The 122,274-nt window shown below is 42.0% G+C and overlaps 3 protein-coding genes across 5 annotated transcripts; all 3 read right to left on the bottom strand.

The window, feature by feature from the left end:
• Nucleotides 1-24,092: 24,092 nt before the first annotated feature.
• On the bottom strand, nt 24,093-30,479 carry CHRNA9 (cholinergic receptor nicotinic alpha 9 subunit). Its single transcript, XM_054295864.1, has 5 exons — nt 30,410-30,479; nt 28,113-28,258; nt 27,130-27,284; nt 25,944-26,476; nt 24,093-24,637 (listed from the first exon to the last, which is right to left on the bottom strand). The coding sequence occupies exons 1-5, from the start codon at nt 30,477-30,479 to the stop codon at nt 24,093-24,095; spliced, it is 1,449 nt and encodes a 482-aa protein (XP_054151839.1).
• A 32,077-nt stretch (nt 30,480-62,556) lies between these two features.
• RHOH (ras homolog family member H) lies at nt 62,557-76,629 on the bottom strand. The gene is made up of 2 exons (XM_054295763.1): nt 76,573-76,629; nt 62,557-63,691 (listed from the first exon to the last, which is right to left on the bottom strand). The coding sequence occupies exon 2, from the start codon at nt 63,470-63,472 to the stop codon at nt 62,897-62,899; it is 576 nt and encodes a 191-aa protein (XP_054151738.1). The 5' UTR covers nt 63,473-63,691; nt 76,573-76,629; the 3' UTR covers nt 62,557-62,896.
• A 9,996-nt stretch (nt 76,630-86,625) lies between these two features.
• On the bottom strand, nt 86,626-121,810 carry N4BP2 (NEDD4 binding protein 2). Of its 3 annotated transcripts, none has more exons than XM_054293800.1 (19): nt 121,758-121,810; nt 117,453-117,567; nt 116,990-117,162; nt 114,042-114,381; nt 110,978-112,214; nt 110,009-110,133; nt 108,750-108,838; nt 107,145-107,221; nt 105,637-105,792; nt 102,028-104,336; nt 100,560-100,645; nt 99,824-99,866; nt 98,618-98,853; nt 97,101-97,219; nt 95,656-95,794; nt 95,368-95,553; nt 92,953-93,121; nt 91,028-91,151; nt 86,626-90,257 (listed from the first exon to the last, which is right to left on the bottom strand). In XM_054293800.1, the coding sequence occupies exons 4-19, from the start codon at nt 114,256-114,258 to the stop codon at nt 90,212-90,214; spliced, it is 5,358 nt and encodes a 1,785-aa protein (XP_054149775.1). In that variant the 5' UTR covers nt 114,259-114,381; nt 116,990-117,162; nt 117,453-117,567; nt 121,758-121,810; the 3' UTR covers nt 86,626-90,211. The 3 variants fall into 3 exon arrangements, with proteins under 3 accessions (XP_054149775.1, XP_054149783.1, XP_054149791.1); XM_054293808.1 differs by having other exon boundaries at nt 116,990-117,158; XM_054293816.1 differs by lacking the exons at nt 86,626-90,257; nt 91,028-91,151; nt 92,953-93,121; nt 95,368-95,553; nt 95,656-95,794 and having other exon boundaries at nt 97,161-97,219; nt 98,560-98,853.
• Nucleotides 121,811-122,274: the final 464 nt, after the last annotated feature.

The raw sequence follows: 122,274 nt of genomic DNA, 5'->3' as shown, positions 1-122,274 counted from the left end.
GTACTAGGGGTGGTAGTGATACTGGAATTAGTGAAACAGGGCTAGCCTCCCTCCCAGCCTCCCTTCCACTCTTAATTCCCCTTCTCCACAACTGGAGTTGTACATGCACATCAGGGGTGGGAGTGATTAGACCCAATAATTTTAAGACATTGAGCTTGTAAATATCTTTTAATATACATTTTAAAGTCATTTTATGTTGCAAATTTACATGGTATGTGGTTTGCCACAAAACAAAAACCTTTTATTGCAATGTTATAAAAAAGTTTGTTTTATTAAGAAGTAAATATATTCTTGCAGTGTTTTGTGGCCTGTTTAAAGGCTTTTATTTAGTAGTACAGTGAATGTAAAATAGAGTAAATTGGTAAAAAATATCTTGCCCTTTGTATGAAGTGCATCAGCTCTACAAACACAAGTCTGGTGACAAAAGGTGAGAAGCAGGGAGTCAGTAAACAATGTTCCTTTACTTTTTGAGGTATAAGTACATACCAAAGGAGTTTCACATTGGCCATATTTTGACAACTGAACCACTTCCAGACTACATTGAGCTCAGTTAAGTGACCTTTTTAATACACTGCTTTTGCTTGCCTCAAAATTGAGCAGTTGTATTTTAGGTGCTCTTGCTCAGACAATCTGAGCTCCCCTTGACCCTGCCAACCCATTAGTAAAAGCACTGTGAGGTTACCCATTAGGTTGGACTCTGCTCCTCCATGCCCCTTCCCAGGAAACTTTTATTGTCTGTACCTGCACACCTGAAAGCACAGCCAAACCTCAGCCCCAAGGTCCTGCCCTTGTGCAGGGTGAGAGAGGAGGAGATCTGGGCAAAGCCCAAGGGCCAAGCCCCCAGCCAGAGTCCAGCACTGCCTCCTCCAATCTAAGGTCTTGCATGGCTCAACACTGAACGCCAGCGTGGGTCCTTGGGCCGCGCACAAACAGCCCTGGGGCCAGCACAGGCACTCCAGTGGTCTGGGCTCTGCTGGCCCTTCCAGCCCCACGCCATGGCCGACTCCCAGAGGAGAAAGGAAGGGTGAGGGCTCCCTTCCCACTGATCCTCTCCCTGCCAACAGGACAAGGGGCCTGCTGCTCACAGAGATGGCAGGAAGAGAAAGGAGCCAATGAGGGAAAACTGTGAGGTGTCCCCAGCCAAGAGTGGGTGCTGCCCGTGCCAGGGTAGCAGCAGGCAGCACCCGGGGATGGAGGCAGGACCCAGGCATGCAGACAGCCAGGTCATGCTGAGCCTCCTGCCCATGCCTGTCTTGACATTTACTTCTAAACCATTTCATGTACACTACTACTGAGGTAAGTTTAATAACTTGAAATGTGAACATCTTTAGGTTAAGAACAAACTATTCTAAGAAAAAAAGTATATATATTAAAAAAAACAAAGCTAGTGTGCCTTATTCTCAAAAGAGCTGATATTTTAGATATTTTATTGTATCTCTCTTCTCTGTATTGTCAGAAGCCTCTGAGTTTATTTAGTTCTTGCTCCATTTATGGTACATTTCTAGGATGTAGTGAATAAAGCATTCTTTAAAAACAGAGACTGTTACTTCATTGCAACCTCCCACTTCATTGCAACCCTCCCACTTGGAGGCTGTGCTCCCCTCCAAGCTGGGAAGAGGGTTTTAGGGCAGGAGGGAAGTAGGGCACTGCAGCCAGCATCCCTGCAGGCTCCTGCAGGGAGGGGAGACGAACTGTCCCACTGACTCCTCTGTCCCACCGCCTGCAGAGAACAGTGACCATCCCAGCATGCTCACTGGGCATCTCTCCATTCTTCCAGCATCCTCTGAACAACCAAAATCTCTTCTTGTATGCAGTTTAGAGTCAGTGCCTAGATGTGGATGGAGCTGCAGCTAATATCTCTCTGTGCTTTCCATCCACCCCATGCACAAATTCCTGTATCTCCTTGTATATCCTCACTGCCAAGCAGGACCACTGGGAACTGGTTCATCCTTTTCATTTCAGCATGCTCCATGCTTCAAACACACAGAAAGCTAAGCTGCACCTCATCTGCAGTGTTCTAGACTCCCGCTGTTTCCTTAGTGTAAATATGCCTGGAGAAAATTTGCTGCAAATACCAAGTCTGTGGAGAAGTCTGAGGCACCAGTCCTGGCTAACGAGAGAGGTCCCAGTTGCTGGAAGATATCAAATCTGACAACTATCTACAAGAAGGAGTGGAAGGAGAAACCTGCCAAAAGGGAACTATCAGGAGTGACCCACTTAGTTGGTGAGGCAAAGGCTGTGGAAGTTGTCTAACCTTATTTTAGTAAAGCCTTTGACACAGTCTCTCACAATATTCTCCTGGAGAAATTGGCTTCCCATGGCATGAAGGAGCACACCATTCACTAGGTAAAAAACTGTCTGACTGGCCAAGCCCAGAGTTACACCCATGGATGGAGTTACATCCAGCTGACAGCCAGCCAAGAGCAGTGTTCTCCAGGACTCAGTACTGGGGCCAGTCCTGTTAAATGTCCTTGTTGATGACCTGAACAAAGAGACTTAGTGCCCATCGGTCAGTTCACAGGTGACACCAAGTCAGGTGGGAGTGTTGATCTGCTGGAGGGCCAAAGGCTCTGCAGAAGGACCTGCACAGGCTGAATCCATGGGCCAAGGCCAACACTATGAAGTTCAACAAGGCCCCTGCCAGGTCCTGCACTGGGGTCCCAGCAAGCCCAGGCAGTGCTCCAAGCTGGGGCAGAGTGGCTGGAATGTGGCCCAGTGGAAAAGGAGCTGGGACCACTGGCTGAGAGCTGCTGAGCATGAGCCAGTGTGTGCCCAGGTGGCCAAGGAGCCAATGTGTCAGCAACAGCGTGGCCAGCACAGCCTGGCCTGTGTCAGCAACAGTGTGGCCAGCAGGACCAGGGCAGTGACTGTTCCCCTGGTACTCAACACTGACACATCTCAAATCCTGTGTGCAGTTCTGGACCCCTCACCACAGGAAGCTCATTGAGGGGCTGGAGGGTGTCCAGAGAAAGGCAACTGAGCTGGGGAAGGGTCTGGAGCACAAGGCCTATGGGGAGCACCTGAGGGACCTGGGGATGTTTAGCCTGACCAAAAGGAGGCTCAGGGGAGACCTGATCACTCTCTACAACTGCCCAAAAGGAGATTGTAACCAGATGGGGGTTGTTCTCTTCTCCCAAGTAACAAGTGACAGGGCAAGGGGAAATGGCCTAAAGGTGTGCCAGGTGAGATTTAGATTGGATATTAGGAAAAACTTCTTCACTGAAAGGGTGGTTAAGCATTGGAAAGGCTGCCCAAGGAAGTGGCGGAATCACCATTCCCTGGAAGTGTTAACAGTATATGGATGTGGCACCTGGGGACATGGTTTATTAGTGATCATGGCAGTGCTAGGTTAGCAGGACTTGATGATTTCAAAGGTATTTTCCAGCCTCAATAATTCAATAATTCACTTGGATGAGAAAGCAAACCAGCAAACCCTTTATAGTTTAAACATGAGGCATGACCTTCACAAAAAGCAATGTTTTCCAAATGAGATGAACTCTGCCACATTGAAATGTTTCTGCACTTTCCTTTTTCCCTTTACCCAAGCTATCCAAGATTAAAATTAATCTACACAACTTTTTCTAAATGTACGCTTTACAAGATTATTTTTTTAGACTGCTGATTTCTGTCTTCAGTTTTGTAAGATCTTAATTAATTATTAACTCGTCGTAAGGTTGAAATATGCAAGTCATTCTCAGGATATTAACATAAACAACACCAGAGAAATGCAATTGTGCTTTCAAGATGACCTTGCTGCCTTGGGAATGTCAGGAGCTCTGCTGAGGCCTTGGGCACTGTGACAACTCAGAATGCTGGGATCAAGGTGATCCCATTCCCTTTTTGAATGTCTTTCTTCATGGTCTTGAAGAACAGATGTGCTCTTCCCTGGCTGGTATCATCCTAAAAACCATGCTAAAAACCAGCTTTGGCTTTCTTCAGGAAACATCATCCAGTGGCACAACTGTGACACAACTATTACATGAGCAGATTTAGAAGAAATCCAAGTGCATCACTCTGATATGGCAACATCTCATCTATAAAAACACTCAGAGTACATGTAAAATGCATTTTTCATACATACAAAAAGGTAGATGCAGTACTTCATCTCCTTCTCTGTGGCTGGTGTTACACCCCTAACACTTCTGGTCTGAATGAGTCCTGAGCACTTACAGGACTCTCTGCTCCCTGGATGCCAATCAGCCACAAAACTGGCCCATCATGCTGACATGTAAAATAAATAAACCCAGGACCTACATTGTAACAAGAGAAACCAACTCTGCTGTGCATCTAAAAGCCAGCAATATTCAGGTTTTATGCTCCAGTGTGTCAATTAAATGCTGAATCACACTTGACTGAGTTTTAGAGCCAAGTCCTGCCTGGCAGCAAAATGGTCAGGATGGTGTTGCAGGGAGAAGCTGCAAGCTAGGGAGTAAAAAAAAAAAGTAGTTTTGTGGCACCAAGTCCCTCCCTTTTGGCACAAAGACAGACTGTGCCATGCAATTATGATTGTTCAAAGAGGAAAGAGACAACGGTAAGTTTCAGAAATTTGGAACTGTAGGAGTACTTCCACATGAAACATTTTCTGTCAAGCTGATGAATTAGATCAGATTTTTTATTTCCCCTCCAGCCAGAAGACAAGAACTGGAGTGCACTTGGTTCCTAATCAAAGACAGAAGTTCGGTCTCACAGTCCTGACTCAGGCAAAACTGTAAATCCTGCATGTAGGAGATAACCAGTCAAGGACTGCCTGCACCAAAAATTTTACAGGGAAAAATGCTTAGGTGTGCTCAGCTTTGTCCCACATGTACCACATGCCTGTGGCTTCCCAACATAGTGTCAGATGTCTTTGTCTAGGCTGTGTCAGTTGTCAGACATCTCCATCTGACAGACTGTGAAAGTTAAAACTCTGCTCCACAGTGGGCCCTGGGGCTTCACCTCCTCTGACCACGGCTCCCCACAGCCACCTTTCCCCAGGGCATTTGGAGACACACCACCGCTAACCTGGTGCTCACCCTGACTGTTCCTGTGCTTCTGCACACAGCTGGTTTGTGGGGTGGCGGCTGTCCTGGAGGAAGCTGGGTCACTTTTCATGTTTTGGCTGACACCATCATATTTCTACTGTGAAGAAAAATATGCTTGTCTTCTTTTTTTTTTTCACCTCTTTCCAAACACACACACATAATTTCTTCCAGCCAGGTTGCACTTTGAGCCCATCCTTGCATGTTTTTGCAATGTCACAGAAGCTCATCTTTAGCTCAGCCACTGTCTGCAATCTGTGCACTGGTGGGAAGCAGGAAGCCACAGGTAAGCCCAAAGATCTTCATGAAGCATGAAATAAACCCCTGCAAACAGCCTACACAACCCACAGAAGTGACCTCAAGCTAACCAGCAGAGAAAAAATGCACTTAAGTCAGTCAGAGGCAAAACAGCCTACCCTTAAAGCAGGTCCTTTGTTCCAAATCTTTGAAGCAATAACTACAATAAGCAATTCTCACTCCTGTAACAAATCCATAGGTTATGGACCAAGGTGTCTTACAGTCATTCCAAAGGGCATGTAATGACAAGGGATTACTTATTAAAGTTGTTATGCATGCGTTGGCTGTGCATAGGGCATCCTTAACTTCTTGAGCCCTTGACATTTCAGGTGTTGTCCCTTGCAGGAGGCTTTCTGGCCATGTGGATAAGCTAAGAATTCCCTTAAAGCTTGGCTTCACTCCAGTAGATGGATCCTTGGCTCATCAGCCTTTGTGCAGGACACAGAGGGACACAATCCTAGTCAGCAGCTGCAATGCTGGCATCCAGGCAGCAATGGGGCAGCTAAGGAGAGCTTGGCAGAGCACTGAAGCACCAAAGCTGCTTCCACCATAGCGCACATAAGCTGCTGCTCATGGAAAAACAAGTCATAGAAGTCTGCTGTAATTTGTAGCTGGGAAGAAAAATCAATTTTGTATGGCACTGTACTGTCTCTGAGTCCCAAACCCCTCCACACCCATGACCCTCAGGAGCCAAATTCCCAAATGCTGATTCAAACCCCCAATCTCCTCAGTGTTCTGCCAGGCAGGTGTTCACCAGGTTCAGCCAGCTCACCTTTGCCTGAGCCCCTGCCTGGGTCTGTAGACACCCCAAAAACACAGGGACCTGCACTGCTCTTTCCACAAAAGGCTTCATGAGGGTCTCACCTCACATTTCTGGGCCCACTCCTTGCAGCTCATTGGGGGTTTGAGACACTCTTAGATGAAGTGATTTCATTACACACTTTGGCTTTTGTACGAGTTTTTTTCAGGCTGTTCCTTTTGGATTTGGGACTAGGACAACAACAAGGTCTAAAAGGATTAGATTTAAGGATAATAAATGGTATTTTAAATTTACACTAAAAAAATCTGCCTCCTGAGAAAATGAACTTCCTTGTCTTTCTGTGACATCTTTGTGAGCGATAGGAGGGGAGGGAGAACACGGAAATGTACGACACTTGGCACTGGCTACACCTCAAACTAGTATTTCAACATTTTACAATCAACTTTGGCCATGTGACCTATGTGGAAAGATAAACTGAGATATTTAATCCTATTTTTCTTGTCTTTTTTTTTTTTTCAACAGAAGGAAGTGAATTTCATGAGGTTGTTGTTAAATTACAGTAAATTATTTGCCCACAAGAGAGAAAAAAACTATTACAGAATTGGTTAACATAGGTAAGGCTGGGACTGGGCATCTATTTGTGACCAAATACTCTTTCTTACCTTGAAAACTGTCAGTGAGCTTCACTATTTCTCCCTGGCTATGGCATTTAGGGACATGTCAGCTCGTCACAGGTGAGGATTGCCCACCATTTCCTTTTGCACCCAGAGTATGAATAACAACTTCCCAAAAGCCAATTAGGTTTTGAGATAGAGCAGCAGCAATTACTATGACTTCTGCTTCATCTCCAGAATATCATGAACTGTTGAAATGACAGCTGGGTGTTTGGGGAGCTGCACACTCAGTTGTACTGTGACAGGGAAATCCAGTTCAGACCAACCAGAGGCACAGGTCTGCCACCACCCTGGATCAGGAGCATGCTCCAAGAATGAGTGGAGATGCCAGGGTATCCTCAGCAACTCCTTCCTAATGGAGCATCCCCAGGGACCAGCATGAAGGGACCAGGGCAGTCTTGGCCCCTGAGACACACAGTAGGTGAGGTTATGAGTACTTAGCAAGGCAATGTTTAGTCAGCATTGTCAACTGAGATGAGGACACAGGCTGGGGAAACCTTAATGGGGACAGAAGATGTTGAAGAAACTCTGCAGAGTGTGCCCATGGCTTGCCCTGGTGCGGTCCAGAGGGTGTGCTCTGATTTTCCTGTTAGCACAAAGAACAGACCTCAAATGACTGAGGGGTGCAATAGCAGCTGTCAGAGTGCTGGGCACTGGAGATTGTCTTCTTCAGCACCTAGGGTGGCGTGATTTCTGAGAACTGTGGCTTTTCACTTTTGGCGGTTTTTGTTTGGCTCCACTCTCACATATTAACACATGCCATCATCCTCTTTAGGACAACATTAGTCTCATCATATTATTTAAACAGCTTTTTGTTGCAGTCCTCTCAATCCATGGAAATGTTGGCCCAAGCGTGACAACAGCTAAAGATGAAATGTACCTTTGCAAAGGCACTGCTGCAATCTCCTGGGACCTGCCAGCTGGACACCCATACAGGCTGAGCAGGGCTTTCCATCTCAGGGGTTTTGAGAGAATGACATTCAGGTTTCCAGACTGGAGCTGGCTCAGCTTTGACCAGCCCAGAGCAGTGGTGGGTAAGCCCCACAGCCCAGGTACCTGTGACCAGCCCCAGCCTGGCTGCCCCAGCTCCCACTGGCTGCAGGACCCAAGGGGAGGAGCGAGGGCTTGTGTTTAACCAGGCTGAGCTCCCTGATGCTGTCTGCCACGTCCCCACAGGAGCCACTGCAGGAGGCAGAGGGCTGAGCTGTGCAGCCCAAGGGGGTTCTGCAGGATCAGCCCAGCATCTGCTCCCATCTCAGCCTGCCTGCATCCACAGGGCAATGCTGAGGGCACAGCAGCAGCAGCAGCACACCGAGCAATGCCCTGGCAGGTAAGCATGGCATGGCAGAGCAGTGTGAAAGCCCCACCTTTGGCACAGAAAACATCTTGTACATAAAATTGGGCAACACTGCAATGCACTGTGACTCTGCCTGTCAGGCTGCTTCTGGTGCTCAGGCCAATATTTTCTGCTACGAGCCTTTTTTATGAACTGGCAGCTCTCCTGCTCCCATTTATTCTTGTGAGTAGGTTTATTGCTAGGATAATTCTTGGGCCCAACACAGCCCCCATTGCCCGAAAACTTACTCCACCAGAATTCCCTCATCTCTTCTGCTGTCTCGCCCGCTGCTTGCACAATGGCATTACACATCTCCCCAGGGCTTAGGAGGGGCCACAGCAGCAGCAGCAGCCACAAGTGAGAAGGATCGAGCACCAATAACTTTTCACACGTGGGCGCTGCCCAGAGGCTGCTGCTCCCCTTGCTCCTGCCATGGTGTCAGCATCCGAGCGATAGCAGCGCTCACACACACCGCGACCACCGCTCACCTCCGAGAGGTTGGATTTTCATGTCTGCAAACAGGGAAAGCTGTGGGGAGACCTGGCCTGGCTGCTGTGATCCACAGAGGCTACATGGCCTGTAATAGGAAACAGACAAAAATATTAATGAAAAGCAAAGGATGACCTGGCCTCCTCTGTGGGTCTGGTTTGATGGGATATCAGACTGCACCTGCGCACAGCTACATGCTTCTCACTTACCACAACCATGGAAAATTCCTACCAAGAAGCATTTCAGGATTTGACTTTGGCAGAACTTAGGAACACCCTGGAACAGATTGTATAAGATAAGGGATCACATGTAACAGTCTTATATACACATAACTCGATGACTTTGTGTATTTCATGACAAGTCTTTAAGAAGAGATTACTAAGACACCCTAGCACCACATGTTATGCTGGGGAAAAAAGAGAGCATGCCTGCCAAAAAGATGTTTCAGAACAGCTTTCTGATACCTCAATTCTAAATTTAAAAGCATTGTTATAAATTTATAAATTTAAAATCATTATTATAAATTAATCTTGACAGGCTTTCTTAGAGGCTTTCCTGTTTTCCCACTGTCAATTCCAGTCTTAGCAGTAGAGTCCTTTTCTTTTTTTTTTTTTATTAGTTGTTAACTCGATATTTCTTAATTGGCCAATCGATAAGCCCCAAAATGAGTAGAGGGGGTGGAAGTATAGTCACCATCTGACAAAATTCTGTCTGTGTGCTCTTCCAGAATGCTTTTCCTTGCAGTCTGACACTACAACCTCGGTGTAACGAGCAGGACAATGTCACAGGGTTGGACAGGGCTTAGAGGTCTCAGGTCTTGTCCCCTGTAAGTTTTCTGCTGTTGTTGAGTTTGATGGGAAAGCAGCACAAAAGAGCCAGCACAGGAGTGCCCATGGAAACACACACCTCCCAAAACAAAAGATGAAAGCTGCTCTTTTAATGAAATCAGAAGGGGGAAGGAAAAAAGTGAGGGCAGAGTGGAAAAACCTGCAAGAGGTCAACAATGAAAACAAAGGGCAGCTTTATGAAGCAATTTCACTCCAGAAATGGCAGAGCAGGCTAAGGAGCTGCTACCCAGTGTTTTTAATATAGCAATTCAATGTAATTAGGGCTTTGCTTGATCCAAGAAGATAATGACAACCCAAAATATAAGATTTAATAGTGATGAAGCTTAAGAAGGTGTAGAAGAGAGAAAATAGACAAGGAATAAGGCTCTTCTTCTCAAAAAGCAGAGGAATGCTAAGGAAAATGGAGGTGATTCTCTACATTTTACTTTTTCACTTTGATCAGAAGGAACAAAAGCTTTTGATGACTCTTATAGGATCTATTGATCAAAGACAAAAAACGAGTCCAAATGAGCTAATATCTGATTGAAGAGTAAATATAGCACATCACAATTTTCTAGTAAGAAAGCAACTTTTGGACTTCTAGCAGATGGCATAAGAGGCTCAAACTGATGAAAGCTAGAAATAGATATATTTAAATTGACATGAAAGTCTCAATAACAAGGATAAGCTGATACAGGAACTATGATACAAATGATAAAGCTGGGCAAATCATTGTGAAATTTCTGCCAAAAAGCTGTTCAGAGGCACCCACTTGAGCTGCATCCCAATCAGGACAGACACATTGTGCGAGCAGCGCTGCACTGGGCAGCCCCAGCGTCGGCCTCCGCGCTGCAGCCCTGACCCATCACTTCTGCTCCCATGGGCTTGAGCTGCCAACACCTCCCCACTCGGTAAAGAGCTCCCCTGGCAGCTTGCTAGATGACAGCTTGCTAACAGGCTGTTGCCAAAGCAACTGCTCGTGTGAAATTTTGATTTTTGGTTGGACATTCCCATTATAAGGAGCCTCATGCAATGGCTGTTCTGGTCCAGTGTACTGTGGGGGCTCTCTGCCAGAACAGAGACAACTGTGACTGCCTTGAACTCCTACATTTGCTGAGCCCAAACTGCAAAGCAGTTTGAATTTACTCAACTTGCTTGCTACTGAAAGGAATGCTAAGAGAGAAGATTTTTTTTCAGAGTAGCCCAAGATGAATAGGGGAGAAGAAGCAGGAGTGATGGATTTGCTTCCACACCTTTTACAACACAGGAGGAAATATATTAACCCCCCAGGAAGGTATTTCCATCTCTTTAGCAGCTGCACAGTTAGAATTTATGGGCATTTGTGCTGAGCCTGATGCAGGATCCATTTATCCCAAGATTTAGTGTCCACCACTGTCAGAAGTCGATAACCAGAGAAGAGAAGGAACAGGACAATTTTATCTACAGTTGCCCAGCATCCCTTCTACCTCCAGGCAGTTCCAGCTCAGGGGATTTCTGCAGATGAACGTGTTTTCTGTTTATTTAGCAACTGTCAACACACAAGTACTCTCCCTCTCAAATAAAACTGATGGAAGCTCAACCAGATATTGTTCCTTTTTATATTGCATAGATACTTAGTACACTCCCTCTACCTTCCGTCATTACTTCCATTTAAGCTCTACATGACTTTCCTGGGCCTGAAACATAGAAGGAGAATAACATTTCATTTTGGGAAGGTGGGAAGGGACATTCACCTTTGGAGACTGTGGTCTTACCCATCCAGCAGCATTTCCTCTGCAGTTCTGAAGATTTAGCCCTCATTCTGTCTTGGCTTTTGAGGCACTAAACTCAGTTTAGAACAATATGCCCTTGAAAATCTCATCTTGAGCATTTCTGAACATGTTGGTATTTGCTATCACTGATTTTAAGGAAGGAGTTATGGATGAAAGAGCTACTTTCCACAAGGCAATTCAAACTGAGAAACAGCAGACAGTCCACAAGAGCAAATAAAGCTTACAACAGCCCCAATATTGCAGAAAGCAATTTGTGTTGGCAGGCAGGTGGCAACTTCAGTGCCAGGGGCTGCCATAGGTGCTCAGGCTGTTCAGATCATGCCCAAACACTGTTCTGGTGAGGGAGATAGCCTGACATCTGGCAGAAATGCAGCAGATGTCATGGACAGACTGGGCAGAGTACTGCTAATGTACCAACTATGTCCAGTGCACAAGGGCCAACAAAGTCTGGCTCCAGCTGGGAATCTCATGTATCCAGGATCAAGGAAATGCTGCAAATGATTTCCAAGCTGGGAAATGATAGAGCAGAGGAACTATGAAGTTGGGCTTTGGAAAAATGAAGTGCAGTGACTAAGTAAAAAAGGAGGTGACATGAGGATTGGATGTTCTGGAAAGAGAAGGCAATTGCATCTTAAGAATATTTTTGGATGTTGCCTTTAGATCTTCATTGGAGGGCCTTTTTTTCCTAAAGCTGCCCTTACTTTCACTACAGTGAAGAGCCAGAAAAGCTGCTTCAAAAGTACATTTAATTATTGTATTCATAAATTCTGTGCAAAAACATAATCCAGCAATCCCTGTAAACAGCTGAAGTCAGCTTTTCCCCAGTACAAGAGGACACAGATGTTATAGGGTACGTTTCTTCTCCAAATGCTCTGCAAAACCCCCAAAGGCTTGAACTTGCATGGAGAAGAGCAGCCGGGGGTGGTCAGGCAGCTGCAGCACTCTGGCCCCAGCCCCTCTGCCTGAGCTGGGGTCCAGCACTGGGAATTGGATGGTGAGAGAGCTGTAGAGGGACTTTGCACAAGGGCTTGTAGTGACAGGAAAGGGGGAAATGGCTTTGGACTGAGAAAGGGTTAATTTAAATTAGGTATTAGGAAGAAATTCTTCCCTATGAGGGTGGTGAGGCCAGAAACAGGTTGCCCAGAGAAATTGTGAATGACCCATCCCTGGAAATGTTCAAGGCCAGGCTGGATAGGGACTTGAGCAGCTTGGTCTAGTGGGAGGTACCTCTACCTGTGGCAGGGGCTTAGAAGTAGATGATCCTTTCCAACCCAAACCATTCTATAATTCTATAAATGCGATTATTATATCTTGCCTTGTGATTTATATGGCCTCATGTGTACTACATTGCTTATTTTAAAAATTATAATCTACATTTCAGAAGTACCACAATGGCTCTGCTGCAACTGCCTTGGAGATGATCTTGGCAGGAGAGGCAACGCTCCAGTGCTGGTCCACACGGACACCAGAGTACAGCAAGGAGGTATTTGAGGAGTCCCTGGGTTGATTACCTCTGCAGGTAGTGGCCTTCTCTGCTGCAGTGGCTCTGGGGAGCTTGCTAAGCTTCAGAAAGTGTCAGCAGATCACAATCAGCTATACCCCAACAGCTCCAAAGAGCTGCAACGCCAGCTTTGCAATGCTGTACCCAGTGAATAAGCACAGTAAGAACCACCCCAGCAAAGGAAGGCAGGAGGGGACAGCCTGCAGAAGGGACAGGGGCACTTGCTTTTACATACACTCCCCAACAGCTCACAGCAAGGGCTATCCTGCATGATCTGGTGTTAACTCAGCTGTCCCCACCCTGCTGGACTCTGGCTGTCAGGAGCAGCAGGAGAGGGCATTCCAGTGAAGGGAGCAAAGGCTAACCAGGAGTGCTGGATGTAAGGAACAGCCAGAGACCAGCTTTCTATGACAACATCCTGGTATTACACTGCTCTTGGTTCCCTCAAATAGGAATAGGTTAATTTAGGGCACCAGATCCCCTCTTGGCACTCAGGCATAACTTTGGAAAGTGCATCTTATGCTCAGAAGCACACACTTTCATGGGTGAGTTTTCTGCAGGGGATAGAGTGAATGTTGAGTGCTAGTTTGTGTGCCTTTAGACACCAAAACATCCTTGTTTTATTCTCAGGCTTTTTTCCAGTTTTATTCTCATGGTTTTTCAGCCCAGAGATGTCCCTAGCAAAGGCAGAAAGTTTAGAGGGAAAGCAAAAGCAGCAGCATGACTTCCAGTCTTATGAAGCAGAGGAAGGCATCTATGCAACACCCAGTTCAGGATCAGGTTTATGTTTGACCAAAATAAACTCTTTCTACCATCTGATTGTGCTCCAGTAAAACAAGGGGTTCCTAACCCAGCTCTGAGATATGATGCAAAAATTTTATGGAAGTGAACTACAAAGGCAAAAGAGTCTTTCTTTATGATGAAATTTCAGAAGAGTAATTCATTTAATCAGCAGACTTCAACACCGCCTTTCATAACCTGAGATGTGCCAAGAGGTTGAGCTGTGGAGGCCAATCTTTATCTCTGTGACCTTTACCACCAGGAAAATTTACAAATGGCAATTAGTAGATTCAGAGGCCAAAAAAATTAACTCAGACAGAGAGCATGTAATAAACCTCTGGCATTTAAGTTAGCAAGGTTGAAAGCAAAGAAGGCAAGACAGAAGTTAGGCTGTGCAACATCCACCAAGAGCAGAAAAGGAATTAGCATTGGTGTCAGAAGAGGTATGCAAAATACCACTTGTTGTATACTGAGGTCATAAAAGTAAACTTATTCCACATGGGATCCAGAGCTGCTGGACAGTATTTAAGAGAACAAAAGCAAACTACAAGTGATTGTATAGCTCCTTGATAAGATACTTTTTCTCTTAGTTTTGCCATGAACCTTGGAACTTCTAGCTCCCTACAAGAGTAAAACCCTTTTCTTTCAATAGCATGCAATTAGGTGAATTACCTGCTATAGATAAAGCTGCTCTTTGGAGAGATCTTACTTAGAGTGAGACAGCATGAGCCACAGGAGCAATAAAAAGAGGGGAGGCTCACGTACCAGGTAAAAAGTCAGAAAATTCTTACGAAGTGGGTGTCTGCTTTGTTCAACACCCACTCCCCACCACAGCTCTTTTTGGACTAAATGAAGTCCCTATTCCCTTTCCCTAGAGATTTAATCTCTTTTAAGAGAAATCTTCATCTCTTTAATAGAAATTGCCTGTGTTTGTTTACTCATCAGTAATGCCTGGGTGCACCTGAAGGGTCAACACTGAGAACCACAGAGCTGTAGGAAAGCCTGCCACACTTTTGGGATAATTCCAAAGTGCTGGTCCTGCTACCAGGGCATGAAGCACCTCAGCAGGACCCAGAACTTAACCAAAGCAGCTACTCTAGCACAATGCTCTGCTTCTACAAATGCCATCTCTAAACTTGTCAAGAGATGCTTAATTTTGAAGGGAAAAACAGCTACAGTAATTAAATAAAAGGAATTGAGAAGTCAATACCAATACAGTGTCCTAGCTAAGCACCCCCACTAAACACAGTGAAGCAGGCAATGAAAAAACCCAGTATCATTCTGTTCTGTCTTGCATTCACCCCCATCTAGAGCAATTTATTCATACATCCTGCTAAAGAAAAAAAACATAGGTTGCTTGCTGATGTACAAGCCACAAGAGCAAGCCTCAGTCACAGTAAGACAAGCAGCAGCAGGACCATGGCCCAGAGCTATAATAACACTTTGCTGCCTCATCTTTAAACAAGCATCTCATTAAAACTAGATGCCACAGCACTGCAGATCTGCCCACTGGTTCTCTCCAATCTGTGATAAAGCCCCATCACCTGTGTGCAGAACCTGCAACTTTTAGGTCCCACAGCATTCTCACAAGGTTTCCTTTTTTCAGTTAATTGCTTTTCTGATGTCAGGAATTTCTGAAATCAGTATTTGTGCCATGTTCCTTCTCTACAGGGAAGGCTTTGTGTATTTCATGGATTTAAGACAATATTGATACGGGTTTGATTAACGTTTACCTTCTTGTTCCAGCTATTTTTTTCTGTTTGTGGGTTTTTTAAAGAAAATACAAGTTACAGAAGAGCAATGTATCAGTCACAGCAGCAGCACAGTGGGAGTGAACAGTGGCTGATGTTTTGCTGCTGCACAAGACGAAGTCCTTGCTCCCAGGCTGGTCACATCACCATGCCAGCAAGTACAGCTGGACTGGTGACAGAGCCTGGTGTCTGGTGGTGTCTGCAGCCACTCTGCCTGCTCAGCAGCACTGCCTCCTCCCCTCTGCCATGTGCAGGAGAGCTCCAGGTGTGAGTCCCCTGGGATGGAGAGGGAAGGAGGAGCCACCTGCCTGGCTGGGCTGAGAGCACCACCTACAAAGCACATCAGCAGGGGAAGTGGAAACAGTGTCATGAGGGAAGGTTAGAGCATAAACCAGGCCCAGGCTGCAGTTAGAGTGCTCTGGGTCTCTTGAGCTGGACCAAACTACCTCCAACACACTCTTATTACATCTGTCACTTCACAGGAGCGGTTGCACAGTCTCCACACTTCAGGAATTCTGTAGAGGATGGTAACCTGATGCAACAATGAAAGTTTAAGTTGGTATGGTGGGTTGACCCTCACTGGACACCAGGTACCCACTAAGTCACTCTTACCATTCCCCTCCTCAGCAGAACAGGGAGGGAGAAAATAAGGTGGAAGAAAACCCCTCATGGATAAGGAGAAAGGCAGATTAATACAGCAAAAGCAAAGGTTATGCATGGAAGCAAAGGGAACAAAAAGATTTATTCTCTATTTCCCATCAGGAGATGATGTCCAGCTTCTTCCTGGGGAGTAGGGATTCAGAACACACAGAAGTTGCCATGGAAGAAAAATTCCCTACCCCCTCCCTACTACCACCCTCCTTTCCTCTTTTCTCATAGCTCTTATAGAGGAGCAGATGTCTTGTGTTATGGAATACCCTTTGATCAGTAGGTCAGCTGTCCTGGCCGTGTCCTTTCCCAAAATCATGCCCAGCTCTGGCCTCCTTGGCAAGGGGAATGTTGGAGAGACAGACTGATGCAGTGAAGCACTGCTCAGTGACAGCCAAAGCTCTGGGGTGTTAGCCACGCTTTTCTAGCCACCAATGCAAAGCACAGCTTTGTGAGGGCTCTTATGGAGAAAGACACAACCTGGTCAAGGGCTCAGGTTTCTCCTGTCATAGCTCCAATTGCCTCCAGCAGGCATTTCTCTTGGTCCCAGCAATATACCAGACTATTCTGACCAAGTGTAGGGATCAACCTCCACTGCTCATGAAAGCTCCAACCTGCAGTGCTTCAAGGACTAAGAGCCTAGCTCAAATCAGATCTCTTCCTAAGAGTGTTGGCCCCTGAATCACACTATAAATTAAAGCATGGCTTCTGAGGAAGTAACGAAGCCTTTCAGAATAGCAATCTTTGCTCTAACCCATAGGATAGAATCCTTCATTTACTTAGTCCTTATTAACAGGAGCAGCTGTGCTAGCAAGGTTGCATCACTTGTTGCATCTTGGAGAAAACAGCACATTCAGGGCTAAGAGCTACTTTTTTTGTTGGTTTGTTTTTGTGTTTTGTTTTTTTTTTTTTTAATTGCCTTCAGGCCTGGCCTCAAAGCACCCCAGGAACTAGAACAGTACTTGTATGACCCCTAGAGGTCTCAGGATTCAGATGAGGAACTACTTCCTCAGAAGGAACTTTCACAGCAGACACTTGGGCCCTGGACTTATTCTTTCCACCACCCTTCACCTCTCTACCGTTCCCCTGAAGGCAGGACCCCCAGACTGGTTTGCTGCTGGTGCCTCAGCAGTCTAGGGTCCCAGCATAATGCTCCTGGAGACACAAAACTTGCTGGCTTGAAGCACTGCTGAGGATTCATGCAGCTCAAGGGTGCTGTCCCAAATAACCCACTTATCCAGCCCAGCCCACTTTGAACCAAGGTGTTGAGAATGCTCTTTGCTGCAGGTCAAACAGCCTCTGCAGGGTAGTGGACATGGCATTCCAAAGCAGAGCTGAGACACTGTACCTGAAGGTGACTAAGTTTTGCCCATACCTGAGCAGCATTTGCACTCCACTACTGTTTCAGAGTGAGGGAGTAAGAAGCCAGTTCACCCTTGGGTTTGGGATGTTAATGGTAAGCCTTTTTCATAAAGTTTTTCATGAACTCTCATCCTTTGACTATGAGGAAAGAGATTACTTTGTGACCACCATTCTGTTTTCAGCTATGTTAAAAACAGTAGATAAAAGTAACAGAAGTTTAATTCACCACAAATGTCTTGCTGGCATTCACCTAGAATATTAAAATGCTAATCAAAAGTAGGCACAACATGCAGGACAAGAAAATACACACATAACAGCTAAGAGCCATGTCAGGCCTCCTGTGGAGGAAGCTACCAACTTCCTGTGAGAACATGGGTGAGCTAGACAGAAAATTATTTGAATAATCATGGTGCCAGAAGGAACTTAGTGCTATGAAGTAGCCCAGAGAAAGCCAGCCTTCCAGACTGTAGAAATGACAATTTTCCTGCTGAAGGCCACCAGACGCTTTTGGTAACTGAGCAGAGAGATGAAGTAGATGTGCTTTACCGGGAGGTGATTGGTCCTCAGGGTCCCACCAATCCATCAAGCTAGTGAAGGCTTGGACAGCTCATCATGATTTGGGGTAAGCTGGCACCTGGTCCTTGACTGAGACAGCCACCCCTTACCCCACAGCAGAGCCCCTGCTGGGATGCAGCCCCAGGGTTGCCAGCAGCCCACCCCTGCACACAGGCTGCAGTGAATGGCACATGTAGAACTAAAGGAGCTATCCCACTGCCTCAATGTGCTCTAGTGGACCCACAGGTGCTGATCAATAGTCTCAGTAATTTACATTTTTCACTTCATGTTTAGTTAGCTTTTCCCATCTCTTTCCTCTTCTTCATTTTGCTAACATTCTGCGGCATTATTTTGCAGCACAACTGTGTCTGCTACCAACCCCTAAGCAATTGTGGCCCTGTGGAAGTCAAACCAACACTTCCATCCCCACTGAACATGGAATCCACATTCTAGCCAAATGCTTTCTCTGTAAAGGTCTTTTCTGACTGCTGGAGACTGTTCCAGATGACTTTACCATCTATTACCTTTCTTGTTAGGGTATGCTTTTTCTCCAGTGTAACATTAACAAAAGGCACTCTTGTCACTGCAATGTCCTGAGCATCTTGGTAGTGCTCAGCTAGAACTGAAAACACAGAATGAATAAAAGAGCCAGATCTATGACTTATCCATGGCACACTAACAACAGAAGCATGCAGATGTGTGCATTAATGATGCTATCATTCTTTATTTGTTCATATTATATTGCCTCAAAAAATTTCCTGATAACTTGTTGTTAAGCATGCTAGTTGAGAATTCAAAAACAAACAAAACCAGAGTATGATGTGATTATACAGCATTTAAGACCACTATTAATCAAGTTGTCTGTTAGCGATGACAGACACATAGAAAGCAAATACCCAGTGAATCCAGTTTAATAATTCTATTCAGTGAAACACTCTGCCTACAATAATCTGAGTTAAATTTAAGTAATTTTTAAAAGCATACGATCTTTTGCTCCACTCTTCTTTTGACATCTATGGCATCACATTTAAATTAATCAAGTGAAATTAATCATTTCACTTCTTTTTGAGAAAACTAGTGTTTTCTTCAAATAAAAGTGAAATGTAGGAAAGACTGTGATGTGCAGTCTCTCCAGCACTCTCAACACCATTTATAAAATCTTGTTCAGTGAAGGGTGATATAAATAAAAATAATGACCAATGAGAATCTGTTTCAGGTTCTTTTAAAATAGAGATAAAGATTTGTTGTGAGTAGCTGTGTGAATGCCAAGACACAGAACATGATAATGGCAGAGGTAAAAACAACAATACCTGCTCCCCAGAAAAATCCATGATCCTGGATGGGTTACTTAAAAGGTAGTAGTGGAACACTTTTTAAATAATTGTCTTCAGAAAGTAAAATAGAAACCCAACTTGAAATTGCAGATGCCCTTTTTTAATCTCAGTTTGCATTTCCTGGATGTTCAGTAGATGGACTTCTACTCTGAAGCAGGAATACCAAAGAAGAGACCACAGCAGTTCCAGATGCCAGCTTTTTCACAGACCCTATTTTCCACCCTGCTATGCTCCTCAGAAGCTTACACCCCACCCTCTACAGTTAGATTTGTATTTCATCCTGATGAAATTCACCTCTGAAAGGTGCCTCTGGGTTGCCTTCTCAACAGCAATGGCTAGAAGTGCCCCTGACAGGAGGTACAGTACTGTCATGGCAGACAGAGCAGCTGATGTGACTTAGGCATGGCTTAGCTCACCACCAACACCCATCCCTCACCCCAGGGAACCAGAAGGCACCACCTGAGACCCTCCCCTTGGTGCTGCAGTGTCCTCCTGGTGGCCTTGCAGATCTTCAGTGCTCTGTGGCCTGCAGACTAGGAATCAAATGCACAAAAGTGTTTAGAAAGACAGACATAAGAAAAAAAGTGAGCTATGTACTCGCTATCTCTGTTACTCCTTACTGCAAAGGTAAAGTGGAGTTCTTAAAAAGTGTCTGGAGACAATGAAGCCCCAATTTGCACAGCACAAACTAGATACAAACACCTTCACTACCTTCTGTGTCTCTTCACAGAGTTGGACTTGCCTCTAACAAAGAAGAAAGATTTCTCCTTTTTAGTAGACTTCAGAGAACAGTGAGAAAATAGATGTTCAGCCTTTAATTGAGCTCTAGGTCACTCACTCTGCCTGCAGGTACAAAGCACACAAACTACAGAGGTCACCTTTGGTCCTATATATTGCCACTGATTAAAGCATGTTAAGAAAGAAAACAAGAGTCAATATATTCTTTTCTTCAATGAATAACAGAAGTTTGTAAGAAAATATGGATTCTTCACACTTCTGTAAACAGAATGAGAGGACTTGCCTTTCACCCCATAGTCTCCTTTTCCTGTCTCCCAAAGAATCACACTCATGTGGTCAGCTTCTCAAACTGGGACTGGTGCACAATCAAGAATTCTTGCCACACTCCTGCATTTCTTGAGAAATGACTGTGAGGCATGTATCATAATTCTGGCAGTGTCAGAGAACCAAGCTTTGCTAACCAGTGGACAAAAGATGTAGATGCTTAGAAAGTGACATCTGAATTCCTGAAACATGGGAAATACCTCTTCTCTCTCAGAATGTCATTTATTGTTCAGGATGATCCTTTTTGGTTTAGTCAGAACCCTCTTGCTTCAATTTCCATGAACACAAACAGATTTCCTAGGTTAGGAAAGACCATCTTCTGCCTTTCTGCATCATTGAAAATTCAACACCCCAACATCCCATTACACTTGAGCTCTGTAATTTTGCTTGTGAAAAGAGCAGTGGAGGCATCACAAGAGACAGTTCCTATTTTTCCTCATTTCAACACTGCAGTGACTCAGTACAAGAAAGGTGAGTTGATCTCTCTGCCAAGAGATGGTGCAACAAAAGAATCTGTCAGCTCATCCCTCGAAGGCCTCCGCAGCACACAGACCTAAAACAGTATTTTTACAGCATCATTGTTCTCCTCAGTAAATATAAAGTCACCCTGCTGCCTTCATGGTAAACAGAGTTACTCAGTGCATAAATAGCTAATTTTCTGTTACTAAAATCATAGTTATTAATTTCTGGAATTCATCTTCCTCAAAGATTACTGGATCTAAGCACAAGGCACACAAAGGAAAGAGGAAGAGACCAAGACAGATAAAATTAAATTAAACAGTCCTGTCTTACTCAGCACTACAGCTCCCACATGCAGTTCTGCCTAGTCACACACAAGGCTGATTTAGTTTCTTCTTGATGGAATTTCTGCATGGAAAGTGTTGGCATGAACTGCCCAGAGAGGTGGTGCAGTCACAATCTCTAGAGGTGTTCAAGAAATAACTGGACATTACATGATGATCTCAGAGGTCTTCTCCAATCTAAATGATTCTGGTTTTTTGCAAACATTAAGGCCTAAGCTACTGTGCCCACAGTTTAGTCAGAAACCCCTGAGCTAGCTTTAAACCAGGCAGCCCTTGCACGGCAGCAGCACGGGCCGTGGGTCAGCCCTGTCACCAGAATCATGGCAAGCAGTGTCACATCATGTTTTTTACCCTGAATGATGATCAAGTCCAGGGACATGGCTCAAGGGTCCTAGCATCACAAAAATTCAGGAACCAGCTTCTACTGGCACTCATCATCTGCTGCTCACAATCTTTATCAAGTCCAGGGCTCTTATGAGCTAAAAATGGAAAAGTCTTTCTTACAAGATCAAGAAAAATCACCTTATGTAAACAAAGGGTGAAAGAAACATTTGAGAATGTCTGGTGATCCAAAGAAAAGGATAAAAATTTAAAAGCAAATTTAATAGTTAATAAGCTGAATCATTAGAACTATTTTTCAAATCATATTCTTGCAAGGAAAGTATTTCTTATACCATCACATCTTCACATAAAAAGTATTGGGCAATTGCAAAGCATGGTTTCAACATCATCATCCAAGCATGCAGAGTACTGAAAAGCACCAGCAGGACAGAGGCCCACAATCCACCTAAGATTGCAAACTTTCCTTTACACATGGAAAGCCCACAACTGCAGCAGTTGTTTTGAACAGAGTGACACAGACAAATCTGAATTTCTAAGAAAGATATTCTGAATCAGACTAAGGAGCTGTCTAAATTTGGAAGGCTGCCTTCAGTGGATGCCATCAGTGGGATGAAGAGCATTGAAGAACATGTAGTCATGAATCCCTAAAATATTGCTCCTCCTTTAAATGCTTGGTGTCTGTATTTAGAAGTATGCCAGTAGATTTTTCTTTTAGTTTTTCTCTCAAGTCTTGAAATCCATATAATCTTTTGGCATTCACCCATCCTGTTGCAAAGAGTTCTTCAGCCTCATCACATGTTGTACAGACTCTCCCACTGCCACACACTGTGTACATTTCATGTACCCTGTTCCTATATTGTAAGAGACTGTGAACAGTAGCTCTTTATGCCACCTGTAAGCCTTAAATAAACCCTTGGTCATCAATTTTCCATGCTGAAGGCTCCTGTTCTGAATATTTTACCCTTATCTTTAAATACCTTACTCCCTCAGCTTTCCAGACAATAATTTTTTCCACAAGGAAGAGCAAACCAGTTTCCTCAAGCAGGCAGTGTAAGTGCCAGACCCTGAACTATGTGGCAAAGGGATGCAATCATTTTTCTGCACAGTGAACGAAAATGAACAGCTTGTCTTCTAAAGGAGCCACTCAGAGTTACCCTGGTTGAGTGGGAGCTGATAATACACAGGGAACACACTTGAGACTTTTTCCACATACTGAGTTTATTCTTGGCTAGTCACCCAGTTTAGCTTTACATTAAAACCTGGACTTTAGGCTTGCATTATGTATGAGAATCCAGATAAGTTTACAGTGCTAATTATTCAACACAAAAGAAAACCTTCCATTAGCAATTCAATGCATCATTTACATCTTTAAAATAAAAAGAACAATTCCCTTTTTTCTAGTAAATTTGGGCACAACAACTGCATCACTTTACCAGTTTAGCTCCTTGCTCTTAAGTTACTGATTTGCAGGTATGCTCCTATTAACTGTGACAATTATGAAAATTAGTTTTATCACATGAACTTTTGACTGGGATCCATTACAATGCCATTCTACCTCTCCCACTGCATCTAGAATATCATGGTTTCAAAGTTCAGGGTGCTTTGCAAAAGCAATTTATTTGCCATGGGCATGCTCCAGGTACTGGTTCTTACTTTACTACAAGAGACATTCTCCAGAGCTCTATCAGTCTGAGAGGGTTAACAGAAATTAACACACAGAACAGGGGTTTTTGGTGCTGTCAGCAACTAACATTTCCCCATATATGTAAGAACTAAGGTGTTGAGCAAGGAGTGTTGACTATGGCACTAGTTTAAAGAGTCTGTAAATCATAATTTTGTGCTAAGTAATGCACAGAGCAACCTTGGCATTCCTGTAAACTGTTTAAAATTTAAGCATTAAAGAGCTTGTAAGAGTGAACAAGGGACACAAGGGGTGAACACTGGCAGGTAAATACGGTGAGAGAAGACAGAAGTCACAGCCTCCTATTTTAGCAGTCTCAAGTAACATTTAAATGCACATCTTGAACAAATGCCCAGGGCAATGAGACATGTAGGAAGGACAGGAGAAGTTCTTCCTATTATTAGGCTCAAGAGTAAGAATTGAAAAGAAGCTCTCTGTCTCAGTGAGGAAGAAACCCTGGGAATCTGGTTTACTTGAGCCATGGTAACAACCCAGTAATATTCTAGCAGAAAATGATAAAGGAGAAGATCATATTCAGTAAGTTCAACCATATTAGAAACTAAAGGCACAGCATGTAGAGCCTGTGAAATGAACAGTGATCAGTGAGCTGGAACAAAAACCATAAGTTTTCAAGTCGAGGTAAAATAAAAGGGAAAAAGGCAATGCTGTGAAGGGATGATCTCCAGAAAATGTCACCATATCACAAATACACATTTTTTTTCCCCCCTGGAAGAGAGAAAGGGCTGATCAAATAGCAAGGGGCAGAGGTGCAGCCCTGTGAATACCGAACTCCCTGGTGGGCTGTCTGCTGCAATACTCTGGCCCACAGAGGCTGAAGTCACGGCCACCTCCCACCAAGGGGGAACAGTGGCTGCTGATCCTGCAGCCTCCTCAGCTCACCCATACTGAAAGGCAAGGACAGCCACCAGCTGTCCTCAGTTGTGCTGTGTCTCAACTCACTGTCACAGCCTACAGAATCAGTTTGTTTATTGTTACAGAATGCAAGACAAAGATCTCAAAAGCACCCCTATCACTGAACTCCTCCTAAACAAAGTAACGTGGAATATTCAGATTTACAAAAGGAGCATATTCATTTTCAGTTAAGCAGCTTTCCCAATGATCAGCACACTCATAAAAAACACCATGATAAAGAAAATCCACATGAAAAATCTGTCCATCACTTTTGCAACTTTTTTCCACTCAATTCCTTTGGCCCGGTTTGCTTTATGGTCTCTAACACAATTAGCAATATACTCAATATTTTTAATCAGCATTTTGTAACAAGAACAGCAATTAACATTTTCACCATGGACTCCATAGCTTTTATTCCAATTTCCATTGAGCTTCTCCTTGAGATTGCAGTCATCATTCCTAGTGGAAAGAGGACTCCTTACCTCTTTGTGCCTCCTCTGACTCCCATCATCCCCCTCTAACCTACATTCTTCTTCTTTCTCTCTTTTCGGACTTGTGCAATTTTCACCCACATCATAAACAAAAAAGATTTTTGACATATAGTCCAAAATAACCACCTTGGCCCACTGTGGAACAGGCTTTGCTTCTGAGCCACAATGATGGAGATTCATGATAATGATTGTCAATGCAGTGGAAGCTGTGATCATGGTCATCGTTGCTATATAGTACTTCCCTAGAACACAAAATACAATTATATTAAAGATATTACTCTAATTAAAAAAAAAAAATCAATGAGAAGCAACAGTGTGATAACAGGTGCTAAGCATAAATGCAACAGAAATAAAATTTTAATCACCCTAATTCTCTTAGATCAGGATTCACCATTTAAAAACAAAGATAAAAGCCATTAAAATAAAATCTCATACTCATTACTGGCATGTCTTTAGCAGATGAGTGTGTGACTACTGTATTAGCATGGTAAATATTTGCAAGCTGAGACCTCTGATTACTTGAAACACATCCATTCAGAAAGCAGCTCAAAAATGTTTCTCAAGAACCTTGTTCTTTTCATAGTGTCTGCAAAATCCCCATGGCAATGGCTTCACACAGCACCTTGGAAACCCCATTTCCTCAGGTATTAACAACAGTGATGACCACACTAGTTTTGAGCTCTTGATGCAGCCCACACCAGCAGATCCAGTGAACAGTCAGACCTTGCTGGCACCCACAGCCAGTGTGCTGCCAGCCCCAGGTGAGAGCACAGGGCTGGAGGGAGCACAAGCTCTGCTCCTCTGCCCTTGCTTTGGCAGCTGAACCCAACACAGCTGAGCACCCAACCAGCCTGTGCTGAGAGAGAAGCAGCTCCCAGCCCTGCTCTACAGCTCTGCAGGACAAGCAGAGCTGACAGCAGCAGCACAGACAAGTGTGCCACAGACAGGTGTGGCTGAGCCCAGCTCCAAAGGGATTGGGATGGATGGCAAGGGAGAGCGCGGGAACAGAGACAACAGGCTGAGCTAGGTTCCTTTCACTGCACATGAACTTTCCTGAACTCCCAGACAAAAATTAAATTTCAGCATAATGAATTCCCAGGAACTATTATCCAATGTAGCAATTGTCAGATATTAAGTCAATGGTGAGTGTGCCAGTCAGGCCATCCAACCTTCTGCATCTGACAGAAACATATATTGAAACAGTCTGACCTTATGCTTATAGCTTTTGGTTATACTTCATGTGTTAGTTCTAAAATTGTTTTCAATTACCAGCTTTACTTCAAGATGTGATAGCATCATTTGAAATCTTTAACTCTATTTAATAAATATAAAACAGCTGGCTAATGTGTAATTTAAAATAAATACAAAATAACTTCTAAAAACTGCAGCATACCTATACAGATTCCACACATATTTTAAGTACTTCACTATGCTTCAAAAATGCAGCAAATTTATCTTCCCAGAAATCACAAATTAAATGAAGATTCACTGACATACAGCCCTGCTATTAATAAAGTCATGCTTAAAGACAAAGTGTGTAAAGCTCACCTATCAAAGGTACATTTTCAGATGGGGGCATGATCTCTGCAACCATCAGCTGGAACACAGTCAGAGCAAGAAGAACTGTAACACCCAGAGACACTTTCTCACCAGAGTCTGCAGGGAGATAGAATCCCAGCGGGGCCAGGAAAGAGATCAAAATGCAGGGAAGCAGCAGATTAAATATGTAGAAAGAGGACTTCCTTTTCAAAATCAGCGTGAAGGTCACATCTGGATAAGGCTCAGAGCAGCAGCCATAAGTGATGACATTCTTAACTGCTGGCATACCATGAATCTCCCATTCCACATCTTCTATGAAGTCAGAGAGGTCACCACTATCAAGAGAATTGATGAGGTCTACCTGATTACCATTATAGGTCCAGGACCCAAAGGTAAGGTTGCACTGCTGGCTGTCAAAAGGAAAATATGACACATCCACTACACAAGAGCTCTTTGTGATAGCAGGTGCATCCCAAGTGATTTTTCCATCATATCTCAGCACTACATTAGTATTTACTGGTTCTGAAAAGTCATCATCAGCCCTAAAAGACAGAAAAATGGCAATCAGGATTGACAGACAAAAACTTAAGGTTGAGGGCCAGAGAAGGTAGGGAATGGGGAAGACCCTCCTTTGACACCATTAAAAGCATGTTCCTGAAATCATATTTACACTGCATTTTAGTAGGAACTTACTAATAACCATTATTTACAATGCCCATGAATGCCAAACATCAGTGCTGCTGAGTTGTGCTGCATTTGTTGGCCATAGGTCCTTCAAACTTGACCTCAAACAGAACGCAGTAGGATAAGAGTCCATTAAAGGATGAAAACAGTCTGCAGGTCAGTATTGGCCTGGGAGAGCAGACAGGGAGTGCAGCCTTTATGTACCATCTTTTTGTGGGCAATCTTCCACAGTTCTCAGGAGCCTCAGCAGAAAGCACCTCAGACAGCCAGGGTATTCAATTCCCAGCACAGAGAAATTCAGAAAAACTTTGCTGTGTAGCATAATTTTCTGATCTTGTCTATAGCTTTATTGAAAAATATTTAGATTATCAACAACAAATGTTAACAACAAACATACCCCTTGCTAAGGTAAGGTAGAGATGAAAGTTCAGACTCTGTAGGCCAGTTCCTCCTTTAACCCCCTCCTTCCCTCCCTCAAATATGCAAGCTGATTTTCTCCAGCCACACTCACTTGTTATACAGGACAATATCTGGTCTCCAAACCAAATTGCTTGGGATCCTGATGGAATCCAATCCGTCGTATTTATCCTTGTCCCATCTGAGGTATGCATCGTACCAGCTCTGTCGAATCCACAAGTAAGCTGATAAAATTTGGTTCCTTTCATCCTGCACAAAAATGTAGAGATATTTCTAGCTGAAGGTGACAAAATCACATCTTAGACACAGACAGCATTTGTGATGTGCCTTTGATGTAGTGCTCAAAACAGGCCAGAATACTAACAGGACACAAAATAATTCTCAGACAGGCATCCAGGCCCATACACTGTACAGGAAAATCACTGGTCTGGACTTTCACTTGTGCAAGCCTTCACCTCTCAGCACCCTCCCTAGTTTTAATCACAGTATCTAATCCTCCCAGTTCTTCCTAATTTCTTTTTGCAAGTTTCAGAATAGCAAATAGCTAACAGATCCAGGCTCAGAAATTCTTTGAGAGCTTGGCGAGGCCTTGAAATTATAATTCAGAAGTCACAAAAATAATCTTTCCTTCTCCTTCCAGACACATTTTCTTTTGCCTTAAAAGTGTATCTAAAAAAAAATATTTATAAAAATTACTGAAGGCTAGTTTTAGGGATTTTATGTAGAAATTGTTGCAGCTTAGAAAAAGCATTTGCTGTATTTAAAACTCGGCAAAAGTTGCCTGGAGGGTGTGATACCAACACCTAACTACAAAAGAAGTCTTAAAAATTCAGTAGCTCCAGGTTTCCAGACTTATAATGGAAGCCTTAAGCGGTGCAACCAGAGAAGAATGTACAAAATCTGGAGAACAGAACACACCCCCAAGCCCTCAGGCCACCCCCTGTCCCCTGCCCCTGAGGAAGCATTCCTGAAGTTGTCACAACAAACTGAAGGATGCTTTTCCTACTCCAAACAAAAGGCTTACAGCTAGTATAGTCCTGCATATTTTTAGAAAAACAGAACTCTACTTTCACTCACCATGTCTTTAATTTGGGACAACGTGATCTGAAGGGTGACATTCAGTACTTTATCTGTGTCTTCCACTGGTCTCAGAGCATTGGAGTAGTCTTCAAACAGTTCATTAAACAGCATGTGAGCATATTTCCCTTTGGCTGATTCTACAGCTATAAAACATGGACTTGTTCAGTACATTAGATTAAGCACTGAACAGCATCAGAAAATGCCTTCTTTCTACTGCTTCAAGCAGTATTTGCTATAACCATATTTATCATCCATATATGGTAGAATATCATTAGTTCAGATACAGAAGAGTAACTGATTGAGTTATTCAAATAAAAACAGCGTTCAGCTGGAGCAAGTGAATAGCTAACTTGAGCTTTTCACACCCACTGAAAGATAGTGTACACAGCAATCCTTACATTTTTTGAAAGTAAATATAATTACTTTTATTTTACAAATTACTCTCCCAGGCAGATATTACTGACTTACAGTCAGCAAGGTCTGAAATTACACTTACTCACAGGCTAATGGCTTTTGGTATGTCCCCAAATGCAGCACTGGTAAGATTCCTGCTAATTCCAGAATTTAGTCTTTTTCTTTTTAAACTATCACCTGTAAAATGTCTGAGCTGCTTTTCTTCACAAGCTGGCAATTGCTTAATGTGTGAATACATCTGTGCACCAACATCTTTTCCAAACCATGTATTTGGAGATGCTGCTTGCTATCCAAACTTAGATACTAAAGATAATTGACTGAAACTTGAGGTTTCGAATTATACTTTTGCTGTTTTGTACGGTTTTGTACATCACAGTTTCTCTAGGTAGCCTCTTTACATAGATACACAAATTTCTGCAAGCAAAGGGCAAGGACAACAGAACCACTCTGTTACAAGCCACCCCTGAAGTTGTGGTAACTGAGGTTCTTCATGATAGATCCCTTGGGATGGACAAGAGTGAAACAACACTGAACCACTGGTTGTGTATAAATGCACATATTTATGTGTGGCAGGCTTATTTTAGAGCAATTTGATGCAATGCTGTCACTGAAACTACAGGGAAAACAGAAACTCTCCAACTCAGTCTTTTCCAAGTTAGAGAATTAGCTATTACTTTATTCTGGCAGGATGTTATTCTGAGTAGGACATGCAATAGAAATTATTTCATCCACACATGCCCGGGCTGGGCAGTGAAAATCATTCCATCTTACATGGTTTTTTACCAGACTTTTCACTTATTTACACATAAAAACCCAAAGAAATTCACGTTTACTCGTTTTAAATTACACAGTTCTTAGAGTTCAATCTTTTATTGGTTATTGATCCCTTCACCTCCGATACTAATTCGGATCTCATTCCTTGGTTTTCTTATCAACCTTTTCCCAGACCAAGTGTCTCCGGGGCAGTAATGCCCGTTAATGTTCCTTTATTTCCCGGGTACCTTCTGGCTACTCCCCGGCTGTAGATGTTAAACCCATCAGACCTTACCCGGTGAACAGTCTTTTGAAGACTAACTTCAATTCCCCTCCCCCGGGCAAAGGCGAGCAAAGCCCCGACTAAAGCCACCAAAAAAATTTTAAAAGTTTCCTCAGTTCCAGCAATGGGAAAGAGGTACATAGTCGTATCGGTTATTAGCTATGGAAATGAAACAATATGAAAACATAGAGATTACGCTTCAGAAATACAGAAGCAAGAAAAAGAAAGAAAGGATGAGAGCAGATAATGGAGAGGACCGATATCACCATACATGATAAGAAGTATTATCCCGTCTCACAGGACCTGCTTTTTATCGGTGTTCTCCCTTATCTGGTTCAAAGCCCAGCTTGTTGCCAAACAAGAGTTAATTTGTCCCGCTGATCTCCGGTGATGGGCGCTCACCCGCTTTGTGCCCACCTTCCTCCCCTCTGTTCTGGGGGCAATCCGGCCTGGCCGGAGCACCCGCTGCTCCTGCAAATGGCCAATTGTCCGGGTCGTTATCGCTTCAGCGCTCCCGCAAGGCTCCAGCAAATGCCAGGTGGCGATTCGCAGGGGACAAGTGCTTGGAGTACATCCCTGGTGATTCACACCTACTTCCCGGGCTAATTAGGAGTTCAAAGCAAATCTTCCTGACTAAAAACATATCCCAACAAATCAAAACTTCCCGAAGATCGCTGCAATTCTGGTGGTGCAGGATCGTTTTGTCTATGCATCAAACACAGAGTTAAACTAAACAGATCAAACGCTTCTGGGGCTCAGCCATGTAGGGTAGATCAGGTCACAAGATCCCATGTGAATGAGATAAACTTCAGTGCAACATTTAACTAGCAAGCAGTATTCTCACCTTTGAGTATCGCTGCTGTGCACAGCAACCACAGAGAGACGTAAAAGGAGGAGAGGCTCCTCATCTTCATTTCTGGACCTTAAATAAAACTGTTCACCCAAGGGCACAGAAGTGTCCAAAACTACCCAAGGAAGTAAATCCTTCCAGCAGCATCCGGGTGCTGGCACACGGGTGCGGTTCCAGAAGCAGCTCGTTCGTCCCTCGCAGCTGTCGGAGCCCTGCAGCGACCGTGGGCTCTGTCCCTGCCGAGCCCTCCCTCCCCGAGTAACCCGAGCGCTGCTGCTCCCCAGCCAGGGCTGAGACAGAAAACCGACAGATTGGGTATCAGTGCAAAAACTGTATTCCATTGCAATTGTACTGCAAATGCAAGATTTCGTCCCATTTATGACAAATCCTTTTACAGTTCTTTGGAGGGCTTTGTTTTACTGCTCTTATGTTCTGCAATGTCCCGCTCAGAACCAGTTCTATGGAACTTGTGGACCTTCACAAGAAAGTGATCTGACTCAGTGCTTTAATAGGAATAGTAACACTGTACATCACACATCCAATGTCACACAGAAAAAAGCCAATACCCACGGCCACTCCCATGCTGATAAAACAAGGTTTTCATTAGCAAAGCGTTGCCACATGGAAGAGAGGCAGTTGCACCAAGGGCAGAAAACACATTTAATATTTGCAGTAGCCCAATATATCTGTGCAAACAAGAACTTTAACAGGTCTAGACACTTGGAGACCAGTACTCAGCACAGTGAATCAGGAGTAAAACTGGACTTTGCAGGGAAAATGCCATTTCCCTTATACAGTGCAATTTTTCACAGCTGAACTTGACAAAAAAAAAAAATAGTTACTGGACCACACTTACATTTAGCCAAAAGAGTTTCAGGAGAAAAATGTGAATATGAAACAATACCTTACCTGGCCTTCCATCTCACCCTGATGGTCAGAACTTCAACAGCTCTGTCTATATTACTCATGTTGTCAGGTTGTCTTCCTAGTACCACAGACATTTTCTTCCAAGTTTCTCAGATGAGAGGAGATTGCTTCCTCCTCTCTGCAGTCCAATCCATCCTTCGTGATATACTGCAGTCCATTCTGCCATCCTTTTAGAACAGAAAACAGAAAACAGTCACTAAAAGAGAAAGTGAAAATATAGAATGAGCTACCAGGAAAAAAATTGGTCCAGAATAGTCCTGATCCACAGAGGTCATAAAATATTGTTGTTTTACTCTTGCACAGTCTTTTGGCCAGAAGAAAAGTTATCCCTCCATGCACATAATTTCTACACAGCAGCACTACAAGCAGTCACTGGCTAATGTCTGTGCTTTTGTGGGATTTATAAATCAATTACATCTATGGCCAGGTTTACTAGGTAAGCAATAAATAATTTTGGTCAAAGCTCCTGTAATGGAATCCATCTCTGTCATTTAATTTGAAGAATTGTCTAAGGAGTAAAAAAGTAGAAAACTGTTTAGAAGTCAAAAAGGTCAGAACAGCTCCTTGGCATTATGTAATAACTTGCATTTTCTGTGGGATGAAGGTATGTGATGCTAGAGACAACAAATATCGTGGACAGAAGACAAAAGATTTTTGGATACAGCCAGAGAAGTGCATTCTCAGGGGATAATTTTAGTCTACAATAAATTGCCATTCTGTCAGCAAGGAGCTACTGCATAACATCTCTTACTGTAATCACTAGGGTGATGAGGGGTACTGCTTCAAGAGAGCTGCTATAAACACTACTGGAACCAGGACAGCCTTGCTCTGCCACAGGCTTGAGACAACCGTGTGACCTGTTACACCAGCAATACACACACGTCAAGCAGTGTGGACCGATGTACTTAAACTAAACATACAGACAGGTAAACATGAGCACACATGTATATCAGACATGTTTGTTACATTTGAGATGCTGCATTGAGTGCACAGTGCTTGCAAAAGTAAACTCAAACACCTCCCAAAGCCTTTTCAATATTGAAGACACAAGAAATTTAACAGTGTTAGCATGACAGACCATTTGGCTTCTTTATGTCTGATTTGTATTTTTAAACAAAATATCCCTAATGTATGTATTTTGTATGAATGCCGAGCATTCACATTAATTTCTCGTTGATCTGAGAGATTCTACTACAAACCCACACTTCCTCAGAACATAGTTTTTAAGTTTTGGCGTGATCTAAGGCAATACTATTCCCAGATCAAACATCCCATTGAACTTTTGAATGAAGCTTAAATTCATAGTTAGAGAGTTGTCTTTCTTTACAGTAAAAAGCTCTGCTGCCAAATCAGAAGTTAATACAAGATACGAAGCCGCTTCCAAGGATAATGTCAGAGGAGTGGCGGGTGTTGGAGGTTGGAATGGAGCCGTAACCCCTCCCAGAAGGAGAGCCGTTCCCAGCAGAGCTCCCGGGATGCTGTCGCAGTCCCTGTGCCAGCAGATGGCCCTGTCACCCAGCCTACCGATCACCCAAAAATCGCATCGCGTCTCCGCCTGCTTCCATCAGCTTCGCGGATCCTTTGCCTCACATTTGATGTAAGTCACGGTGAGCCAAGACGTTCTTTTAAAGAGAAAGATGAGCAGAAGGAACCAAACCGCTCGGTGGCTGGATCCGGGCTCTTCCCGGACATCCCTCTGGGCAGGGCTGAGCCGGCCCGGGGGTTCCAGGGCAGGGAATTCCAGCCGTGCCATCCCGGGGAGCCGGCACAGAGCCGGGCACCGGCTGCCTCTGCCCGTGCGGAGTGACCGAGGCACAGGCACAGCAGCCAGCCCCGCTCCACGTACTCTGCTCCAACATCGGACTCCGTGGGAATGAGTCTGGGCCATTAACAGAGCTGTTAACACTCAGTGTTATGGACCATTCATCGGTGCACTGAGCTTGTGCACCACTCACATAACACATTTAACTTTTTATGCTTCTAGACACATATGCTATTTTATAGACATCATCAAAAATATAAATAGGACAGACTGAAGTAGAGATGACATAAGAGAGATCTCTTTCATATTAAAACTTCCAAAGTTAGATATTTATCTTAGCCAAATTATAAGCAATGTAGGTAAGAAGTGTAAAAACATATTTAGAATTTTGTTCTTTCAATCCTTCTTCTCCTGCATAAAATGATAATTTGCTCTTGAGCCTATGGTTTTTACATGTACATTTTCAGAATTTTTTAATGGATTCTTACCCTTTTTTGCATAAAAACCATTAAGAGTTTTCAGCCTTCAACTGGAAAAGCTGCAGATACTGTACTATCACAGGCCTAAGGCCCTCTGTACCATTTATAATCCATCCCTCCATCAGAGAACAATAAAGAAGAACAGATTGGTTTCTAAGCACAGTTTGTAAGAAATGTCTCACAGTCTGCTACTTGCCTTCCTGCCAATTTTTCCTCACAGAAGCTGTTGCATTCCCTTTCTTCACAGCATTTGCTACTGAATATTGTCTTGTGATAGGGTCAAGCAGCACACTAACTGTTCAGAGTCAGACTTCTCTCCTTAGACTAACTGCTCTTAACAGCACGGGTAACAACAGCTGAGAGCACACTGCTCTTCATTTAGATGCAACTTGTTTCTCTCCACCTCATTTTTTCTCACCCACCTACTGCCTCCTCCTTCCTTCTCTCTAAAAATCCCCTACCACCCGAAACCAACACACTCATTCATATTTTCTTCCACCCTGCTGTACACACAGAAGATAGGAAATACATTAGGAGAGTTCACAATTCTAGCTCATGAGATAATGAAGAATATTAGCCACATTTTCCAGAGATGGGAAATCCTCATTTGCATGTTACAGTTCTAGGCTTTTCTGAATATAATTTTTTTAATGCACTTACACAGGGAGTTCTGCCAACCACCTCCCAGCCCCTGAAGAGAAACTTTCTGAGCCTAGAAATCTGGTATTACTTAATGTGATCTAATATGCAGCAGGTTACCCCTTTTCCAGCACAATGATTACAAGCTCATTAGTATTTTGTCCATCAGTATCTGGCAGGGTTAAGGACAAAGATAGTTTATAATTTTAGGTATCAGAAAGCTATTTTATACACAGCTCTTTCTCACTGGGATAATTTCCAGCTTGGAACATGCCTTTGAATGGCCAATTGCAGAATCTGAGCTCTACACAAAGGCTACCTCTGGGCTTAGACACAAATCACAAGTTTGCTCTGACAGGCAGCCTGATGCTCCAAAGCAAGCTGAATTAGAGAAAAAATTCTAGGCTGAATTTTTTCAGCCAGAAGTGTGCTGAACATCTTCCTCCTGATGGTCACTCAGGAGCCATGGAAGGCAGCACACTACCTCAGCTTTTGGAGCAGAAGGAAGTCTCCCAGCTCCTATTGCAGGCTGAAGACAGCTCTAGGTGTCCCAGCTTGTATGTGTATCACAAAAAACCCCAGACATTAAACTGATGTCTGAAGAGGTGAGACTGAAAGGCAACAGTTTAGACACTAATTCAAAACTGAAGTTTCACTCTCTCCAAAATTTAGAGGTTGATAGGAACACCCCTTTAAAACACTACCAAAACTCATCATGACCACAGGGGTACCTGCATAGAGGGTTTAGCATTTCCTGAAAACATATGCTTTCCTGGTGAACTCACATCCACCTTGCAACACAAAATATGGCACTACTGCATAGGGGAGGACACAACTCTAAATTACCGCAATGCATTTAGGGCCAAACAAACCTCCCTGTGGGACAAAGCAAGCAGCAACTTCTCATCTCTGAGGGAAAAAAACTTCTGATAAACCATGGGTTTAGCTACTGAAACATCTTGTGGTACATGGGCACTGACATTCTTTAAAATGTCCTAGCATGAACAACCTACATTATGCTGTGGTTTAAGCAAAAATATTTCCTCTTGAGCAAAACATTGTAGTAAACCTGCTGATTTATTCAAACTCTGCAGCTACACTCATTCTGGCACAAGAGAGTCATCTGTATCTCGGGAACAAAGCACCACCACTTCAGCTGAAGACAGCATCCCTTTTCTGAAGTATCTGTAAGCACAGTGGCCCAGTTAAGAAACTTCATTTCTATACACTTGTTATGGGTTGAAATGAAGAAAACAATATAAGGTTTTTGGATGATTGCTTGGAATTTTGTAAATGAAAATCAACAGTAGGAGTACAGCCTTTCTTAACAATTAAAAAAATTAAAATTTTAGCTGTATAAGGATATAAGATTTACATGTGTTTGATTAGTACTGGAGTAATGAGCAGGCGACATTAATTCTGTCATTCTAAAGAATGTGTATTTGATATAAGCATCACAGTCAGAATGGACTCAAATACATACCAACCAGGTGTAGAAGAAAAATTTTTGATCTTTTTAATGAAAAAAAACCCTAGGCACAGATATGTAAACCAGGAAAGGAATCTCAAAGAAGGTGTCGCCTCCCTGAAAAACAACATTAGAAAATTGGTAAAAATGGATGAGGAAAAGGCTGAGGTACTCAACAAATTTTTTGCTTCAGTCTCTACTATCAGCCTTTCTTCCCACACCTCTCGAGCAGGTGGGCAGCAGGATGGGAGAGGGAAGCACAGCACTTGTAAGAGAGGATCAGGTTTATGAGCACCTGAAGAACCTGCACTCACAGAAGTCTGTGATGAGATGCACCGCAGAGTCTGGAGAAAATTGTCTGATAGAGTTGCTGAGCCACATTCTGTGATATTTGAAAAGTCACGGCAGTCAGGTGAAGTCCCGGATGATTGGGGAAAGGGAAACATTGTATCTATCTTTAAAAAGGGTAGAAAGAGGAAATTGCCAACCTGTCAGCCTCACCTCCGAGCTTGGGAAAATCATGGAACAGATCCTCTTAGGAGCTGTGCTAGGGCAGGTGGAGAACAGGCAGGTGATTTGAGGAGCCAGCACAGCTTCACCAAGGGCAAGCCCTGCCTGACCAAGCCAGGGGCCTTCTACAATGGAGGGGCTGCCTCAGGGTACAAGGGAAGGGCTACAGACATCATTTATCTGGATTTCTGCAAAGACTTTGACAGAGTCCCCCACAACATCCTTCTGTCTAAATTGGAAAGAAATGGATTTGATGGGTGGACTGCTAGATGGATAAGAAATTGGTAGAAAGGTCATATCCAGAGTGTAGTGGTCAATGGCTCAGAGTCCTGATGGACATCAGTGGTGCCCCTCAGGGATCTGCACTGGGGCCAGTGTTACTTAATATCATCTTTAAGGACATAGATTAAAGGATTAAGTGCACCCTCAGCAAATTTGCAGATGACACCAGGCTGAGTGGTGCTGTTGACACTCCCAAGGGACCCGGTGCCATTCGGAAGGGCATGGACAAGCTTGAGAAGTGAGCCATTGTGGGTTAACAAGATCAATACAGGGTGCTGCACCTCAGTCAGGACAGCCTCTGGTATCAGCCCCATCTGGGGCATGCCCAGACCCAGAGCAGCCCTGCCAGGGAGTATTTGGTGATGCTGCTGGATGAGAGGCTGGACATGACCCAGCCATGGGCATTCACAGCCCAGAGAGCCAAAGGTGTCCTGGGCTGCATCCAGAGCCCCGTGGGCAGCAGGGCAGGGAGGGGATTCTGCCCCTCTGCTCTGCTCTGCTCTGGTGAGACCCCACCTGCAGGGCTGCAGCCAGCTCTGGGGGCCCAGCACAGGAAGGACATGGACCTGTTAGAGGAGGGACACCAAGTTGATTAGAGGGATGGAGCACCTCTCCTATGAGGAAAGGCTGAGAGACCTGGGATTGTTCAGCCTGGAAAAGAGAAGGTTTAGCGATGACGTAATTGACGTAATTGGATGGAGCCTAAAAGAAAGATTGAGAGGGATTTTTTACAGGATCATGTAGTAGCAGGACAATGGGAAATGGATCCAACTAAAAGACAGTAGGTTTAGAATAGATATCAGGATTTTTTTTTTTTTTTTTTTTTTTTACTTTCTGAGGGATAAGGTATTCCCAGAGTTTCCCCACAGAACTTGTGGATGCCCCATTCCTGGAGGCATTGGAGGCTGGATGGAGCTCTGAGTAAATTGGTGAAGTTAGTAAAGGTGTCCCTGCCTATGGCAGAGTGGCTGCAACTGGATGGTCTTAAAGATCTCAACACAAAATTTTATGTGATTCTATTGTTCTATTACTTCCCCTTCATTCTTGAAGAGTCTAGCTACTTAAATTAAAAATTAAAAATTCTAGAAATTTTAAGAGTTTGAACTTTCACATGAATGATTCACCAGTATCTGCACATAATACAGTGAAATCCCACAGAAGAGCCATCAGTAATACAAGAGCGTCTTGGTTTGAAAGACAGGTGTCTGTTAAGGAAGAAGGAGCTTCTCTTGAAATAGAAAGTGTAAACCCCCTCTTTCTGAATTATTATAATTTTGAAATTAAGGGGCTTGCAGGCAAAGATATGAGAATAGGAATAACAGGTTTTTATTAGGAAAATTAAAATAAAAATGTAGTAATACAAAACAACACTGACAGAGTCAGAATACAGCCTGACACCCTGTGGGTCAGGGTATTGGTAGCAGTCCAATTGAAATGGTGGCTGCAGTGTTTTTGGAGTGACAGATGTAGTTTTGTTGAAGCAGTGGCCTTGTAGAAGGCTGCAGTTTTCTTCTGAAGGTCATGTGGTGGTGTAGGTGCAGTGAGACTTAATGGCCTATTAATATTTCCTTAGACAAAGGATGAGTCATGGAAGAGATAAAGAAAACTACCCTACTGGATTTGATAGCTGGCCTATTCACAGAGGACATCCCCCATGCAGTTATGGGTCATGGAAGAGATAAACAACACTGCTCTGCCTGGTTTTAACTGATGGCGATAGAACACTTTTGGTTACATCTTGCATTGCAACCTAAGACAAAGGGGTTTTCAGCTTTTTCTAGTCAGTACACTTAGCTTTTCATCCTGAACATGATAAAAATGCATGAAACCATTAATTGACATGGTAGGGAAAAATGTGAGTTGAAGTAGTTCCCTACTTTACACCTTGAAGTAAATACCCTTCTTATTGCCTATTATTTTTCTATACTGTAGAACTGCTAAATGAAAAGAACTAGTGTGTTGGGTTTGCATGGCCAGGTTTTAGTAGCAGGGGGTTAAAGCTGTGGCTTCTGTGAGAAGCTGCCAGAAGCTTCCCCTGTGTCAGGCAGGGCCAATGCCAGATGGCTCCAGGACAGCCGTGCTGCTGGCCAAGCCTGGGCCAGTTAGAAATGGTGGCAATGACTCTGTGATAACATATCTGAGGAGGAAGAAAGAAAGTTACTGTGCAGATGTAAGTGTGGCCAGAGAAGGGTGAGAATATGCAAAAGGAGCAACTCTGCAGACACCCAGGTCAGTGGAGAAGGAGGGGCAGGAGGTGCCCCTTCTGAGGTTTTACTTCCACTAGGGAATGGTACAAGATCAAAACTCTGGCTATAGGTATAAAATGTAGGCAGAAATAAGAGCAAAGATAATCCTCTTTTCTGCTTCGTGTATTGGAGACATAGAAATTACAGATAAGGCAGACATCCACTTTCCCAGTATTCCTGAGCAATCATAATGACATTTGTTTGCCAAATACCAAGTTCCCCAGAACACAGACTTACCTAAAAGCTTTCATTACAGCACCTATATTAAAGGTGCAAGCATTAATACAGCCATTGCTGTCTGCTAGGACAACTATTTGTACCCCTAAAATGCTTGCAAAAAACTTTCCTGTATCCCCATTTGGCAAACACAATTTATTGCTGAAATCAATTAATTGGAAGAGTCCTAGCAGTTAGTTAAATTGTCAAGCTGTCAAAATATTTGGGTACTGGGAATAACAAAAGTATGAATGGGGCAGCCCCTTTTACCTCTTTTTACAGAGCCACCCCTGCAGTTCCCCCTCCCACCACGATCAAAGCCGTGCAACACAAGGCCAATGCACAGACCTTTCACAGCGAGGTAAACAGACAACACCAAAAACCAGCCTGCCCAGATGGAGCACCAGCCAGTGAGCAGACACATCACATACACAGGGGACAGCAAAAACCCAAAGCTTCCACGGAGCACAGAGCACTTCCTTAGGCAGATGTGTTCTAAGTACCTGCTCGGCCTAGAGAGCCGCAGCAGCCGGTGGGCACCTCAGAATAATTCCTGGGGAGATGCTGTATTTGCTTAGCTCTATTTATACTGAATATGTCAGGCACAGAAATGGAAATTACTGTGCACCTTTGTTCAGGTGAACAAAGCAAAGAAGTGAAAAAGACAGCTTTTAGCTGCCGTCTCTGATATCAGCACAACCACAGAAGTGTTGTGCTGTAGGTAACTCCCACAGTGAGCCCAACACTGTGCACAGCAGAGACTGAGGGGCTGCCCTGCATGGGCAGGGTGCATTTCAACTAAAAACAAAAAGTCTCAGAAATCACGGCTGATCACCCACATGGAGATGAAGTCAGCATTAAATTTCAGCCAGCTACCATCTTTCTGTTCCCCATAATTTTGTTAGAGAAGGGTGTAGCGCAGAGCAAGATACAAAACCACCCCGCTGAGCTATGATCATAGTACAGGATGGAAGCAGTGATAGGAATAAGGCTGATCTAAAAGGCTTGCTCACCACAGTTCTCACACAGAGGATTGTCTGACTCACCAACTCCTGTCCCCATCCAGCCATATGATGAAAAATATTTTCCACCAGAGGCTATCAAAGTGCTACAAATGCTATTAACACCAAAATAAGAAATTGTACTTCAAGTTCAAGCCATTGTGCTTTATGGTTATGGTTGAAAACTCAATTTAAAAAAGTAACTTAAAATTCAGGGAAAAAGCAGGTCAAATTAAGGCCAGCATATAGCACATCCTAAGGAAATCATTAACTGTTAGGTGAACCATGTGCTATTTTTGTTATTTAAAATACTGATTAAGCTAATTATGTTCACAGGGAATTGAGTCTAGAAGATTAAATTAAATCTTTTCAGAGGCAGAGCTTGATAAAAAGTTACTATCATCCATTTAAACAGCAAAAGGTATCATTTTGAACATTTTATGATGATCAACATTTTAAGAAGATCATCCTTTGGTGTCTGTTATTTGGCTAATAATGTAGCTTATACTTTCCTTTTGACCTTAGTGAAATGTTAGTGTCAAAACGTGTAGAGCTATGCCAAAATACAATACTATTTAACAGCTTCCTCTTTAGAACTAGTACCTTAAAAGCTCCGTTTTCCTTTGAGAGCAAAGAATGACAAACTGAGAAAAGTCAGTTTGTCATTCTTTGCTCTCAAAGCCACGATTATGATTTCTGAGTAAATACCAGCAATAGTACTAGTAGGCAGAAACTGTTTTTAAAAAGGCAATATTTATTATCTCAAGATAATAAGGATACTATACAAGATAAAACTGCAGATCATGCACAAGGGTTTAACATTCCCCCTACCTTAAAACACAGACAGAACAAACAAGTTCTGTGTTAATTTAGGATCACCCCACTGTGAGGTAGAAAATTAATTTCATGCGTTAACACTAAATTCCTGTCAAAAGCTATAAACTATACAGCTAAATTTGACTCTACATAAAGAAGATGATTCCTTAGCTTCTATTCTCCCGTTGGTCTCCTCGGCAGGAATCTCCCTGGGATCACGCAGGGCCATCTTGCCAGGCGAGTGACCTCTTCCCTGGGGTATCCGCAGCGCGCCGCGGTGAGGGCAGTGCCCAGCCAGAAGGAGTGCGGGCCGTAGTGCTCCGGGGACAGCCCCAGCAGGCACAGGGCACGCCTGAGCACCGCCCCGAACTCCCGCCTGGTCACGGGCCGCGAGTCCGAGCGCACGAAGAGCGGCCCCTCCTGCCGGGCACGGGCTGCCAGGTAGCTCCGCAGGGCCAGCACCGGGCACACCCACGGCTCTCCGGACAGCGCCAGGCTGATGACATGCCTCTCGTGATCCACGGGAGAATAAGGCAGGAAAAGCAGCACCTTCCTCTCCATCAGCTGGAGATCGCTCAGGTACAGCAGCTCAGGCTGCAGGACATGGCGGTGCTTGGCCACAATCTCTCTTATTCGAAGTGCCCCAAAAAAAGCCACAGTAAATAATGCACGAAACAATAAGCATTCATAGTGAGTTATGCATGCAGACTCCAGGACTCCTAAGAGAGACCGCAACATCTCAATTGTTACAGGCAAGTATTTATCCCTCAGGATACCCGCTCGACGTTTCAACCCTGTCACCATGCAACAGGTCATAGGATCTTCCAGAGGATCAGGATTACCAGTCAATTTTGATAAATAAGAAAGTGCTGCCACGGATATGAGTGTCTTCGAGGAGGAATAATTAGATTCCACAGCCAAAAACCCTCTAATTTGTTCCACTGGAATTGGCCAGGCTGCAGGCATTCCCGTGCTTTCCCTGAAGACAAGGAATTTCTTCAGTCCTTCGAGGTAGGCTTGCCAAAGCCTACTATCCCCTGAGTGCTCCAGCAACGACAAAGTCTTCAGAGGCCAAGGTCCCAAGGAATGCTTCTGCTGATAACTGACCTCGCCTCCTGCAAGAGAAGAGCCACATTAGCACACGGTGACAAGAGGCATAAGCATACTGTTTAAACGGCAATAAAGACTCCAGCACTCCTGAGCGCATCACACTCACGCTGTGAGTTTGTCTCATAGGCAGCTCTCGCACAGGAGCACCGGAGATATTTTTCAAATAAGAAACAAGCAACATATCAGGCCCGTTTCAGGCACTGAATGTGGTAACACTCCGGGAATTTACAAGGTTGCCGAGTAGTAATGGAAGACAAATAGAAAGCAATTTTTAAACTAAGGGATGGCTACAGAAGTAACAACAAAAGTCACACAGCCCACTCCCTCCAGTAGGTAGCATTATTTCCCAGCCCGGGAGGGAGAACTCTCCCAACCCATCCCTCCGAACCCGCCAGCCTCACACAAGAACCCGAGGAGAATCGAGGCGCTGCCCGGTGCGGTGCCCCCGGCCCCGGCCCGCACTTACCGCTCCGCGGCGCTTCCCGGCTGCGAGGCGGGGAGGTGACTCCGTGCCCGGCGAGTCTCGGCTCCAGCCACTCCATGCCCGGCTCCCGGGCCAGCAGCGCCAGCATGTCCCAGAAGGGCGAGGCGGCAGAGGCAGAGCAGGCCATGGCAGCGGGACGAGCAGCGGACGGAGACTGCCAGGCTGAGCCCTGAGGGCCCTTTTATCGAGAGCCCTCCTCGGAGCAGCCCCGGTGCGGTCCGAGCGGTGCCCCGGCTGATTGGGTGGAGGATGGGAAGCCGGGCGCGGCCTGAGAACTGGAAGGTGTGAAACGGCCAGGCCTTTATTACGTTCTCTGCCAGAGTCTGAAATGTGAGTGGGTTTAGTGATAAAGTTAAAAAGGAGAGAAATGTACTTGTATTACTCCCCCAGTTACCTCCTGGGCTCTGCGAGACGTGGTGTCCAGGTTTGGCAGAGAATCGCTGAGGGCAGCTGGCTCTGTTCTGAATTACTCAGCTGCCTTCCCCCGCTGAAGTACAGGCTGAGGTGCTTTTGCAAGGTTCAACGAGACAGCTGCCTTCCCACAGCAGCTATCCCAGAAAAATCCTAAGAAAAAATCAAAGCTACCAGGCTCCTCCGCTACAACTTAAGCTTTTGGTCTCCCTTTGAAGAAAGCTGTCCGGGAACGGCGGCGGCCGCCTCCCCAAGGAGCTTCCACCCCGTCAAGATCTGGCTATTACTGTTGGCCGTCCTAGAGACCTGTACTGCCTCTGTAAGTCCCCCTGCTGCTGGCACTCTCCTTTTACTAACAAAATGGCACGGGTTTGTGGCAGGGCAGAACAATAGGGCCGGGGACAGATTAAGCCACCCGCGGACGCATTCTCTGCTCCTTCCTTGGCCTCAGCTGCAGCACAATGGAGGCGATAATGGGCCGATTAGCAGTTCCTGGCACTGGAAGTGTCGCATTCCAGGTAAGTCCCCCGCAGGGTTCCCCGTGGGAAGAGGGCGGAGGAGGCAGGATGGGGGGCCCGCAGGGACCTTCAGCACAGGCTCGGATTGGGCCGCAGCAGGGCGCGCACGGGGGGCGTTCCAGATGGCATTGGAGGGCCAGGGTATAAAAGGGCAGCACGGTGAACCATCGAGGAGTTGCTGTTTCGTGCTTCTCGCTGCGAGGCTGCTGTTTCGTCGGTGATGGAGAGACCAGACGAGCTACCGGCTGCCCCTTCACCCTTCTGGTCGCTGCTGGCGCTGCTGCGGCGGGAGCCCGGCATGGAGTGGCTGCCGTGCGGTCCCGATGGCTGCAGCGGGGGACTGGAGGCTGGCAGCTGGGAAGGAGCAGCAGGTAACTGTGCCCTTGGGGGGCAGGGAGGGGCAGGGGGCAGCTGAGTGGTGGGGGAGGTGGGTAGGGTCCTGCCGGGTTCTTCCATGAGGTCTGACCGCACTGTTGGAAGACTTCTGAGACCTCTGTGAACTCCTCAATATATTGTAACTTTGTGGTGCCTTTGTCACTCCCGGCCACTCTCGTCCATTGGTGGAGGTCTGAGGTCACAGAAACCTTGCAATTGGGTGTCAGATCTGTCACCAGGCTTGAGATGTTGCTTTAAAGAGACAAATAAGTGGCGGTTTATGGGTTTTGAGAATGTAATCCTCCTTCTGGGTTCTGGCTGTTCTCATCTGCAGATGAGAGTCATAAGAATGCATGGGACAGACTTTTTTTTCCAAAAAGTTCAAGTAAAGGCTAAAGCATGTTGAAAGGGAGGGAACTTCTATCTGCTTTTGTTTACCATTACTAACACGGTTTTCTTTCAGCAGATAAGCTCAGCCGGGTTCCTGAGGAGAATTCCTTGGGCCCTTGGCCCTTGAAGGCTCTGCAGCTACTGGAGGACTCGAGAGAGGGACACTTATGGCAAGTCTACCATGAAGGCCTGAAAAACTTTCTTGGCTTTAGAGAAAGCATGTCTCTGTCTGCAGTCTGGCCAATTCCAGTTGAACAAATTGGAGAGTTTCTGGTCGCCATGGAGTCCCAGAACCAGCCTCCCACGAAAATAATAACGTATGTGGAAGGACTGTCCTTCATCTCCAGAATGGTAAATCATCCTGATCCTCTTCCAGATCCTCGTCTCTGTCACATGATGTCAAGGCTGAAACGGAGGACTAGCCATTCAAATGATGAATACTCTCCTGTAACAATTGAAGTGTTAAGATCTCTCCTGGGCACTCTGGAGTCTGTGTGCAGCTCTCCTTATGAGTGTCTGTTGTATCGTGCCATTTTTACTGTAGCTTTTTTTGGTGTGCTCCATATAGGAGATATGGTGGCAAATCACCCAAATATGGCACAGCCAGACCTCCTGTACTTGAGTGACCTCCAGCTGGCAGAAGGAAGTGCAACCCTTTTTCTGCATCCATCTCATATGGGCCAACAGAGGTGCTTGATCCGGCTGAGACTACGCAAAGAGATGTGGGTCTGTCCTGTTGAGGCGCTCCGTACCTATGTGAGAGCACGGCCGCCAGGGGAGGGCCCTCTCTTTGTGCACGCAGACAGCAGGGCTGTGACCAAGAGGGAGTTCCTCGCTGTCTTCCGCGCTGGCCTTCGATTCGCTGGACTCCCTCCAAACCAGTATGCAGTGCATTCCTTCTGGCTGAGGAACCCTAACGGGAGCTTCTCATGGGCATTCCCACAAAGTGATTAACAGAACGGCAAGGTGGTGGTGAAGATTCTGAAAAAGACACACTTCTGTCTCTGATGCACTTTCACAGTAGGGGGAATCTTCTGCAATGCACAAATTTTATACTTCATATAGGCTGAATTTTCAGCACTTTGTAAAGCTAGAGAGAATGGGAGGAACAAGTGGAAGGGAAGGGACTTCACACCTGTGGTGGTTTTGAGAATGAAATATCATGGTTTTAAAACTGGGACTTGTGGGGCAGTGCATGTGGTATTCAGCATGTTTGTTCTAATTGCACTTTGACCTTGTGTAATCTTACATTAAATAGTGTTTTCTTTCAAGAACTTCTCTGTGTTGGTTTTTTTTTTGTTTTTGTTTTTGGGGGTTTTTTTTTTTTTGTTTGTTTGTTTTTTTCACCCTGTCAAAGGCCATTCCTTGCAGTGGGGACATGTAACTTTATACAAACCTGCACACTTTGTACTGTCTAGTGTGATGAGAAGTAAAGCTGAGAGCGGGTGATAATGTGACACCAGCAGTGAAGTTACTCCTCTGTCCAAGTTGCAGTTCCATCACAGCTGCACCCAAACTTACCTGTCCCTGCTGCAGTCTCAGTCTCCTTCCCCTTGACAATCCTTAGCATCCTTCACTGATCCCTCTTGAAAGGATGTATCAAACCTGGATACATCCCGTTCAAAAGTAGCCTTTAATTGAAGCCTGGCTGAGGCCCTGCTCAGTTCAAAAGCCGCTGAGGACACAAAAGAGATAGCTAAATAACACTCACTCTGTAATTGGCGCACTTGTTAGGCTTTTAGCGCTGATTACACGAGTAGTGTCTGAGAAACCTGATCATAACAAGCTTGAGTGTCACCTTTCATACCTAAGGGTGCTCGAAGAAATGGCATCCTGGGTAGTGCCTCACATCAGAGTGCTCAGGGCTCAACTGAACAGGGTGACAACTGGGTGTTCAGGAAACAGCCAGCATCATATTGCACTCCACAGCCCTGCAGCTAGTTTCCAAGAGGATCTTTAGTTCGAGGAAGCTCACTCTGCAGAAACAGCTGTGATAGTAGACAACAATCTGTGAATTCCCTGGCACACAAGGTAGCTCCCTTTCTGCAGCTTTACTACAAGCTGTGGTCCCAATCATCTTGCTCATACTTGTGAATGTGAATCTGGATCCCCTGGCATGCTCATCAGGGAGCCCTGATCAGGTTCCAGGATGTGTTCATGCATTACCTGGGGGCTGGCAGCCTTTGAGACAGGTTCAGTCCATAGAAGTTACTGCAGCAATTGGATTGCCTGTCTCCAGGGGAACTCAACCCCACAGCCCAATACGTGGCTCTTTGGGTGAGGGACCAGCGAGCTCTTACTTCCTGTGGTTAAAAAACCCCAGGTCCCCACTCGCCCTCAGCTTCTGTTTCTGTCAGCATAATCCACTCTCCCCATGTAAGGGAGACTCTCCACACATATTTAGTTTGACTCTTTCTGAGTGCAACCATATTCTTCTGGTAATTTAGCCAATTCAGTAAGAATTAAAGGTATTTCTTTGGTAATTATGAGAGGGAAAGCATTGTTAGTTCTTTGGTAATTATGAGAGGGAAAGCATTGTTAGTTCCTTTATATTCCATTTCAATTAACAGCCATAATTATTTCATATCCAGTTGGGACAGTGAGATGCTTTGAATTTAAACAAGTGTACTGTGAGTATCACCTCCTGACCTGTTGCTATAAGGCTGGAAGTTTCATATGGGGCTTTTCTTTATAGAGCCCAAGTGAACACAGCTTTTTTGGCAGGTGTTTCCGGCAGAGAAAGAAAACAGGTCCCTGTGGTTAAGCCACATAGCATACTTGAGTCTATTCTCCAATCGGCACCTAACACAAGAAACTCCCCCACCTTATCTGAGCCCCTGTGAAAAAGCTCCAGAACCATGAGAGTATTTTAACACCCACCACTAACCTCTGTACTTAATATCACTCAAAGAAGGTAGCTGGAAAAACCCAAACCCACAATTAATTTACTTAGTTTTTTGTGACCATGGCTGCAAAAGCTGGGCAAGGGCAGTGGTGCATCAGGAGCTGCCAGCAGTTCTCACAAGTCAGGAAAAGCTTCCCAGGCTTCCCCAGCCCCTGAGCACATCCCCATTGCTGGACTTGCTCATCCTAACCTGAGTGGAAGTGTTGCTACCTATCTCCTTTCCATCAGGGAGACAGGAAAAATAAAGAGCTCTGAAGAGTCCTGGAGGAAAACTAAGCAGCAAAATTAGGCTGAAAAATCCAGTGATGGCACATGGTAATACTCCCACAGGCAGAGTGCAGCCAAGCCCAGTGTGAGTGCAGAGAACAAAGGAAGGCTTCCTGGGCCAAAGATTCAGGAGCATGCCTGCCACTACACCTCTAACCATACAGTAAGCACTGATGCAAGTCCAGATTTTTTTCCTTTTTTCAAAAAATTTCCCCACCTTGCCCTGCAGAAGCCAGGAATAGTATTTTTTATTGTTCTTTTTGTGTCTACAAACCCTGAGGAAGGGATCTGGGTGCCCGTCAATTTTAATTGGCACGTGAATTGAAGGTATCGTCTCAAACACTCGATCTCCCATTTCTGCCAGCAGTCTCTTCCCTTTGCAGCTCTCCAGGGCTGACCCCATGTGCTACCCTTGAGTCAGACTGAGACAGCCAAGAACACGGGGAAGCCTGTAGGCACACTATTTGTGATCATACTGTTTCAAAAACACTTGATTTTCCTACTACATGTGCACAGAGGCAGCTTTGTTTTGACAGTGCATTTTCCTCACACTGCTCCTCACCCACCATCTAGAAACAGGGTGTTCCTCTGGCTAAAAGCACAGGCACATAAATAAATTTAATTGACAGTGTGACTTTACAGCATGTCATTTATTCCATGGTAACTACCCTTGCATACACACTCCTACTCAGCAAAACATATGGCAAAAAGGTGTAAATGACTTCACACTTCATCAAAGAGCAAGAGCATTCACCCAGAGGTTTGTAACCACGCAGTTTACTCCACAGTAAGATTTGCCTCTAATCCAGTCCAGATTTTGTGTCCTTTGAGGGAATTAGCTCCCTGGCAAAGCTAAAGCTTTCACACATCCTCTAATTGAATTATCTGTCTCTATTTTGGGGTGCTGTATTTCTGTTCTGTGGTATAAGATAAAAAAGACTTCAATTCCTTTTTAAATGGTCAGGCTCCCACTGAACAGGGTCTATTATCTCCTGTTGAGTGGGAGATAAAAGGGTCAAACAGCCAAATATTTGTTAGTACAGAGCTCAGACTTTCACAGAGCTGTCCAGTCATTTCATTTATATGATGGTGTGTCTTCTCATCCTAGGTAAGAATCAGCACTTAAAATTCAGAAGAGGAGTAAGATTACACAGGCAAGAGCTCTTATCTCGAGCCAAGAATCTTATCTTCAGACTTGGAGAGGTACACTTGCAATTGATCAGGCTGAGTCAGAAACTTCCAGGTCAATTTAATTTATGTCAAACAGACAATTTTTCATCATTTTGAACCCAGAAGCATCTCACCACTGTCCCCGGGGCATTTATCTCTGAAGGAGGGTTGACAAATTATGAGAATGGCAGTGACAAACTTTTCAGTGAAATACTTTAGGTTCTGAAATCATCATCCAGGAAATACTCCAGGAGAAGTTTAATGTAAGGACTAGTGAATGTTAAAGTGGGGGAATACTATTTGCAGTAGGAGGATCTGCTGGAGACCACAGAATAGGGAAGGTGTTCAGTAGTCAGAGCCTGTGACTGCTGTTAGTAACTTTTGGTATGGGTAAGAAAGTTGCCAAAATAAATATCATTTATAAATACATACCAGGCATGCTTATAATAAAAACCATTCCCACATCCAAGCAGCAGCTCAGCACAGTGATCTACAGATGTGTGCAGTAAGGGAGAGGGAAGTTCATCTGCTATCAAAGGAGGGACTCTGCATCTGAGAGCCGCCCCTTCTCTCATTACATCCTTCTGATAAAAGAACAGGAGCACACCCTAATCTCACCAAAGATTTTATACAGCAAACATTGTCTGGCATGCAGGCAGCAGAGGCCTCCCTATTTCACTGCAGTTTCTTATGTGTGTGACCTCAGAGGACAAGACCTGTTCCTTTCTAGATCTAGGTGTTGTCCTCCTTTCCTCCTCCATGAAGGGCATCAGGAGTGACACCAGTTGTGAGACCTCAGCTCCTCCATGAGGTACTGTGGACTAAATTATTGCTTGAATTGTGGGTATGATGCCCTCTCCAGCAGTTTCACCTCTCCTCCCCCAAAACCTCAAGTAAAATTACCAAATGCTTAGGCAGGTAAGAGGAATAGTATTTCATTTTGATAATTCAGCTGGCATACTCTTCTGCAATGAGACCACATCAAAAAGTAAAACTGCAGCCTCATGTGGTTGTTTGCAGAGTAGATGAGCCAGAACCTCTCTCCATGCTGCAGCTCACTAAACCTGTGCCAAGTTTAATAATTTCCATTCCCTTCAGGACTGAGGGACATACTCAAGCTGGGTGATGGCCCAAACACTGTGCACCATGTTGTGAAAGATTTTAATGTCTTAACCCTAGTGAGTGACTGGTGAACAATTCTTCACTTAAATGGTTAGACTTATAACACATCTGCTAAAAATCCAAGAGCTGACAAATTTCACTGTTAACTCAGTGTTAAAATGAACTCTGGATTTCTCTCTGGATGTAACTCCAGCTGCAAAGTTAACAGGGACTCTTTTATGAGAAAACATAGCTATAGAGGGAGGGCTCACCCATTGTATTAGCATCAGGCTGTGCCTTCACACTGCACATCCCTCACACCCCATCTATATCCATCCCTGTCTCAATAAATCCTAAATCTGACATCAAGTCATCACAACTGACTTTATGCCCCACTAACAGGAAAGCTCTGAAGTGGCTGCTCTGAGATTAAATGCCTCAAATCTACAGGGCAGAATGCCCCTGTCTTGATCTTGTTGCAGAATTTGAACTCCAAAGATTCAGTCCCATATATACTTATCTCTGTCTCTAATTCCTCTGAGTTTTCTTTTATCCTACATCAAATATACATGATCATACCTTTATGCTGCTTTCTTGCACAGTCATTCCTGGCAGTTTATAGTTCTGCTTCTGGTGGGGAAAAAAAGAACCTTTAAAGTGCCATTAACTTCAAAAAGACAAATAATAGCTGTGATAAGTGTCTCCATCCTTCTTGATGGCATTGTAATAATAAAATAAGGTGTAAGTGCAAGTAGAAATCTGTTATATGTGTGTTCACAGTTTCAATAGCAGTGCCTCAATTGTGTATGATGTTGTGGAATATGGTGTTTGGAAAGATTTTTCCCTAGGGATCAGACTAAGCACAAAATAAGATGATCACTCTACTCACCTTAATTCCTAGGAAAACAAGGCTGATGTGGTTGCTTTCTGCCTGTTTTCTTTTCAATAACCTGTTCAGGCACTGGCAAATTTCAATTAAATTCAGTGGAGAAGCAAAAACGTCAGAGATTCTCAGGTATTAAAAATGTCATGGAAATGTGAAAAAGCTGTCATCTGAGTTGGACTCATCCACTTTTGAGACACAGATCCCTGGGAAACACATCTTCACCCATTCTGCTGTGACATAGAGGCCCCACAGCAGCAGTAGCTGTGCCAGGGCTCACCAGACCCATGTCAGAAAAGGCAGGGAGGGTCACAGAGCTGTGCTTGGTCTGTGGTAGTGTCTAGACAAGGGTGGAATGAATGTCCCCACCTTCAGATGTCACAGTATGGACACCTAAGGCTGAGAAAGTTGTTTAGACTCCTTTTACAGTTGAGACTGAGCAACACATTTTTCTGGGACATGGTTCACCTTACCAATGTCTGGAACAGACAGAGGGAATCACATGTCAGAAGCACCTATTTATGTCTGCTCTGCTTCTGGGTTTGCTTTCTGGGAGAGTGGGTGGGAGGCAGGGCAGACTCCTGCCCACGCTGCTGCACATCTGCAAACAGCCGGCTCTGATGGAGCCCATGAGAACACCTCTGCAAGCAGAGGGCAGAGCACAGCCCATGACCACACTGCTAGCAGCTGCTGATTGCGAACCCCACATTTCTTCAATTCTGCAAATGCTTCTTTCCTGACAATACCTCTGCAGTGTTACAGGGATGGACACGTGGATCTGAAGCACATCGGAATGCCACCTGTTGGGCCAGCAGCTCTGCTCTAAGCTGTGCTCAGAGTGACGCTGTGCCAAAAGCAAACCCTGCAAAAACCCATTGGTATGTAGAGCTCATATTCTAAGGGGACCCTGTGCCACCAGAAGCCACCTAACATCTGCAGGACTTCATAGGAGAATGCCAGTCCCTCAGCACACGCTCTGAAGGCTTTCTGTGTCCCTTTATCTTAGGCACTAGGTGATTTTTACTCCGATCACTCAACTGGCAAATGAGACCTTTGCATGCTCAGGTCTCAGCAACCCCATACCTCCATTTCCAGAAGTTTTGCATCTTACTTCTAAGATGAGGTTACTTCTAAGGTGAGGCTGTATCTTGGAAACCTTTCCTTTAGCAACACAAGACTACTAAGCCTTGGGTTTCCCTACCAGATCTATAATGTTTGTATTAAATATGCAGGCTCCAAAGCAGACATATTAAATATGCAGGCTCCAAGGAAAATATCAGCAATTTCACTGCCACAAACACAACTGCACCCTGGCTGCTACCACTTGGTGTCACTGGCTGTCATAGTTCTTGTGCCATTCCACACCCCAGGGCATTCACAGATATTGCTCTGTCCTCTCTCCACAGCCCTCCTGACCCAGCACCACCACTGAAACAGCCATCTCACCTGCTCCTAAGCTCAGACTTCCTCCTGTGGGCACAGGTCCAAGCTCTGGCCCTGGGCAGAGCTGCACAGGCCAAGGGGAACCTTCCCTGTGCCAGTCCCCAGAGCCAAGGACGCGTGCCCTGAGGCCTGGACAAGGTCTGGGAGAGGAGCAGGTGGGGAGGTGAACACAGGGCCATGCATGGGTGTCTCAGCCTGCTGCAGGGCAGGTACAAAGCAAATTTGCTTTTTTAAGGGTGCATATTAAACTTTGCCTTCAACTCTGCCTGAGAGTGCTGGGTTGGGGGTGGCCTTAGGTGTCCTTCTGCACTCTCCTGCATGGCAGACTGACCTCACTGAAGAGTCCTTCAAAGAGACCACCAAATGCAGGTCATTCCTCATGTTGTCTTTTTTTTCCCAAGGAATTCCTAGTTGAGATATCACATTGGTTTTCTCCTAGTAGGAACATCAGAAAAAATTGTTCAAATGAATTCTTGTGCTGCAAACCACATAATGAACAGTTTTGAAAACAGGAGTGCAGGACTGACGAAAAGATCCCTTCAGCAACATGGTCTCTTCTCAGCTTTCTTCAGTTCTCAGCAACTTTTTTCAGTTTTTACAGCCTCAGCTATTTCCTTTTGCTGCTCTCTAGCTCCTACCGTTCTGCTTACAGCAGCCCACCTCTCTCCTCTCTTTCCCCCTCCTAGCTTCTTTGATGACCTTCTTGAGAGCAAACCACATCCTTACAGTCTTCTCATTGTTAGAGCCTCCAGCTCTGCTGCTGTTATGGTTCTTCATTACTTTTTGATAAAGTGGTCTCAGCACAGCCATGAACTTAAGCGCTCTCCAGATATTCTCATCTGCAGGTGTGCAGACTATCCCAGTAAGCTTATTTTACATATGTTTGAACTATGCTCTCCTCAGCAATGCCATATACACCTCAAAATTGTAAAATTATTCCTTGCAATAAATTCAAGCTGTCCATGAATTTGAAACTCAGTATGGTTTGTGGTTCAATAAAAACAGTTTGCTAAACAAACTACTGCTTGGACACAGCAAGTATCAAACTGCTGGACACTTCAGTGAAAGAAAAAGGATTATTCCTGTTTGTGCCATTTACTCTGGGCTTAATTTTGTGGCCATTGGTGCTAAATCTGTGAATTCTTGGATCATCCAGGGATTATTCAGACTTGAGCTCCCTAAAGCACAGGTACATGACTGAATTCTCATTACACCACCACCAGCATTTATTCTTTTCTACAAAGGGCATGGAGAAGTGATCACAAAATCCAGCTTGTGTCAGCTTTTGCAGACTGCATCATCTCTATCCTTCAGCTTGATGGTATTTCTCAGTCTGTGACCCTCACCCTCTTTGCACAGTAGAAATGTCTGAGTTTATATTTTTCTTAAGAGAGTTGCCTTGCTGTGTCCAAGCAGCACCTCTGACAGAATTAATTGGTTTTGCAATTTGATCAATATTTGCTACATGAAGAGGGAGCTTTCTCATTGACCTGGAGCACACTAGAGGCACAAGATGCAGGCCTGACCCTCAGTGATTCATCCGTGCATTCAGCCTGTGAAGGGAAAAGGTTTTTGCAAAGGTTGTACTGCACAGGTTGGAAGATCATCAGTGGAGGCCTCTGGACTGAAATAGATGGGAATCTGCTGTGCTAAACTGGCCACATAGGGAGCAAGAAGAAAGCCATATTGCTCTTTTGACATCATGTTGCCAATGGGTTCAAGGGTGGTGGTCACCATATCAGCAGAATGTGGCTCAATCCTCTACATCTTGTCCCAAACAACCTTGAGGAATTGAATGCAGAGGAATTCACAAGGGAGTTTTGCTCTCCAAGCATTTAACATGGTCAGTGGGGCCATGGTACAACAGGCTGGCTCCCCAGGCCACGCTCTGTTCTTCACAGAGAAGCAGAGAATAGGACTGACTGCATTGTCCAGCACAACAGATGCTTTACACCTCCAGCTGGTGTGATGAGGCCCATGACAACTGGACTTGCACATCTCCTGCCTCTTAGTTGAGTACAAATACATCTGGCACCAGCCTCATGCTCTGATCCTCCATCCATGGAGAAAAATGGAGTTCCTGCACTACCCTCCATAAGTGACAATCCTATCTACCTAGCTGATGTTTTAAAGCTGTTACCAGATCCCTTCATTTACATTGCCAGTGAATAAAAAGTACTGACAGAAAACCTATTTTTGCAGACTTGAGTCTAACCGTGCTGGTCTCTGATTCTGCCTCCTGTTTTCCCTCTGTCCTGCACAATATCTGTGAGGTCCAGGATGAGCAGACTTCTGTCCACCACAGTCACTGCCTGATCCAGCTGTGGCTCCTTCAATCACATCCTAATGGGAGCGCCAAATCATGAGATGCTTGCAGGGATGCAAAGTTCCTCACAGCTGCTTGCTGTCATGTAAAACTCTGCACAGACTGGAGGCACACAATGAATTTGTCATTATTTTACTTCAATTCTTTTTTGTACCTCTTATTGTTATTGCTCTATTATTCTGGCAAGCTTCTCTTGAAAATTTTGGTGTTCCACCACACGTAGTGTCTTTCAGCCCAGTCCCAAAGCCCATTGCACCCTGTTAAATGCAGGTCTGAGTGGGACCTGTTACTGAGGTAAGCCCATCTCTCAGTGCCATATCGAGGCACAAGCTGCCTGCCTCAGGGACCAGTGGCTTTAGCTCAGGCACCTCTGCCTGCGTGGGCTATAGGTGTCCCTCAAAGGGCTGTATCCCACACCCCTCCACCTCAGCCAAGCCAAGACAGGGAATGGGATATGTTAGACTCAGTCTTTTGCCACAGCCCCTGGGATGTTCACAGGGCCTTGTGGACCCATTGCTGCCAGCCTGGATATTGACACAGCTCCTCTCTTGTGTTTTGGTCATAGTTTGGGTTTCTCAGGCTGCTGCATATGGGGGACCTTTCCAGCAAAATGGCTGATTCCTCATCTCCTTCCTGTTGGGCTCCAGAGAAAGTGTGGCTCATTTCCTTGTAACCTGTGTCTGCCAGGGAACACCAGCACAGGCTCATGCTTCAGAACCTCACTGTCCATAGTTCCCACCAGAAAATCACAGCATCACCTCTACAGAGCACCACATCTTTGGGACCCCCTGGTCCATTCAAAGACTTTTATTTCCCCATTTTCTTATGCACCTGCAAGTCCTCAGAGGCCCTGTATAACTTTTTTCCACAGCCCAGGGATTTTTTCAGGGGTTACTTTAGCACTGCAGTTGCTTTCATACCTCAGCACTGTACAGAAATGAATGTAATTTCCATCCACATTCATGCTGACTTGGCCCATCTCCTGCTGCAGCTTTGTTCACTGCTCTTGTGAAGAGCACCTCTGAGCTCCCAGGCTTTTGCTTTCTCCTCTTCCCATGCCAGGCATCCTCTCTTGGTGCTTGCAGACTCCAATTCCATGATGTAAATACATGATTCACTGCTGCTTCTATATTTCACTCATCATGCCTGGCACTCCCATAGTTTCTCATGTTTTTCATGATACACACAGCTCAGCAGACTGATTTTGTGAAGTTAAAGGCAGGTTTTTTTCACCCTGCCTTAGCTTTCAGTTTTCCTGTTGTTTCGATTCTTCTATCATAGACACCACACCAGATCGCTACCCTGCACACATCTTAGATTCTATGCTTGGTGAATGCCCTGTTAATTCTGGATTTTTCAATAGCATCCCTGAGTGATTTGTCCCAGATCCCAATCAGGTCTTAGTCTTTTAACCCAGTTAACCAACCCCTTTTGGCTTGGATCTTTCTTAAACTCACTGGTGTATTTGCTATTTGTATATTTGCTGTTTGTATAGCAAATGCTATACATATGCTATTTGTGCTCTTAGCTCAAAGCCATATCCCTCATGTATTTAATAAACAATGTAGTGGTATTCCTCCAGTCTCTTCTGCACAGTTTCCCAAAGACTCAACTCCACCAGCATTGACTGTCACCTATTGCAGAGATCAGCTGCACCAGGACTAGCTATTCTTTGCAGGGTGTGGTTGGGAAGATGCAATTTTTTTGCCAGGCAAGACTCATGGGTTTTCTTTCATTTGTAAACTAAAAGTTAAATTATGACCTATCTGTAGTGGGAGCCAGAAGCACATGTCAGCTTTGAAAGAGGGAAATATGTCCGGTAAGGATGCCTCATTTTCTTTAAATGTCTCTGGATATTCATGGAAAAATAACAGAGATATATCCTTGCACAACAGAGGGACAAAAACTTGAGAATGCTCCAAATCAAGGGCACTGCATTGGTTTTCTTGGCAGCCAGATGGAAAGTTGTGGAAGATGTGGAGCAGAGTCAGATGCTCCTCCCCTTGAGTTAATCTCCTCAAATTGTGTCTTGTACCTCATTGTGAGCCTGAGACTCTAAATTAGTACCCTTGACTGCTCCCTCTGCAGAAAATAAACCTTTACCATCCCAAAGGGCTGTAAGAATGTTCATGATGCACACACTGAGATCACTCCAGCCCAGAGTCCAGTCATTACAGGGAATGTAAGAGCATGCTCCAAAAAGAGGGATAGGAATAACCATAGAGGGACATTCTCTCTACCTTCCCAGCATTCAGCACAACTCTCTCAGGAAGAATTTGATTTCTAAACATATCACTGATGAATGACATGTTAGCTCAACCCATACTGATGTTCTGTAAAATCAAAAAGGGCATTATGTTAATTACAAACTGTTAAAGTAGTAAAGCAATTAATTTTTTTTTGTATCTTGTCCCTTCTCTTTCTGTCCCTTATGCTTACCCACTCCCTGTGGCTTCAGTGAGTTGCAATTCTGGAAAGTCCTAGTCCCAATATGTGTGCTGCAGATCCATTCTGAGCAAACTCTGCAGGTCAAGCCTGTCAGAAGGAACAACTGACAGGCCTGACAAATGCAAAAGTACCCACGAGCAGCAAGATCTTTCATGACAAAATGAAAGTGCTTTAAAAAAGGTCACTGGCCTGTGCCCATCTCATGTGGAGTGCCACTAGAGCCGTGGCTTGCCTGGTGTCACCCAGCTGCAGGAGTGGGGCCAGAGACATCCAGTGGGTCTGTGTAGTAGCATTTCATGCTTGCAGTTCGTCTCCTGCCATCCACCAGACAGCCACGGGGAGCAGGCTCAGGCAAAATGAACTCATTTGGGTCAAGCTGATCCTAAACTGGTCAGTCATGCCACCACTCAGTTTGGAGTTGTGTAGCTAAAAGTTAACTGTGCAGGCTTACACAGGCCTGGCCCAGAGCCTGGCTAAGTTTAAAAGCTCCCCACCTGACCTGGTTGAGCTTGGGCCAAGCTCTGCACAATGGGGGAGGGACTGAACAGCAAAGATCACTGTCTAAGCCAATGCCCTAATTATGAGCCAAGGTTGCAGCTCTGGTTTAGTTGATCAATAATTCTATGATGGATCAGATACCAGCACTAATTCCATATACAAGAGAATAATTTAAAATACCTGTATACACTTCAATGCCCAAGACACATAAGAAGCTCTAAATTAGTCTCTTGTGGAATCATGTGACCTTTAACGCTTCCTCAGACACATGCTGCTTAGAACACGGCATCACTGGCCTTTAAGTGTCAGATCTGGTGTCACGGTGACAGATAAATGAAAGTGATAAGGCAATAGCCAGAAAGACACTTAACATTTCATATATTTTAAAAATGGAGCTTTCTAAGAAAGAGAAAAATCAGCAGTGCTTATGTATTAGAAGAGGTTTGGCAAATAAGACACCTCTCCCTCCAGCTGCTTCTACTTAATTCATCAGCTAAGTCGAGAAGAATCAGCCTTGGATCTCTCCCCTTTCACCCTGAGAGTGGCTGTGCAGCTTTGGCCACCACTGCCCTGACTGTAGCTAGCAGACACAGCCACATCCTGAGCAGCTGACACTTGCAAGGGATCTTGCTTCTCAAAGCAAAGCCATCTCTTTTGAAAGTCTCACCCTTCTGTGGTAACTGAACAGCAATGGAGCATTTTGGGAAGACAGCCAAGGGAGTGAAGGGAGACACCCAGGTCTTGGCATGAGAGTTTTCCCAGCTCAGCTTGTGTCCTCTGAGGCACAGTCCCACAGTCCAGAGCTGCTGGGGTGCCAGTGGGAGCCAGTGCCCACTGGAGACTTCTCAGAAACACTGCAGATGCGGCGAGTGAGCGCCTCACACCAAGTGAAGACACCAATCGTCGTTTCCTTCCTCTTTTCCAGAGACAGAAACAACCACAGTACCGCACAGAGCCCGTGCCCTGCTGCTCCGCCCTCTATGAATCATACCAGGCTGAGAGGAGCAGTGACAGAAATGCCCCTGCCAGCCTTGTGTAGGGTGCTTGTGAAAGACCTGAGACAGACATGTCGCTCATCCCTTCGTAACCAGAAAGGCAGCAATAGCTATTCTTTTGCTTGCTAATAACTCACAGCTCATGCAAGGCTGGAGGCCAGCTTCCCACACTCGGGAAGGGATGTGCCACAGGGTTTAGTACTTTGAGACATCTCAGTGCTTTGAGACATCTCAGTGCTTTGAGACATCCCCCCTCCTCCCACTTCCAAAATGCAGCAGCTGGAGTCCAGCTACCAGTACAACAGCGGCTGCAGAAGCCAGGCCTTGGGAATGACTTGGATACTGACACTGATTTTAGAAATGGCACACAAAATAAATGTGCTACTGCAAGGCCACCTGCAAGTGACAGAAGTCTGACTGAGGCAGGGCCAGGTCTGTTTGCAGAGTAGGGCAGTTGCCTATGGTGCAGGTAAGAGGAGTCCTGAGGAGCATCTCCTCTGTCCTGCTGAACACACAGGGCAGCTTCATCATGATGCCCTTCTGCCTCCCAAGTGACAGGGACCCTGCTGACACACAGAGGCTGCAGCGTCACATCACAGTGAGCAAGAGGTCCAGGCCAGTGGAAAGGCCACCACAGCTGTAGGTAAGCAGCTATATAACACAAACACCTAGATACACAAAACCAGTCGTTTTCCCCCTGAATTTTGTTTTCAATAACTGGCTGCTCAGAGCACAAGGTGAAGGGCACACAGATCTGCCATGAGAGGTACATGCTGATAAGTGGTCAGCTCTTACCATTGTGGAGGAAATCTCTGAGAGTTAGAATACATTTCCTCATATTCAGGGACATAAATTCATTATTGTCATTTCAGAGCAAGGGAGTTTGGCTAATCCAGTTGTGGTCATATCTGGCTTGTTTAAGAAGCTGAACTGACTTGTAATTAAGTTAAGATAGTTAACTTGCTCACAAAGGCAAGAGCAGACAAGCATTCTGATGTTCTGAAATGAAGTTTTTTATTCCTTTTATATTAACCTGAGCTGTGTGCAATCAAAGCACTAGGAGAAAGTGCTAAAAAGACATGGATTGCCCTATTTATTGGAAATTATTCTAATGGCTGCATTCACTCAAATGCTATAGTAGTACAGGAAAGGCTGAGATGTAAAGAGTGCTGACATTTCTTTTTCCTTCATGTCCGATCCCTCTGGTGATTTCTTTTATAATGGTGCCATATATAGAGTCCCTTAAACACATTTTCTTTATTAACACAAGTATCAGCTAGTTTGTGTTCACACACTTTAGTAAACATAGAGTTCCCACAAAAATTGCACAAAAATTTGCAAACTGTTAATTGCAAATATCAGGCAAAACAGTATCAATTCTATCTACCAAGCTTGAATAATTTTCTCCATGAAAAATCGGGGGAGGGGGCAAGAGTGATGATTTGAAGCATATTTTTGCTGTTTACTTGTAGAAAATATTTCTATTGTGTGCTGCATATCAAGTAAGTTTAAAAGCCTGGGAAATCTGTATTCAAAATAATTATTTTTTAAATAAAACTGTTAACCTGTTTTAATAACAAGCAAAAAGAAGATTTGCAACTGAACAACAAATGGAAAGGGATCCGTTTGAGAAGACAGAAGGAGAATATTTGGGCAAGGTCCCTTCTCTCAGCTGAAAGCTTGACCCAACCAAGGCAGGGCTGAACATTTTTCCTGTTTTTCTGTTTTTCAAAGCAAAAGAAATTGAAAATCCACATGTGTCATTTTAATGTATTTTAAATACCAGAGCCAGATTTTAACCTCCAAACAGTACCCAGACCCTGTTACCCAAGTAAACACAAGCAAAACTGCCCTGGAAGGGTTTCACAGGAGACCTCAGCAGTCCCTCGTAGTTCCCACCACAGAGAACAGGGCTGCACTTGTGCAAGCAGCAAACCCCAATATACCACTGGGCCAAATCTTCAGCTGAGTTCTGCTGTGTCCAGATTTCAACCTGTGTTTGGGGCTACCACACTTTTTGAGTACGTGGGTTCTATAGCTCTGGGAAAACTGCATTACAGGCACTAAAATATATGTGCCTCACAGTTTGCTCCCAGTGAAAAGTGCCTTTTGGCTTTGAGAGTCTGAAAATAACCAGGCTGTGAAAATTTGAACTGTTTTTTTCACAGAGCATAAAACCAAAATCCCCATTACTTTATACTCTTTCCAAATTGATTTTAAAAATCAGCTGGCTTCCAGTGGCCTCACACTTTGCACTGGCTCTAGAATGCACAATCAAGAGTATATCAAGCCATCCCTACATTTCCTGTGTACCGTGTATCATCAGTTCAGACATCTCAAAGAAGCCTATCCACCTGGCTTCACTGAATTGCAACAGACATCAATTTCTTAATTTTGTAACACACCATAACAAGTTTTGTGAAGCTAATACAGATGAGATTTTCAGTTACATCTTTGTCTGGTTTAGTCTTTGATAACAATTCTGTGGAGCCTTTTGGTGCCCGAATGTGGCACTTTGTGGTAGATACCACAACACAGCATTCTCACCTGGTGATTACTGCTCTTCAGCACATAAAAACTGCATGAACTGTTGTAAACAGACTTTAACCCACTGAGGAAAAAAAAAAGACAACTGAATAGAGCATTCTGGAAAAAATATGTCTTAAAAATAGTTGAAACCAGGTATTCAATCCATTAGTGGAGGAGGGAACATAACAAAAATGTCCCTAGTTGTAACAGATTTGAAAATTCATAACACAACATTTTTCATGCAATCTTTAATGTTCAAACCTTAACAATGGCTTTTAAATTAGAGTTACAAAACCTAAGACTTCCAGTGGAGAGGTGTTGCAAGAGTTGACATGTAGAAGAATATTTCTCCCAAAAGCTAAAAGATTTTTAACCGAGGACCACAAATAATTAGCAACTTGAGTATCTCTACATAAGTACAATGCCATTCAGATTCTTTTACAAATATGTCAGTTTTAGTGTTTCGGTAACAAATCAACACTTGAGAAGAAAGAGAAGTAGGAAAGAGAAGAATTTAGGGAAGATGGGTGGTGGCAAAAGTCCGTGTCTTGTGTGCTCAGATGCAGAAGTTTGTAAAGATTTAAGGCTGATATAAAAACCTCAGATGAGACCAGGATATTTTTATGATCAGAAGCCTCCCTCACAATCAGGTTGATGAGTGGTAAATATTCAACAGCCCAGAAGCTGGTGGGACAATCACAACTCTGGGTGTTCTGTGTCCCACCGGTAATCAAGGTGCCCACTGGGTAAATACTTGCTCACCTACATCACAGGTGAGATAATCCTACCTTTTATGGCACCATGCTATAACCACCTCAAAGGTTAGTTCCTAGCTAGCTGAAGGACAGGAAAAGGGACAAAGAAAATCTTGCTGCAGTAAGAAATTCTCTTGGGATGAGACGGATCTGCAAGACCTGAGAGGGGGTGCAGGACAGAGGGGGCAGATAACATGAGGAGGGGACCACCACAATTCACAAGGAATGTACAGCATTGTGGCTTGAGCCCACTTCATCTTCTAGCAGAGTTCTCTTACACACCTGAAGTTTCCATTTCCTTAGCCTGCCTTTCTGTGTAGAAGGGTAACTTGGCCACACTTCATCCATCAGGATTTGGCTCCTAGACTCAACAGGTTCCCCAGGATGTGAAGCCTGGTTCAGTCTTACCGGGATACAACCTAGGCAATTATACTTAGCATGCAAACTCAAAAAAAAAAAAAAAGTCATTTAGCCATTCTAAAGTCAACCTTGCTTTGTACTCAATCTTTTACTAATGTTGGTGACTGGTTCCAGTAAAACCACTGCTTTGTTTTGTATTTTTAGTACAAAGTGTACTAAAAATATATGAGAATTTAAGTGCTCATGAAAAAATATCTTCCATCTCTGGAGACTGAAATCTTTTGTCTCCAGAATTACAGCAGGGACAACAGAGGTGATGGCAGCACAGATTCATCCCTGCCAGCCCAGCCATATGTCTAAGCCAACCCTGTCTGCAAGCCCTGAGGTTGTAAGACAGTGAAGTCTAGGAAGAATCAGATTAGTTTCCCACCTTTGACCACATTGTTGAGGAACAATATTAAGGTAACAAATCTCACAAAACTGCAGGAGACAGCTGTCAAATGTCACTAAGTTTTGATTATTCATATGCCGGACATACTGATGACTGTTATGCAATGACTCAAGCAAGTCTAAGGCTTGCCTGCAGACCATTTATTTCATGGATAGGACAGTTCATTTCTGTGGTTAGCTAAAGGGAGAACCACCAAAATATTAAAACAAACTTTTGTAATTTTCAACAACATATCCAAGAGTCCTCTAAATAAAATACACATTGGTCAGGTTTTATATACTACATTCTTAAGTAAAAAAAAAAAAAATCCACAAGGACAGAGATAGGGGCTGATCCAGGCACAATTTTGTCATTAAATAAATGCAGATGCAGACAAACCAACAACTGAGAAGCATTGACAGAAACAAAACCAAAATAACAGATAACAGTACTGCTGTTATCTGCAGATCTGCAGGCTAGGCCTGCAGCAGTTCAGGCTTGCCAAGTCCAAACACAGGCCTGTGAATAAGGGTATGCACCTTTCATTTTTCAAGATAGCACACATGTGTTTTGGAGGGAAGAGGCTCAGATAAAGAGCACACCTGTCTCATAAATAGGCACCTGCACTGTGGTCCTTCCAGGAGCCCTCCTTTGATTCACCTCCCATTCCCTCTGCTGCAGCGTCTTTGTGAGAAAACAGAAAGAACAAACGTGAGCAAAACCACTGCTGACAGTCCTCAAAAGATCTTGCACTCATTAATGGAGAAGAGCTTCCGCCTGTTCTGCCTTTTGGCTTGGTTGACCGCTGTCCTCACAGCATACTCAAACACCTGCTGCACTCCCCTGTTGCTGAGGGCAGAGCACTCCAAGTAGCCCTTGGCTCGCACATCCTGGGCGAGCCGCTTTCCGTCCATAGGGCTGATGCAGGAGGAGCTGTAGGGACCCACGTCCCGCTGGTCAGTCTGAGTGGCCACCACCAAAACGGGGATGCGGGGCAAATGGCTGCGGATCTCGCTGATCCATTTGTTCCTCAGGTTCAGGAAGGAATTGTGGTTTGCCACCGAGTAGCACATTAATACCACATCTGCCTGTTGGTAGGAGAGGGGGCGAATGCCTTTAAAGGCATCACTGCCTGATGTGTCCCAAAGACCTAAGCTGATCTGTACGCCATCCATGAAGACATCTACTCCGGTATTTTCATATACAGTGGGTCTGTAGTCATCTGGAAAAGTCTCAGAGGTGAAACGTACCAGGAGAGATGTTTTCCCAACGGCAGAGTCTCCCACCAGAACACACTTGACTGAATCCAGCATTTTATTAACGTCCAAGGCCAAGAGTGCAGTCTCTGTGCAGCAGGAGCGAGATGGAGAGAAGCAGTGGTCTTAGAAGCCTTCTATATAATTTCCATTTAGTGAGAAACCATCCAAATCTCTTTACTTCTTATGACTCGATTCTGCCACTTGAGACTAAAATTTCACTTTCTTCCACATGACTCTGTTGGTTTTAAATCTTCAATGAGTCAAATGACGTTTCTGGAAAGTAAAAATAAAATGTAACATTTATAACCCACAGAGAACAAATCATTCCTCATCAAGATGAAGATGCCTGGACACATCTTTGGACAGGTATGGCAAGTATCCCTCACTGAGGATGATGAACTTTTCTATTTCCTCCCAGCCAGCTGTGTGTGCAACAGCCATTCGCATAAATAACCTTCTTGCTGCTCCACAGGGGCTAACAGTCTTAGCACTATTACCATTTTCCACTGACACAAGCTATTTTTTCCTTCCAATTGTCTAGAGACTAATAAAGTTAATTTAACTTTTATATAACTGCTACTAATACGCTGTGAGACATTCCCTGTCTCTGACTTTCACCAAGACAGAATCCTGAATCCCTAAATGATCAGTTCAGATTCCCTTGAAAATGTAGTCATGCTCTCTAGAGGTAGTCAGGAGGAAAAAAAAAGCTCTTTGCTAACCAATTTTACTATTTAAAAAATCCCATATGAAACAGTAACACAGAACCATTTGTGACAATGAGGAAGCAAAGACTTCAGGAGTGAATCTCAATTCATGTGAACCTGAACAATTTTTAAAAGCAAAGAAAGATTCACAGCAAAAGAAAAAACCAAAAACAGGGTAAATTTTTTCTTACAAATTGCTTTCAACAATCAAGAAACACAAGCAAAAAAAGCCCCACTACCAATGCTTGCCCCAGTAAAAATTTCATTTGAAGGGAATTTAACTGTCCTGGCATTTACTCCCTTGTAAAACTGAACTAAGAGTACTCTTCAGAGTATGTAATTGCTTTTGAGCTCCTGCCAGCATTCAGTCAAATTTTCCTATTTTGAAAGCATTTGTTTCTTCCTCACTAACTGTGTGCAAGATTCACTGCTCACACAGGGTGACACGCAAGATGCTCCGAAAATCACTAACAGCAAAACTGAAGACAAATTAGTTCTGATGAACAAGAGTAATTAAAAAGAAAGTATCACTGCATAATTTCAAAATGTCATGTGTTTTTTACATAAATAATATATTTCTGTTTCCTTCATATAGGTAGAGAGACATCCCAGCTGAAGGCTATTTGCACAGATATAAATGATGGCCACAAAGGGCGTATACTGTATTTTACTGTAATGCTCTCCACTTTCAGTACCCTAACACACCACCCCTCTCCCTTTATTTCTAGAACACTCCAAGCTTTGGCTTACTCCACAAAGGGGGAAACACAAAGGGAAAGTGCTAAATGAGCTTCAAGAGAACATTTTACAGGTACCGACAATTGCTACTGCCCTGCTTTCGTTTTGTGCAGAGGCCATGCCCTACCTCCTCTGGCGCTGCGGGCACACCTGCACCTCTCCCGCTCACGGCCCGGCTGCCGGCAGATGTGTGCCCGCGGCTCGCTGCTTTATGGAGGCGGCCCCGGGCCCGCGGGCCGTCCCTGTGCGCGCTCGGGTTACCGTATCTACAGGAGCCATTGCAACACTCGGCGCTTCCTGGCCTGCCGCCGACACCGCGGCTCTGACTGCCGCTCGCTTCTAGGAACTGGGATGGAGGCTGAGGCTGCTTCACGGCATTCCTGGCTGCCGGGAAACAGGCTGCACTGAGAATTTAAGCTTTAGTGGCAGCAGATGAAAATTTGCTTGTAAAGATTCATTACATCTAACTCCACACTCTTGCCTTCTCTGTTCTCCAAACAAGCTCTCAAGGGAACGAAACGAGACCTTTACAAAACACATCTATGAAAAATTCAAAAAGCATATGTAGGATAAACATTCAAATTGCTTATAGGAATAATAATCTCTCTTTCAGAGTATTCTATTTCAAAATTGGGTCACCAGTATTGTTTGAAAACACCTCACTTTCACCACAAGACAGTAATGTCCTATTCAGACAAAGATGCATACCCTCAGGAGAAAGTTTCCATGTACCAAGTATCCTTTCCAGAACAAACATTTCTTTGGTGCGAGGAGTCCTCAGTGCCTTCAGATGCATTATTTTGTGCACATTGGAATGTGGGGGAAATAAGGATGTCCAAAGCATGACTTTTGCAATTTCATAAATGCCAAAACAGAGAAAGACAGATAAAGGGATTGTTCTGGCACTCAACTTGTGGATTACCAGGTCAAATTATGCTGGTTATTTTGAAAATATAAAAATTATTAAAGATTGAAAGAGATATTAAGGACTTGTGAATATGGCTAGTTGACAGACAATACAAGATGCTGAAATATCCCACTGTGACAGTGCAGAATTGTTTTCAAAGCAGATTATATTGTTCTACATTCCATCCAGTAAATAATAAAAAACCCTGGTATATAACAAGGTCCATATTGTGATCCTGTGGACAAATTGCCTTCGATGGCCCTGGTCTTGCATTTGTTAACAACAATTCATGTGCTTCCATATATAATTGGGACTACATATGTGCATATTGAAGCATTATCTGTAATTAGGCACCTAGTTGGTCCTTGTTGCAGCCTCAGGGTAAGAGCAGCATTACTGTATTAAAATAATTACACAAGTTCACCTCACTGGATGGAAAATGCTTGATTAAGCATCAACAAAAAGCTGTGTCCTTTAAAGAGCGTACTTCAAAGTGTCCTTTAAAGACAGTACTGGACACTTCTGTGCCTCAGTATACAACCAGTTTTATAAACATTTGCAAAAGTTTTTGTCTCTTTCTCTCATATTCTGTCTTGGTCCGACAGCACAGTGTGCTACAACCATTACAAGATTGCAGAAAAACTGATCACAAATCAGAGATGGAGTCTAAGCTGTGGAGGCTTTTTTTTTCATCCAACAATTTGATTTTCAAAAATTTACCAACTTTATTAAGATAATTTTGTATATGGAATTCAAGATATAAACCTCTATCTTCTTTTATGCTTTTTTGGTTTATGCTTTCATCACTCATAACAACAGAAGATATTATTTGAATAGTAAGGTAAGACCTGTTATAAAATCACTAGGTATAAGAATGCATGTCTTATTCTTGTGTGGTCATGCTGAGTAGTGATCTTCAGTAAGCTTCAGGTTTTGTTCCTTCTGTCTTTGGAATACAGGCACTCGTGCATGGTTACAGAGATCTCGGACTTCACTGGTGGTGTGAGCGCAAGAAGCCCTACAACAGTTGCCCTTGGTCAGTGTCTGAGCTGCACCTCAGCAATCTCATGCAAGTAAAATGCCTCACACTTGCTCATGGCTGAATACCATACGGAGAAGGTGAGTGGGGTTGCCAGCCTGCAATGGGACGGGATGAAAAGCAGAGCACAGCAGCATCAAGCTCTTTGAGGTAGAGGATTCAAGTGAATATACATCCCATGAAAAACTAATCTGGTATTTGTTGAAAGAGCTCTAGCAACAAAGGAAAGCAGGACTACTACATCAAAAGGGGTAAGTTTATCAGCTGGACCAAATGGGATTTTCATTTATGCCAAGAATATCTCTGGCATCTACTATAAGATCATTGTGAGAATGACTTGCTATGGCTAAACATCTCCAGGGAATGGACAGCATCTTGTGATAGGGGAAAATAAAAAGAGTCAGGAAGTCCAATTTCAAAACCTCTCTTAGATCCTGATAGTGCTCACTCAGGTAGGCTGGAATTTCAATGGAATTAGCTCATACATAAACAAACCATGCAAGCAACCAGCTTTTTGGATCAGTCACAAAGTGCTTCAGAGAGTTAAAGCAGTTAACATGCTAACTATTATTGCCATTATCCACTCCCTACCTCAATTACATCTCAGCAGAGGTCCTGTTTATGTCAGGACAACAGCAGATTAATTTTTCAGTTTGAGCACTGTGTATGCTAGTTCTTGAAGAGACTTGACATGGCAAGGAAATTAAAACATTTAGACTAATATAAGAAGTTGAAACCATAGGAGACACTTCCACCAACTGTGCAGTACTTGAATGTATATACTGTCTTTGCCTACCTACTCTACTCTTTTAAATCCCACCTCACACAGAGGTGGGGTCTGCTAAACAGTGCCTACAGTTCTTCTTCAACGTGCTGACTGTAACCACTGCTCCTTGCAATTGCACCACAGATATGTAAGAACTCTCCTCACATCCCTTAGCTAAACACTCTCAAGGAGAGGAAGGAGGCACAAAGACTACCCTCACTGACAAGAGCAGTGTCCAGCTTTACACCTTCACCTCCATGGGCACAGTGGGCACTGCAGGGCATGGACAGGGCCTGAGAAAACTCCTGCAAGCAGAAGGAGGAGGAGGAAGGCTGGCAGGAATCAACACAGGGCAGAGATGCTGCTGTCTGGTTAGTGACAGCACCCAGAAGATGCAGCCCCTTGTGACACAGAAACTGTGGCTGTTGTGACTCCAGTTTGGACACTCTGCTAGATCACCAGGTTGTCAAGGTCACACTGCCTGCTTTTCTGCTCTGTGGATGAGGTTGCTCCATTCAGATACAAACCTCCAGATTGCTTCCACAGCACACGTCTTCTGAAAACTAAAATCCATTAGCTGCAGTCTGTCTGGAGACTGCAAATAAACAAATCCTTGCTGCACTGTCATGCATTCACTCAGCTGATTCTCTGACATCTGCATTAGCTGCCTCCTGTTTTCTTAACTCCTTTCAAGACAATTTTGATCTCTAGCCCTGTCTTGCCAATCAGCCTCCATCCACCTCAGAGAGTGTCAGCATGTAAGTCCATAGTGGCATTCAGAGATGGCACCACTGGCTCACAGCCTGTACCTTTGCAAGGTGCTGCATCTTTTCCTCAAACTACTCCACCAAAAAATCTCCACTGAACTCATTCACTTCCTAAGGTGGCTGCCACAGGGGTCATCACTATTCTTGGGCCCAAGAGAAAGGTGGCAGCTCACTCACTGGCAGAATAATTCAGCTGTCTGATATATTTGCAATACTGACAGATTAACTGCCAGATTATCTTTCAAGGTGCTTTTATATTTTATATTTTAAAGAATTGAAAGGATAGTTAGAAGCTTGGGTGAGAGCTTTTATACAGATATTTTATCCTTAAGTACAATAATTTCTTCAATGCCTTTCTAAAGTTAGAAAAGCAAACAACATGCAATGACCCCATATTTTCAAAGCCAGGATGTCCTGTCATCTCAAAAACAATCTCCTTCCAGAATGAAAAAAAAATTGCAGACTTAAAAGCTTGGAAATTTTTCTTTCAATCCCTTGTTCACAAAAGTGAAATCTGTTCCTGTTTTCAAATTTCAGTATTTTATTTGTTAAAAAAAAACAAAATTGAATTTTGGGTTTAATTTCTAATTTATGAAATTTTGAGAAACTAGAGAACCACTTTTTTAGAAACCTTTGCAAAAAATCATTTCTGGATCAAGACAACACCTGAAAATACCTCTGTTTCTTTCTCTGGCAGTTTTAACCACTGCAAATGAAGAGAAAGATATATGATCAAATATTCAGTAATCTTGTCAACTTTATTATTAGCAAGGGAACTCAAGTTATCAGATTTAAAGCAAATTCCCTCATATGGAGAATGTGAAATCTTGGTATAAAACAACAACGAACACAGACCAATGTTATTTACAAGATTAAATGAGATGTGAAGTCCTAGTAAAGGGATGAAAGTTTTTGTTTAACAAAATACATGTATTGAAACACATGCTTACACATTGCACATACATATAAAACCACTTAATGAGCTATCTTATATTTCATAAAATTTAATTTAATTTCTTTAGTAATAGTACCTATAATAATACATAAGCAATAGATAATAACATATCTAAAGATCTATTCAATTCACTATAGTTGCTGAGAAAAAGAATTTAACTCTCATTCTAATTATAGAATTAGACAAAGGAAATATTTCTTTTATCTTTAAGAACTCTCTTTCTGTGGCTAATCACACCTTGATTCAGCAATTTACAAATTACACAGGAACACAGACTATTAGAACCACTCCAAAAATTAACAAAAAGCCTGTAAGACTCATGTATTCATCCGAGATCATAAATCTCTGAATAGAACTCAATGAGATCTGACAATGCTAAGTACCCACCTAAAGATTCAAGCCATTAGTCTGAAGTAATTTTTCTCCATGTTTATGGCATGGTAAATGACAAACCATGTTTATGACATGGTAAATGACGAACTATGTGGCATTCATGGTATTATGGGTCATTTTCAAAAGGGATCCATTTTCAGTATAGATGTTCTCTACAAGCTGAAATTGGGGTCAATCAAGTGTAGGAAAGTAATCCCTTCAGAGAAGACCAGCTCATAAACCATTCTCAGTCTGATCCAATACCCTCAAAGTCACCAGAAATGGAGTATGTCATGCCTGAAGTTAGGTCAGCCCAGCCTTCTCCTTCTGCAGGATACTGGATATATGTCACCTCTCTTTCCTACCCTCCTCTGTGTTAATTTTTCTCCTCTGTGCTTAAACAGAGAAGAAATTTTTGAGTTTCACTACAGATGCAGCTGTACATGGAGCAGCTGGTGAGCAAATGTCACACACGTGTACATTCGAACACAGAAGTTCATCAGCCATCTGTCTGTCTGTCTGCTGTCCCTCACAGTCACTGTTTCTGTACACACACACACATACATAAATATATAAATATATTTTAAAAATTAGATAGATAGATAGATAGATAGATAGATAGATATAGATACATATATATATTCACGCTGACACAGAACCGCTCCTGGATCCAGATGGGGATACAGACACACTTGCAGATGAACATGGATAAAGTGCTACGTGCTAACCCCAGTGCTATCACACATTTCATAGATATGTGATTTTAAAGAATTGAAAGGATTCTTAGAAGCTTGGATAAGAGCTTTTATGAATACTTTTTCTACCTAAATGACTTACAGGTCAAAAGCAAATATTCAGCAGCTCTAACTGCATTGTAGCCAAACTGAAGCCTTGCTAATATAAAACATATTATATTTAAGTAATTGACCTTAATTAGACTACTGTGTGTGTAGAATTATTGACATGTAGAAATGTTTGGGCCTCAAACCACTTCAAATTTTTTATGCCACATCCTCTTTCAACACAGTTAAATTTCTTGAAGTTTGAGACAAATAAAAAAAGAATATTTTTGATTTGTCAACATATTTTGATAACATATTTTTGTAGGATTTTTAAAATAGATTTCACTCTTAAAAATCTCCCCAAATTTTTATGGCTGTTGAAATATTCTTTGGCTGTTGAAGTACTCTTTTATTTACAACCTTCAACAAATATTGTGTTTTCTTTCCAGTGAGCCTGACCCTACCCCTATTTCTGCTTGTTCTTTATTTTTACCATCTGCAGACACAGGTATCCATTTCTCTTTCATATAAAACTAACACTTCTTACTTTTAAATAATCATTCATAATTTCTCAGAGAATGATGGATTATTTGCAAGACTGGATGCATAGAAGTGTATATGCACTTATATAGATACACAAAAATATTGAAAATAAATCTGTGCATATTTAAAATCTAAGTATTTCAGTGATGCATCAACACAGTCGTGTACAAAAAATCACATCCATATGTGCATGGATATGTGCAAGTCCCTATACATATATATATGGACTCTTTGATATTAATTCATTGCAAAAGACATTGCTACAGATTGCTGTAGGAAACAACGTGTTGTGGGCAAGATAACTTACCATCATTTAAAAACCTATATACATATTTTGCATCAAATGGATGCATTATTGAAATGGTCATGGTCCACATAGAGGTACATATGTATTTGTATGCACATTTACCTCCATGCACAATCTCCATGAGCAGAGATTACTGCTATGCTAAATGGGGATTTGCAATAACCCAGGTATCTAATTGATAGAATTTTACATATAAATTTACATAGTCACCCATTGTAAACTATTATATTTCTGCTGTGTATGCAGCCATTACATTTATTAGACACACGTTTACAATAAGTTGTTAAGGAGACGCATGGATATATATTAAATCCTGCAGATGAGTGACACGATAAATCATTAAAACAAACTGGTATCTCCATATTCACACTTGCATTTGCAGTCAAAAGGGCTTCCCCTCTTTCAGAGCCTGTGCCAAGCCCAGTGCAGGGGAGAAGGCTGACTTCTGTGAGTTTTGGCTCTAACCTGTGGTATGACCGTGCTCCTCTCCCTTGTTTGCACACTACTTGATCTTCTTGACTGGCTCCCTTAAATGCTACAAAGTAATCAACAGTAACACTGTAGCTAAAAGCTAATACATGAATGCTACAAGTGATATAACATGCTCCTCAATGTTAAAACATCCTTAAAAATTGTCCCGCCATTTCTCCATTTTCCTCAATGGATCCCTTGCAAGATCTCCAACTTTACTTTCAGAAGTCTCTTCAAGTTGAACTTTGCTCTGATTTTATAAAATATCTATCATAAAATAAGGAGATTCTCAAGCCTAGATCTTCTCCCTCTAATATCAGCGGGAGAAGAAGGAGGTTCTCCATGTTCATTAAGTTATGTATTTGCACAGGTTTGATTTTAGTGGCAGGCAAAGACGGAGAAGGAAAATGTTAGAACAGATTTAGCCAGTGGAAGATTATTTTTGTATATTTTGTGAGAAGAATAAAGTGTTAGATGTACAGGTGTTTTGAGTAGTAATAATGTTGATCAAACAATACACAATAATGACCTCTTGCTAAAACATAATGATTTGTTTTTAATTCAGGAAGAATTCATATTTACTGCATGTCACCATTCCTTTTGCTGTGATGAACATCAAACTTCGGACGTTCGTGAGCAAAGCTAGCAAAAGAAGCAACAATAATTTGGTTTGGTATTTATTTTATAAAACAGAAACTCCCTGATAATTTTAGCTTTTTCCCCTTAGGATTGCTAGCAACAAAAACCTTTTTCTTGTCTCTGTATACATCAGAGTGTTTAAAATCATAGTCCAGATTTCACATAGCGGGGAAACTGCCATCTTTAATATCGTTCTTAAATTTTGTGTGTGCACACATGTACATAAAAATGTTAAAAATTTGAAGACATTGCTTTGAAATAATTTCAAATACTTTTCAAGTATAAAACATACAATTATCATAAATTGTTCTGCATTTGTTGGTTTATGATTTTTATATTTTTGATATTTTCAATACATTTTTAAAAAGGAGTTGTCTTCCACAATCTATGCCATGACTTAGTATTCACGCACTATATCCAGCACACAGATAAAATAAGAAATAATACATATCCATTATACAAACAGGACCTTTTTTTTTTCTTACCATGCAGCCTCTCTAGAATTCGTTAATTGAAGCAGATAAAATTAGATTTAAAAATGGGCATGCCTTCATCAAACTGCCTACCTTCCATGCATAGTTATGATTAAAGCCCAATTTCAAAGGAACAAGCTTTCTTTTCTTTTTAAATTTTTTTTTCTGGAATTAGCACAAGTTATACCTGGTAGCTCAGATTTTATATTGATTTATATCTTACACCAACCATATGCCAGAGCAGAATATGTTTTAGTGCCTGTTTTCCTTTACTTTCCTCTGATTCCATTACAATCCTGTTCTCTTGCCACCATTATATAAAACATATGATACTGCAGACAGCAGCAGGTCATACGGAATAGGTTAAGAGGAGAAAAGACTCTACAACCAAATGTAATACATAAATCCTTCTCACTCATTCTTCAGCATAAATCCTTCTCACTCATTCACTCATTCTGAGTATTTTGAGAAGCCATTTCATATATTTATAGCTGACATCCACTTGGCTTTCAGTTGGTTTAAAGATCATGCAAATCCCCATGCTACGGTAAATCTTACTGCAGAGTTCTTCAGTGGGAAGCATAGAAAGTTTTCCTTGATTTTCTTGATTTTTACATATTTTGAATGAATATGATCACACATATGAAATGAGAGATATTTTAGGAGAGAGATGTTTGAACATTATGAGAACATTTCCCATGCTTTATTTTTGAATCCTGATGGACTTGATTCAAACTCTGAGATACTTTACCCAACAGCTTTTCATCCAGAATTAAACCTCCACTGAAAGAGAGGGGAATTTAAAAACTCACATTTAAATTGATGGAAAACAAAGAAATTACATGAAGGGGTTTTACGACAGCTGTTTCATAATACATTTTTACAGTGAGAAAAACAAAGCTCACAGATGATCTAATTATCTATCTAATTACCTAATTATCTAGATAATTAATAGATAGGTTAATTAATAGATATTTGGGTATATCAGTAGCTCAATAACTTCAAACTCCAAAGTCTTTACCGGTTTTTAAGCACAGTCTTTTGATGGAAATAAAAGAGACAAGCTGAAGACTGTGTCCACTGGCATGCCTATCAATGAAAGGAAAGAACAGTTTTCTTGCAAGTTTGAAAAATTTAATATTCTTTCAATGACCATGGCACAGGAAACAACTAAAAGAGACCCCCGGCTACACAGGGGTCTTAGTCTCATGCTTTTATATTAGGAGAGACAGTGATACCTACATTTTGACATAAATCAGTCTAACCTTCAAAAGCAACACACTGTCACTCATGAGGAGAAGTGGTATCACCAGATGGTACAACAACCTCAAGCTGGCAAGTGTCAGTTACTGGTACTCACGCTTGTGTGTGAGAAGCGGCATCATGCACAGTATGTAACCACAGCCCACTGTGCCAGCTTCTGCCAGGAGAGGTGTTTGCTCCCTTTCCAGCACATGCTGGGTCTTTCCTACATGACAGGTCACTATGGCTCCCCGTAGAGAAATCCCCAAACCATAGCACAATCCTCGTGTGGTTTCCAGCAGGTTCCTATGTTTTGTCAGGTAAAGAGAAGCATGCCAAGTTCAGCCCCACCCTCATCCCTTAGCAATTTACACTTCTCCTTGGCTTCTGTAACCAAAGAGCAAATGCAATAGCTCGTGCAAAAGCAACAGGGAGCTGACACAGCAGCAGGAACTGTGCAGGGAGGAGCGATAAAGGGTCTGTGATAAACACAGGGCATGGCCACAAGCCAGGCTGGGCACGAGCCACTCGCACACCCGCTCTGCAGGACGTGCATGTGCGCACAAAGTGCTCAGACCATGCTGCCCCCATCCTCCAGCCGCCCTGACAGCAGTGACAGACTGGGACTGCTGGGACTATCGCTCCCTGCCACTTTGCCAGCTGCTCATTTAGACCTGATACACCAAGGTTTGTAGCCATGACTTCCAGTACTCACACTCTGCATTACAGAGGTTTTGCAGGCTCCAAAACCTCCCCTTCCACTGTACACTGATCCATCTGGTGCATTGGAACGGTTTTCCAGTTCTTCACTGACATAAACATTGAAGGACAACTAAATCCTGCTAAGCAAATAGGAAACTCTACTTGGTTTTGTGGAGAAAAGCTAATGGTAGGCTACAGCCCACAAATTTTGTTGTTACATTGCTTTGTTGTGTTTTTGTGATCCTGCCCAGCATCTTAAGGCTATAATGCTTTAATAGTGGGCTTGAGACAGCTGCAGCCAACTTCCTTTCTTAATTGTTGTGCTGGGGTTATTTCAAAATATTTTTCAGCTGTAAGTTGTGTCATAGCATGGAAACATTTGAAAACTGTAGATTTAATAAAACCACACACCACTAGCCAAAAATATGAGAACTTAATTTGGGAATGATGTTGAGCTGTGTGGTTTGATGTCTAAAATGTTACACCAAGACTTTGAAAAAGGCAAGTTTTACAGTAACTTATTTTATCTCTTTGCAAACAATAATCAAAAGCACTATAGAAAAATCTCCAATTTTTCATTTTATGGTCAATGTCAATCAAATTAATCACTTGAATGGTGCATTCAGTAACATTCTACTGTTTCTTAGTGAAAACTAATCACAGCACCAAAATTTCACAAAGAAAATGGGGGGGGTTAAGAGGTAATTTTCACAGAAAATCTTTTACATTAAAGCGCCTAACTCACCTGCTATTATACATCTAGAACTGCACAGTGAAAGCAAGAGGAGGAACAGCAGAATTTCATCTCCCTGCCTGGTGTCCTCCTGTCTGGTTATCAGAAAGTGTCACCAAGAAAAGCTCCTTGGGAACTTCCGCTGGTACAGACCCATTGCTCTACAAAACAGGCCAGCCCATGACCACCACCACGCTGGCTGCTCACTTCCTGTGCTCTGGGTGTGCTGCACATCACCCCCTCACTTCTCTCAGGATTTATATGGCTTGCCCCTCACTGTACAAGAAATTACTTCCTAACATCACTAGCACTAGCAGTTGTTACCAGCAATGTGACTTTAGCACCGGTCTCTCCATTTTGAGGTCTGATGCTCTTCTGCCAGGAGATTATTTCCCACCGCTTTGGCACAGTAAAATTATCTTAAAATGGGATTAAATTACAGTAATTTACAGTCATGTTGCTCTGCTGATGGCCTGTGAATCTTGCTATACATGAAAATCAAATCCATTTTTACATTTAACTCTTTACTCTGGAACTTAGTAAGTACAGATTACTTATAAAAACACCTATTCTCTATAACTACAAACCTACAGATTTTCCTGGCTTGCAGCACCCAATCTGGGGAATGTAAAACTTGGTATTATGCCTCACTATTCTCTAACTTCAGCAGGAAGCAAGTGCACACGTGGCTTTTTGACCCTGCAGTTACTGCCCAAATCTCAAACAGTATTCACATGAAGTCTGTACCCACTTTCTCTGGTAGAACTGACTCCATTTGTATTACAGATCTTCAGACTATATCAGAAAAACTATATCAAATCCCATTCTAAAGTCAAGTAAGTATACACATATGGTTCTTCCTACTGGAAAACCACAAACACTGACATAAATGGTGGGGTTGAAAATGTGGAATATGAAGCAGCACAATCCCACCTTATTCCAACAGCAACAGACACCAAAATTTGCTGACAGATATGACTGTTAACAACTAAGTTATCTCATTTACCCTACATTTTCCTTCTGCAAGTATTATATTCAGGATAAATCCCACGTTAAAGCTGGCTTCTGCCAGATGCCACAGCTCAACTCCTGCCCATCCAAAGGTGGAAACACAGCTGAAATGAAAAGTTATAAAATCTTAAATCCACATTCAGATTTTTTGCAGGGACTTGTGTCAGAGAGATGGTTCCAGCCTCAATGTGCTTTATCCTCATTCACCTTTCAGATTAACTGCATCTCATTGGCAATGTGACAAGACCATTCCATCACACTAGAGCATCAGAAGATGCAGGGTCTGTGAGGAGAATCTGGAAATGGGTGTGCACAGATGTGCACACATGCATATACACACATACTGCTCTGTAAGGGGACTCCATACCCTAAACATGCCACAGCTGGATCACAAAGCAGAGAAGAAGCCACGGGAGTGACCTGAACACAGAGTTACAGATGTGGCCATTTAGATGGAAATCCTCCATCTCAGAAGGTGGCACAGGCATTTGTTAAACCCAGCAGGGCCAGGCAGCTGCTGGAGCCAGAGCCAACCACAGATAAGCGGTCAAATTAAAAATACTTTGAATCTCACTCCACTCCAAAGAACGTGTTTCTCAAATTCTCATAATAAAATCTTCACCTAAATTTGTTTGGGAACATTTAAGATGAAACAGAACAGTTTCCTCAGAAGCATGATGTACTTCACAAATGGGGAAGAAGACCATCATTTGAAATGTTTGAAATGCAGATTATACATGTCGATCACTCCTGAATTCATGGTTTATACAACAGAAAAGAGCATCAGAATCAGATCCACCATCTTGAGAGTAACTCCCATTTTTTCTTTTTTCTTATATCAGTTAACATGGAAGAAAATTTTCACACCCCTTTTTCTACTTTATATAAGGCCTTTTTATGCTGAGGTGGAAAAAAACTCTGGAACAAATGAAAATACAGAAAATGCGAGATATAGGCCAGTGTGTAATTGTATATCTCAACACCAAGCATTTAACAGATGGTATTTAGCAGAAAAGTAAAACTGATTATGTGAACCAATTTCACAAACTTATTAATAAAAGCAATTAACAAAAGTAAACCAAAATATATTGAATTTGATTCAGAATATCAATTCACATTAAGACTCTTAGGAAAAAAAATTGCAATGAACTCACCAGAGGCAGGAAGCTGAAAGAGGCTGTTGAAAATGAACGTTAAAGAAGTCAACTATCCTAGACGAGATAAGGGAAGAAAAAAAGAAGAGTGGTGTTCTGTGTTCCTGGCTTTTTCAGATAGACTTCTTTTTCAGCAAATTAGAACAATTATATAATTGAGAAGACAAAAAATCCAAAAGCCCTAAAGGTAACCAGAGACACCTGCGCTTACAGGCCAAAGCAGTCCTGGCAACTGGGTGTAGTTCATCTGGAGGCAGCAGTCACAGCAGAGCCAGATGCAGAGTGACGAGAAGGAGTGGAGAGGTTTAGCGTAAGTCAGCTTTCTGGGGAGAGCTTCACAGCTCTGCCTCTGTGGGTTTGTTGTGGGTTGCTATATCTTTCTGTCTTTGGTGACTACAGGAGCAGATGTAAAAACCTTGTAGATGGGGGAGGGAGGCAAACCCTCCAGGCTGCAGAAAGCTTTCTCTTTGTACTCTGCTGCTCCTGCAGCTGCCTCCTCCCTGCTACAGGGGCTAATGTCACAGCCCAGCCCAGCAGCTCAGTACGTGTGAGGAGAAAAGGAGCAGTTCAACAACTGCCCAGCATGGCTATGTGCTAATCACACTCCAGTAGCAGAATGACATTCGGGATTTTTCTGCTACCTGGAATATGGCCCTCCCTGGAATATGGCCCTGTCTTTACAGAGGAGAGGGTGCATGTTTAACTAAGTGACTTTGTGCAAAAACCCAAGGCAGGCACTTCGGGCTGATTCAACTTTGGTGCGCATGGTTCTGTTGTAATTCAGTGAGGATGCCTCTGAAGTTCTGGTCAGGATTGATCAGTAGTATCATTTTATCAGCCTATATGTCCTCTCTTCTACCAGCAAAGGGAGGCTGAGCAGGTGAAGGCACCACAGACATTGAGACTCCCACCTTTCCCAGACGAATTGAGCTGGGCAGATCCGCATCACTTCCAGCTACTGCCACAACTACCACAACACTGAAAGCAAAACTGTGACAGTAGTTTCAGGATTTCAGGTGTCTATGATCTACACTTTAGGATCCATCAGCACAAGAGGTTCTCCACTTTGTCTGATCAGGCAATAAGACTGCAGGGAGGGCACTTCTGTGCCATTCTCCTGAAGCAGCCCAAGCGCACTGGCACAGCAGGAGAGCTGCCCCTGAGCTGGAGGCGAAGGGCCCGGATGACCAGTGCAGTGGAACATCTGGTCCTCAGGCACAAGCACTGGCTTCCCAAGCAGCCTTGAAACCCAGAGGCACAGAAGTGGAAAGCAAGTCCTTTTCAGCAAGTATTTTGGGCTCAGTGAAATTATCTCTAACCATGTCTAACCATGAAGCAGTAGCAACAGACTGCCTGATCCAGATCTAATGCCACGCATTTTATGTTCATTGCAGGATGGAAATTTTATGAAGACAGCTAATGAATCGGTCCACATTAACATTATGACAGTACCATGCATTCCAAGATACAGTCATACTGCTTCCAAGAAAGATTAAAAACCAACAGAATAATTTACAAGATAAAGCAAAAAGGAAACAAAAAGACAATTTATGTGTAGATGAAAGGCAGTTTGTGCCAAAAAATAAAAAGAATATAGCCTATGTAAACATGCTTAGGCTGGAGAATCAATTTGTCTCTTTTCCCTACAAAATGAAATTAATTCAGTCGATTATCAACAGTGATGAAGTTAAGGAGAGCTCACAGAAGGCACTTTGGGAATCCTATCTTCTTCAAATCTTTAATCTTCCTTTTAGTTTGAGACAAGATTTTGAATAAGGGGCTTCAGCGCTTCACCAGTTTATGTGAGAACTTGTGTTTCCTCATTTTCACATTAAACATCTATTCATCTGGTTTTTAACTAGGTTTGGGTTTCCCAACAGCAGCCTAAGCAATCAGGCAATAAGTTTCCATTGCAACTGTGATAAAGCAAATCAGACACCCAAATATTCTGAAATGTTTCCATCAGAAATATTCAGAACTGTCAGAAGTAGAGAAATAAATACTATTTGCAAATTATACTGATATAAATGTCTTTGGTGATCATCACCAATTTTAGGTCTGCTACGGAGAGCAGATACTTAAAAATGCAACTACTCTTCTCTATTTCATGCTGAGATTAATCCAGATGTGAAGCCATCTGGCTAAGTAGTTTGCATTTTGGAAATAGTGCATCCATCTGTAAAATACTTCATAAACAACTTTTGAACTGAGTGAACTCAGCAAAAAACCAAAACTGTAGAGTAAGAGATGCGTTCTAACATGTCTTGATTTCCACTCATTTCCCTCCACTGCATTTCCTGAATTATCTTGACCCAATAACTTCCCAAAAATAGTTGAATTTTATTTATTTGAGATCTTTCTCAGTAACACACATGCTTCATGCATTTGATCCATTATTTAACTTCTAAGAGACCTGGAACTCCAACAAAAGAGCCTCAGCTCCATGCACATGTAGGTAATTACAAAGTTAGATGTAAAATTGACACCTGACCTGTTCCTCTTGATCCTTGGTTGTTTGTTGGATTGGCTTTTGGGAGTTTTTTGTCTTTCTTACCGCAGTTTTTTGGCTCCTTTCCACCTCCTCATGCTGTGCAATGAAGGGGAACATCTGGCTGTGAGAGAATAGTGAATACATTAAAAAATACATTGCTTCCCTTTTTCAAAAACTCATTATGAGTCATTATCTGTGACTTTCAGAAACAAACAACTTGTTGCAGAAAATATTTATGGGGGTGGAGCAAAGGCTTGCAATTTATTTTTGCATTGAGAAGTAGGCTGACAGCAAAAATAAAGTCTCAAACCACAAATAATTAAGGGTTTATAAGAAATTATGTAAAATAACATTACCCAGGGTCTTGACATGGGTCAATCTACAAGAAAAGTCACATTTTTTCTTAATCCACTGCTTTTTGTCCCTCTTGGAGAAAAAAAGAAGCTGCTGGTGTTAGGAAGGGGGTTGAGATTAAGGAAGGATGCTGTTCCTGTCCCCCCTGCCTGATTTCCTTTTAGTTCTCAGATTCACTCAGCTCAGATTTTGGTCTGCATCGGATAATGTGGTAAGTGCAATGCTCAGGAAGTAAACCATGACACTCTTTAACCCTACAAGCCTTTCTTCTGTCCCAGATGATCACTGCAACAGACATATAAGCAAAACACAAGAAGAAATGCACCTATTTTGTAAAAAAAGAGCCTAATTCTTTTTTGGTATCATTTTCAAAGGGAGGCAGGAAAAATGTATGTGGTCAAGATGTGTGTTGGGAAAACCGGGATGTGACCATTTGCTTTCCCGAATTCCTGGGCAGTATAGGGGAAATCAGGTAGGTCGTCCAGACACATTTCAGCCTGGAGGTGAAGTAATTCCCTTCCCAGGAACAGATACCTCAGCACAAGGGAGGCTTCCTCACAACATGGCAGGGGGCATTGCTGAGGGAGTCTCTGAAGCAGAGCAGGCACAGTGACTTCTGCATCACGCATTGCGAGAGCACTCAATCTGAAAGAGGAAATGAAAACGCAGTCTCACAAGCACTTCCTAAGCGGATTTTGGTAAAAGTCTCACACGTTATTTACTACACCTTCATGAGCTTAGGCTTTGGCTCCTCAGGAACCTAACATTGTGGGTTACATACCCCTCAGCTTTGGTAGTGAGGGGGCACAAACTGAAGGCTGATAAAGCAGAACCCAAAATCTAGCATAAGGCAGGCTCCTGACACATTGTGTGGGCAGAACTAGAGGCCTTCAGAAGGTGAGTCAAAGCCCTCCAGAGAAGTCTAAATGAAGGAACATGCTTGAAATGCCACCCCCTCCCTGTGGACTCTCTTGACTCCTTCCTGAGTTCTAAAGTTCAACTTTCAATTCAGTTCCTGAGCCCCTTCCCGTGCCATTGTCTCTTCCTCTTCAGTGACAGGCTTGCCCTATGCTTCAGGGGCCACAGAGCAGCCTTCCAGCTATTCCTGCTCTGCAGGATTTGGCCCTGAGCTTCCCAGTTTCTGGGTGTAGTGCTGAGATGGGTACAAGGCACAAAGCAACTCAGATCTGGTCATGCCTGAGCAGCACAGATCTCTCAGGACCAAAACAGAAACCCCTGAGTTGTGCAAAGAGAAAACTCTGAGTTGATCAAACCTGGGTTTGGCACTTGGGTGCAGTCAACTCCATTCATCCAGCCTCTTTTCAAGACTGATGCAGCTCCATGCATTAACCCCATATACTTCTGAGGGAAGGCAGGCAGAGATTTCCCCACTTTCTGAGACCACAGCCTTCTGTTATCTCAACTACAGAACTATTCTTTATTACTTTCATGTTTCCCCACTGTGTAGAGGTTACTAATTAGTTATTTCTCTGGGATAGTTCTGTTGAGATCAGGTTGACAGCAACATGGGCTGTGACAAAATTAACATTTACATACTGAATGTTTTCTTGGAATACACAGAATCTGGTGTCCTAAATTCCTCCTGTGATGTCAGCGTGGAACTGGTGGGCAATATACGGGAAGATCACTTCCTCCAGAGTGACATGAAAACCTACATCCCCTTTCTTGAAAGTGAAGCGCGCTTAGGAACTGCACTGAGGGTTACTTAACTCCCCCGTCTCTCATTCTGAGAAAGCCTAGCATAAAAGCAGTCACATCATATAATCATAGAATGTTTAAGGGTTGGAACGGACTTTAAAGGTCATCCGGTCCCAGCCTCTCAGGCCATGGGCAGGGACACCTCCCATTAGAACAGCTTGCCCCAGGCCTTATCCAACCTGGCTTTGAACAATGCCAGTCTTGAGGTGTCCAACAGCCTCCTTGGCAACCTGTTCCAGTGTCTAATAACTAATTCAATCTTCTTCCCCCATATCAGGTACTATTTCCAAAATACTCATCTGCCCTATTGAAGGAACAAGATTCTTTCTGTGTTTGCCTAGCTGTGTTTTTTGGGTTTTTTTTTGTTGGCACTCTGGGAGGACATTTGCCACCTCATGGGAAGATGTGGAGCTTAGAGCAGACCTCTCTGACTGGCAGAAGCTGCTCCTGTTCCCCCTGCCTGATTTCCTTTTTGTTCTCAGATTTGCTCAGCTCTGAATCTGGTCTGCCTCAGAGGGTATGGTGTGTGCAATGCTCTGGAAGTAAATCTTGATACCAACTGTATTTAACCCTACAAGCCTTTCTCTTGTTCTAGATGATCATTATTAAAAAATCTAATTGCTGCTTATGTCTAGCACCAGAGATATAAACAACACACAAAATGTGTGCTTGTTTTAAAAGAGCCTAATTTTAAAATTTTTTTCTTAAATTTTCGAAGGGAGAACGTGCAGAACGTGCAAATCCACATCTGCTTCTCTAAACTCTCTGACTTTTGCCATTTATCTCTCCCGGGGGGACATTCACACTTCCTTCCCCCACCTGGATCGAATGTAAAACTAACGCCAGTGGCTTTTGCTGTAAGCGTGGAGGAGGCCCCGGTTGTTTCCTCTGTGAAACCACCGCTCACCTGGGGCTGCCCGCGCCCAGGCCTCAAAGCTGCCGAGGCTCTGCCAGAGGCCGGCGCCGGGAGCCAGCGCCGAGGGAAAGGCTGGCTCCTCCTTTGGCTCCGCCCGGGAGCCGCCGGGCTGCGCCGGTCACGGCAGGGAGGTGCCGGAGGGAGCCTCTTCCCTCAGCAGCCCCGCCGCAGCCGTCCCGGGGCTCCCCCTTCCCTGCTCCCGCAGCCCGGGCAGCGGCGGCTCCGGGCGGCTCCCGGCTCAGGGCCCGGCACCCACGGAGGGAGCAGACACCCTGATCCCTGATCCCTGATCCCTGCTCCACAGTGCCTGCTCCAGCCCCAGCCCCGCACCCGCGGCCTTGCCATGCCCTGCTGGTGCTGCTGGCTACTTTCGGCTTTATCAGGAAAGAAAACAAACCAGGCCTCTTGCCCCCGCTGTGGGAGAGGCCACTGGGGCTCCCCTTGGGAAACAGCAATCTGAAGGCAGCAGCTGGTTTTGTTTTGAATGTGCTTTTCCCACTTGCTCCTGCTTCGAAGGAGACGGTACACTGCTCAGTCTCAGGCTCTCTGCCTCACAAGTTAGTTTCTCCTTTCTAGTCAATGGAGATGTTACCCCAAAAGAAGACTCTGAACAGAAGCCTGACATAGGTGCCCTGACCTGCTCCCAAAGGGAAGCCCCCCTGCCAGCCAGAGTGCATCATCCCTCCAAGGATCTTCTGCTATCTACAGCATATTAAAGTAGCTACTTTACATGGCTACCCTGATAAATGCTCAAACCTGTCTATATGGCACTGCAAGACAGTAAAAAGAGATAATCTGGAAAGGCAAGAAGGGTACACAGATGAAGAGGCCTACTTTTACTCTGATTTCGAGACAGGAATCCAAGGCAATTCCTTGTAAGTTAGCTGACATGGAGCAAACACTGTTATGGAGAGCTCGCACACACCAACTTCACAGGGCTGCCATTTCTCCATTTACAGACCAACCTGATGAAATCTGTGGCTCTGGCAGAGGATTTCCACTGCTTGCTCTCCTGGCCAGTGCGTATGAGTAGCCACAGATGTCTATTAAGGAGAGTGCTGTTTCTCAAGATAATACAAAAATAACACTGATCCACGCAGTTGATTACAAATTAGTGGCAACTAATGAGAAGCCACTGCTAGCCCAGCCAGGTCTTATGATGCAAAGTCAAGCAACATCAAGGGGGATCTTCCCTATCATGGTATTCAAGAAGACTGTGCCACCAGTAATATCCACAGTGGCACAAAACTTCACCAAACAGCACAATGCCTTTATGTTGGTTTCCAAACAGACTGATCTGTCCAAGCATCCAACCTGCAAAACTAACCCAGGGCAGCCGATGGAGAAACCCTGACACTACCATCTTCAAACCTGTGTGCAAAAATGAACTTGTCTTGCCCATCTCTAGCCCAGAGCAGCAAGTGTATTTTGAAAACCAACTCTACCCCACCCATCTATAAAGAAGAAAAAAATTCACCAAAATAATAGTCCAAATACAGTATCTCCCTCTGAGGAAGCAATGAACAGCACGTGATGTGTAATAACATCCTTTAGCACCTGTCATACAGAGAAACAACTCTGCTGTGGAAGGGGCACAGTAAGGAGTGCTGCCACCATCACTCTATGCCATTGGCAAGGGCACCACCTATTGTCAGGCTACCTGACATGTTCCACCAGCCGACACATTTAATTATGCTTTAATAATTTGAGCTGACAAACTGTTTGTCTCTAGCAATATTTTTATTTTACCACAGTACAGTTTTCAGTCCTAAAGTTCAAATCATTTTCCTAAGTAACAACTACAATACCCTATTACTCTTATTTAAATAGGGAGACAGACTCCCAGAAGTGCACAGGGTTGCTTTGGAAGAACAAACTCCTATCTGGAGCCAGAGAGGTGCTCAAGACTATCCCAGCACACAGAACCAAAAGGGCATGAACTGAAACAGAAACTGGTGAGTCAGGACGGAATGTTTAAGCAAGGTTAGGAGTTAAGCTGCCTCAAGACAGAAGGCAAGTCCAGCAGCAGCACCTCCACTTTAAACCATCAATTTGAGACTAATGCCCAAGCTGGACCTTCAGCCACACTGCCAGAGCAGGGAGTCCTGTAAGTAAAGAGCACACAACCAATGAGACGTTTACCAATGCTGTGGTCTAATAACCGTGGCTCAGGATCAGCCACGTCACATTTAAACCAGCATCTGCCAAGCTTCCACATCTTCCCTAAACCTGTTTTCCCTGCTCTCTTGAACAGCTCATGAGTTAGGGCTTTGCTGTGGAAATGCACAAGCCTGACTTGTTTCTGCAGTCAACCAAGCTGCAAGGCAATGAAGTCATAGGAATGATTCTGCAGGAGTCATCTGGGGCCACAGCAAGTTGTCCTCAAACTGAGCTAATAAAACAGGTTAGACTCCAGTCAGCACTTTGGTGCCATGCCACACTTCCAGGACAATACCTGCACCTGACCAGAACGGGGCAGGCTTGGGAAAAGCCAGGCTTGCTAGCTCTGTCTCCACCACGGTACAGCGCTGGGCTCTCTCAGGATCCACTCTCACTGCCTCTGATCCACGGGCTCCTGCTAAACGAGGCCTCTGCAGAACACTTCCCTCCCCCAAAGCCCCATTGCTGCAGTGGTCAGACCACTCCTCCCCTTGGTGTACACTGCTGCTCTCACTCTCCCATGAGTAAGCCAGCCTGGAATAGCATCTCTTCAGCTACTTCAGGTCAAAAAAAAAATCTGAAACCATGACCCTCGTTCTCAGTAATTTGAGCATTCAGCTCGCACTCACAGCACTGAAATTCAGGCCACAAATCTGTTCCTTTTTATGCCTGCAGATGGTTGCTTCATCTCCCTACAGATGGTATCCTGAAGCCAAGCAAGTGGCTTTCATGCAGAACTCCGAGACTACTATTTGAAAAAATTTGATACAAGCTGCAACATAGTTTTCCAAGGAAAGACAGAAGGCTATACTTGTGACAAAAATCCTTTATTAAACTATATTCTGTAAATTCCATTTCATATTAGAAATTTTAAATGCAAATTACAAAACTATTTCAGTAAAAAACAAAATTATAGTTAACAGCAAAAGTACAACTTTATACAAATAAAAAAATCATTTTTTGTTTTAATTTAAAAATAGAAATTTGTATCTTCCAATGTACTGGTCCTAACAGCTTTTACAATTGGTAGCTGCAATACTAGATGTTTTCACATGTGTATTCACATCTACTAATTTAATCCTCTGCAAAGTTTGTTTAGCTGAAATAGCATGAATAGTTGGGCTTTGGTTGGGTTTTGAGGGGGGATGTACCACATGATATTAAAAGCAAAAGCCAAAGTCATTAAGTATTGTCAAGGTATCCTGAAATATTTTTGCCCTACCACTTTCACAATCAACTGAAATGGTTTTCAACAGCCACATTACTTAATTGCACCTCTGGCCTTGTTTTTTTTCACTTTAGGATCACTCATCAATGTTAGCACAAGTATTAATTTTGTATATTAAAAAATGGTAATTTTCCTAAATTAAAACTTGGCATAACTATTAAAATGTTTTGTAAAAGAAGACACAAAAAGTCACATATTAAAGGCTACCATTCATCACCATCACATGCTGTTGAAGAACAGAAAGTGCTACAGAAACAATTGTACATTATTTTAGAGTGCTGGTGGCAATACTGCTATTTTAATTTTAAGATGATACAGAATTTACACGATACCTCTGGTTTCTCACGGATACTCACTGCAAGAGACATCAGAATGGTTGGAACTTCTAAAATATAACCTACTTTGAAATACCATTTTGAAATAATTATATTTCAAAGAATTCATCCCAGAATACATTATAAAATCATTCAGAGAAATACAAGAACTTCAGTGTTGTTTTTCTGGAATACTAGCAAGTAGCTGAAGGCATGGAGATCCTTGCTGATAAAACTCTACTTACTTTTACTCCGTGCACTGATCTTCAGACCTATTCTGTATCCAGCTCAGCACAGCTTTTAAGCAAGTGCTTGAGATCCCTCAGAGGATCATGACATTTTCTCCGAGTCAGAACTGCAATGCCTCATTTTGAGCAGCTGAAGCTGATAGAGGCAAGATTGGTTTTGCCAGTGTTATGATTTTAAGCCATCATCTCCATCAAAGTTCAGCTGGTAGTCAAACAACACATGTAGGTGAATGACCAATCTACCCCAGGCAGGGCATTCAGAGAATGTTCATGAACCTCAACCTGCACCCCAATGAAAGCCAGTGAAGAGAGAAGAGTACTCAAAACTGCTCTTGAGCTGTGTATTTCTCTGCTGATTTTGACAGACTGAAGAAAAATTCTCCTAGCACTGGGTAGAGCTGATTTTACCCTGAACATTTTTAATGTATTTATCCAAATAGGACTAAAGGATGAAAAAACAGTCTGAAAGGACACTAAAGCTCACCAGGAACAGTACCTTTCTTGAAAGTCTTAGCCCACTCCCAGAGACTGTTTATGCACTTTTAATTCTTTAATCTCTTTTGTCCCCTTAAACTTGCACTTTTTGCATGCAGTGGTAATTTTGAAAGAGGCTCAGGAAGTGGCAGTTTCAAAAATATTCCTGAGCATGTTGGTCAGAGCATGTTCTGGGGAAGTGAGAGTCAACTGCAATCATTATCATCCACTTGCTAAGCCAGAAGAAGGCAAAAAGCTGTGTTTCTCATCTCCAGGGTAAAGTTGTCAACTAGATTATGATGAACAGATGGGCAAGATGAAAACTTTTTCTGCTTGTCTTTTGAACTAAAATCTAAGCTGTCTTTGTCCATGTCAGGAATGGTGTGAATATGCTGAGTGAATCAGGCTGCCTCCCAAAACAACCAGAAGTGTTGGCACTTCCTTGTTTACAGGCACATCTCTGTAGGGCTTGGGCACCCAAGCAGCTCAACACACAGCAGCCACCCAGGCCAACCAACAGGGACTGTACTGCAAAGAGCTGTCCCAGAGAGCTGCAACTCCATTTGGTATAAACAGCAGCACTAAGGAAAACCTGTTCAGGAACAGAAGGAAGTCCCTTGGTCCAAAACAAAGATTCTGGCTCTGCTGAGATAATTCTAGCATTTGCAACTCTGTACAGCTGATAGTCTGAACTGTTGTCTTGAGGCCAAGTGCCTAAACAGCATCTCAGTCCATTTTAGGCACTGTCACAGAGGATGGAGTGTGGACTTCACACAGGACATCATGCAGTGGCAGAAAAAGCTCTGTTAGTGCTGTAAGGGGACCACAGATCTTTTGTATTTCACTCACTGATTCCCAGAGCAAGGCAGAGAGAAGGAAACAGAGAAAGGACATAATTCAGATGAACTAAGTACCCACAAAAATATAAAACTTATTATGGCAGTCTATTATAGAAAGAATCCCTTTGATTAAGTATTACTCAAGCTATTCTTCCACTTGAAATCACCAGGAAAAGATAACTGTATCTGTTGAAGCACGACAAACTCATTTTTAAGTCTACCATGCATCACAGTCACTGTGTATATATTAGAGTAAATACAGACATATTCAGGAAACATCATGTCTTTCAGCCTGTCAGCAACTTACACAGACACATTTTCAAGTGAAACCTATTTCTGTGGACAGCTTTTCTCACAGAAGTTCTTTGTTTATTAGTACTCATGTATGCAAATTGCAGAACTTGCACACACATATGGATTCATATACAAACTCTATATGCATGTAGTTCCTCGATAAAATTTACTGCAAAGTGGTTAAAAATTTAAAAATTCCTCACATTAATCCTTAATCTATTAATATTATTCCTAATACACAACTCACACCTGTTCTGAAAAAGCCGTACAACAAAAATTCATATGCCCTTCAGGAGGCAAAGGTATAAATAAAAATAGCGATGTATTCTACAAGATATTTCTATTAAAAAAAGTGTTCTGATTGTGTACTGGAAACACTTGCATAAGTAGAGACGTTTATATTTCATTTTTGAAGGGTTTTGCTTGGGGTCTTTTTATGTTGTTTTGGTTATTACACAGATATTTCTAAATGCTGATGCAATGCCATCAAAATCAGAGTAACTTTTGTACTCCCAGATCTTCCAGTTAGGCGATTACTTCTGCAATATTAGTATTCACTTTGATGTTAAAAATACATTTAAAATGTCTCATAATCATATTTTCTAAAAGGAAATCACCAAACAATACACAGAGAATGAAGACATCATTATTAGACACTTGTAAAGTAAAACAGTACTGCATTTGCTGAATTTAAAAAGCTACAAAGAAAGAAACAATTTTAATCCAGTAGGTGGATCTCCAAAAGAGACTGAATAACAGCATTGTGGTTTTCCTTTAAGAGATCACACTAAATCTGCCAAATTAGCAAACACACAGCTGGCCTTATATGCAATCTGCTTCAGGATTTGGAGAAGTTTTGAGGGAAGTCAGGATAACAGAACTGGTGAACTCAACATAACCACTAAAAAGACACAAGATTTTTAAAGAAACCTGGAAATACTCAGCACTCAGATGTAACTGGATTTGAAATACCAGTAGTTGCTCAGCTTCCGCCTCTCCTTTGCTATTCTGAAGGGTTTAGCAAAAGTTCTGAATTACAAAATAACTTTGTATAATATGTTTTAGAAGTACAGAAGCCACAGCAATCAAGACGTGCAAGGGTCAAAAGGCAGATTAGGTATGCTAAGAAGATAGTTATATTAAAAATTGTATCTTAACTTCTGTTAAAAACATCATGTATTTCTCAGCAAAATTCTTAAATCTGCATTTCTGAGACTTCAAATCCTTTTAAGTATCTTCCTTTTGCAGGTTCAAAAAAAGTTCTACTCCACAGAAAAAATTTATTAGAAACATACTGACAAATCCACTTGCTGTAAATTGAGACCAGTTTAATAAAATATCATCCTTTAAAACGGACTGAAAAATACCAGTGCAGTTGTTCAAAACATGGGGTTTTACCCGGCAGTCATCTGACACCTCAGTTTCTATATTCCTCTTTCCACAACTCCTCAATTCAGCATGACTTTCAGGCAGCCTGGTTTTATTTCTGTGAACCTATGAAACAAGAAAAAAAAGAAGCTTCAACATGTAAACTATATGCAATGCATCACCTTCAATTCTCATCAAACATATGGAAAGTGCTAAGGTCCTCAGTCAAGTATATGTGCATGTGAGAGTCAGGAAATCAGCATTATGTGATCAGCAGATGTGACACTGAAGAAGGATTTTTCAGTGTCTGGAGATATGAAGACCTGGAAAAAGCAGAAACTAAGATGAAGATCCAAGCAAAGAAAAAGCTGCTGAATATTCTTGGTTATATTAATTCTGCTCTTCTATTCCTGTTCCCCTTTCATTCCCCTCTTCTTTTGAAATGGATTTTCATCCTTCTATTTTGTAGAAGCCAAGAAAGAAATGGGAAGTCATTGCTGGTTTTGAGTCTCACCTTCCTACACTGCTCTATATAAAAATCAGCCAACACATTGGTGCAAGCCCAGACTTACTAAATTGCTATCCCTCATAAACTGAACACAAATGCAAGTATTGCAACAAATAAAAAGCAGGATTAACAATTTTTCACAGTAAAACTAGCAATCTTGAATGGAAATATGGAATTAAACTGTCTCAGAGGAAAGGAATTAACATTTAACAGCTACTACACAACTGCATCAGATTTGTGAAACAACGGAGTTAATTTAATCTGAAACAGCAGACCTGCCCTAATCTGTGCTGTAGTTTAACAGCATGCTAAAACTAAACTTCAATTTTCAGTTATTTAAATGTGGTTCAAGAAAAAAAAATTATCAGTAACAAAAATCTAAACTCACCTGAAGTTGTGGCTTGTGAGGTATCGGATAGCTGCTGGTCTGATGCGAGCAACTCCTCCCTGACTATGGCTTCCTCTTCCCGTGATAACACTGAGATATGGTTTGCCACCACTCTGCTGGTACTCTGCAACAGCAGGAATTGCAACACTTCAAGTCCTCCTCAGCAGAGACTTGGCATGCAGTACAAGCCTTCCATGCATTCCTCTGAAAACTCTCACTAGTCATTTGGAGCTTTGTTTTCCCATGATGATATGCATATTTTAGATACAAATAGCAATTTCCCCCCATTTTGAAAAAGTCAAACTTTTGAAATCTAGACTGCTTGCAAAATGCATAATGTAATGATCACAAAATCCCTCCAATTTCATAGAAGCTTTACTGTCATCTAATATTCAACTGGAATTTACATTCTGTGATATAAATTCAAATTACAAAATTAAAAGAGGTGAGCGTCATGCACTGAATTTTTAAGTGGTGCTTCTGCATTGTTTCATGTTTTATCTTAAATTAATGTGAATAAAGAAATAACATTTTATTGAATAAAGAAATTAAGAAGAAAGAAAATATAAATCCAGCTTTTGACACTTATGCCACATTATTTGGACTATCTTCTGCTATGTTGGAGCATGGAATTCAACAGATCAACACATTCCATGAGTTTTATTAGGGCCCTTAGCCATGATAACGTAAGAAATTGCTCTCTTTCCAGAGATAACAGCAACCTAAATTGATGAAGAGTTTGAAAAAGAGGAAAAAAAATTAAACTGGATTCTCACAACTAGATTTGCCAGTTTGGAATTATTAGTTCACAATACATGTTTTTTCAACTACTCTCCCCCACACAGTAACTTTATTTAGGTTTTATATTTATTTACTGTTAATTCTGGCAGCAAAAGAAAGTTCCCAGTATTGATCTTTTTCCCATGTACATACAGTGAAGTTAACTACTTTTTTTTTTCAGCTTTAGGTAAATAGACTGAACAGAGAGCCCCTATTATCGATTTCAGCATTGCTGATTTAAGTACAGTTCTGGAAATTTAGTTCTAAAAAGCACTAGGTTACAGTTTAAATTGCACAAATGTCATTGCAGGAATTGACCAGATAATGGAATTTAATTATCTCTGGTGCATATTGAAAGACAAAGGTTATCTAAAGCCTCACTGAACACTTTTATTTATACTCTGTGGAGTAGCTCCTTCAAAAAATCCTGTTTGTGTGGCAGTACCTTGTGTAAGAAATATTTATTAAAGAAGTATTCCCAGTGTGCTTAAATTTAGAGGGTAAACTGGTAATGCAGAAAATTGATCATTTTACAGCATGGACACTCATGAAGTACTTGAACTCTCCACTATGAGAAAAAATGAGCTCTCAAGCAAAACTGCATAAAATGACATTTCTGGAAGCAGCAGCATTCTGATTTCAAGCAATGCTGCCAACAAACTGATAACAGAAGTTTCTGAAAGGTAGCTCAGATCTCACACTTTCATGTAGAAGTTGAAGACCATATCATCACTGTTGTTACACTTCCAACACAGTAATTTTTCTTTTAAGATTATAAAAGCAACATAGTTGTGACAAAGCAATGCAATGGGAACACATATGGTTGCATCATCATCTCAGTAAAAAATGTCATGAAGGACAGACCAAGTATTCAATAATAGTAATAAAAAGGGATAAAACACAAGGAAGAAGATTTACCAAGAAGCAGAGGGAGGGGGGCGAGACAGGAACAACAAAAATCATTGTCATGTTAAAGAAAAACAATTCCACTGGGGTACTTTGAAAACAAGACAACACAAAGCCTAGTTGTTTTTAACATATATGTTATTAAAGCACATTCATTCCCTCTAATATTGCCATGCATCATGATTTCTTCTCATCATGAGAATCATTTTTAGGGGTAAGAATTATTACCTAAACCCTACCTTCCCTTTTCTCCTGGAGTACTCTGGACAATTGATTCACAGCTTCATCCACATGGAGACCATGCAAATCCAACACATTCATAGGTAGCAAGGAAGTATTTACTCTCTCAAAGATTTGCACAGCAGCAGCATGGTTAGCTTCTTTCATCTTCTGCTCGTGAAGGCGACCCTTTATTCACAAGCACAGTGACTATTACACACCAAGAAATAATTTTAGCTCCACACTGCTCAGTGGTTTCAAAATGACAGCACTGGCAGGGTGCTTTTAGTTCAAGTTTGAACTAGTAAAATTTATAATTCTAGCAGAACTTCTGCAAGATGCTCAGTGAGACCTACTCACAAGAAGATTTCATTAAATCTGTTTGTGAGAAACTACTCAAAGCTGGCACAAAGAAGACATTATAACAAAAGTCTTACAAGGAGGAAAAAAAAGTCAGAAAAGGCACAAAATCATAAGGTCTGTACATAAGCTAACAAGTTACACTCCATAATGAGTTGCAAATTTATTTTCCTAACAATAGATTTTTTATTTCCTGCAAGTATTTTGCTAAAATTATGATGAAAGTATCAGGAAACTGCCCAATAGATTAGGAAAAGCCTGCTGACTGTTGTATTTGAGGTTAATTCTTCGGAATGCATTCCCAAAATTTCAGACAAGCCAAGGGTAAATAATAACAATAATAATAGTAACAGTAACAACAACAACAATAATAATAATATCATCATCTATCATCTCTCCCAATACTTTTTGACATATTTTATGACTGACAAGGTCAGTAAGTCTCTTCTGGAATGAAGGCAAGGTGCAGTATAGTTAGTCATTTTACTACAGAGTGAACAAGTACCAACTCCTTCCCATGAACCTTGCAATGGTGGTATCTGAGAGATCAAAGCATCAAATTATGTCCTTGAAGATCTGTAGGCACAGTCTAAAAAGGAATGGAAGGAACTCCAGGTATTGGACTGATAAAGGCTCAAGAGAACAAAAGTGAAAATCTGTCTTACACTTTCTTAAAATGGATCACCCGAAGTGTGTTAGTGTCAGACCCAAGACAGCAGCTCTGTAACCCACTTGCAAAGGATTCCCAAGACAAAGGCCACCAGGAATAAAGTATTTTTTATTAATAAAGGTAGATTAGTTTGCCTTTTTATTACCTAAAGGAAAGTATATAATAAATAAATTTCAATAGATTTACAATAGATTGTATTTGTTCTTATGGATAAGAACCAAAGTAAGGACCTGAAATTACACTTCTATTTAAAATCCTGCACATCTTTGTCTCAAAACTTCAAGAATATATGAAACAGGATAAAACACATAAAAACCATAAAAAGTTCATTATAAAAATTGATAATCTGTACTTCCTACATGCACAGTAACAATCTAAACATTTAGAGTTACACCACTTGCATGAAAGCTTTTTGAATAAGCAAATTCAAGTCATTTATTATTACATTTTTGTCCTGTCATAATACAATTCCAAGTAAAGAATTAAATGCTTCTTACTGAATTTTTATATACTATTAGATCAGGGGAAAACTATAGCCTTTGAAGATACGTGTAACACATTTTTTAAGCATGATGTCAAGGGACATGCTTAGTGCCTGTGAAGGCACTAAGAAGCCAAATGTGTAGGAACTTTAATTACAAGAAGAGATTAGACTTAAAAGCAAGAGTAGGATCAACAGCACTGATCAGCAGTACCCAAACTGGTGCATACTAACAAATGTGCCTGAATCAAGACCAAAGAGCTAGTGCTCCAAGGCCAGAGCATGCAAGACTGATCAGCAGCAGATCTACAGTCCATAACCAGATGTATCATGAAAAGCATGACATACACACCTCATTTATCCCAACCCAAGACAGACTGTAGCCATAAAGATAGTCACAATGAAGAAGCGAAGACAGCAGGCAGCAATCTTGCCCAAGATATATGGAGGATGAAGCAAACAAGATTCAGTGGCAAAAGATGACATCTTAACACCTGTCTGACTCCTATAAAGTACAGAAGATGTGTCTAAGAACAGTTCAGCACCAACAGAGGATTCAAAAACATTATGTTTGTTGCAGTCCATGTCACACTCCAGTGAACCTAGCCAGATCACCTGAACACAAATCTTGGTGTTTACAAGGACATGATGGGATGTGAAAGAGATCTAAGACAAAGGAACACATGTGACTAAGCACTAGATATCACCTTTCATGAGGTCTCACACTAGATTTGGTTACATTAGCTTCCTGTGCCAGTATCATTACTAGTGGAAGCAAATTTACTTGTGACTGTCAATATAATACACAGGGAACAGTGACCAAATTCATCAACTCTAGCAGGCATGATGCTTTCCTTATCACTTCCAACTCAGGGTTTAAATACCTCCCTAAGTTCAGACAAAAAGCATAATATTTTTGTTTACCTGATGTGCATAAAATGCCGCCACAGGCTTCATACCCATGCGATAGGCCTCTCCAGCCTTTTTCAAACATTCCTGTCTCTTTTGCTGGTGACAAAAAGCTTCTGCTCTTAAATCATCATATTGTGGATACTCGAAGTCTTGAAACATTTCACATAAAGGATCATCCTCTTCCTTACTTTTTTTTGCCTGTAGGAATTCATATTGTTGAAGTTACAGGTGCATTGTAGGGTGTTTTCATTAGCATTATTTTGGCTATGTTTATAACTATGGTTAAAAAAATATAAATACCTTCTTCTCACGGTTCTTTGCAGCATTGTAGGAAGAAACAATTTCATTTTGCTGAGCAGTTTCTTGAGCTATAACTGTTTGTACAGGATCTGCCTCCAGAACACAGTTCAGAAACTGTTCAGTTTGTTCTAAAGAGTAGCTGTAAAGGATAAATAAAGTCTGTGACTTTACAAATATATATTAATAGCTGCTATAGTTATCTAAATTCATTATAACAAGCATTGATATTATTACAGAATTAGGTTACAATGAAAATAAACACTGGAATGGAATATTCCAGCTTATTGAAGAAAGGCTTGCAAACTCCTTGTAGGGCATTACTGGCATCAACACACATGCAGTCTTGGTCGACTGAAACATAACTGAGGGGCACTTGAACATTAAAAGGAAAATTACATAACTGAAATAAATTGCATCCTACCTTAATCAAAGAGAAATTAATAAATGCTTCTCTTTGGGCTGAGTAAGATAGTTCATTTTAAATCTTCTCTGGTAAAGGCTAGATAGTTCAAACTAATTTAAAACTAGCTCAGTTTTCTGAAACCCTAATGAGGGTAAATCCTTGTATTTTTAGTCAAATTTTGTTATCAAATTTAATTAAGTAAGACATCAGTTGCCAACAGCTTTCTAATAAGCTGTTTTTCTTCTTTATTCTTGCTCTTTAGTAAGCTAACAAGAACAGACTGATCAAAAGTAAAGACAGATTTTGGGAAAGGCAACACTATGAGGACAATTTTGAACGTGAAAAATAAGATGGTGAAATGTTTGAATTATAAAAATGGATGAAGGATATATTTTAAACAGGAAAGATTTTTATAACAACCTGGACAAGCAGCATGACTGACAAGTAGGTATGCAAACCCATATGTAGAGACAGACATTCAAATGAAAAAAGATGTTTCTCTTGAAAAAAAAAAGAAACTTGGATTTAAGAAGGTAGAAACTTCACAGACACTTGGATTTAAGAAGGTAGACATATATCCCAGAAACATAATGCAGAAGAGAGAAAGAGAATGTCAGCAGGAAGGCAGAGAGAGATGGTTCATTCCCTCAGAGCAGCTGCAGTAACCAGGAAAGTACTCACAGGTAACACCAGGTGATGATTGGGTTTTCCTCTGGGGCAGATGCCATTTCCTGCAATCCTACTATTACCACACCCACTCATTTCTCCCACTAGATTTAAACCCCAGCTCTCAAGAAAATATGCAGTTCCACTGACAGTCAGGCAGTGGTCAACAGCAAGAGACACTCTTCTCCCAGTGAAACTGTCTATTCTGCCCTAAAAAGAAATGCGTCTAAACTGAGTTTTATACCCTTTTTGCCTTTATTTAGAGTAACAAAAAGCACTACTTTGCAAAAAACCATTCATTAGTAGCATCTTAACTCTCAATATTTATGACTGTAACTGAGTACCATTTTTACAAAGAAGTAATAGGATTTCTTACTTGTTGTCCCTGAAGACATCCATTAAGAAATTTTGATTAATAGTTGGAAACATCTCAAAAAGTTGCTTCTCCTTTAGTTTAGCAGCACAGTCTTTTCTGGCTGTAGAAGGAACACGATTCTACCCAGAAAACAAAAGACATACATTAAAAGTTCTTCATTAGAAAAAAAATACAGTAAAGGTGGAGCCAATCCAACTTTGCCATTATTTGTTACCATTTTAGAAGTATCTACTCAGTTGGTATGCACCCACAGCAATGACAATGTGCCATACCAGCCTGCCACACTGATCAGCATAAAGTAAGGACAGGTGAGTTGTATCATACACCACTGCAGTACTCTGCAGTCTTTTGAAGTAATGCAGCTGGAGGTCCCCCATAATTTGGACAAAGTAAAATGAGGATTTTTAGGAGGGATTTAGGTTTTGGAATTTATTCCCTGCCAGTCCATTCAGTCCAGTGCTAAGCTTGTGCAAAGTCCTCCTCTTTATACTGAGGGCCTGGGGTTGAAACAATACCTCATTATGAAGCAGCATAAACAATTTTGGTTTGATGTATCAGAAGCTGTGTCTATATTAAATATTCTTAGTTGTCATCTGAGAAGGTGACATAATTATAACTTAGAATCAATTGGAATGATCGTTCCAATATTCAGATTTTTTTTAAAAAGAAAAAGTGGTCAAGATAAAGCCAAGCTCCATGAATTCAAACTGAAAGTAAAGCTGTGGACGTGACATTTGTTGTTATCAGTAGGGCACATACATGCAGCTCAAAGAAAGAATCCACAAGCCATTTTCCAAGTACAGGCTAATTCATACAACTTCCTACACCAGTTCAGAGCTCCTCTACTTTAGGCCAGCTGCTTATCAGAGACCATTACAAATAAGAACACCTGTTCTGAACATCAGTGGGGCAGTAGAGGGCAGTATCAGGCACAAGCCAAACAGGCAGGGTACAGGAATTCTGTGTGGAAAACAAAGAACTAGTAAAAATCTATTAAAGAGTTACTTTAGAAGTGGGTACAGAAACTTGTTGCAGATTAACCTCAATTACTTATTTTAATGTCTCATCTGGGTTCTCCTAACAAAAAAAAACCAAAACCATTACAGCCAATTCAGTACACTTCTAGACAAGGCATGGAGCCAACTAAGAACTTTTTTTTTGATACTGCTGTCACAATGAAAAGCATGGAAGATTATACTGATCTTTGGTTTTAGCTGAGCAACCAAAAAATAATTCAACCAAACACAAATGCTAGCCTGGATAGTAAAATGCAGCATGATCTGTGTGAAAACAACCAAAATATTATATTCTAAATGAGACTGTATTTTTCAAACAGAACCATCTACCTCAAGCAAAACTTCTGTATCACAGTTACCAACAATACTAATTGGCATGCATTTTTGTCACAAATTCAAGCTGTAATCAGCAACACAGGGATGAGTCACCAAATAAGACATACCCTATTTCACTAACAGAAATGAATCTAAGCCACGTTTAAAAAATGGTGCTATCCATACCAGGTCCTCTCTCTCCTGCATCGCTATTTCTTCAGAAATTATTTGCCTGAGAGAAACTTTCTGAATCTGAGCATTCCAATGATCCATAAATGGAAAAACATCTGATGTTGCTGGGGTTTTTGTCTGTATATTATTAGATGTGTCTGCAGCCAAGTTTGGTTTCTTCTTCTGTATTTTGCTGTCTGCATTCTGAGATAACAGCACTTCTGAGTCATCTGCATCTATCTGCTGAAACACTGTAGGACATTCAAAAACAATAAAAGTAGGGTGACAAAACACTTACAAAATGACAAAATAATTAAGACAAGTTTTTCAATCTACACAGTTTGAATTTTGTTAAAACAAGATTATTAATACTAAAACAAAAACCAACAAATGGCTTTCACCTTCTCCACTTTAATTTTCCAAAGACTGTCTGACCATCTTTATCTATTTTGTGAAATAAAAGAAAACCACCAGACTTCCTCACCAAATTCTCAAGTGCTAAGACGTTTCTTAAAGCTGTAAATCACCTTGCACATACATTAGGTGGGGCTTGTTTGCTTTTATAAAAGAATCACTGACTAGTATGTTTACCTGCCTTTCTTCTACAACTTAAGGACAGATGCTTAACAATCTCATTTTCTACTTCCACAAGTTAATGGCAACAGCATTGCTTGGTCACTAGTTTGCACCCACATTGCAGTCCAAGTCTGCAGTGGGGTTCTGCCATAGAGGGACATTTCTTCTGGGACCTGAATGAAAACTGGACTGCAAGAGATGTTAACACTTTTTAAACAAGGTATCCATCTTCCTGCTAAAATCACCTCTGATGAACAACTTGTCAATGTTGTATTCCTGACCTCCCTTCCTTGCCTGCAGAAATCTTACAGTGCTAGTAATTCTCTGGCTGTTCCTTTTCTTGCCACAGAGAATTCCTACCAAAAGGCTGTCTGCTTCAACCAGAGCTTCTCCAAGTTTTCTGAACAACACAAAATTATAGGCTTTATCTGGAACTAATGATTCTGCTTTTAATTAACTCCTCTCCCCTCCCCCACACATCATAAGAAATTGGTAAATGGATCCAAAGACAATACAATTTAGTCTAATAAATAAAGTCATCATTTTTCAATGGATGGAGCATTTGCAACCTTAAGTTTCAAATAATTAAATGCTTTTATAATGAACATTAAGTACTTTTACAATTAAAAGCAATACATGACATACCTTCGGCAGACGACTTACAAGATTCATCTCTCCTCTGACGCTTCTAAATAAAAATAGTAAAATCATGAATGTTGTAAGTTATGAATTTTGCAGGAAAACTTTGCAAGTGTTAGCTTCTAATTAAAGCAATTTCAAAATAAGGTCTCAAATACTTCTCAAAGATTCGGTATTTTAAAAAAATATATTTAGGAAAAATAATTCTGAAGTGAAATTTGTAAGGTAAAATTATCTTTCTAAAAACACATCAAACCAGAGAAACATGCCCCACTGCTAAGACTTCATAGGCCTAATTACATAAATCAAACAAAAATTTAGCCAAAAGGCATTCCAAGTTTCACAGAGCTGTAAAGGAACATAAGTTAGAGAACTCATCTCAATTATTGCACGTGGAGATGTTTTGTATAGAGACTAATTAATCAAAGAATTGTTTTTACAGGTCAAAAAACCAATAAGGATTTTTGGCCAGTGGAATTCTTCATCAATCTTGTAGTGAAATTGTGAACTATGATCCTTCATTTTTAAGAATCTTGTTTTCATGATGAGGCACTCATGACATCCTTTAAACCATTTTTCAATAGCTCCAATGATTATGACAAACTGATACACTCCACACGTTTTACAAACTACTATTACATTTTATCATTGTTCTTACAAAGATAATACCTTTAGACCAAGACAAATGGTCTGACAAAATACAGGCATGGCACAATGTATCATAAACAAGAAATCTACTGACCAGAATAGATTCTTTCCATTTTTCATGAATCACTTTTGCCAAATTCAGATCAATATGAACCACACAATCCTCAACAGTTAGTGATCCTTGAGGAACAAAGAAAATATATTCATTAAAAGCATTCTATAAAAACTTATTTAAGCAATTAAAGTACAGTATCCTAATTTTAACTTTGGATAGTCTACATAAACTGGTCATGCCTAAAAAAAACCATCTAAACAAAAAAGCACTTTCCACAAAAATTGTTTTCAGGTGTTCAAAAACTCTGAAAGGCTAGGAAAGAAACAAGTCAACATTAACTGTATATTGTTGAACTACAACTACCTGGAAAGTGGTATTTTTCCTTCTCTCTTCAGTTTTTCTAGCAGACCCTTCTTTTACAAAGCCATTGCTAATTGAAAACAGTTTCATCCATGAAACTGTGATTCCCCCTGTTCCATTGCAATCCACATGGCAACTGCTTTTCTGTACAACATACCCACCACAGCCCAACAGCAGTCACATCCCTCCTTTCCAGCACACAAACTCAGAGAGACAAACTCCAAGCATCCCCCCAAACTCTAAAGGAAACAGCAGAAATTATCATGGTATCATAACAAAAGCTCTTTTTCCTAAAAAGGGTATTTCTCACCCTTTCAAAAATAAAAAAGCAAGAAGTATGTATGCGTCAAATAAAAATTTTGAGCATACTTCAGACACAATAAAACACTTTTCTGCTATAAAAAGCAAACTTTTTTTTAAGGAGGTAGGCACGTAAGGCAAAGAGGCCAGTAATCAAACCCACCAATAAATCAGGTATTCAGGGTTTCACATAAAACAATCTTCAAGATAAGATGAAAGACGGAAAGGAGGAAAAAAGGGGAAAAGTGTGGGGAAAAAAGAGAGAAAAGCATCAATCTTATATTCCTCCTATTTTCTTTTTTCCTTTTTCTATCACTCTTTAACTTGTGAGATGCATGTTCAAGCTGCTTATGACTTCCTTAACCATAATCTGCCAGCAGACTGATCTGTTGTCATCTTTTTAAGGACACAGCCAACTTCATCTCCCTTAACCATCCATCTTCTTGTTCCCCAACTTATGTGATGCCTAAAGGGTTTTTTTCCCTTTCTTCTTTCCTAATCAGCCACAATTTGCATATTCCTTATCATCTAAATATCTCTTCAGAGTTTGAATATAAGCTCAAAGGCCTGTTGCTCAGAATGCAAATAAGCAAATATATTTTTACTTTGAAGTATGTGCATGTACAAAAAGACAAAGGCAGAAGGTAGCACTACTGCACTTATATGTTATCCCATGCTTAGTTCAGTTTATTTCTGCATTAACATCAACCGCCAGTATCATGAGGAGTTACAGGAATCTACTCCCTAAAAACTAAGCATGAAGAGAAAAAAGCACAGGCAAAGAAAGAAAGGTTTACTATCCAAATAATTTTTTTTTCATAAAAACATGTATATAATTACATCATACCTGCATCAATGCCAACAGGTCCAAATATCTCTTTCAGCTGGAGTGCCAATTCAGGAGGCAATGTTAGTTCTAGGCAATCTATACTGAAGGCTGCATGTGATGCTGGTATAGGGCTTTGTCTCTTGGCTTTAGTTGCAGCCCAGCTTGGAGTGTCAATTTCTTCTTTACCACATGTCTCCCTGCAATTCTCCTGAGTTTCTTTATCCATCTCCAGTTCTTTACTGCTGCTAGGACCAACCAGAGGTGCATGATCCATTTCCACTAACAAACCAGTCCCTTTGGAATTTTTGGCATTGCTTTCTGAAGGGTTACTGTCACTTTCATTGTTTAATTCAGATTTCAAATTGGTAGAAGTTGTGTTAGGATCATGAGGCAAAGCTGCATCAAGTTGTAAAAGTGATGGCTTATTTACAGTTTCTTCAAGAGGACTCTCACTCCCTCCCTTCTGCTTTCCTGAAACAGACAGCTCCATGACACCTGCTGCTGAGCTGCTTGTGTTAGTTCTAGGGGCTGAATCCACAGAATTTTTCACTTCCACTGAATTATCCAATGAGGTAGCAGAGTCAGAAACATCAGCACTTGTCACAGGTGTCTTGGCAGCCCTACTTTCTGCAATGCTGAGTGGTGAGTCCTTGCCTTCCGAAGTCTCAAAGGTATCACCAGCCTCAAGTACTTGTGGGGCTTGTTTGCAGTCTTTGAGATCCTCATCATAGTTTATACTTGCCTTGAAATCAAGGTCTGTGGCCACTGGCTCAGCTTCGCTTACCTGAAAGCTCTCAGTATCAACAGCTTTACGTAACTTTTCATCAGAGTCTAACAGCAGACCTGTGGCCCAGTCTATGTCTTTGTTACATCTTTCATACAGATCTTTCAGAGCTTCAAATGAAACAGACTCAAAGAGCTTACAGAGTATATCTAGTTTTTCAGACTCATCAATATTGATAAGCTCACTTTCCTCCACAAAAGTACTTTTATCATACGTAACTCGATAGGGTATTTTTTCCTGAGAATCTGAGACATTATCTATGTCTTTGGGTTTGAAGCCATCTAACCTCCCATGCAGTATTTTTGCTGTCTGAGGAAAAAGCATTTTCTTTTCTAATCTCCACAGGAGAGCAAAGTCCTGTGATTCAGTCTGTGAATAGCTACTTTTCTGCCTACATAAGTCTGTTTCCTGTTTCTCTTCTGCCAGGTTAAGTTTAGACAAGTGGTCCTCTTCTCTGGGATGCGGCAAGCTGCTGTTTGTAAAAGTGAGGGCTAATTTGTGATGTTTCCTCGTTCTCTTACTTTGCTGGGATTTTTCCTCACTTACTGTTTCACTACCTACTATTTCGTCTTGGTGTACAGGCGAACTCCTTGTATCTGGTTGCTCTTCAGTGCTCACAGGTGACCCATGAACCACATGCACAGTCTCAAGAGCATTCATATTAGTGTCATCTTCAGTATTTCTGTCTTCATCACACTGATTTAAATTTGTCTTTCTCATTCTCCTGGACCTTTGCTGTCTCTGTTCTAATGAGGCTGAGACAGGCCAATATTCTAACATTTGCAATTCTGGTGTAACTTTATCTGAACTAACAGAGTAACAGCTACAGGGTAGACTTTCATGCTCATGTCCTTTCTCAACAGTACATGTCTCAGGCAGGTCCACTTGCTCTTTACCTATCTCAGAATGCTGCTGACTGGGAGTTTCACCTTCCTTATCAGTCTTCAGAGGAGATTTTTCTAGTCTTCTACATCTTTTGACTCTCTGTCCCATTGTTTGTTCCATGGGCCAGTCACCCAGAAAGTTTAGTAGTTCTGGTTTTCCTGATGTGTCAAAAGCCGAACTGCTTGATTCCACCGTGTTACTCGTTTGTGTTGATTTTGGTTCCATACACATTCTGCCCAATTGTTCAACTGCAGTTTGAACTTTGACACTGTTGTTATCACTGTGTTCCTCAGCTCCACCTGTGTGTAAGTTCACAGTCTTTTCAGCTGGAATCACATCAACCTCATCCATTTCTGCTTCAGTACTTTCTTCTGTTTTTAATCTCTTTTCGTCTTTCTTCTCCAAGGGCAGCTCTCTTTTGATGCAATCTGATAAATTAATTTCCAAGTCATCTTGAACAGTGCTGTTCTCAGAATTGTGTTCCACTGAGATATTTTCCATTTCTTTTTCCTCTTTCTGAAAATGCTCGGGGTCACAACTACTTTCTAATGTTAGAGAAATACTAGGAGAAGTTTTATCAACCTCAGCTAATTCAATAGGCTCCACCTCAGAAGCAAAACATTCTTCTTCCTTTACATCAGAATGTGCCTCTCTCTTTCTGAAAGACAAATTGGAATGAAATATAGACCCATTTCAAACCTTCATAAAACATTGTTGACATTTTTAACTCCAGTTAGAGACAGCATAGAGTTTAACCTAGTTAGACTTCTAGTAGAAGGAAAACAAATTTATAACTAGCTGTAACTCCAACACTCCTCAACAAAAAAGGAGCTAAGCAAAGATGAACTTTTTTTTAGTAAGTACTTTCTTAAGTAACTTTCTTTCGTGCTCTTCTTACTAGAGCACAGGGCTAAGAACACTTTCTCAGGAGTCAATCACCCCCCCACCCCATTTCCAGCATTCAGTTTTGTATCAAAGCACTTTGCTGCCAGACACTTCCTCATTCAGATCAGCAAGTCTGGTAAATATACTTTTATCTAATGACTGTCGCTCTCTCCTCTTGGCTTAATGCTAAAGACAGTCTAGACATTAACTAGGAGAGAATGTGCCATTTCTTGTCAAACCATTTTTTACAATCAACTAGATTCCATTAATTATCATTTCAAATACATCACACATGCAAAATCCAAGTGAAATAATAATTGAAATCAAATCTGATTTCCTGTGTGTGTGTCCTAGTTTTGGCCAGAACATGGAGGTTATTTTATACCACCTACATCAATGCTGGAGCAGGAATGGGAAGAGGAAGGGGGAGCAAACGAGCAGTGTGTGTGTGGTTTGGGAGTCTCAGTGGGGGCACTGAGCTGGGGATTGCCATTCCTGAGCAGGACACTGTGCACTACAATACACAGCACAATCCAGACTGGCAACTGCAGAACAGTCCTGGATACAGCCAATGGAAACCTAGGCAAGTTTAACTCAAGTATACTGAAGAGCAAGTAAAACCTGTTACCACTGCACAGAGAATACACCTTCTATCATCAAGATATAATCTAATACCAACATACAAACTTGGAAATTGTCATTTGCTATTATTTGGGACAACATTCTTCTAAAAAACAATTCAGAGATCTTAAGTGCTTTTTATCTATAGCATACATCCAACAACACATTTCTAAGATAACAGCAAGTCAGTCAAGATTGGCTTCTTGAAAAGTAACACTGCCATAATGGGAGGCTTTCAAAAGCATTGGAAAGTTGACTAGATCCCTTGACTACTCATTTCTGACAATCCTGAAATTCTTAAAAATTAAAAAAAATATGCAGGGATTTTTTGTGTTACTTAACTGTCTTTTTAAACACATTCACCATTTGACATTATTACCCAGGTTTTGTTGCTAAAAGGCTACATTTTTAGTCTTTTATTTGATGCTATAAAGCTAGTGAAAGAATCTAACCTCTGGCTTTCCTCCTGACAAGGATCTTCACTCCAACCAGCAGCCTCTGATTTGTCTGGAACTGAAGAATCCAATATTGATCTCACAGTAAGGCAGCGTTCATAGCGTTCCAACATTCTTTTGATCTTTTCTTTAGATACGCCATGAACGTTTCTCCTATGAATTAAAAATAAACAAATATAAAGCCATTTCAAACTTCTGTATTACCATGACAAAGGAGAAAAATGTAATAGATTTACAGCAAGACTAACCAAAGAATTCAGGGAGCCAGATGAAAAGCTGTGAGACAGCAATTCTTTCTGTATCAGTGCACTAAGGCATTGCAAACAGGGCACATCAGACAAATTGCTGCTCCACTTTTCCACCCCATCTGGTCTCCCCGTACTGCAGTTAGTTGGATGTTTTGCATAATACTAAAATCTAAAACTGTACTAATAATGCATCTTCCTCAAGTAAGTTTCAGAAAACACACTATATCAGATCCTGACAGTGATGCAGGATACCAAACTGGGTACAGAAGACTTCTGAATTCAGTCTTCTTTCCTTGCTTTTGCTAAACAAAGAACTCGTTGAGCCTTGAAGAAAACCTATTCATCTATTATTCTGGACACCCTTTGGCCAGAAATTTTCACTAACTCTGTTAAGCACCAATTAGCATTGTGTTCTGCTGCAGTGCCACCTAGAACAAGTGAATCTTGTCAAAGATAGTAAAAGAGAAATTGAAAATACAGAAGAAAAAGTTTAACTTTTATTTTAAAAAGGAAAATAATCTACCTTACCTCACTTTAAAAGCAGCCAACCTTAAGCTAATCATGCAAATTCAGATGACAACAGATACTATAAAATCAGAAAAGAACTTCTGTTGGAAGGGACCTCTGGAAGTCCCATACTTCAGTCTCCTACTCAGAGGAAGTACAGCTAGATCAGGTTGCCCAGAGCTTTTTGGCTGATTTTGAATATCCGAAATGACTGAAAGTCTATAAACTTTGTGGGCAAACTCCTTCAGTACCTAACCACCTTTAAAGTAAATGTTGGGCTTTTTTTTTATGTAATCTAGAGTTACAACTTGATGATGTTTAGTTTGTCCTATCCCTGCACAACTCTTTTTAGTCTTCTCTATAATGTTTCAAAAGGTAGCTGAAAACAACACAATTATTCTTCTTCAATTAACTCTGCTTAAGGTTGAATAAACCACTCTTGCTCAGTTCCATATCACCTGCGAATCTGCTAAGAGTGCACTCTGTCCCAGCATCCAAGCCATAAAAAGGACATTAAAGAGCTGCAGGCCCTCCCCAGAGGGACATAGGCCTTCACTTTGCTCACACAACATTTGAACCTGGCATCTAGCCAATTTTCTCATTATATTTTCTTACATTTTATTATTCACTTACATAAGGTTCATGTCTTGCTGATTTCAGCCCTAAGTAACAGAAAGTCCTGCTAAAGAAGAGGTACGCAGCAATCACAGCTCATACTGTCCAGTATGTTATTTTCCTTTACATTCTTACCTTTCCAGTTCTTTTGGTTTAAACTTCCACCAAGTGTCTGGTTCTCGGAACATTACTTTGTATTTGAACTGCTGAGCCTGAATAAAGAGATATAATATAAAACAGAACATGCCACATCATCCATTTCTTATTTCTATGACAAAGCACACTACATGCATAGCTTGCATACCTATTGAATAAAACATTTGGAATAAACATTTTTGTTCAGTGTTGCACTTCAGTTTATATAAACTGAGATTTTTTAAAAAACGTTTCTGTATCTCTTACCATAAAATTAAATGTGCCATGATGTGTCTTCTGAGACAACACTGCAAAACATCATCTCTTTCCAGATACAGCATACACATCTCTACACAGCCTCTCCAAGACAGAGGAGAGTGCACAGCTTACATTCAGAGCTGACCAGATGTGAACCAGCTCCAAAACAAGCAATTCAGCTACATTAGCATAGCTATTGTGGACAGCCTTCCTGCCACATGGGAAACCTGACCAAGCTGCAAGTAAATGGTTTCTATATAGTTCAGTCTCATCATGACAGAAAAGGAGCCTACAGTCTAATCAGGAGAAACACTGCAAGTACTGTGCTGTTTCTCCCCGTTCCTGTTTTCAGAAAAAATTCTTATCACTGTACCAAACACTGCATTTCTGCGAGAATTCTTGTTGCATCTTGATTTCAGCAAACAGCAAAATAAAGACATAACTTACAAAAGAACTGCTAATCTGACAGTTGCTAATAAATGCAAGGATAACAAAATAAACATTTTATTAACAAAAATTATGTGTGTCAAAGTCCCACTGTTCATTAATCTATTAGCACATGCAGCATATGTAAGGTATCTGCTCAAAAGCTGTCAATTATATGTATATTGTATATTATATATTATATATATATGTACTCTCTGCTGTGTTTCTGTAACAGGCAAGGAGAAATCCCAGACCTATATTACAATACTTTTTTGCACTGTATTATTTCAGTTAATCAGAACCAATTTGATAAAATAATGTTGTTCTAACTACCAACATAGTTAATGATCAATAGCAAAATACACTCGAGACTCTAGAAGTGTTGATATCCATTTAAAAACTATTATGTGAAAAGGTGGGATCACTTCAACAAAAAGTATTAAGTAAATCTGCATAACTACAAGCAAGCTAGCAATATTTGGTAACTCCAGCCTCCAACTGGTATTTGCCTCTATATTTAGGATGGAACTGAGTTTTCAAGTTTTACAAAGCATCAGACATCACTCATTCATTACTGTTGATTTCTAAAGCAGCTTCTAATTTTACTGATCATACAAAAGAGGAACAAAATCCAGTTTCTTCAACAACATGTACTTTTGGCCCCAAGAGCAAAGCACTTGGCTTCGGCTTTTGATGACTGGGCCAGGTTAATGCTCATACACCACATGACACATGACACTGCATGAGTTATGCAACACAACATGACACTGAGCAATGAGTCCATGCAACACTGGCTTCTTTACTCCAGACTTCCTTGTGGAATAGAAGCTGGACTGTGAAAGACACTCCCATTTTAAAACATACGTTGTTGCCGTGCTAGACAATAGTCTCTTTTCACATTGGTCAAATTGTAATACTAACCAAAGCAACATAAGGCTTCATCTCCCATGCTTGTATGTTTGTGTTGTCAATTATTATAGGAGAGATTCGCTTTTCAAACGCTTCTTTGGCTGAAAAATACACATGTACAAAACAAGGTAATACAGTTAATTTCATTACAATAGGGTGAACATATTAATACTCATTCTCTAAGTTTGTTCTATTTTTATGTAGATAATCCACAATGATTAACCACTGTGTAAAGAACTCTTGCCATAGCTTGATCTGTTTCAAGGCCCTTTATTTCAGAAATCCCCCCTCACATGTAAAACTACTGAGATATGGCATTAGCTTTTGAATTAACATATGTATGATAATCAAGGAATGAAAATGCAGACGTAAAATGCATCAAGATGACTAATCAATCAGTAAATTAAACTAAAAAAACTACATGATCACCTTAAAGTGGACTTCTTTGTTGCATACAAAATTCTTGGCTTTATAACAGTCTTAAGATTAGTCCACTCTGTAAACTGTATAAAATATGAAAAACCAAATGAATTATTGTAATTTAAATACACATTAATGAAATGTATAGAATGTATAGAACCACTAACTTTGAGACACAGCACCATGTTTCTGAAGCCATGTTACAACGTGTCTGAACAATCACAGCTCTTGCTGAATCCCACAATTATTATTTAATTTCTCCACTAGTAGAAATTTGACAACAGAAAAGGGATCATGGTTCAAATTTAGCAAGTAAAAGCTTAAAAAGACTTGTTCTGTGGTGAGTTTAGCACAGGTCACTGTCAAAAAAAACCCACCCGATTATGAAATGGGGAAAAATAATTTATTCTGTCTTGCTCTTATAATTTTGTTTAAATTTGACAACAATTTTGTGTACAAGAGAAAAAAAAGATAACCAAGAGCGGGAAGATATCTGTGTATTATTTGTGTATTCATTACGTACTGTATATGTATATTATGGATCATCTCAGAAGAAATAGTTCTGGGAGATGGTGTAGGTAACAACTCTAGAAATGGGACACTACCCAAAATATATACCATTATAAAATCTGAGGACAAAACATACTCTTGACAAAGACAGTGGCATTTCTAATTGCAAAACACACAGTGAACAGATGACTTCTGAGTTTGTGCTCACACTCTTTTTCCACACATATTAAAAAATACTTCTACAATGGGGTAAATGCTTGTCACATAACAAGCCAGGCTGATTTTTAAACAGCACACAAGCTGAGAACTGTGAGCAAGTTAATCCCTTATTTATGTCTCACCTCTTTTCCTGTTCCACTCATGTGCTTCCCCTAAGCAATCAGGATCATAATGGTATTGTCCATGTTTGTAAAAGTAATCATCAGTACTAAGAATGATTCCACCTGGGTTATCCTCAAGCAAATTCCTGTGAAAGATCAAGAAATAAACAGCTTTTTCCCCTTCTCCTCCCAAGCTGCAATGTCTACTACCATACATATTTTTTTTACACTCTTGCACAAAGCTAAAATTATTTGGAATGGAAGCAGCAAATGTAAGTAAGAGGAGGAAAAAAATCAACCTCCAAGCAAATATGATCTATAATAATTTCCCTCCCTTGTTTTTTCCAAAGGCTGAGGATTATCTAGGGGAGAGAGATGATATAGTTTCCCTACATGTCTCTCATTTCAAAACATCAAGGGAGGTATTTTTCCATCGACATGTAGTGACATACTTTCACACTGACAAATATCCTGTCTTAATTGCATCACATGTTTCAGGTGTCAGTCAAAAGGAGTCTTAGTTCAATCTAGGCTTTCAGAAAGAAAGAAAAGGAATCAAAAATTCCCCCCAAGAAGCTTAACATATACTGCTTATACAATAAAAGTTACACAGTGAAAGGGGAATTTCTGCCTGTAAAGAGCTGGCATATTTCTATTAGAGTTATTCAATGAAAACACTCCAAATAAACTGGGACTGTAAGAATACAGCAGACCTAACACTACAGCAATGATGCTCTGCTGACAAACTCCTTTGCCCAGTGATAGAAGTTAAAGTTCATCATTCCTATTTCAATTTCCACTAGGAAAGGACCTGCAAGCAACTCTGTTTTCAGCAATTATTATTAACTATCATACTGTGTGTACTGTGTAGCTTGCAATTAGGGTTTACACATTACTAATTACAAGTGTCAGAAAACTGTCTCTGCCTATGCCAAATCCTGTACATGATAAAGCAATGTTTTTTAGAAGCTCACAATATAAATGTTCTACCTTGCCAAATATGATTTTCCTGATCCTGGAACACCTCTGAGAAGAACAAGTACTTGACCTATTAGTTGCATCTTTTTTCTCATCATGTGACAAACACGTGGTTGCTGTGCTTGCGGGAGGTTCAATTTTGAGTTTCTATCTTGATTTCCCCATACCTTCAGAGAAGAGCTGCCATCCCAGGCATTTGAAACCACTGGGGAGGAAAGAAAAGGTCCTTTATCCGAAGTTCTACAGTCAGAAATAGGTCTCCACTGCCCTGGACTGGCAGCCACAGGAATTACAAAACTGTGACTTCCACTGGATGGATAAAACACAGGAGCCATGAGATTCCAGGGTTGTTGAGATTGACCTGATGGTGTCGGAAAATTTAAGTTATAACCATGCTGAATTTGCTCAGCATCTGCAGGTTTTTGTGTTTTGAAACTGGATGTTTCAGGAGAGATACACGCCTCTGGAAGAGAAGCACCCTGGTAGCTGCTAAAGGCAGTCACTGCATCTTCATGTTGTTCCAGGCACCTTGAATTAGGATCTCCAGAAACAGCTACTCCTAGTTCCATAGGTCTTTGGGAGGACCCACAAGAAGCAGCACTCCCACTACTTTGATCCAAAACAGTATCTTGTGTCTGATCAGAATTTTCATATGGTATTTCTCCATTTGATAGTTTGTATACTTCTGAAGCCACAGCATGTTGAACATTCTGGTGTATTTCCAACATATCAGAATCTTCCAGTATCTCTGCAAAACTGTCTGATGCAGATGGTGAGCTTGTCTGGATGCTCAGCTGACTCACTGGTGGCTGGGAACAGCAGAAGTTTTCTAAAACCTCATTATTTGTCTCTGCTTGCTCTGGAAAAAGTAGGACATTGCAAACCGAATCAGGTTTTTCCCACTCAGGAAATTTGGTAAGACCACCCTGTTCCACAGGGTGCTCATGTGCTATTTGGTCATTTGCAGAATTAGGCAATTCCTCACTCAAGCTGTAACTCTGAAAGGCATTTTCTAGTAGGGAATCCAGTTCTCCAGTCAGCTGCACACCATGTGACAGGACCTTTTCTACTGCTGCTCCGGAATAACTATGTGCTGCAGTACCTTCCCCCATTCCTTCATTTGCAGTAGATCTTTGCTGATTAACAAGAGGTAATGATGATGCTGCTAAATCAAAACCCAAGGTTTTTGAGGATGCTACTCCTTTGGCATGGGTGGACAGCTCTAGAAGGTGATCCATAGCATCTTCTACTGTTGGGTGAGATAAACAGAATAAAGCATCAACTAAACAAACCCAAGCTGATGCACATGCAGTTTTTTCCTTGAGGAAGCATTTATTACAACTAAAGAAACAACCAAAAGAGAGTTCAGTAATTCACCTTTAAAAATAGCTTCTGAAATTCCCTTGACCCATTTCTCATTAGAAGTAAAGGCAGAATTCAATACGGACATATTGAAAAATAACAACCTAATAAACTTTAAAATTGCTACGGAAATATGTCTAAAAATTACAAATTTTAACTGGAAAAAATCTCAGAGCTGGATGTTTAAATGGATACTTATTTCTAATCTATCTCATGTAGCTGAAATAGTGTAAAATGAAAAAAAAAAAACTCTACAAAGGATGAAAGAGCTAGAAGTATGCAAAGTACATTCACTATGGCCCACTTTAAAATGTCCTATCTAATATACCCTGAAAAATCCAGTATCTGCATTAATTCTTTGTAAAGCCACTAAATTGAGTAGAGGGTGCCAGTGATCAACACGAACAAAATGAAAAGCAGGCACAAACATCATCTGAGCCCTAAAGCAAAGCTTCTGTTTTCCTGAAAGTGCAGCAAAAACTTTAAGCTCATTTAAGTATGACTCTGTCTGCACTCATTAAACAAAATCTTTGTCATCCTTCCAGCTTCTGTACTGTATGAAAACAACTTATTAGCACTCAAATATGCTAACCTTTCCATTTTTAAACTACTGTTTACAGTACAGGGCTATGAATTCTACATGTTTACTGCATTCTCCAATAAGCTTTAGATAAAACTGCATTATGGTAAAGGTTGAATCTTATTAAGAGTTTGAAGCATGAATCAGTAATTCCATCAAATTCAATTTTTAAATGAACAACAATTATAACAGTACTCTCCCACTTGTTCTTAAATTTTAAACTCTGTACAATTTAGGTAATAAAAACAGTCCTTTTAATGGTTACCTAGTTTTCATACATATAAAAAAATGTCCAAATCTGCTTTCTTTGCACACATTCTTACAATAATCTCAGTTAATCACATCTGATGTTATGAATGCAAATTGATTAAAATGCTCCATATGTGGCTAATTCCCCTTTTAGAATTAGCCTGCACCTCATGCAGTACTTTTATCATAAGCAAATGACCTTGCATATAGAGGAATTTTAAAACCACAGAAGAATGGGAGGGACTGGGCATAAATATGAAAATAGTCTGCCAGGAGAGTTGGGTATGTAGGTCAGCAGAATGTTGGGAAAGAAACCAGTTCCCTGCTTTAGTTCCAGCAAGGCTGCAGAGAACTAAACATGGCAAACAGAATTTATCCTGCAGAAACTAATCCTCAGTGGACACGACAAGATGACAGTGCAAAATAAATGTAAAACAAAAGCTCAGTTCAAGTATTTAAGGAAAAGCAAATGCTGCCAGGACCACATATGGCACACCATCAAAAAATTGTGATCTAGAACATAAAATATCCCTAGTACAGAAAGAGCTTAATCATTTTGCAGAATATGGCACAGAAACTAACTGGAAAAACCAGATTCTCCTCACAATTCCACCAGTGCCTGCTCTGTGTCACGGAACAATCCACTCCAAACAGTACCTCCATTTATGGAGCACCCTGCTCCATTTATCAGGCTCACAGAAACACTGTTAAAATTGGAGAATCTTACATGGTTGTAAAATTTCAAAACATTATTACTCACCTACTTATAAAAAGTTAAACTCACAAATATGATTGCAACACCCACACTAACTTTTCTGGAGTTGCACCACTTAAGAGCTATCTGCACATGAAAGAAAACTGTAATGTCAGCTGTATATTATTTACCTTTAAAGTCACATTCAGACAGAACCATATAAACCACACTAGGATCTAGGTCAGAAAACATCTCTGACATGCTGTTGAGGAGCTCTTCCTTATTGACATAACGCATTGCTTGTGCCACTAAGTGGCTTGGGTCCCCCTGGGATACAGCAACAGCAGCTCTGTCAGAATTGCCATTCCTCTGAGAAGGACTCCCACCAGTTTTCCTCTTCCGTGGCATTTTGTTTTCTAAGATGCAGCGTGCTTTTTGTTCTGGTTTGTTCACACAGGGCTGACAGCACCAAGCTTAAAAATCACAAAAAAAGCTCTCCTAACTGGGATAGACTGAACAGAAGTTACAGACCTGGAATTAAAAAAAAACAGAAAAACTTTCATAAAATACATAATCACATTTCCATGTGTTCTAATTAAGTAGCTAAAAGATTAAAAATATACATAAGCACACAGGAAAGCATTTTCTAGATGTCTGCCTTTTTTCTTTTCAAATGGCTGACAGCTAGAGCAGCCTTATTTTCCAGGTAACTAGACACGCAATCTGCATCTGGAAGAAAGAACAAATAGAATGTAGCTTAAAAGAGAAATGCAGAAAAGTAAAAGTTTGCAATGCCAGATGGCCAGTTCACAAATATTCCTCTGCTACTGAGGAACAGTTAACATTATGGAACATCTACATTCAGTTAACATTCAGAAACTACTCCTCTTATGAAAGTACTGGAAGACTGTAACATGTTACCAAATCTTTCAAGTCTTTCTTGACTTGCCCCCACCCATGACATTTTAAGAAAAAACAGGAATTCTTCAGTGTTCAAACACTGGCAGAGAGGTTGTGGAGCCTGCAAGCTCACATATTCTCAAAACCTGACCAAACAGCCCTGCTTGAACCAGGCTGTTTCAGGCTTGGGTAATGTGCTTCAGGCACTCCTGCTTAATGTGATTGCTGGGTTGAACCAAGTCATATCTAGAAGTGCCTCAGCCTGGATGGAGTTTTTTTTAATTGTTAAAAATACTTTACAACTCCATAAACCATAAAGCAAGAAGAGGCTTTTGTCCACCCCCACACTTCTGCCATGAAGCCTTTGAACACATCTAGTTACCTTACAGCATCTGTAATAACTGCAATTACTGCATTAATCTTGTATAGAAAAGGAAAGCATTTATTAATAGAAATAGAAGCACGAAGTACAGCATGGTCTCCCTTTTTTATTTATTTCAGTATCAAAGCTCTGTTGAGTTCTTGTGATGATCATATTAAATTAATTTATATTTTTTACAAATAATTATTCAGAAGCAAACCTTAGTAAGGCTCAGAAATTTGAAATTACAGCAAAGACTCACTATTTACCAGTAACAATTACTGAGTAGGCCATAAAATACCTGTTTTTATATAAAACAGGTATTTTGCCAGTGATGACCAATTAATTCAACATGTGCAGATAAATCGATGGCAGCACTTCCATTTTCACTTAGTCCTTCCCTCCCTGGATCACTGGCACACAAATGACAATGCCAAATTAGTGCCAGATTCAAACAGCACTGATCCATTATCCTCTATCAATCTCTTCCAACAACCAAGAGATTGAACATTTAGCAGAAGGTTGACTTTTATGTTCTCAAGTCATAGAAAGTTATGAAAGCAAAACAGACAACTCTAGGATCCCAGGAGTTTCTATTATGTCTATATGGACTTTAGACAGACAAACCAGACAGATGTCTGAAACAATAACAAGGTCAAGGAAGTCTGAAATGCAGGACAAGGAAAACAATACACAGGAAAAGGAAGAAGCAGACTTCCAAAAATAAAGGAGAAACCATAGAAAATACTAATTGGCCAGACTGAGCTGGGACCACTGCAGCTGTTTTTTTCATCACACTTTTTTTGGTTCACCTCTCTGATTAGCCATCCTTACACCATTCTTCACTGTCATGAAGAAGTATTCAACAATGACAAAAAAAGTTACAGCAGGTCTTGTTTTTCAAACTTCTGTATCTAATTGATTCATCTTCTAGCCAGTAGAAAAAGTTGTCCTAACTTAAACAATGGTGCCTGTGCTAAAAAATGTAATTGTTGCTCAGTGAAAGAGGTTCACTGACAAAGGAAAGATCCTGCAAGGGAGAAAGTTATTCATGCACCTTGACATTACTGTGCAGCAATAGACTTCAAGCAGAACACTTCAAGTGTTGCCAGTGTTTAAATCCAGCTCTTTTATAATGATCAATCCTGTAAGGAAATGCTGCTGAAAAACATACTCTGACTGCAATTCCTATTACACACAATATCTCAAGTATAGGAAAAGAAGCAAACAGGTAGTATTCAAGAGCAGGCAGAACACATGGAATAGAGGAAGAAAAATACTAAACTACTTTTTGAATCAAAAAGATTGCATTAGGAAACCATCAGCAGTAAAGTTTTTCGAGCTCATTACAAAGCCTTATTTTTTAAGCAAACAGATCAGAGAAGTATTCTAACCACTACTGAATGTTTACTAAAAGCATTAAGCAGCATGACACACTTCTGGTTTAACTGTGACCAAGTTCAAATGGCAAATAATTTATTGGTATTACTTCTCTTCATTTTTTAAGGAAGAAGTTGTCTAGCCCTGACACAACACAAGAATCAAACAATATGAACAAAGCTGCCCAATTTGTATATATTTTTAAATTTCTCTGAATACTTTAAGGTAGTTAACTTCACACATATAAAAGAGGTTGATTTGGTTTTGGTTGGTGGTGTTGGTGACAGCTTTTCAGTCTGGTTTACTTTTGGGGTTTTTCAACAATTTCTTAATTTCAAACTATATAAAATATTTATCATGTAATGTCCACATAAACCTTCTGGCTTTTTAAAAAAAAAACAAACAAATAAACACATGCACATATAAACTGACGAGCTGGGACTGGAAAAAAAAATCCTACTTGCAATACATAAAAAATAGCAATAGCACAGGACTTACATCTTTAGCTTCACTGAGTTGCCCCACGGTGGATCCTTTCTCATCTTTCCAAAACAACCATTGATTGCACATTTAATAAAGATCTGCTGTTAAAAACTATAATGCACTCTTCTGTCAGGAAACCATACTTTCTAATATACAAATCAGATGTCAGCAGAAGTGGCTGCTTCTTCCTGACAAAGGAATAATCAGAATACAAATTAAAATTTGTATTTTGCTCACTTTAAGCAGTTTTAACACTGAGCAATATACTTAATAGGTTTGAGTAGATTAAACACAGCTAATATCTTAAAATAAATACCCAACACTTCAAGCTGAGTTCAACTATAAGTTTTCTTAAGGATAAGAACATCTACCTGATTTCAGTTTTTAGATGACTTCTTATTTTAAAAAGCTGACTTGCATCAGGTAATGAAATAACATAGCAGAAGAATTAGCTAGAAATAAATGTAAGTTTCCTCACTTGCCATTCCACTTGGTCCTTCGCCACAGTTCTTAACCATCTTGAAAAGGTTTACATATCCATGCTGGTGAAGACTAGATTCATTCCACCATGTGGGAAATTAGGCAAGTAAAATCTGGCACATCAAAACAAGATTATGTTACTTACACAGCTTATTTGTAAAGTCTTACTAATGCTAAAGAACTGCACTTCGGTTCATCAAAGCATCTGCCAACTCCTAATCCATTGTGTACATACCAAAGATGTTAGGTCTACTCAAAGTCTGACAATTCCAGTTTACATATTAGCCTAGAGCTTACTCCTCACAGGTCGTGTGCTTCCAAACAAACTTATAAAAACCTAATCAGTAATAAAACCACCAAACAAAATAAAATAAAGAATAAACATCAACAACAAAAAAACCCAAACACACAAAAAAACCACCAAAACCAAACTGAACATGTACACCTAAATTAGGTAAAGATTTAGAAACAAGTATTCTGTCACAATCCTAACATGAAAAGTTGATGGCCAAAATACTCTTCACAAGAAATGGAGATACCCATCTCATATTTTACATCTAACTTCATTCCATTGCTCCAAAGAATTAAAAACTGCTATCAAAACACACAAAGCACTTCACATAAGCACAAACTTGATGAGAATCCAAATTTACAAAACAAAGGACATGTTGCAGACATAGAAAGTTATTCACCTCAAGAAAGTGGCTACAGAAAAACCATACCAGGAAAAGCTGAAAAGCCATTCAATTATTTTACAGAACACCCTTTCAACAAAGGTGATTTCCACATTTGTTCATTTGCACATTGAGGTTTCCTAAGTGGAGAAAAAACTATTAAGTATTTAAATACAAGCACAAGAGGAAAAGCAGCCAATGAAATCAAACTGAGAGCAATTCATTTTGCTCTCTAGTATTTATAAAATAAGATGATTTTCTTTTTTGGACAAAAGCCACTCCTCTAAAAACCAGAAGGTAAAAAGGAAAGAAAAAACCAGGAAATGCCTTCCAGCATATTTTTCTCAGTGAGTGCAGGAGTAGCAAAGATGGTTTAGGAGCCTTTTGCTGTCTTCCATTTCTGCCAGCAGTCAGCAAGGGAAAAGGCCACTTCATTATTGAATGTGCAAATCTATACCCAGCTAAAGACAGTGCTTCTGGAAACACTTCAAGGATCTTTCCTACTCTCTCCTTCTTCCACTCTGTTATTCCTACTGGTTGTTCCAAGGTCCTGTTCCACAGTTTTAACAAAGGTCCTCCTTTGTCATGTCAAGTTCTGTCAAAGTGCAATACACTGACAAATAGGTCTAATTCCTAACTAACTTACACACACCTGCTTTATGCAATCTGTTCTGCTAGGATTTTTTTCCACTTTTGAGATTTTTAAGTCTGTCCCAGGTCAGACAGATTCTTTTGAAGCTGCTGCAAAAAAATAAGTATTCCTTTGAGAACAAAACAAAACCTTCATCCAACTACACACAAAGTTCAAGAGTACAAAACCGGCACAAACTCATCTGAAGCAGACGCTTATGAAGCAAACACAACCTGCAGGAAGAACAGAGCCATGTTTCCTAGGAAGGACTCAAAAACTCTTCTGAACATGTCATGAGAAGTCAACCTGCAGTGGAAGTCACCAAGTGTTTCACAGGTGACAGAAGCTGTGGAACCCCACATGGTGCAGTTTCCTTTCAGGACACAAATAGAACTCCCAGAAAGGTACAGTCAAATCTGCTGGATGTACATGATTAAAGCAGTGATGTAGGAGGAGGAAAGCCACCTGTGAGTGTGTTCTCCACCACCAGGCCTGCTTGAAAGGAACTTCCTTTTGCTGTGTGCTGAAGGACAAAATTGGGATTTAGGCAAAAAAATGCAAGTGGCCTTGGTATTATGAAGAGTGCAGATATGCAGCATGACAAACTAAAAAAAAAACAAAACAAAACAAAAAAAATCAAAAAAAAAAACAAAAAAAAACCCCAGTTATTCTCCTTGTTTAGGAGGAGAAAGTTGTTGCTTGGGTTTTTTTGGTTTTGAGTTTGTGGAGTTTTTTGTGTGGAAAATAGTAAAGAGTATCTGCAAAATGTCTTTCCACTTCTAGGGACATTTAGAGTTATTTGATCCTTTTATAGCTTCCCTTCTATGTCCTTCTCCCATACAGCTCACAGCCCTCTAAAGCATGCTGAAGAAAGAGTTTCCCATGGCAAATTTGGCTTTCAGGGGAGACTTTCCAGGGTGCTGAGCTCTTGGGCTACCTGGGCTGTCCCCAGTGCAGAACCCACACAGCCCAGCTGTGTTACTGCGACCTATGCCCGATATCTGAAGTGATGCTACAGGCTCAAACAAAGAATAATCTTGTGGTAATGTTGATGCTTCTGCAATTCCACACCTGACATCAGTACTACTGCTTACGATTTTATTCCAACTCCCCACTACAAGTCACAGAGAGGTATTTGGAAAGAGGAAGGAGAACTCCAGAAGTCCTGGAGCTGCAACTTGCCCACATCATGCTTCCAGAGACTATTCAAAACTCAGCCTTACTCAGTTCTGACAGGCAATATAACTGACAGCTAATTAATGCCCTACTGGCATTCTTACAGTAGCAGAGCCTCTGTAAGAAAAACTAAGTCAGCAGCCTCTTAAAGTCAAGGATTATTTTTTAATGGAGTTGTTCTGCATGTAAATTTAGCTCTACAAACATTCCTGAAATAGTAATTTGACTGTGTCAGCCACTTAGCATAGACTACAAAGTACACAGGCAGGAGTAAAAGACAAGAGACTGCACAACACCTGAGACCTAAAATCCCCCCAAAGCCCCATATGTAACATTTTTATATTCCCTCTATATCAGTGGCTTCCCCAGACGAAATGCATTTACACTAATACAAAAGAGGAAGAGGATTTTAAAAAACGTAAACAAGGCAACAAGAAATAGACAGCAACTCCATAGCTAAAACAAAACAAAAGCCAAGAAAAAGTAAGTAAAGTAAGAAAAACCCTGTATTTATTGAAAAATAAAATACCGGATTTTAACACGTGCTTTGATGCTGTCAAATTTTCCTCACCAGTTCTTCACACAGTCTACAGGAACCCGAACTGCACACACGTGCTGCAAGCATGTGACACACGCAAGCCCCGTCGCAGCCGGGGTGACTGTGCCGGGAAGAATGAGGGTTAAAACTTTCAACCTTACAAACGCATACCATGCTTAACTTTTTCTGCCTTTCTTTAATTTTCTCCGTTTGTACTTCAGCCTTTGGCTCTCAAATCACAACTAGAGACAGGTTATCTAAAACTTTCACTGTTTTTGGAGTTCTAAAGAAGTTACTCTCAACTTCTCACTGTAAGGTTCTCCTACAGGACTAAGATGCAGACTAAACTTTGTCAATGCATTGTATAAAACAGCGTATAAGCTCTCTTAACAGTTACACTGTCCTCAGTCTTCCAGTACATGAGTTAAGAGAAGTACTGGTAAATACGGTGGGGTTTTTTTCTCGCTTTTGAAGCCAGGCTCCTCCAAAGTCCCAGTAACCTTATGGTACTTGACCAGCAAAACCGCAAATCCTGTCCAAAGCACGGAGGGATACTATGCTACAAAGGTCACAAACAATCTCACGATAAAGACGGTTCAGCGGTTCTCGACCGTAAGAACGAACAAGCCCTTAGAGTACTCAGAATCCTTTGATTTCATTTTGAACGGGGTGAATTTATCTTCGCGACACGAAGTTCAGCGGCACCCCGCACTGCCCGCTGAGGGGCGGGCGGCCGAAGCCTTCCCACCGGCTCGCCGGCCCCGACCCTTCCTTCAGCGGCCCCAGCTGCCGGCAGAGCAGCACTCGGGATTATGCAGAAGGCCGGGCAATCCGGTGACGGGCGGAGGAGGGCAGGCCGCCGGCACCGCGGCGCTCACCACAGCGGCGGGGAGCGCCGAGGCCGCACGAAGGCCCCGGGGAGAGCAGGCCCGAGCGGCGGCCCCAGCCCGGCGGCGGAAGGGCCGCCCGCGACCACACTGCCACTGCCACTGCCACTGCCACGGCCGCTTCTCGCCGGCGACGACCCGCGCCCACAACCCGGCCGCGGGCGGGCGGTCAAGCTGCGCCGCCCCCGCCCCGCTGCCTCCCCTCCCACCCGCAGGCAACTCCTCTGCCGTGACGCCGGGGACGGGTCCCCCGGGCCCGCCGCCATACGGGACGCGTCGCGGGGCCGCCCGCTTCCCGCCCCCGGGAGACCGCGGCGAACAGCTCCGCGCCCTATCGGGAGCGGAGGGAGGGCGAAGCTCCTCCCCGGTCCCGCCGCCAGACCCCGCCGGCCGTTACCTCGCTCGGCTCAGCTCAACTCGGCTCAGCTCGCTCGCTGCCGCCGGCGGCGGGCGCGGAGCTGCGGCCGCGGGAAGGGGAGGCTCGGGCGGGGCGTGCGCCGCGGGGACACAGCGCCGCTCCCCGGCCGCCCGGTGAAGCGCAGCCCGGGAGGAGGCGCCGCGCCGCCCCCGCCCCTTCCCCTGCCCGCCCGGGCCCGCGGGCTGAGGGCCGCTCCGCGCCGCAAGCCGGCTGGGAAACCTGCGTAGGAGGGACGGCAGAGCTGCGCGGTGAGAGCCGCGCTGCTGGGTACGGTGCTACGGGGCTGAGTTCAGCAACGGCGGGGGATCGCTGGCAGCTAGCGCCGTGACATCTCTCAGCCGTGTAGTGACAGGTTTCACACTTGTAAAAAAAAGCGTGAGTGTTTCGTTTCTGATGCTGCTGCCCAGTTTTACTAAAATTTTTAACGTTGAGGATATCTCCCACAGTCTGGAATGACGCCGTGGGTCTGCAGGCTCGTACTGAAGGGGAAATGGCA

This window comes from Melozone crissalis, unplaced genomic scaffold, assembly GCF_028551555.1.
Source record: "Melozone crissalis strain CALT ecotype California unplaced genomic scaffold, PUWL_Pcris_2 ptg000006l_1, whole genome shotgun sequence".
NCBI lineage: Eukaryota > Metazoa > Chordata > Aves > Passeriformes > Passerellidae > Melozone > Melozone crissalis.
Note: the sequence above shows the minus strand (reverse complement) of the source record. Positions and strands in the feature narration are given on the sequence as shown.

Excerpts from the sequence above, each read along its gene's own strand:
- N4BP2 (XM_054293800.1), bottom strand. The coding sequence starts at position 114,258 with ATGCCACGGAAGAGGAAAACTGGTGGGAGTCCTTCTCAGAGGAATGGC. Across the intron at positions 100,646-102,027 it reads ACCTGTTGGCATTGATGCAG|GATCACTAACTGTTGAGGAT; the intron begins GTATGATGTAAT and ends TTGTTCCTCAAG. Across the intron at positions 95,795-97,100 it reads GATGTCTTCAGGGACAACAA|CTACTCTTTAGAACAAACTG; the intron begins GTAAGAAATCCT and ends TATCCTTTACAG.
- CHRNA9 (XM_054295864.1), bottom strand. The coding sequence starts at position 30,479 with ATGAAGATGAGGAGCCTCTCCTCCTTTTACGTCTCTCTGTGGTTGCTG. Across the intron at positions 28,259-30,409 it reads CACAGCAGCGATACTCAAAG|CTGTAGAATCAGCCAAAGGG; the intron begins GTGAGAATACTG and ends CATGTTTTATAG. Across the intron at positions 26,477-27,129 it reads GATATTGTCCTGTATAACAA|GGCTGATGATGACTTTTCAG; the intron begins GTGAGTGTGGCT and ends TCTGTCTTTTAG.
- RHOH (XM_054295763.1), bottom strand. The coding sequence starts at position 63,472 with ATGCTGGATTCAGTCAAGTGTGTTCTGGTGGGAGACTCTGCCGTTGGG.